Raw genomic sequence first — 144179 nt, forward strand, 5'->3', positions numbered from 1 at the left:
GAACTGTTGAGATACCATACATCCATAATGTCCAGCGAACCACTGAATCTAGAAGACCTACCAGAATACATGAGGGCGCTACCGCCCCGCAACCCCTCTTTGCTAGAACATCTGGAGGCTCCCATAGGAGACAAAGAAGTCATTGAATCCATCAAAGCCCTCAAATCCTCCGCCCCGGCACAGATGGCCTGACCGCAAACTTCTACAAAAGATTTGCCAGGGTGCTGGCCCCTCAATTATCCGCCTTATTCAATTCCTTCCTATCCACGGGATCTGTCACAAACTCCATGGCTGAATCAATCACGATCCTGCTACACAAGCCCGGGAAAGACCCCGAACTGCCAGACTCCTATCGACCCATATCGCTTTTGAACAATGACGGAAAGATTTTCGCCAAAGTGCTGGCCAGAAAACTGGGACCGACCCATCCAGGCTTAGTTGACCGAGACCAGACTGGATTTATCGCTGGTAGAGGGACCCATGACAACATCCGACGAGCAATAAATCTAATTGAGTGCGCCCACAAATCAAAAACAAAGATGGCAGTAATCTCACTAGATGCCCACAAAGCCTTTGACTGGGTGGATTGGGGATATATCTGTGCAGTCCTTCAACGATTCGGCTTCGGTCCTAACTTCACGTCATGGGTCATGGCCAACTACCAAATCCCTACAACGCAACTCTGAATTAATGGCACCAGGTCCGACTACATTCACATCACAAGAGGCACCAGACAGGGCTGCCCACTATCTCCCCTGGTCTTCGCTTTGTCCATGGAACCCTTCGCTGCTAGAATCAGACAAAACAAGGGCATACAAGGAATTCAGGTGGGGGAACATGAGTATAAAATTGCACTTTATGCCGATGATGTGCTCTTAACTGCGACAAACCTTTCAACTTCCCTGGGGGCCCTGTGGAAGGAGATTGCAGCGTTTGGCGCCTTATCGGGATTCAAGGTTAACCTATCCAAATCCTCAGCATTGCCCATCAACCTCTCCCACCAGGACAAGGCCGCGCTCGCACCACTCTCACCAATTCCCTGGGCCAAGGAGGCCATAGAATATCTCGGAGTCCAGATCACCAAAAACCCAATGCGTCTATACTCAAATAACATCCCACAATTACTTAGAGCTCTGCAGAATGACCTCAAAATATGGAAGCAACAAGAAATCTCTTGGTTCGGCCGAATCTCCTCCGTTAAAATGAATCTGATACCCAGATGGCTATATCAATGTGCATCTCTACCACTACAGATCCCCTCCCCTGCCATACGGGCTCTACAGAAGAAAATAATGTAATTCGTCTGGGGGAAACGGCCCCGGATCAACAAACGAATCATGCTAAAAGGAAAATCACAAGGGGGCCTCGGCGTCCCCGACCTAGCCGGATACTCACTTGCGGCTCAGCTATCTCACGCATTCGCCTGGGTGGAGGAAGTAGACCCCCGAAATGGTGACAAATCGAAGAGGCCTGGTGTCCGGTCCCCCTACACGATCTACCACACCTGCCATTATTAAAACCACAAGCCAACACTGGGCCCTTATCTGCCACAACGGTCATGACCCAATGTTGGAAAACCGCAGCGTGGAAATGGGGAATCCGAGGCACCCTGGGTCCCATGTCCCCCATCTGGAACAACCCAGAATTCACACCAGGAAACCCACCATGGGACTTCCATGCTTGGTTAGCAGGAGGCCTAGCAAAATCTAGCGATTTTCTGGAAGAAGGCTCTCCCATCACCTTCGAGAGGTGCAAAATAAAATTCAGAGTAGGGGAACAGGAAAGATTCCGTTACTCTCAAATTAGGCACTGGATGTCACACAGGGGCACTCGGGACAAATGCTTGAGAGAACCAACAGCACTGGAATTCACTTTGACATCTCCAACCAGCAAAGGCAGAATATCCACTATATATCGGCTCCTAGACAGATCTGACCCGGCAAAGAAAGAAAGATATATGACAGAATGGGAAAAGGACATTGGCCCGGGAAATAGCAGTAGAAGACTGGGAGAAAATCTGGACCAGACTACACAAAAGCTCTCAATGCGTCACGAATAAGGAAGGAGGCTATAAACTGTGTTATAGATACTACATCACCCCCACCCAAATCCATAAGGCTGCCAAGCCCCCGGATCTCTTTTTCACTTAGTGTGGGCCTGCCCAAAGGCAGAGATATACTGGAAGGAAGTGCTGAAACACATCAAAGAAATCTCCGGCCTCTCAATCCCTTGGGACCGAGGTGTTGTCCTGCTGGGCGAAACCGGCGACGGAGCATTCCCGATCTCAGGCCACATCTCTCGCCTATGCAACCACCTACTACTAGCTGCGAAAAGTGCACTGGCTCGCCTATGGAAAGACAAAAACGGCCCCTCGATCGCTCTATGGTGGGCCAAATGCTGGGAGATAGCAGTATCAGAAAAAATCACAGCAATACGCTCAGACTCCCTAAATAGAACTCTGAATATATGGGACCCATTCTTAGATTATGCGGCCAAATATCCAACTCTCACCAGGAGGTCCCCGCTCACAAGGTGGCTCCAATGCAGCCCCCTCTACTGACCCCTGATCGGCCCCCAATCATTTCGGAGTTTAATTGGACAAGCACCCGAGATCAAGCCACTCAACTGCCGCAGCCAGGAATCAATCCACCATCTCTCTTGCCCTCAACCCACAAAAGCCTATAAAGACACTATTTGTTGTTGATGCTGATATGCACTGCTTTGTTGTATGCAATATAAAATGTTGTAAAATCAATAAAATGTTGTTATGTAAAAAAAATGGCCCCGAAGTTGATCAGAAATCGGAGCATTTAGAATGCGGTTTTCTGTGTTACGCGAATGGGCTTAGGCCAATATTCATAACAAGGCAGTATTATACAAATACAGTTTAACAAACCCTCCTTTTAGCCTAAGCCAAGAGCATTACTCAAACATTCACTTTATTAAAAAAAAACACGCCTCAATGTCCATACATCCTGAATCACATTCTTCAGAAATATCAATTGCCATGAGTACCTTGATAGTAATATCCTTCATTATAAAAATATTAGTAGTTTCCTTGGGTGCATGTACCTTTGCTCCTAGTGTACCTATCGTTTGTGCACAACATCCTCCTAACATCGAACATATGGCAGGGAGACACTGTACACAACAACAAAACAATAGAACACCAAGAACTATCATTAGGACTGCAAAGAGCTTCCAACCCCATGATCGTAACAAGTCCCAGAACCAAACACTAAGATTCCAGTTTCCCTTAGGACATGTACTTCAGTACTCAAGGTATGCAGATTTTGTATTGCCTTGAATATGGTAGGGGAGGAGTCAGGTGCAAAAGCACAGCACACGGACCCCACCAATTTACATATCCCACCACGCTCAGCTAGGATGACATCTAATACCATCCTATTTTGGAGGGCCACTAGTCCAACTGCCTTTTGCTCCAGCGTCATGTTGTACAGAATATCGGTGGTCCTGTGGATGGCTCTTTCCAGTACCCTTGCTAGTCTTCTGATATCCTCAGAATTCATTGTCTGGCCCCAAAATGGCACAAAGGATTTTGCTACATCACCCATGACTTGTGAAGGAGTATCACCATTCTCATCAAGCCTTGGACGAGGTCTAGCAACTTCAGTAGTGGTAGCCACATATACCCGTGCTAACAAGATACCCAAATAACAAGCACCCTGCCAATCTCTAGGTAACCAAGGATAAGCTTCAATGCCACAAACAAAGTAAACTGGGTCTCTTACATACATAGGTCTGTCCTCACTGGCTAGATCCACAATCTTAGTACAACCCTCGAATATACCCATTGGATGAGAACCTTCCCTTTGTATACAGAAGGAAACAGAGTCAGGGCTATGATTAATAGTACAGGAAGGAGGCATGACATCCCAGTTGCCTACGGAAGCCATCTGAAAGAAATCAGTGACTGAAAAGGTCCAGATAGTCTATCACAAGGCCTAATAGAATCAACATTGAGTGTGCTTCTATTTGCGAAGAGAGAACATCTAAAAAGTGTTAAGACTCGCTTTTCGAATTCATTCAGATTAGTCCCATCGAAGTTCCCAGAAACACTATCATTCCAACGACCAAAGAATAGTGCTCTGAGTGAGGCATAGCATGCAGTAGTTAAAGGAAGAGGATGAATATACCAGCCCAGTCCCTTTTCCCTGTGTTGTGGCAAATGTGAACACACCCAGCAATTTGTTATGTTCAGAATCGCATGGGTCGCATTCATGATCATTAAGAGAGTGTTATTATGATAACCCTGTCTATGTTGGGAGTCTCGAGTGTCAGTCTAGAAAAATTGATACCTCTCACATCTGACAGCATAAATATTTTGGTGGCCGTGGGCCAACCGTCTCATGCACGATATGACAGACATATAGGTTTCCGAGTTTGCCAATGAACGACCATTTTGATGTAACAAGGATTGCCATTTTGTTTTCTTTACCATTGCTCATTGCTTTCTGTTCTTATTGCTTCGCAGTACATTTTCTGCTTACACTGCTTGACCGTAAAACATTGTTGTCTGCACGTGAAAGGACAAGGCCGCAGGGCCGCGAGGATAACAAGAGTTTGTTGAAACACAACGTAGGCAGCGCCAGCAAAGAATGCCCGGCTCCCTCCCGAATGTAGCCTTGAAGCAGAGCTGCAGGGCATTTAATCATTTCGCAGCTGCCAGCCAGTCTCATTATATGGTAGAATATGTTTAGAATAAAGCAGCTAAAGGCTTGAATTATGCTCTTTTTACAACCTCCCTTTACTGAGCCCTGTTAGAGCGTGTCGGCTCCCAGGACACGAATAGCACCTCATAGATAGCAAGGTCTGGAATGCGACTCTTCCCCGTATGTAGCTTGCTTCCAAGAACAGAAGCACTGTGTTCTGTTCAACAACTGAAAGATGCCTCCGCACTTGCAAATTGCATATTGTTACTAGAATAGATATTTGAAGGTGTCATAATTCTTTGAAGTGTCCATCATCACGCCGAGTTCAAAGAAACCCAATAAAGGGGGGTGTTAAACCTGTCATAGCTGATTGTATAATATGCATTTTGTATATATGTAACTGATGTACGTAATTCACTCTCTTGCGTCCCTCGAGGTCTAGAGAAACACGTTGCGGGGCGTGAGACCAAGTTGGCCAACTGAGACTATTTGCTTTGCAATAAACCCTAGCTTTGGGAATACAACCTCGTGTCTGGCGTATCTATCGTGTGTGGTGACACGCCTTGTTTCCATAGACGTAAGGGTCCCCTAGGGGCCCCTTTCAAGATGGCGCCCGAATAGGGACCCTCCCCCACTTGTTCCATCGCATACGTTGTAATTGAGTCAAGGCAGAGAACGGCGAGGAGGGGACGATCGAGCCGGGATCAAGAGTTGTTCGGGGCGGCCTGTAGGAGTGATGAGAGACTCCTTTGCAGATCTGCACACATCTGATCCCTGATCGACGTGCCTGGCTAGAGAACAATGAGGCGAGGGTCCCGAAACGAGGCGGAAGCCAAGAAACGCAGACACGACGTCATTGGTTGCGTCAGTATACAGACGACTTGTGTCTGAAAGGACAAATTGATTTATCAGGTGAGTCATTCCCCAATTCAAAGTAATCCTGATATTGGTTGAGAGTTGACTTTGCAAAATCAAACGTCCTAGGTAAGGTTGATTAACCAGGGGGAAGGTTGAAACATGTCTGGGGTATTGTCCACCCTAGCAGGGTTTTTCCACTGTGGTAGACAATCTTTGGAAGATGGCCAAATTGCACCACCTGGGGGAACGCCAGCATATGAGATGTATGTGAAGTATGGAGTGGGTGCGATAATATTCTGTGAGACTTGGCATAGGCAAACCAGAAAGCAACAAGACCATCAGTGGCCGATTGATGGTAGTTTTGAGATAGCGAGAATAGATAACTTGAAAAGGGTGTTGATCAGAAAGAAAGCGCGTCCTGCAGCATTTGATATCGTTAAGGACTGGAGAAGGGAAGCAATGCTCTGATTTAGAAGTAGAGCAATGCATCCGTGCAGGCATAAATCGAAAGGTGAAGTAGCAGAAGAAAAGGAAGAGGAGGAGTGGACTGAGAGTCTAAGGAGGTCAGGTAGACGTGACCAGTTGAATATAGAAAAAATATACCCACGACGAGAATTACACATAGCAGATGAATTGATAGAAAACATATTGACCCATACAAAACAAGGCCCAAGATCAGAGGTGAGGCCAAACACGTCAGTAACTAGTGCCCAAACCCCACCCGCAGCCCAAACTCTCCCTCCTGTAGCTCAAGCCCTCCCACAGCCACATACCGCGCACGTAATACTTCCTATTAGCCAACCAGGCCCACAACAGGCACTCCCTGTTTCCATTGTCCCATCCGCACCTCCCGCCTTAAACACAGACTCGGTACCGTCCGTTCCTCCCAGGGTTGAAGTTGAAACCACGGGGCGAGAGGTGGGACTGAACAACGGGGATGCACGAGGGTAACTCGCAGTGCGATCAGCAAAGAAAGGAAGGCGGAATTGCAGCAACAGGCAGAGATGTATATAGACGGGAATGATGGGACGGCAGCATTGGCTTCGATGTATGACTTCCGAAGAAGCAACGAAAGACAGGTAGTGTTGGAATGCATGGGTAAATATTTGGTGGAGAAATGGAAACAGTTAATTGGGAAATTGCCACTGCAGCGATTGTTAGATTTGAATGCATTAGCACGCTGTAGGGAGAGGGATGAAGAAGTGAGAGAACATGTATATGGACTTTTTGAACTTAAAGATGAATTAGATAATGATTATGCCGAAATGTTTACTACACCTGGGTACAGGGGTAAGGATATCGGGAGACATAGGAAGGGAATGCAGGGTCACATAATGACCGGCAGCAGTTACCATCGCCGGGGCAGAAGGCGATGGTGGACGGATTATCGTTGTTAAAACAGGTGGGGGAAGACTTGAAAGTATGCCTACAAAAAACACAGGTGCTACTGCAGCAAGTAGCAGGGCACAATAGAGGGAGAGGGAACGCACAAGGGAGGAGTAATTTGAATATGCATGGGGGAGCAGTGGGACCAAATCAGTGTGCGTATTGTAAGGAGGAAGGACACTGGCGATCACAATGTCCGCATCTGCAGAATAGAAATGGGTCTGGTCAGAGGAGACAGCATAGAGGGCACCAAGGAGCGAATGGACCAAATAGGAATAGTATGCAGCAGCACCACAATAATGGAGGTAATCAAAACCAAGCCCAAAACCAAAGTGCCCCTAACCAGAGTCAGGGACAACAAAACCAACAGTATGGAAACCAGAGTGGGGGAAATAGAGGGAAGAGTGGGAACGTTTTCGATTAGCAGCCAAACACGTATTATAGTAACAGTAATGATTACACATCGGACGATGTGTTATTTCCCCAATAGGACAGCCCAGGACAGGGGTCGGAAACCAGTGTCTATTGCCGTGAATCAGAGAGGACCCTACGTAGAAATGAGAGTCGGGAATGAGGAGCACCGCTTTCTTGTAGATATAGGAGCGCAAAAGTGTTCAATAGACCATCACTTGGTTCCAGATATACCACTGTCAGGGCAAAAGAATGTTTCACCAGTCATAAACCCAGTGTCCCAACCAGTCCCAGTTACTATAGGACCATTCACTGAACATTGTCCTTTCCTTTTAACAGAAAATTGTGGGGAGAACCTGTTGGGATTAAATTTGTTGAAAAAATGTGGTTCCGTTATACATTGCAGGGCAGAAGAGGTGTTCCTAACGATTTGGCCACAAGATGCCCCTGTGTCAGAATTCATGTCTGAAACTTTACCAGGAGAACTAAGTAAAGTGCCAACCTGTATATGGGCAATGCATGACAACGATGTAGGATGCTTGAAAATAGAGCCAGTAAAGATCATTTTGAAAGAGGGTGTTACCCTACCGCGAATTCCCCAATACAGAATTTCGGCTGAAGGTGAGAAAGGATTGAAGAGTATTTTTACAGATTTGGTGAAATTAGGGGTAATTGAAGAAATTACAGGCAGTACATGCAACAGCCCGATTCTTCCAGTTTATAAAAAAGTAGGCAATGAAGTACCATACCGTTTTAGAATTGATTTGCGCGCGCTAAACAAAGTAGTAGATCCACAATTTCCCTTAGTGCCAGATGTCACTACAATATTGACAATGATACCTGTTTCAGCAGAATACTTTAGTGTAGTTGATCTAAAAAATGCGTTCTTTAGCATTCCGGTGGACAAGAACAGCCGATATTTGTTCGCGTTCACATTAGGAGGACGATCATTTACATTCACGCAGATTCCACAAGGTTACACGGAAAGTCCGAGTATTTACAGATTGAAAGAGCAGCTAGACATGCTAGACTTACCAGTGGGTTGCGTACTCTTGCAATACATAGACGATCTATTATTAGCTGCTGACACAGAGGAGATTTGTAAAGAAAGCACTGTATTACTACTGTCACACCTAGCGGCACATGGCCATAAAGCTAGTTTGAAGAAATTTCAATATAATCGAAAGGAGGTGGCTTATTTGGGCTACCTACTTTCAAAATAAGGGAAAAGGCTAACGCCAGAACGCATAGAAAGTATTTCTTGTATGCCTATTCCAAAGACACAGAAAGGAGTCAGAGCCATAATAGGCATGGCTTCATATTGCCGACAATGGATCGGTAATTTTGCGTTAATTGTGAAACCGATGGTGAATTTGACTGCATTATGTTCTTCTCCAGTTTTGGGCATGCCGAATTATGAGAAGGTTTTTAGACTGTGTGTGAAAGTGAAGGATGTTCATTGGCGGTTTTGACACAGGAACAAGGTGGAAGAAATAGGCCATGCGGCTATTTTTCTTCTGCGCTGGACCCTGTAGCGCGCACTACCACAATGTTTGCGATCTGTCGCAGCAGCTGCTGCGTCAGTGAAACAAACGGAAGGGATGGTATTGGGGCATACTTTAATTCTGATGGTGCCACATGCCATAGACGTTCTATTAAATAGAACACAGATGCAACACCTCACCTCTGCTAGATTGACAAAATATGAGATTATCTTGTTTGCGCCCCATATCCAAATTATGAAGTGTAGCGCTTTGAATCCTGCAGAATTAATGCCACTACCCATAAAAGAAATTGGGGAGAATAACTCACCCCCCCATGATTGCTTAATGGTCACTGAGGAAGAAACCAAGGGAGAGTTGATTTAAGTGATACCCCACAGAAAGAGGCAGATGGAGAGTTATTTTGTGACAGCTCTTGTTTTAAATTACCTGACGGCACGACAACTGCCGCGTACGCTATCACTACCCTAGAGAGCATTGTAGAAAGCAAAAGAATCCCCTACAACTCGGCACAAGCCGCAGAGATAATAGCATTGACCAGAGCCTGCGAGATTTCTGAAAATTTGAATGTGAATATATACTGATAGTCAGTATGCTTTTGGGGTGGTTCGTAACTTTGGTCGACTCTGGGCTGAGAGAGGGTTTTTGACATCACATGGTGCCAGAATTCAACATGGCCCTTTGATTGTACGATTGCTGTCTGCACTCATGCTTCCAAAGCGCCTAGCAATAGTGAAATGCGAGGCACACAATAAGGTAACATGCAAAGTAGGAGAGGGAAACGCGTTTGCAGACAGAATTGCGAAACAAACTGCCACTGATTTAAATACCAAAATGATGACGGTTCAGACTGAGGAAGTACCCTGTATGATAGAAAATGGAGTTGCCACTGTCAAAGAAATGCAGGCCGAAGCTACGGCCGATGAAATACAAGGGTGGGCAGAGGGCTCTGCTGAGTTAGATATGGAGGGTTGTTGGGTGGACAAGGGAACTAGAAACTGGATGTTGCCAAATTCGTATGTGACTGCAATGGTCACAATGGGCCACAGCCCTACTCACATCTGTGCAAAAAAGATAATACAGCACCTATCTACAGTATGTCAAAATGTAAGCATAAAAAAGAATGCAGAGAGGTTGGTGCAGAACTGTATCACGTGTTTACAACACAATGTAGGAAAGGGAACAGTGACTCCAATAGGCAGTTTTGGCCTGCCCTCTATGCCTTTTGAGGTGATCCATTTTGATTTCATAGAGATGGAGAGATGCCAACATTTGAAATATGTCTTAGTGGTGATCTATGCATTCAGCAAGTGGGTGGAGGCATATCCCTTAAAAGACTGCACAGCAATGAGCACAGCAAAAGTAATGCTTAAAGAATATTTTTCCCGTTTTGGCTTGCCCCGTGTCCTATGGTCAGATAATGGCCCACATTTTGTGGGTGCAGTGGTGTTACAGATATGTGCGGGTCTTCAGATTGATAAGAGATTCCATAGTTCAAGACATCCGAGTTCGGCCGGTCTTGTGGAGAGGCACAACGGGATTCTCAAGTCAAAAATCAGCAAAATATGTGCAGGAAGCAAGTTGAGTTGGGTGGATGCATTACCAATAGTGCTATTATGCATGCGTACGTCTGTATAGGCTAAAACTGTGCTCTCCCCGTTCGAAATCGTAATAGGGAGGCCGACAAATGTTTGGTGCACACCTCAGCCAAAATGACTTAGAGAGGTAGAACATCCTGTGCTTAGTACTTATTGTGGCCTTTTAATGCAGAAATTGTGTTTGATTCATCAGCAGGTGCAGGAGGCTCTACCAGTGAGATACACCGGTCCGGGGCACGCGCTGGAGCCAGGCGACTGGGTGCTGCTTAAAATTTTTGAAAGAAAGTCATTGTTAGCACCCAGGTGGCGCGGCCCCTATCAAGTACTCTTGGCAACGCAGACGGCGATACGGGTGGATGGACGGAAGTCATGGATCCATGCCACCCATGCCAAAAAGATTCCAACTTCAATGAAAGACTTGCCTGACCCAGACGACCGGAAAGAGACAGCGGTCCCAGAAACGGAAGAAACTGTTACCAGTAAGCCGCCACCAAATCTGCCCAAGCGAGAAGTGAAACTCGAAACAAAGCCTGAGACGATTGCCAAAAAGGGGGAAGGGCAAAGGGTGCCCCAACGTTGCCCAGCAGAATCTACATCACTGTTGGCCGACACAAAATCTGCCTTGCAAATACCAGCAGAAACTAAACGTGTACCCCTTTGGCGCCCACCAGCACTTGCCAGCACGCCAAAGACCGGATCTGCATCACTGGCGCGGCGCACACCAGCACCTGTAGTAGCGCCACAGGCTGACTTTGAGCCTGAATCTGGAAGTGCACCGGCACTGTTCACGGATCACACAATACCAGGAGTGAGGCGATACAATTTGCGGCCTCAAAAGACAAAGTGATCCACAGTTCTTTGGTGTTTATGTCAACCTCTGGTTCTGTTCATGGACGGAGAACGAACTAGAGGTGTAGAGGAGAGAAGCGTGAGAATTGTGCAAGTCGGACAATTAAAGACTCGCGGCTCCTCGGTGCGATCATAAAAAGTACATGTGTCCTGAACCAGAGCGGACAAGCTGGGTGCACATGTTACTAAGGCAATAAGATAACTGATCAAAAGTCCTCTGAGCAGTATGAGAAAGGACAAGTGATCTTGCCTAAAAATAAATAAGCAAATCCAGGCTATAAAGGACTGGCAGAACTGAACTGTGACAATTCCGTTGAACTTATTGACATCAGAGCAATTGCAACGAAGAGAGATATCCACGACGAACTGTAATAAGGAAGAAGAAGGACGATGAGAAACATGTCGGGACGGGTTCCAGCCTCCTCCTCCACCACTGCTGAGAATGAGTCAATTGTAAACACTGTAAGCTTAAGAAAAACGCATGGTAAAAAGAATTGTATGCTGGCACTGACAATAATTATGTGCTTTATGAGCGTGGTAGCACCAATAACGACAGCCCTAGTATTATGGTATGTGGAATCGATACACCCATTGGAAATGTTTTTACCAATAGTTAATATATCCACTACTGAAAGCCTGGTTCAGGTGATTACTTATACCTTGTCCCTAATGGAAGAAAGACACAGGGAAGGGTTTGGGAATAACACGTTGTTATTAATTATGAATATGACACATGCAATTCTGAAGAAAACAAATTACTGGGTATGTGCCCATTTACCGCAGCATTCTGGGAAAGGAATAGGTTGGTATGTACAGCCATAACCATTAAGTTCTGCATGTAGTGCATCTTTAAGTGCAATGTTCTATGGGAAATGGAATAAGAGTAGTACGGGTCAATTAGACAGAACAAACATGAATGAGTTTGAGGAAATAATAATGAGGCCTGTGGGTTGTTCCATATTCCATAAAGCACAAGTAATGACCCCAGAGCCTACGAGGAAAAGTATGCGAAAGATAACACGACAAAATAGACAAGATAGATTGTCCCCACCAGTTAAAACATCCGTGATGACGTTTTGTGTAAGAACAGATGGAACAAAGATGCAATTCCCCCTTCCTACACTGTGACTTATAAGCCCAGAACTTTCCCTTTTTGTCTAAAAAAGAAAGGCTCCTTTTCAGTCGGAACATTTACTGGATGCATGAATACCGTGGTATTGAAATGGGAAATAGAACCAGTATATGTGGGAGATCCAGTTTATTTTATATGTGGAGAGAAAGCATATCCTTGGTTGCCCAGAAACTGGGGAGGTACATGTTACCTAGGTCTACTGTTCCCAGGAGTGTTCCTCTTAGAAACAGCAGACATGGCCAGACTATCCAGATCTAGAGTCAAAAGGAGTAGCGAAGGTGTTTTGATAGCGACGGACGTAGCAAAATCATTCATTCCATTCATGTCCCAGATAGTGAACTCCTATAATATAAGGCAGCTGTCCAGAATACTAAATAATACCATAAACACAAGGAAAGATATGCTATTTAACATGACGTTGGAAGAAAAAGCAATCAGGTTAATGACGCTGCAAAATCGAATGGCTCTCGATGTGATCCTGGTTGATCGTGGGGGAATTTGCAAAATAGTGGGATCAGCGTTTTGTGTATTTGTAGATGACTATTCCCCTATAATCTTTGAAGCAATAAAGAAAATGCATGTCCTAAATTCCGAACTCCCTACTGGAGAAGGAGGCTGGGGAATAGAGTCCTGGTTTTGGGGAATACTGCGCTCTTGGGGATGGAAGTTGATTTCGATATTAGTAGTGGTGTTTGGAATATTCATAACGTGTTGTTGTTGCATACACTGCCTACCAATAGTTTGCACTGAGGTAACTGAGGGATGTACTAAGGGATGTATGCATATGATGACAAAAAGAAAACAAACTCATGGTCGGGCTGACCAAGACACAAATGAGATGAAAACAGTAAAATAATTGATGGCTATAGATATTAATGAAGATGATGATGCTTACAATAGTATGCAAAATTCAGACATAAGTACTTCAGACTTATCGTCATTAGAGGAGGATACAATGAATGGATGAGACGTTTGGCATACGGCCAAAGGAGGGTTTGTCAGTCTAGAAAAATAGATACCTCTTACATGTGACGGCAAACGTATTTTGGTGGCCGTGGGCCAACCGTCTCATGCACGATATGACAGACATATAGGTTTCCAAGTTTGCCAATGAACGACCATTTTGATGTAACAAAGATCGCCATTTTGTTTTCTTTACCATTGCTCATTGCTTTCTGTTCTTATTGCTTCGCAGTACATTTTCTGCTTACACTGCTCGACTGTAAGACATTGTTGTCTGCACGTGAAAGGACAAGGCCGCAGGGCCGCGAGGATAACAAGAGTTCGTTGAAACACAACGTAGGCAGTGCCAGGAAAGAATGCCCGGCTCCCTCCCGAATGTAGCCTTGAAGCAGAGCTGCAGGGCATTTAATCATTTTGCAGCTGCCAGCCAGTCTCTTATATGGTAGAATATGTTTAGATTAAAGCAGCTAAAGGCTTGAATTATGCTCTTTTTACGGCCCCCCCTTACTGAGCCCTGTTAGAGCATGTCGGCTCCCAGGACACGAATAGCACCTCATAGATAGCAAGGTCTGGAATGCGACCCTTCCCCCGTACGTAGCTCGCTTCCAAGAACAGAAGCACTGTGTTCTGTTCAACAACTGAAAGATGCCTCTGCACTTGCAAATTGCATATTGCTACTAGAATAGATATTTGAAGGTGTCATAATTGTCGGAAGTGTCCATCATCACACCGAGTTCAAAGAAACCCAATAAAGGGGGTTTTAAATATGTCATAGCTGATTGTATGATATGCATTTTCTATATATGTATCTGTTGTACGTAATTCACTCTCTTGCGTCCCTCGAGGTCTAGAGATACACGTCGCGGGGCGTGAGACCGAGTTGGCCAACTGAGACTTTTTGCTTTGCAATAAACCCTAGCTTTGGGAATACAACCTCGTGTCTGGCACATCTGTCGTGTGTGGTGACTCACCTTGTTTCCATAGATGTAAGGGACCCCTAGGGGCCCCTTTCACGAGAAGGAAGAGTGTGCAGATGCACGGAAGATGAAGACACAGTGGGGATAAATTCAGTGGGTAACAAAGTCTCAAGCGGATGCAATCTTTCCATATACCAGAACCCAAGCGCAAATATAATTACTAAACAGACCAGTACTATGATTGCAAAACAGTAGGTCCTCAAGGACCATGATCTCTGATGAACAGATTCTTTGTCAGCCACGAGACCAATAGCTTGCTCCGTACGAGTGGATTTAGGAAGGGACATTGCTTCTCAGAGTCCGTTTAGAAGCCTCTCCGTTAGGCTCTTTTAGTTCATCCATCGGTGGCTCCTGACCACAGGGCCTATCTTGCTTGAAGGTAACTTTGCTGGTGCCTGCCTTTTATTCATTTTTCAGCAAAAAGTGGCAAGGGACTGGCTGAACAATGGTTCCTTGTGGGCACAGCCGATGCTGTGCTGTATGTCCTGTGTCTCGGACGCAGATCGTAACTCAGGACTCCAGGTACGGTGTGATCTGCGAACAAAGCGTCGTTGCTTCCTGAAGGAAGTGCTGAAGTGGAAGCAAGATTGCTCAACGGTGAAGAAAGAGACACAGAGGAACTTGAAGGCAAAGCAGCAGTCTCCCCAGGCCCCACAGGCTCAGGAAGTATTTCCGTAGCCAAAACAGACTTGTGATGAGTATTAAAGTGAGCAATTTCCTTCTCTTCCCCTTTGTCGTGGGGCAGAGGAAAAGGTATCTTCTTGATGTGCATTGCGTGGATCGAGTGTTGTTTCCCTTCCACTCGTACAGTGGTCTGCGCGGCCAAGAGGACTTGATACGGTCCTCTCCAGTAAGGTCCAAGACAGGAGGCTCTTTCAAACGATATAACAAGCACCCAGTTGCCAGGTTGGAGACGATGTCCTGGACCCTTGTATTTTACTGGGAGGGCTTCTCGCACCTGTTGATAAATCAAATACACGTTTTGAGTTAACTGGTCACAGTTCTCAGAAAGGAGCAAATGCTCTACATATTTTAGCTTGGGTTTGGGTACATTCCAAATATTGGCTGGTCTCCCCATGATTATTTCATAGGGAGAGAGCCCTGTCCTAGACTGTGCAGTTGTCCGCATGGGCAATAGAGCTATTAGTACGGCATCTGGCCATTTCAAATTGCTATTCACACAGATCTTCGCCATTCTTATTCTTTAATATACCGTTGTGGCGTTCTACACATCCGGCACTCTGAACGTGTCTGGCCGAATGGAACCGTTTATCGATCTGCAATCCTGCGCATACTTGCAGGATAACAGCAGCGATAAAATGTGGACCATTGTCCGACCAAATGACTCTCGGCAAACCATTGTAGAATAAAGCGTAGGGATCCATCCAGGATAGTTGCTGAGGTGGGAGGATGGATAGTAGGTCTGATGTGCTGACAAGGGTGTTGTGGGTGTGCCCTGCAGTGTGAGCTGGGATGGAGATCTGCTGAGTAAAGCTGAAAGCTTCCAAGTAGTCAGTTAGCAAATGGGTGATTGGGTTGGTTGGGACGTTAAACCAGATGTTGAAATCTCCTTATACAGTGAGGGATGGATGTAGGATTAGAGTGGTTGATAGGGAGCCACTGAGGCAGTCTGCGAAGTTCATGTTATAACCTGGTGGTCTATAAATGAGCCCTTGCCCTCCCTACCCAGTTAGCAATCATGAAGTCAGCACACCATAAAGTCGCAGATGATGTGGGGAGAGGAAATGCTTTTGCTGACTGAGTAGCCAAACAGACTGCCACCGATTGGCATTCCAAAATGTATATAATGAAAGAGATCACTAACACTTGTGTAATAGATGTATGAATTAGTTACATAAAAGACATTCAGGCTGATGTCCCTCCAGACGAACTTAAACAGTGGGCTGAGGGTTCAGCAAGTTTAGACGATGAAGGTTGTTGGGTAGATAATGCAAAACCCTGGGGTTTCTCCCTGATTGTACAAAATAGGCCCAGCAGAGCAGGAGGACTAGCCATCCTCCACAAACAACACCTCTCAGTCATATCAACTGGGAATGTACCCTGTAACACTGATTGCAAATCATTACTAGTAAAGATCTGCCTCCTCCCCACCCTCACCCAAAGTTTCCTACTCATTTGTAGACCACCAGGATATAACATGAACTTCGCAGACTCCCTCAGTGGCTCCCTATCAGCCACTCTAATCCTACATCCACCCCTCACTATATAAGGAGATTTCAACATCTGGTTTGACGTCCCAACCAACCCAATCACCCGTTTGCTAACTGACTACTTGGAAGCTTTCAGCTTGACTCACCTGATCTCCATCCCAACTCACACTGCAGGGCACACACACAAACCCTTGTCAGCACATCAGACCTACTACCAATCCTCCCACCTCGGCCACTATCCTGGATGGATCCCTACGCTATATTCTTCTGACTCATGCACTCTTCTCTTGCCCCCCCCCCAGCCCTGCCACGCAACCCCTCCCCTCGGTCTCCCATTCCACAGAATACCTCTGGAATAAAGTTGTCAGAAACCCTGATCTGGCCAATTTGCTTTTAAATACCCTTCCTGTCCTCCCGTCACAGGGTGGATACCCGCCCATCAATCTTTTTCATTCTTGGCTCACCAACGCCCTGATCCCGCTCACGCCGATTGGACAAACCTCTCAGAGATCAGGCCCATCCCGAAGTGGTACACACCCTCCCTCAAATCCCTTAAAGCCATCAAGCATCGCCTAGAGCGAACTTGGAGGGCTAACCCCACTCCTCAAAATAACATTTCTTGTGTACAACTAAATAGGGCCTGATTGACCAAAATAAGAAAAGGCCAAAAAACTTCTATGGAAACCGGATTTCTAACTCCAAGATCCTGAGCAGGAAAATACACAAAATCATCAATGAATTCCAGAGTCCTAGCTGCTCGAACCCTGACTCACCTCACTCTCAAGCTTTCTGCAACACACTATCCGTCCACTTTCACAACATCACTATCGAAAGACACTGCCTCATCCTCTTCAAACTAGCGGTGGCCACCACCCCACCACCCCCTTCCTGGCCTATCCTTCTTTGACCCACTAGGCATGTCCTCCCCTCGTTCTCATCTATTTCCCACTTGGAGTTCTTCATACTGCCAGCACTAAGCTGGCCCTTGAGCTCCCCTGGAGATCCCTGTCTCACTACACTTCTCAAAAAAATCCTAACTACAACACGTGCTGGAAAAGCTTCTCGGGCAATTATTAACAACTCTCTCTCATCTGGTATCATCCTGGAAGCCTTCAAAACCTCATATGTCAAAACCCTCCTCAAAAAACCTCTCTCAATGCCCTCCTTCCTTCAAACAGCAGACCTATCTCCAAAACCCGTTTCATTGTTAAATTCTTTGACCGCGCAGCTTGCAAGCAACTCTGCCTTTTCTCTGAAGCCAACATGCTCCTCAACCCAGCCAAATCTGGCTTTAGACCCCTTTAACAAACCGTATCTGCTCTTGTGTCCATCTGGGATGATCAAAAAAGAACAGCTGACTCCGAAGGATGTGCCACACTCATCCTGCTCGATCTATCTGCCGCGTTTGACACCATTGATCACACAATTCACCTGGACAGGCTTCACACACTAGGCATTAGAGACTGCACAGAAATAGATCTCATAACTTCTAATCGATTGCAACTCATGCTCCTTCCATCCCTTGCCCTATCACGATATGGGTCCCTCAGGGTGCCTTCCTATCACCCCTTCTCTTCAATCTTTACCTCAGCCCTCTGCCGGAACTCATCCACTCTCACAACCTTTCATGCTATAACTATACAGATGACACCCAGATAATTTTCAAGATCCCTGAAACACCTACTTCCTACTGAGCTGACCTCTCCTCCTGCCTCTCTGCAATCAATCACTGGATGACAGCCAACCACCTTCTCCTCAACCCCAGCAAAACTGAAATACTATGTGGCAATACCTCCCTCATCCCCCAATCATTATTCTGGCCACACACTCCCTAGGAGCCCCACCGGCAGTTTCCACTTCTGTATAAAATCTGGGATGCACAATGGCCTCTGCGCTATCTCTCTCCCAACACATCAACTCTGTGTCCAGAACATGCAACATCTTCTTATGCATCTTAAGGTGAATCTTCCCTTGCCTAGCTTCCACTCATAGACTCTCTGCAACATTTGCCATTATTCTCTCTCGCTTAGATTATGCCAACTCCCTCTATTCAGGCATCCCAGCACATCAGCTCAGGAAACTCCAATGAATCCTAAACCCAGTGGCCAGACTCTTGCTCTACCTCTCACCTAGAGAACATATTACGTTCACCCTCAAAACACTACATTGGCTCCCTATGAGCTGACAGGCCACCTTTAAAGCCATGTGCATCACTCACCATGCCCTCCACCACACTGGACCAGAGTTCCTCCAGGACAAGATCACGTGTTACCGTCCAACCAGATCCCTCCGATCAGGCTCAGCACTTCTTCTCATAATCCCCCCCACAACTGCACCAGACTGGGAGGATCCGCTTTCTGTATCCAAGCCCCCTCCATCTGGATTTCTCTTCCAATACACACCCAACACAACAAAAACTACCTCTCCTTCAGAAAGGATGATCGAAAAACATTGCTATTTCCAGTGGTGTCCTGAAGCATAAAGTGGAAGGGAGTGCCTCGCCCATCTCCACCATTACTCCATCACTCTTCCATCCACTATCGTCCCTATCCAAACTAGTCCGCTCAGCAAGGTGTAGCATAACACAGACCAGCCATCCCCCAACAACAACTGTGCAAGCTCCTCAGGGACATGAAACCTCAGACAGCACCGACCGTTGTCGCAGCAGTCCGTCTCGCAAACTGGCAACCTCAGTTGGCACCGGCCGTTATCGCGGCGGTTCGCCTATCAAATTGGCAACCACTATCCACACTACTCGATCTTCTGCCAACTACGGACCCGCAAGACTGTGGCCACTGCTGCTAATACTTAACTGCTTTAGGTATGAAATGCATCAGTTGGATTGCTAGGGGTAGGAAATGTATTGCAGTTAGAGGGATAGGAAACATGTTAGACTTAAATGGACTTTTGAGGCTAGGAATTGTGTTACGGCTAGATGCTTTTGGTAGGGATAGGAAAGGCGTTAAACTTAAATGGTTTGCTCGGGTTAGGAAACGTACTACACTTGAACAGTTTTGTGAGGGACAGGAAATGTGTCGCACCTGGATGGATCGTTGGGGGATGGGAATTTTATTGCACATGGATGGATCTTGCGGTTGGAAATGTCATCTCACTTCGATGGTTTTGGAGGGTAGAGAATGACATTGCAAGTGTAAATTACAACATGCGCTGCTCTTGAATATCTAAGACTAGCACTTGCTTGAAACTTAGGGGAGACTGGTATAACAGCATTTAATGCTAGCCCACCTTTACACTGGTAGCCTTCATCGCAACAATATATCCTAAATCAACATTGGTATCCTGATCCTGCAGTTAATAGATGGTTGCTAGTAGCGTTTACAAGAACTGGAAAGATAGTTTCAGTAAGACTTTAAAGGTAGCCTGTCTGACACTTTCAGAATCCTATATCCTTGATCCCATGATAGCCTGCTTGCACTTAGAAGACTTGAGGGCAGCCTACCAATAGTGCCTAGAAGAGTCTACAATTGGTAGCTGGCTTTTTGTCCCCCAGATGATCTAATGGCAAAGTGACATCAAAGATGAGTGCCATCGGAGCTCCAGGTACGTATAAACGCACCACTTCGGTGGACCTCTGCCGCAGGCATGGTTATCCATTCACACACATTAGAATGCAGCTACGACCTATTACAAAATGCACTCTAGCTGGACACTTAATTTTTCTAAGCCCACTCACTGCAGACTTGCCTCAAACCTCTGCCATTGGAATACAGCGGCAGCCTACGACATCATTCCAGTTTAGCTGGACACATAACATGTCTCTTGCACTCGCACACAATCGTGGCCTCCCTCACCATCCACCCACATGCCTGATCTCTTGGGTTGCTTAACGGAGCCTGGCCAGCCCAACCAATCCCTGACCTTGGCCATATGCGCACAAGCATTCTAAACCTCTATGCAAATTTCCCATACTCTGGACTGCGGTCCCCAGGGGCGTTCCCACCACAAGAACATTGAGACTATAGCCATGGTAAAAGGGCGCTATATAAATGACAATTACAATAGAAACACCATTAATAAAAGTGAGCATGGGCTTAGAGTTATTTACTATCTGTCAGAAGGACTTAGAGTCCTGTAGGCTGGAGGAGTAAGCCAGCGCTTGCCAGCGTCCTCTATTGTTTTTCCAATGATGTGCCCTAAGCTACTTTTGGTATTTTGGCTCTCTGTTTCTTACTGCAATAATTAGATCACTAGTGTCCATGTTGCTATGATGGAGAGAGCATAGATCGTGTCTCTGTGATTTCTTTGCAGTGTGTATCTCTTTTTCGAACCGGGAAAGGCGAGATAGCTTCTTATTAGTTACACCTGTGCATATCATGCTTTTTACCACATGCAATCTCATCCACAAAATTCTCAACAGCCGTTTGTTTCATAGCACGTTATGTGTGCCTAGGGTTGACTAAAGCTGTATTAAGCACTACCCCAATTAACCTCTTTAATGATATCATCTAAGGCCATGTTAGATATTAAGAGATTTCTTTTTTCCAAGCTTGATGTATTTCATCTTATTCTATTGAATCCTGCATTGATGTCAATATTGCTAAGCAGGTCTTGATTTTCTCTTGGTGTAGAAAAATCCAGAAAAGTGAGAGGAGGTTAATGAGCACTCGCTTCCCTGGTAAGCACTTTCATGTCAACAATTTCTTTAATCAAAGAGTGATGCACAAACATGTAATCTATTATGGAGGCACTATTCCTAGATATCCTAGTGTATTGCCCTGTAGTGTCACTCGGACATTGGCCATTGAGCATGGTGAGACCATATTGGTACAGTAGCGGAGCCCATCTAAGCCCTTCTTGTTAATGAGGGTAGGATCAGGGGACTGTTTCTAATGGATGTTTCCATCCTTAAAGGCAGCGTCGGGGGGAATGTTAGCATTAGAATCACCTAGAACAATGAGCGGGATGTTAAAGGCATGCTGTTGAAGTATTTTTCCTGTAACAGTTAGTATAGCGGAGTGATTTTGTCTATCAGGGGGTTCGTACATGTTAATGACCAACAAAGATATAGGGTTACCATCCAATGGACACCATCTCAGTGTACCAGCCAATACATATGCAGACCCAGTATCCAACTGGGTAATTTTTATTAAGTTAGAAAGGCTCAGTAATAACCCACCTTTGGGTCTGCCCTCAGGGCCCTTGGAAGCAAAGGCTTGTATAGACTGCCTACCATCCAGAACTTATTGATCAGTAATCCATGTTTTTTATTGTGCCACAAGATTACAGTGGGCAAGATTGTCAATTAATCAATCCACGGCTGTTTAATGTGTGTAATGCTGCATATTCCATGATAGCAAACAATTTATTTGGGTTGACTCGGATTCTTCGATGGCAAGATCAAGGGAAACCATTGCCAGCCTAAGTTGTCATATCTCCCACCTCGACTGAGTCACGCACTACATCTTTCTTATCAAGGCCACAGACATGCCTTATTTCTTTTTTGTTTCCTTCCACCCAATAAGCCCCCTTAAGTGTCATGACCTTGCAGGTGTTCTTCTATGGTCAGTTGGACAGGGCAGACAGGAAGCGGCCTAGTAAAAGAAGGAGTTTTCCTACTATTTGCAGATATCCTACAGTTTGTAAAGGTCCTGAAAATGTGCAATCATACCACCAATTTTCCCAGTTCATCGTCAAAAGACATCCCAAAATCCATAACGGAAGAAGATGTAAAGTGTACAATCGCGGTCGCATATGTGGTATCCTCTAATTGATCTACTAACACAATGTCCTCAGAGTCAATCCCCTGAAGAGGTAATACGCAATGCAATAGTTGTAAAACGGCTGACCTGTTAAGATGATCATTTTTACTGAAGCAGAGAAGACTCTGGATTTTGATGGTGGCGTCAGCTAAGTTCAGTGCCAAGTTCCAATATCTTCTTCCCTCATTCAGTTTCCAATGTAAATCGTACCTTTATCGTTTGTCAGATTGATGATAATTTATTCTCTGATATGTCATGTGTGTTGTTACAATGCTGTGGTAGGTAGTACCTCGGTGCTGTCCAAATGAAAAGTTGTTCTAGGTCCTCCGAGTATATAGAATCATCATGGGGAGAAGTTTTCCAAAGCACTTTCGGCTACAGAAATTAACTAATCTGTTATAGAAAGGGAAATGTTGACCTGTGCACGTGTGGTAGAACATTTCTGAATGTAACTTTGGAGCAACAAGTTCAATCTCTACACAGACCACCAGCCCGTAGTGTACATGTTCAGTCCTGAGGGAACAAATTCATCCATTCAAAGATTGGCAAGACTAGTGGCAAAGCTCTTTTGTAGATGAGAATAAGGAGATGGACAAGGTCTACAAAGGAACTATAAAACGTTGCTTGTCAGGAAGGTTGTTACAAAACATGAAAGCTCTCTGTCAGGAAACCTCTACTAACCCGAGTTATATCCCTACCACTATAAACGAAACATAGAAATCAAACACAGGTACACGCAGTCCCTGGGCCTTAACAACTGAATGGTGGCTGGTTTCTGACCCCACCCTGGTATGTCTCTCTAAATAGGGCTCCTTGCCCCTGATACACAGTCTCAGTCAGTAGGGGGAATGCAGGTTTTCAATCACTCGCTCTCCTCTGCACAGTTCAATCAATGTTCAGATGTCTAACTCTGCACCCCCATACCTCATACAAAAATTCACAAAAAGCCAGTCCATGAGGCCGACCAGATCTGCCTATGTACGCCACCTCATCATGCCCAAATTTAAACAGGCTAAAGCAGGTGGGTCGAGCTTCCCCGTCACTGCTGGCAAACTCTGAAACACTACCACCCACCTTGAGAGCCGAACAATCGTACTGGCTTTCCGTAAACTCCTTAAAACCTGGCTCTTCACATAGGGTACCCTGGATTTCCCCCCTCTACACCCTACTAACCAAAAAAAGCTTGTTCATGCAACTTTTATTGTAACAGCACCTCAAGTAATCTTGTAATTGTAATAGCGCCTTGATGCCCACGGGGTTAGTGCGCTCTATAAATGTAAAAATAAAATAAATCAAGTCACTTGGTGTGTCCTTTCTCACTAGGGAACGTCTAGCTTGTGGCTGCCCCTCCTTGCGACAGTCTTCTGGGTAATCTTTACCAGGGACGCTTTTGGTGTTCTCGCCCTCGAGACAGTTCTTGAGGTTTCTCTTGCCCCTGCTTGGGGTCATGATTCTCCCTAACTTGGGGTTTGGTATATCTCACCCCTCCTTGGGATCTTGTTTTGTTCACCCCACCTACAGTTTTGACCTCTCTCGTCCCGCTTTGGGTTCTTATCATGCCCCACTTTAAGGCCTGCTTTCTCTCACCCCGCGCCTTGGCATCTAACTTCTCTCACACTGGTTTTGGGTTTGTTCTCTCTCAGCCCCGCCCCCCTTTGGTGCCTGGTCTATCTCACCCTGCCTTGAGGTCTCACTTCTCTCATCGCACCTTGGGGGTTTGGCTGTCTTCACTCAGCATAAGGGGTCTGTTTTCTCTCACCCCGCCTTGGGTTCTCAATTCCATGACCCTGCCTTGGGGTCTTGTTCTGCCTCGCCTCCCCTCCCCTCTTCCGGTTACCCAGAGCAAGCATGTACCTCTGGTCTTGGGAAAGGGCTCCTTAGGAGAGCTTTGGGGAGTTCTGCAAATGCCTCTCCACTTCTGCAGCTCTTTCTTAGTGCTCGACTCCGGGTAGAGCTGCTTCCCCGCGAGTTTCCTGCAGGCTCCGGTGCCAGTCTTCTCGGCATGCTGGCTGTCTTGAGCTATCCTGTGCTATGTGTGGCTCTTCTCCCAGCAGGGCTGTGAGCATTCAATGGGTTTGGCCACAGTTGGATCTGCCCTGCCTGGCGTACGCTCTCCATCTCCTGCCCCACCTCCCAGAAGGAGGGTTCTGCGCGTCACCAGCTCTGCAGCTGTTGCCTTTCTCCTGCTCCATTCCTCACTGGCTCTTTATCCTCCCCTCTGTTAGGGGGTGGGACTGCACACTGTTTTCTCACTCCCCAAGAGTACTGTGCTTAGAGAGGGTCATACACCACACCAGCCATTAAGACATACAATTTAACTCCAATGTGATCAACAAACACATTGGGACCTTGTGAATAGGGAAGACACTTTAAATCGCTGTCAAGGGATCTCCTGTTCTTTAAGGTGGGGTGTGTCATGCCCAGTGGGATCCCACTTGCCTTCTCACTAGGGCAGAGGTATTCAAACTGTGGGGCACTCCCCCCAGGTGGGCGTGGCTGCATCCCTGGGGGGGCCTGAGAGCCCAGCATGAAATGTAAAAAAAAAAAAAACAGAAAAATCTTTTTCTTTTCTGTTTTTTAGATTGGACGAAATGGGCAGGGGTGGCCACATGGTCCGACTGGAGCATAAAACTGTCTCAGGCACCAATGAAAAGTGGCTTGTGGTTGCAAATGGATATTCATTCCTTTAATCACAGACTGTTTGAATAGTACCCAAGGGGGTGGGGGCAGTTTAAATGTAAGCAAATTGTGATATTTAAAGAATATTTATTCAGCAACAATGGTAAAAAATACTAGCTGCATAGTGCAGTAACTCTTCAAACTGGCACACATTGGCCAAAAGAAGTCCCATTTTGACTGGCCCACACTAGAATTTTGCATTTTCGGTATGGGCATTGCCCTATTGCCCTATAGGCCAGTCCGAGCCTGGCGGCTCATCCATAATGGGTGAGGGGGTGTCCACCCAGTGGCCCCCTCACGCATTATGGAGGAGCTGAGGAGCCAGCCCAGTGAAACACTGAGCACTTCATCAGCTGTTTTCTTCCAACTGAGGGAGTGCTCCTGGGCTGGCTGAACTGTCAAAGTGAAACACCATTTCCCTTTGACAGTTGAGTTCAGTTCCCCAGCTGCACATGCTCACTGAGCCATGCAAGACTGGGGGTGTTTTACTTCTCCAACCTTTCATAGTTCATTGGAAATGCTGGCTGGGGCACTGCATGTCGGTATGTGCGAGGGGAAGCTCCTGCGCCTCCTTGCACATATGGACAGAGCAGCCTGGAGCAGGGCATTTCAGCACTCACACGCAGGCCCTTTGAAAAGGTACATTTATGGTCATTTCTTTTTTTATTTAAATATCTGTATGGATGCATGTATGCTTGTGTTATGAGTCAGAATATGGTGATGGGTGCTCATGTGAATGATAGAGGGATTGCTGTGTGAATGTGTGTGTGTGTGTGTGTGTGTGTGTGTTTGTTTTGGCCCATTGAGCTGATTTTGGCCTTTGTTGCACAGTCCCCCTACCCACCTGCCAAAATCAGCTCTCCGTCTGAGGTGCTATGGAGCCAAGGGGACAGGGATGGTATTTTTTAGTGGATAACATAGATGTCCAGTCAAAAATACCATACTTTCCCTCTTGGCCCCCAGCGCCTTGCATACACACATAATCACATTGATTGTGTTAGGCACTGTGGGGCCAAGGGGACAGGAATGGTATATTTTTTACTGACCATCTATCAACGTTAGGATTTCTTCTACATGGAAAGTGAGGTTCCATGATCGAGCATTCCTCGTATTTTGCACAGCTGTTCTTTCCGCCTTGTTGTTGTCTAAATGCATGAAATATGATACCCATTTATGTTCTTCTATTTCTTCTCAATTATCGGAGGCGTGGGCGGACCCACGGAGGCGCTTCCCCATCCTAAAGGATGATGTGCCATATATGTTCTGGAATAGGGTTTGATAAAAGCATACTCGTAGATAGGCTTTTACTACCCAGCAATAACCACACATCTCTATTATTCTTCCCTCCCATCGGTTTCATCATGTTTTCTGCCTCGTTCTGAAGCAATACAACATTGTGAGCACCTACCCAGTTTTGGTACTTCTGTCTCCTTTTTCTGGTAAGATCTCTTCTTACCACCAAAGGGGCGTGTCTGAGTACTCTCACCTCCTTGCACATAATGCGCCATTGTTCAATCAATAGTTAATCATAACTGTGTTTCGGTAAAGGACTGAGTTTTGTTCTTCTTAGGTGTTCGGGAGCAGCTAGGGCTTGGGTGTAATCAGTACTAGCTTTCTCAGTTTGTAAACATTGTAAACAAATACTCAGTTTCTCCAGAAGTTTGTTTGGATCACAAAAGTTGAGATGTACTCACTTAGCGGTGTGATCGACTTCAATCGGATAAGGCCAGATTGTAGCTGCTTTGTTGTCACGCATCGAGCATGAGAATATGATGGGCTCATGATCACTGGCAGTAGTTGGAACCGCCTTCATGGATGTTATGAGTCCCAGTAGATTAGAAGAAACAAAGCAATAGTCTAAAGGGGCTTCAAGGAGGCCATTCTTCCAGGTTCTTGCGCCCGGAATGTCTCCTTGCATGTTGCCATTTAGCATATGAAGATGTCTCAAGTCCATTGCTTTTGTCCAGCATTTAGAACTGACATATTTCTTGGCTGATCTCGATGAAACTGTGTGTTTTGTTTCTTCCCTATATGCCAAGCAATCTATGTTTAGGTCTCAACAAAAGATGAATATCAGTTCTTTATATATTGCATAAATACCGTCAATCTGATTCGTGACAATCTCTACAAAATCAATACTGGTAGCATTACCAGGATTCCAATATAAATTAAATAAGGCAAGATGTTTGCAAAGGTCTTTTTTTTCCGCATGATCCAAGTCTTATCATTAAGATTTGTATTAAAGGGTTCGGATGAATTGCTTTCACTACCTCTACATTTTGTTATGTTATGTCATTTGGCATTCATATAGCGCTCTATATATCATTGGTATGACCTCAAAGCACTGGTAGGTTGAACGCCCTCGGGGACCGTAGTCCAGGTCAGTTGAAAGAGTAGGGTGTTGAAGGGTGCCTGGGTGCACCAGTTAAGTGTGCAGCTGGTGTAATTGCCTGATGGTAGCTGCATCCTAGCATTAGGTGTGGGGGTATTGGTATCGGTACAATGTGTACAGTCTGGCCGGTGGATACCAAGACTGGGTTCTGGCTGCGTTAGGCCTGAGGGACACTTATGTGTGCAGCTACGCCGGTTTTTCTGAGCATTCTACAAAGGTACTGAGCCCGGCCAATGGTCTTCCTGCAGTGCCTTTCAAGGCTTTATTATGGTATGTGGTATAGCCATCCAGATATGGCGTCTCCACCAGCCATGATTCTTGCAGTCATAAGATGTTAACAGGAGTCAGTGAGGATGGAAGGCCCTGTTAAGATGTTGAGAGCCTCGCGTGTTCCAGCAAGCGATCGTTAGATTCCATTGGCCCTCATGCTTCTGGCTTTACCGCTGCTTATGAGTCTCCAGAGCTTGTGGCAGCCAGTTCCAATCATGGTTATCAGGGCTTCCGATCAAATCTGCTTTCTCATCTTTGCTATCCAGCAAGATTTGTGCTTTGTTTCTATTGATCGTAATTTTAAATGTATTAGCATTTTTTTAAGCTTAAATGAATTTCCATTTATCCATTTATGAAAGTAGGATTTTGATTCTGGCAGCTGGGTGCTTGGATCTGATGGATGTTGTTTAAATGCTGACTGATTTAGCCACTCTGAGCGTCTCTCTCGTCGATTTTGTTCTTGATGTGTTACATCGAATCCAAGTGAACGAAGGTCATCGTGAGTTTTCATCAATAGAGCAGCCAAGCCGGCTGAAAGCCATATGAAGCAACACTGTACCATTTTCCTCTTCATTGAAGAAAGCAACAGTCTTAATGTCGCTGGATTGGATGACTCTCAACTTCGGGATGTGGTGTAAAAGACACGTAAAATTGTGTCTGTTAAGGATGAGATCGTCATCCGCTCGCGAAACACGTTCTAGGATCACTACATTTGCTGTTAAGGACAATATTAGAGAAGCTCTTGAGGATGACTTGCTCTGGTTTACTCTTGCGTTGTTTTTAGCGTGAAGGTGCTCAAAGTGAACTCTCTTTTGTCCGGTAGGTGCAGAGTGTTTAATCATTTTGGCTAGCAAGTTGTTGACCAGTGAGAATTCACTTCCATTAGGGGTAGAATGTTTAATCGTCTCAGGCAGTCAGTTTTTAACTGACGAGGATTTAGTGGTCCTATCAGCAAGTTGGATCCGTTTTTGTTCCAACGTTAGAGATGGTGAAGGTGCTGAGGATAGAACAGCCTCTTCTTCTGCAATCAAGGGTGATTCCACTTCATAGAGGTCGCTGTCATTAGCCATTTCAGCTTGATCCTCCTCGTATGTGGACAATTCCATCAAGAGATCATCGAGCGGCTCATGGTCACTAGTAGCCACTTCAGTGGTGCCTGTCTTCTCAACTCGCGGGGCTTCATCGATATGATGTGTCTTGCAGGTTTTCTTTTTCCCCAGACATTCCTGGGGCTTCTTGCAGCTACTACCATGAGATTTTATATCAGATGGTAGCTTTAAGTTCTTCACGAAGCTTCTTGTGCTTGTCGTCTTAACATTATTCCTAGAAATCGGTAGATTTTTTAATTTTTTTCTGTTAAGGTGTTGATTTATGAGGTTTCTTTCTATTTAGCACCATATCTTGTTGTTTAGCTACAAAGATAGGATGAATCAACACATTGGGCCTCATTATAAGTTTGCCGGTCTGGTAAAAACGGTACCGGTAAGCTACTGGTACTGTTGTTACCGGACCGGCAAACTACAAGTTCTGATCGCCGGTGTCTTCCCGCCCGCCAGGTCTGACCTGGCAGGCATACCGGCACCCGCGAGCAGAGCACGTCGGATGCACCGGCACCATTCACGAATGGTGCCGGTGCATCCGACCTCCCCATTCCCATTGAGCACTATGTGGCTCACTGGGAATGGGGAGCATTTATTTCCGGCGCACGCGAATGGGCAATTATCGGGTTCGGCAAGGCCATAATGACCCGGTTATTGCCCATTCGTGGACGCCAGAAAAAAAATGATACTGGCAAACCGGCACTGCTACCGGCAGTATCGTAATGAAGCCATGTGTCTGTCTGATTGTGGTCCATCAGGTGAGACTGGTTCTTCTTGATGCTCGCTTGGGGCCACACTTGCATTCGGTTCTAGACTTGGAGGCAATTCAGAGTGCGCAGTGTTGGGTAAATGTGGACGAAACCTTGAATTCTAGAGTACTTACTCTGCCCAGGGGGTGGCCGGTCTGTAGCTCGAAGGGAAGTCCCGCCCGCAGTTCCTCAGGGCCCAACCAGCCAGGCAACATGAGTGCAACCTTCCCTCTCGTAGCTAACATACAATGTGCTCGCCTATTTCTCTGCCTTCCACGGATGGACGTGGAACTTGGGCACACGATTAAACATATCGTTTTGAGTATTATTTCCTTTCTCAGACTGCAGGATGGTAATTGTTTATTCTGCAAATTACCCAGCCATATTGAGATCGCTGTCACACACTGATATAAAGGAAACCACAGGAAGCCTGTGTGGAAGGACAATGCCTCGGAAAACAATAAGGAAGTTCCGCGATAACTGTGAATAGTGTTTGCTCTTTCTTAAGAATATGCTGCAACTGAGCTCTCAAATCATGTCATATAAGTTCTCGCATTTTTAGTGCGTGCCAGTTCCATTATTGTGCAACATATACACGAAGGACTGCATGTACCAGCATGCAACGTGATGTGAACATGAAAGCTAGGGCTAGTTTATTGCTTCATGGCCCAACTTGAGATCTCTGCAAGCTGCCAGATGGTTGAACTATTTCAGACGCACACATCCCAGATGAGGCTGCGTGATAGTTGCGTGCCTTATTTCTTCTCGATTCTCCCCTGCCGCGCCCCAGCAAATGGGGCTGCTCTACTAGAGCAATACGGGAGCCCAATCACTATGAAAAAACGAAACACAAGATCAGGCTTCCTTCCGTTTTTTGGAACAAGACCGGCCGCTCTTCAAACGCGACTTCTGCGCGTGTCAGAGTTAGGACAAGACGGGTGCGGCCACTCGGACCGTAACCTAGTCTGTGGGGTTTGGAAGAAGTCCAGCTCCTGGCCAGAGAGGCAGGGTTCCGACTGTCAGGCGGGGACCAAGGCAACTCGCCGGTCTGTAAAGGCATCTTTCCTGGCCTCTGTGTCTCCAGCCCAGCATTGCCCACCCTGCGGCCGATGGCCCCGCGGGTCACACCGGGCTAGGCAGATTGGCATCTCCAGCTTCTACTTGGGACTGCCTCTGGAAGTGCCTTGTTGGGAGTGGTAACATGGAACAGATTCAGCAAACAGCTGGGGATTACTTATCCTGCTATGGTCAGCGGACGATGAGAGCAGGAGCTACTCCAGGGTAAGACATTGCTCTACTGTTCAGAAAAATAAGCTATTGCTCCCTTAGCTTTTTTCCCTCTTGAGGAACATTCCCGGGTGGTGGGCGAAGGACACTTTTGTTGTGTGCGTTTAAAGAGCCTAGCAAGAAGCCCTCCCGGTCGTGAGACTCGCAGCTCTCAGCCATGTGCCCATCATCTATGCACAGCACGTCACATAGTGAGGAGGCCCTACTGAAGTGAGCATGGATCCCGGAGCCAACGCACATGCAGTGCACCCTTCCTCTGAGACGGGAATGACTGTCACGCAGGCAGCACCCCAGGAAGCGGGGCCTAGAAGGGAACAGCAGCTGCTTGCAGGTTATACTTGCACAACCTCTTCATCAATTCAGCGGGTGGCTTAGTAGCACCCCTTTCACTGCCAGCTGAGGGGCAAAGCAGGTTTTCTCCGGCCTTTGCTTCTCTTTCTCCATCCACAAAAGGTCCATGGTGCATGGTTACTGCTGTGTGAGGTTGGTTGGAGGTCTGAGCCTCGGTACACAAGCCCTTAGTTCTATAAAGGCCTAGAACGCGAGCTCCAGGTTTGCAGACCCCATTCACCTAGTTATCCCTGTTTAATACTGGTTTAGGCCATACCCGCTTTCGTCATGGTCCAGCATGTTCTGCTCTTGCTCATTCAGTCCAACATTTCCGTTTCTAGGCACATCAGGTCTACTGGTCACCTGCATGGATGCTCCTCCTTTCATCTTTTTGTGTCTCTGGGGAATAGCTGCAGGATTTAAATCTGCTCCATCTGTCCCACGTCCAACACACAGCTCCCGTTATAAGCTCTCCTTTGCCCAGTCACTGCGCCCTTCTCCTGCCCCACACACGCATGCCACCTATCTCAAGCAAAACCCAAGAAGGATGGCTGCGCGTGTTGAATTCATCTTAACCACTGGCATGGCTGTAGGCAAGCCCCCAAACCATTCTTATTCAGCCTGCCATTCCGCTAGATAAGCGGAAACACTACAAGCAAATCGACCTTGGTCTCACCTTAAAAAGATAAGTTCATCCCGATCTGCAAGATAACACTCCTTCTGCCTGATATGGCAAGCAATCCCAGGTGTATTTCAGCATCATTGAGTGCAATCAGTGAGGTGTAACCTGGGACCCTAAGCACAGCAAGCTCAGAACCCATGTCAAGACACAGCCATCCTTCTTTGGGTAACTAGTGCAAAACTGTATGATAGCTGGTTGGTTCCGAATAAATCTTTACCACTGGCGTTGCATTAGGCAACCCTTCAAACCATCGACTTGCAGTCTGCCATTACGTTACAATGGGGGACATACCCTATTCAAATTAGGCTTGGTGCCACCCTAAAAAGAAGTCCAGCATGAACTGCTAGGCCACATCCCTTGTGCACGAGACCGCAACATCAACAGCAAGGTGTAGCTTGGGTCCCTCAGGACAGCAAGCTCAGGACCCACCATCCGGGAACACCCCTCCCATTTAGGGAGTGTGACAGAGTCACAATTAGAAGGGGGCAAATTCAAGACGGCTCCGGGGGCCAAAAGAACCCACCCACCTGGTTATGAAACCATTGGAGTTGGTATGCTACGGAGGATCGCAGAGAGTCCATCCAACCTCCACAAAGCCCTACAAAACAACCCCCAAACCCTCCCTCATGGGAAACGCGTGCTCTTTAGAACACCTTAAGATGGCGATATTTGTCTGGCATAACAGGTGCCCACATATAAAGGGCATCTAGAGCTAGAGGGAAGAAGTACTCCGGACAACAGCATGTGAGGATATTTAATCCAGAGGTAGCAAATACAACAGCTTCGTTAAATAGTGACAGTAAAAGGATGATGTCTCTGGCATTCTGCATACTTGGGAACCATCACAGACAGCTCAGCTGAGGAGCATGGGCTCGTCAATAGAAGGAAGCAAGAAAGCTATGCACACGTAGAGAGCAGGACAGGGCAAGGGACAACAAATGCAGCAGCAGAGATGCCTGGCCTCCATACTGATTATGCCTGGTTCAAACATGGAGACCAGCCATCTTAAACTATCAGCTCAAAGAAACCAGCACAATCCAACTATAAGGGAGAACATGCACTTCAGAGATACACAACACATGCAGATAATTAAGCCAGTGCAGACAGTATGAAAGGAGGCGCATGGAGTCCAGTAGCAAGGAAGGAGTTAGGGCGGAGATCCAGTAAGTAGCTTTTATTGCAGAGCAGGGCTTGGAGTAAGAGGAAGGGGAGGAGAAGTTGGTTCAGAAATGTAGTTCAGTTTGTGACCTTGTAAAGGCGATGCCTTGAGCAGAGCCTGGACGGGGCTACAGCTAAGACCTTTCCCGATGGGTCAAGCCCACCAGAACTGAGAAGGAGTTTGCTAGTCAGCTGGGTGCCAGACATCCAGACCCAGCAGAAAGCCCTGAATCTGAAAGAAAGAATATCTAAGAACCTGGGGTGAAGAGAGTAGGGACAGCTGACTTCCCCTTTCACACACTCTCATAGCGTGGGGGAGAACTGCATGGGGTGGGCAGCACACCACATGCAATGCAGTAAATGCTGACACAGCAAAGAACTGTGTGGTCAAGACATGGAACTGGTGGGCTTGTATTGCCAACGGAGAACCAAGATCTTGTGGTGGGTCCGCAGCTACAAGGGGAACCGAAAGCCTGCAGTGAGCTTCTTCCCAGGAGAGTGACCCGTGGCTGCTGGTTAGTGATAACTACAGTCTAAAATGCACCAAGTAAGGGGTAGGGGGGATACCTGATAGAACCATGTGCAGATGTCCCCTAGGGCAAGAGGGAGGATCACATGATCTTTCCATGGTAGGGGTCTGTTGAGACTATGGCTACAGGCCTAGGAGGTCTCTCGTCCTCAGATGCAAATGTCAAGACGAAGAAAGAAATTTGCCAGGGCGCCATAAACATGCTAAGACTGTGAGTGAACTGAAAGACAGGGGGCGACTACACCGAGATCTTGTTAGAATAAGGAGTGGACATTGGACCTTAGGCCCTGTTTGACTATTGCACTAAATGAATGTATTCCTCTGTCCTGTCACTGTTGAACCAACCTTTCCTTCTTATGTATTAGCAGGCTTACCTCGAGACTCTGTAGGAGTATCTCTCAACTCAACCCAAACCCTTGGATCGGGGATGAACCTAACCCAAGGGAGGAGCACATATAAAAATACTGCAACAGCGAATGACTGAGAAAAAGGAGAGGGCTGCCCATATCATTTTTGGTTATATCCCTTGGAAATCTCTCTTGTTTTATCCCGCCGTGTAGGCCAACCTTGGTTGTTCGGCACCACCCTTTATCCCCGTAGTCAACCGGTTGTTTAACCAAGAATGAACCTGATATAAAAGGCAATTGGTACATGTGTCGAGTACTATCTTCCTCCACTATGACAGGTGATCAATTAAAAACTGAAGAGTGATGACTTGTATTTTTGTAACACACGTTACCCACTGACATTGCTCTGGCCAACCCTTCAAACCATTGTGGGCTGTAGTAAGGAAGACACATGGTGATTAGGGAAGACGTTTATTGCAGCAACCCTGAGCCCAGCAGGACTCTAAAGCCATCATCAACCAACTGCTGTTAGGTGGAATGTGGAACCAGCTCCACAAGTAAACAGAGATACATCAGCACAGGTGGAACACTAATGTAAGAGAATTCCAAGTAAGCCCTAAGCTTACATTGTAACACTTATCCCCCCATAATATTTTACATAGCAGCTGTACAACATGATAGCAAATTCTTCCCAATAGCAAGTTCTTCCCTTCTTTAGCATAACCGACAATGAACACCTACCCCTTGGGAACAATGAACACATAACCCTTGGAAAACCCATTTATACACTACGTACCCCCATTCAGCCACCATGTAGTCACAACACAACAGAAAGAACATATTCATTAAATTTAACAGGCATCCTCCTCTTCCGCACATGGTGAAAGGTCCGTCGCACGCCATCAACTTCACCGATGGGAACGGTTGACTCAAAACCCTCAACACCGAACATTCACCTGTATCAACACTTGGAAACAAACCCACGGCATCAGTGCCTTCAGGTTGGCCTATTATGCTTGCACCAACCACATCCAAGCCAGGAACCATCAAACCAACCTCACCCGTGGGTTTGGCTGAACAGGCGTCAGTGTTACCCTTATTACCTTTTTTTCCAACATGCTCTTTATCCACAACTACGACACACCTATTGCTCCATCTAGACCCATCATCCAATTTGACATAACCTCAACCCGTTTTCACCACCACCCGAGGTTGCATGTATACACCACAACCCTTAACCACACGTCTAGGATTTCTAACTTGAACACAGTCACCTACCCCCACAGTCAAGGGCTTCCTACATGCCTGCCACTCCTTGAACACTGCCTGCTTCCTACGTACCCGTTCCAACACTTCCAGCATGTTCACCCCCGAATGGGTGCCACACGCCAACGCAGGCACCCTCAGTTTAGTGCCTGGTGTCCTTCCGCGCATAAATTCAAATGGAGAGCAACCAGTAAGTGCAGATGGGGTGTACCTATACGCTTTGAGCGCTTCACTACACTCCTCCATGACAAACCATTACCCACTGCTAGCTGAATCACACCTTTACCAAATCTGTTCATCCTTTCCACGAGGACCATTAGCTGCGGGATTGTACAAGGATACCCTATGATGCTGTATACCCATGTTCTTCAAAAACTCTTGCATGTGTCTTGAAATAAATTGCACTACATTATCGGTAACAATGCCCGCCGGCACCACTTCTCTGTCAAAGTCTTTGCTCAGGAAATCCACCACTTTGTCTGTGGTAACTGTCTCCAGGGCAGTTGCCTCGACCCACCTGGAGGTATAGTCCACCAGAACAACGATAAACCTGATATCACCACCTAGAACATCCATAGGACCCATAATATCAATGGCTACTTTTGTCCAAACCTCCTTCGGGACTTCCACCGGGTATACAGGTTGGGGACTGGGAGCCTTGCTCTTATCGCTCACGGCACACGCCACACACTCTTTTACTTCCTCCTCCAAATCACTATCCATCCTCGGCCACCAATACGATTCCCTTAATCTCCTCTTAGTCATTGATCTACCTAGATGACCTTCATGAGCCAATGTAACCAGCTTGCCACTGAGAGACACCAGAGGTATCAGCCTCTGACCCCTGGCGACTCTCCACGGGCCTTCCGAAAGCTCCTGCCAGACATGATCATAGTATTTGCCCAATTCCTCATTTAGAATTCCATTTCTAAGCGCGGTCCTCATACTGGTGAGATTCAGATCATCGGCACACTCTTTGTTCCACACTTGTTCATCGATAGCTGGAACTATATTAGCCACCATGGTGCATTCACTCATGTCAACTTTGTTCTCCTCAACCACACCACCAACACGTGGAAGATGAGACAAACAATCAGCCACTGCATTCTTTGTACCAGGGATGTACTCTACTTTAAAATTGAACTCATGCATGTCTGCCATCCACCTCGAAATCCTCGATGATGCTTCGGACAAACCCTTGGTGGTCAGGACGTGCACCAAGGGCGTGTGATCGGTCTGCAAGGTATATTGCACTCCCCACAAGAAGGTCCTAAAATGTTTTGAGGCCCAAACAGCTGCTAGAGCCTCCCTTTCGATGACCGCGTACCTCTGTTCCGTGTCCCTCAGAGCCCTTGAGGCGAACGCTATGGGGTGATACCCCCCTTTCACTCCATTGTTCAAGTACCGCCCCAATGCTAACCTCACTGGCATCGACTGTTAAGACCGTCTTATTCCTGGGAGAAAATAAACCTAAAGAAGGGGCCCGGTCAACCTCCCACTTCAACTCATCAAATTCAACTTGACACTCCTTGGACCAGTCAAAACGATTTCCCTTTTTCAACAATGCCCTCATGTTGAGTGTCTTATCAGCATACAATGCAACAAACTGACTGTAATATTCCGTTAGACCCAAGAATTACCTAAATTGCTCCTTATTCACGGGGGCCGGGGAATCTTTCAAAACCTTCACAAGAAGCCCCCTTGTGACTGTCTTTTTTAATATAATGGTTTTGTAGCTTGGGATGAATTCCACTCGCCTCCAAGGTGTGCCCTAGATACGTCACGCTAGACACTCCCACATGGCATTTACTCAATTTCACAGTGAGGCCACTCTCCTTCAACACCTCCATTACCCTGAGCACTCTCCCATCATGTTCGGTACGACTCCTCCCCCAAACCAGAATGTCATCCTGAAAACACTCAACTCCTGAAATATCGCCAAATAACTTCTGCATAATCCTTTGGAACACTGCGGCTGCAGACGCTAACCCGAATGGCATCCGACAAAACCGAAATGCTCCGAAAGGGGTCACAAATGACGTCAAAGGACGGTATTCTACATGGAGATCAATCTGGTGCTATGCAGACGACAGGTCGAAAGTGGAAAAACACAAAGCTGTACCCACCAATGCGAGCAACTCGTTTATGTTGGGCAGGGGATGTCTATCCACCCAAATACTAACGTTTAAATCCCTTAGGTCAACACACACCCTCATGCTTCCATCTGCCTTGCGCGCCAATGCCTCTCAGAACTCTCCACCTCTTTGATCACACCAGCTTCCTGGAGCTTGACCAATTCACCCTTAAACCCCTCGCGGGCTAACCTGGGCACCCTCCTAACCTGGTGTATACTCGGGACGGCTCCCCTCTTAAGTACTATCTTGTGGGAAAACCCCTTTAATTTTCCTAAGGTAGAAGTAAAAACAGTGGGACACTCCTCCTTGAGATACTCTGCAGTCAACGCCACCTTTTCCCCCTTGTCGCTTCTGTCTTCACTCACACTCAAAAAGGGAATGGCCTTGCCAGGCCGTATTTCAATTTCCAAAGCCGCCTGTTCATCCCACCCTACTACAGCATAACCTTTGTGAGCTACATACAACTTCCCCCGGGCATTGCGCCATTCAAACTCAATGGTGGCCCATTCATAACCTAGTACCTTTATTGGCACCCGACCATACGCACACGGGCTGATGTCTGAGGGAAGCAACTCGGCCACTTGCTTGTGGAAACTCACTACATATAACTCGGGAGATATCATTGTATAAGGTGAGCCAGTGTCAACCATCATTTTCATTGGCACCCCATTCACAGTCAGCGTGGCCCATGCACCCTTTCTTCTGTGACTATTTCCCACACTCAATAACAATCCTTCGCCACAACCTCATTCACAGGGTCCGGGTTAGAGTCACCCACATAACCCACAACAGTTACATTGTCTTCATCTTGATCAGGATCAACCATCCTGTTTGCTTGTTCTGCACCGTGCTCCTGCACATCCGGGCATAATGCCCTCTCCCCTTGCATTTCCTGCAGTCAACGGTGGTGGGGGGACAATCCTTCAAGCTGGTTGCATGTCCCCGCCATCCACATCTCCTACATGCTTCTCTAGGCACTGACGTTCCTTTAGTGTCTCTGAACTTCCCTTTGTGGTCATCACTCCCTCTCCTAGACATTATGGCATGTACATTTTCATTTTTATCTGTCACTTCCATGACGCTCTTCTTGAATTCCTCTATGGCTCTCGCTATCTCTATCACCTTTTCCAATGGCGGATCTCTCTCTATCCAGAGTCTCTCCCTCACTCTTGTGTCACTTGTGCGCATCATGATCTGATCACGTATGTACTCGTCTGCCAAACCTGTGAATTTGCAAGTTGCGATCAGAGTACGTAGTGCTGTTATGTACGCATCCGTGCTCTCTCCGGTTCCCTGAGCCCTAGAGAAAAAGTGGTATCTCTCCAATACCACATTAGTCCTCTTGCCAAAACGTGCCTCCAATTTCCCCAGGGCAGTTTCGTAGGCTAATACAACATCCTCAGCACCATCGCCGCCATCACTACCTTCAGTGCGAGGGGCACGCACCTCTTGACATGGGAGATGCCTAAAAACTCTAAGTCCTTCAGTCCCTAGACAGTTCAAAAAGGAAGCTTCCTTGTCGTTGTCACTTAATCTGGATCCCCCTGCAGCCCTTAAGTAGACCTTAAATGTGTCTGCCCACAGATCCCAAGCTATGGGAGGCTCCCCCGGATTAGGGAGGAAGGCAGGAGGTGGGCGGGCGTTGCTGTGCTGCATTGTGACCCTGGGTCTAATTAAATGCTCTACTTGGTAAGTGATGTAAGATAAGACTGGCAGAACAGAGATGTTGTTGCAGGACAAGGGGAATGCACAGGCTTGAATAGGGTTGGCTGTATGCAACCTGCAGAAGGAAGTTACACAGGTCTCTCCTTAGGTCCCTCTTTATCTCCCCTTCCTCTTTTTTTTTGATGCCTAAGGTTTATGTGGCTCAAATGGGTGAAGTCTGTTGGTTGCACAATGTAAGTGCTTAGACAAACTCCCAGGTGGCTTGCTCAGTGTTTCAGACCGCTCCTCGATGTGCTCGTTACTTAGAAATGGTTCGCTCAATGTTTCAGACCATTACTCATCGCCCCGCCCCTTAGGCAATGAGTGCAATAGGAAATAGGCCCTGGGGCGTCATGTGAGGGGTGTGTACTTCCGAACATGCCTCCTCCTCTGTAGGACTGGCCGCGCTCGCTCAACCTTGAACGAGGCAAGGGAGCCCTGGCCAGCAGGAGGAGTTCACTGCCACACATAGCTTCTCCTACGATGCTGGGAAGTTGGGCAACTCCGCCCTAGAGTGCGCAGCCTTGGTACCTTTTCTAGCGATGCCGCGCCGCGCTCAACGCCTTCGGTCCACGGGGAGCGCTGGCAGTGCAGCGGGACGTCACACCGCTCTGCATTTGAGTACACGGCCTTCAGGAGTAGCGGTCGCAGCACCACGTGAAGCCCCGTCAGGCTAGCTGGTATACGGCTCTTCCCACGCCGTAGTTGCAGGCACCGCTCTCGACCCCCTCCTGGATGGGGAGCACAGGCCCAACTCGGGCTGCACCTGGAATGCTGGGATGTTCGCTCACCGCCCACACCAAGGGCACTCTCCTGGGGAGATCAGGACGGCGGCGCCGGCAAGTGTGCATGGGAGTAGCAGTCCTACTGGGCCTTCTTGTAACTGGCCATCTCACGCGTGGTTTGAACAGGGTTGGCTGCCCTCGTCGCCAGTGTAGTAAGGAAGACACATGGTGATTAGATGAGACGTTTATTGTAGCAACCCTGAGCCCAGCAGGACCCTAAAGCCCTCATCATCCAACTGCTGTTAGGTGGAATGTGGAACCAGCTCCACAAGTAAACGGAGATACATCAGCACAGGTGGAACACTAAGGTAAGAGAATTCCAAGTAAGTAAACCAGATTTGACCATGGTATTTTACCTTCCATAATGCCGTGGCTGGCTGAAAACAGTAGTCTGAAGGGGTCATCCAGAGCAAGGGCAGCAGATATTCTTCATTCCAAAAAATTGCAGCCAGAACAGTTTTTGCAAATATACTCATAAGTTATGTTAATTTGTACCTGTACAGTGCTACGACCCACGCGGACAGATCCATGGACAAAAAAGCGCTTATTAGCAATAAACAGCCAATGGTAAAATAATCCTGAGGTGATAACTGATTTAGCCTATAGTGGTTGATAATGAGCAGGAAGTGCCGATATGGTGCTGCAGCAACCGTTCATTATCCCAGGGATGTGTTGTGTGGCACACATTATCCAGGCACCCAGTGTGCATGCCAGACATGCATTGACATGGTGACGTGATCGCGTCACCACGCATGTTTAATCACAGCCAGAACCCCGACCAGCATACTTCCATGAGCCCTCATTGTCTCCAACATCCGATTGGTTACATGCGGTCCTTTAAGGGATATGCCCTTGATAACAGAATGAACACGAGGCTGAAATATAATGATAATAGAATGCATTTATTTTGGGCTGCAACCATAATTTTCACTTAAGCGACTTTTGGAAGGCCCGCCGCTGCGCAGGGCACAGACTGGTCATATGAAGCCTTTTAAGGGGTCTACCCTTGTTATTAGATTGAATATGATGCTTACAACATAGAAGAAGCCAAACTAAGAGTAATGGAAGTATTACAGATGGTGTAAAAGTATCGTATTGGTATTTATTCGGGCTACAACCATAGCTTACCTTCCACTAAGGGAACCTTTGGAAGGGACTGTGACTTTGCCTTGAGAAAGTCCCTAGCATGGTACAAGTGATGGCCACACAGTTGGCAACTTTAATTTGAGCATACCTCATGCTCTCAATGTTTGTGCAACTTGCAATTTAGCTTATTTGATGCCTTTAATATGTGAGTTTTATTTCATGCTTTGGTTTATGTGTCAGGATTTATTTATTTATTTATTTATAGAGCGCTTTACACCCAGGCGCTGTACATTGGAACAACAAAATACAAGATAACAAGAACCAGTAACAGTGGGAGCAAAAATGTACATCATGAGTCATTCAATAAAACAGTGGAAAGGGCAATTAACGGAAGGGGTGGGGAAAAGGGAGTGGGACTAGATGTGGTGGGGGGTGACGGATTGGAGGGAAAATGGAAGGGAGAGAGAGCAGGAGAAGGGGGAAGAGGAATCAGGGAAGGGGAAGAGGACAGAGCAGAGGGGGGGTTTCAAGGAGGAGAATGGAGGAGGAGGGATTTAAGGGAAGTGTGAAATGAGATGGTTGTGGTAGAGCGGATTGTGAGAGGGAGAGAGTTCCAGTGCAGGGGAGCAAGGAGTTGGAAGGAGCGGAAACGGGAGGAAGCGCAGGGGGATGGAGGTACAGTGAGAAGGAAATGGTCAGCAGAACGAAGGGAGCGGGAGGGAGAGTAGAAGGAGAGAAGGGAGGAAAGATAAGGAGGAGCAAGACCATGGAGGGATTTGAAGACAAGGCAGAGAAAGTAGAATTTTAGCTGTGAGTGGAAAGGTAGCCAGCCAAGGTAAGAGAGCGAAGAGGAGATGGAGTCATGGGTGGTAAGGAGACAAAGGGTACGAACAGCCGAGTGGTAAACGGGCTTAAGAGGGGCCAGCTGAGATGCGGGAAGACCAAAGAGTAAAGAAGAGCAGTAGAAGAGGCGGGAAAAGACGAGAGATGAGATTAAGAGTTTGGAGGCGTGGAAAGTAAGGGAGGGACGGATTTTACGAATATGATAGAGGTGGTATTGGCAGGTGCGAGAGGTGAGTGAAATGTGTTGCGAGAAGTTGAGAGAGGAGTCAAAGAGAACGCCTAAGTTACGAGCTTGAGGAGAGAAAGGGAGATTGGAGGGAGGAAAGTGAATGAAAGGAGGAGGAGAGGGCGGGAGAAGAGAATTAGAGGGGAAGAAAAGGACTTCAGTTTTATCGGTGTTGAGAGAGAGAAAGCGGGAGGACATCCAGTTCTTGATAGCAGTGAGGCAGGAGGAGAGCTTAAGGTGAAGGTCAGTCGTGAAGGAGGAGAAGGAGAGAAAGAGTTGGGTATCGTCCGCATAGAAATGGTGGGAGATGTCAAACGGGGAGATGACAGGCGCAATGAGGGATGTGTAGAGAGAGAAGAGGAAAGGACCAAGTACAGAGCCTTGGGGAACACCGTAAATAAGAGGGAATGAAGGAGAGGTCTGACCTCCCCATGAAACTGTGAAGGAACGGGAAGAGAGGTAAGAGGATAGCCAGTTTAGGACATGGTCTTTAAACCCGAAGGAGGAGAGAGTGTGGAGGAGGAGTGGATGATCGACAGTGTCAAAAGCTGCGGAAAGATCTTGGAGAATAAGGATAGAGGATTGCTTGGTATGTGAAGCAGAGAGGAGGGAGTTAAGGATAGAGGTGAGAGCAGTTTCAGTGGAATGTTTGGGACGAAAGCCAGATTAGAAGGGAGGAAGGAGAGAGGAAGTATTGACAAAGGATGAGAGTTGAGAGTAGGCAAGGCGCTCAAGAAGCTTAGAAAGGAAAGGTAGAAGAGAGATAGGTCTGTAGTTAGCAGTGATGAGTGGATCGGCAGAGGGCTTCTTTAGAATAGGAATAATCGTTGCATGCTTGAAGGCAGAGGGAAAGATTGATGAGGATAGGTAGGAGTTGAAGAAAGTGGTGAGGTAAGGGATAAGAAGAGGGTAGATCTTGGGGATAAGAGCAGAGGGGAGAGGGTCAGAGGGGGCGGATGTGGTGTGGGCTTTGGATAGTAGGGAGGAGACTTCAGAAGGGGAAACAGGTGAGAAGATGGACATAACGGAAGCAGGAGGAGAGGCGGGAGGAGGAGAAGGAGAGTCAGAGGGGGAGTTAATTTTTTGCCAGAGGGTGAGGATTTTGGAGGAGAAGAAGTTGGCAAAGTCCAGAGGAGAAAGTGTGGAATTGGAAGAGGGATCAAGAGTAGGAGGAGAGAGAAGGCGAGAGAGAATTTGAAAGATCCGACGAGGGAGGGAGGCTTGAGACTGGAGAAGGTTGGAGTAGTAGGAGGATTTGGTCGCTGTAAGACAAGAGTTGTAAAGTGCGTGGTTGGAGAAGTAAAAGGTTTGATTAGAAAGCGAGGGAGTTTTGAGCCAGAGTCTCTCTAATCTTCTGAGAAGGTGCCGCATAGATCGTAGATGGGAAGTAAGCCAAGGTTGAGAAGGTTTCCGGGTAGGACGGAAGAGGGAAAGAGGGTGGAGTTGGTCAAGGGCAGTGGAGATAGAAGAGGAAAGGGAAGATAGGGCATCATCTGCAGAGAGTAAAGCAAAGTCTTGGAGTGATGGAAGAGAAGAAGAGCAGGTGTCGGAGAAGAGGGTAGCATCAAAGTCACGAAGGACACGACGTGAATAGGTTGGAGGGGAGAGATTAGTAGTAGTGGAGTGGAAGAGAGGAGAAAGGGAGAATGAGAGTAGGGCATGGTCAGAGAGATCAACAGGAAGAGAGGAGACGGGGGAAGAGGGATAGGAGGAGTTAAAGATGAGGTCCAGGGTGGAGCCAGAGGAGTGAGTAGGGGATGAAGGAAGGGGGGAGAGGAGGTAGGAATCAAGGATGGAGTAGAGGGGAGAGGATTGAGGGGGAGAAGGAAGATGAATATTAAAGTCGCCAAGTACAGATAGAGGAGAGGGGGAGGGAGAGATAAGCGAGAGGAGGTGATCAAGGTCTTCATAGAAGAAAGAGAGAGGGCCGGGGGGACGATAGATGACCAGGAATGAAATAGGGTGGGGAGAGGAGAAGGACTTGTAGAGGAATTCAAAGGAAGGGAAAGAAGGAAGAGTTGGAGAGAAAGAGGAGGAAATGTATTTGGGGTGGTAAAGGAGACCAACGCCTCCACCACGGCCCGAGGGGCGGTGGTGTGGATGAAGGAGGAAGAGGAGATAGTTAAGGAGGTAGGGACAGAGGTGTTGTGAGGGGGAATCCAGGTTTCAGTTAGGCAGAGGAAATTAAGGTTAAGGCGAAAGAATAAGTCAAGAGTAGCTGCAGTTTTATTACAGATGGATCTGGCGTTCCAGAGAGCAGTGTTCATAAGGGCAGAGTGGTTGGCAGTAGGGGGGTAAAGAAGGTTAGGGCGGTGGGAGAAGGAAGGAGGGTAACTGGAGGAGTGGGAGTGAGGATGGTGAAGAGGACTAGGCATTAGGAGGAAAGAGGAGAGTAGGAGGGAAAGGTGAAGGAGGAAGGGAGAAGAGAGGGGGGTATGTCACCTTACATAAGGATGTAAGAGTAAGGATGTCACCTTACTGACAAAACACACAAAAACCTTCAAACAAACTCATATTCTGAGGAAAATGAACAAAAAAATGTGTCTTACCTCTCTTTTTTAGAGAAGTAACTTTCTCTAGCACAGAAGGTACACACTTCACGTAGGGTGAATAAATCAAGGTATTGTGCCGCTTATAAAATTCTCCCACGTGAACTGTTCGGTTGTGCAGATAGTTATGGGAAAGGATCACAGCTATTTTTAGTGGTTTTCTAATACTCACTGTAGTGGTAGGGACAGTTTCCCTTTATTCTATTCTGCTAGAAAGGTGGTGCACCACACCTTGTCTTGGGATAGCACACCTCACAGCGATAGGTTGTGCTTCTGGTTACGGACTACGTTTAGTGGACACATTAACTGGGTTAACTGAAAAAATTGTGATCTGTACCTGTCTTTGTTTGTGTCTGATACCGATGTGATCACGTCACCACGCATGTTTAATCAAAGTATTCGCCTGGCGCATGAGCCAGAATCCAGACCAGCATCCGTCTACTCACTGTGGGTTCCCACGCCCTCTGTCACACAACAACTAGGGACAAGTGTGGTGTTCAAAATGGAGCTGCCTTTCCCTTCCACTTGGTCCTAACACTCTCTCGTGGTGGCAGTCAGAAAGCAGCGTAACCTCAGGGATGTGATGCTGCTCTGGCCTTGTCTCCTGGGTCCTGGTGGGGAACATTCGGAGCTCAACAAGGGTGCACTGCTGTGTGAACGGTTCATTCCCATTGGAAGGTAATAGACATGGTGATGTTATTCTGTTCCTGTCTATGCCAGAGGTCTCATGTGGGGTGTCTCTCCTGATGTGGGGCTTGTGGGTGCACACCAGTACCTTACCACTGATTGATGACTGCTCCAGCCTTGCCTTCACCCCCTTGGTCTGTTCTTCGGAGCTTGGCCCTTTAGGCTTTTTTGTTGGAAAACCTCAACATGAATGTTGGGCCCATGAGGGAGCGAGATGACTTTGTGAACTGCTCTTTGTAGCTATGCCATACGGGTAGGAAGTCTATGGCATCTTCAAGACTGTTCCTGAGATATGAGTGCTATGCTGCTGCTTCTGCTGCCATGACAACATATTTCAGTCCCATTGTACACACGCACTATGGATTGTTTCCGCTATGACAAACTTGGCAGGGCCCCAATGAAGTGCCGGATGCTTACTACGCACTCCTATAGCATCTGGCTTGGACTGCATGCTGACTGATTAGGAGGAGAGGTGCCCACTAAATTGATTCAAGGGGTGGGGGGGGGGGGTTGTGGCCTGAGCTCATGTAGTAAAGATGTGTCCTGCCTGAGTTGCCACCAAGATACTACAATACAATATATCCTGTATGCAGTACCTCCAGACTCTTGATCCAGCTAAGTTTGAGTGTCTAGGGGGCTGTTGATTATAGCTAGTGAAGCAGACTTGGTGTTACGGGGCGCTGCCTCCGGCCTCCGGGGCAGCCCTCCAAGGCAGCCGGGATCTCCCGGCGGCAGTAGACACGCCGGTGAGCAGCCGGCGTGTCCCAGACAGGGATGCAACCTGTCGTGATCGGTATCACCGAGCACTGTACACAACGAGCGGGGGTGTCACCCCCGGGTTCCACAGCGGTCACGGCTCTGAGGTCACTCGGGCCGTACCGCACACACAAGGCCACGACCACGTGGCAGGCCCCAAACACACAAGAATCACAGACACGAGTTGCCACTTCCTGGGGCTCTGCTGCTCTGCCTTTGCAGCGCAAGCAGAGCCCCTTTTATTAACTGGGCACGCGAGCGTCATGACACAGTCATGACGCTCACGTCGCCCACAACAACTAGACCCCCACACAACATTCCTCCTTTATTATAAACAAACAAACAACAACCCACCGCAAACATTTGGTGCATTCCAGTCCGCGCACCAGCTAACAGCTATTCCAGCCCACACACATTTCTTTTAACACTGCAAAACAAACACAGGTGTGCTCCAGTCCCCACACCATGGGGCTCCATGACGGGGTCCTCCGACTCAGACGATTCCGGGATCAAACTGGCCCTCGGCGCCACTGCAGGACAAGAAGAATACATTTTCCTCGTATTCATCCACCACCTCATATGGTCCTGCTCTGGGACTCTCCACCACCTGGACCGCAGCCACCTTGGGAGTCTTTCTCCCCTTCACCTCACTCCCCCCTGACGCCCCCATCATGCCGGCCGGGGCTGGAGCGAGGCACACTCGTGCGAAGTGGTCTCCCTTCCCGCACCTTCCACAGATTTGTCCCATCGCCGGGCAGTCCTGTGGGTGAGGCAGATCCCACCCACACTGTTGACATATTGCGGCATTGGGTTCTCTCTTCGGCCAGTCTCCCCTCCTCATCATTCTTCCTCCTGGCCACCTACTGACGGCAGCCACCTCCTCCATCTTCACTCGCTGCGTGGAGAACTCCATCTTTAGCTGGTTTCTGGAGGAGTCCATGACCGAGGCCCGTGCCTCCGCTAGTTCCTGGGCCCGGCCGAGCTCCAGTACTCGATCTAGGGTCAGCGCTGGGTCTCTCAGAACCTGCTTGCGCAATTTGGTGGAACTGCAGCCATAAATGATTTGCGCCCGGATCTCATCCTCCTCAAAGTTCCCCAGGTCACAGCCCAGTGCAATGCCACGCAGCTTCCCGTGGAATGCATCAAGGCTTTCCCCTTCCTCCTGCTTCGCACACCTCATCCTGAACCTCTCATAGTCCTTGTTGACCATGGGTCTGAAGTATTCGTTCAGGGCTGTGACGGCTGCACCGTAAGATTTATCTCGGGGCCTTAGTGTCTTGAACAGTCTTTGGACAGCCTGCCCGGCAGAGTATAGTAGTGTCGGGCGCTTGGCGGCCTCTTTATTTCCATAGCTTCGAAGTACAGCTCCAGGTTCTCCACCCAGGCCACCCACCCGGCCCCCTAGCTGGCCGGCGCATCGAGGACATCGAACTGGGGTATCGGGGCCAGCTGACCCCTACATACCCCTTCATCGTCCGACATGCTGTGGGAAGGTGAGGACGTCATCCGCCACTCACCCGTGTTGGTGGGCACTTGCAGATGCCAGGCTCAGGTAGCCGTCAATGGGCGCGGGCGCACGAGCACTCCCAATGGAGCCGCAACCCTCGGGCGTGGCACTACTGCGGCCTGCAGAGATGTTGTTGTCCCCTTTTGTCTGAGCGGACCGTTCACCGCTGGGGCCCGGGCATGGCGATCCTTCCTCCCGGTCCCTTCGCTCCTCCCCGTCGGTGTATGGGGAAATGCAGGCAGTTGACGAGGTATTCCCCACGATCCGTGGGCGAGTACTCCAGGCCCCGTCCCCTGTTTCTTCCCTGCGAGCACACACAGAAAAGCTCACCTCATATCATTCCCTTTTTTTTTTTTTTTGAAGGCAACTTTCACCCGTGGCAGCCCGGGTATTCGGTGGGCGTCGCCGCGGGTCGGAGTGCCAGGCCCCGCCTCCTCATTAATGGGGGGCCCCTCCGAAAAGCAACGTGAGTCTAGAAAAGCTCACCTCATCTCATCTCCTTTTTTTTTTCTTTTTTTTTTTGAAAGAAATTTTCACCCGTGGCAGCCCGGGTGTTCGGCGGGCGTCGCCGCGGGTCGGAGCTCCAGGCCCCGCCTCCTAACCGAAAATGGCCGCTTCGCGCGACTTTGCACGGCCGCCGACTGCAGCCGTGCGCGTGGGCCCACGACACCGCCCGCCGCACGCACCAGCTGGCGGGCGCGACTTCCTCGTCGCCAGTGTTACGGGGCGCTGCCTCCGGCCTCCGGGGCAGCCCTCCAAGGCAGCCGGGATCTCCCGGCGGCAGTAGACACGCCGGTGAGCAGCCGGCGTGTCCCAGACAGGGATGCAACCTGTCGTGCTCGGTATCACCGAGCACTGTACACAACGAGCGGGGGTGTCACCCCCGGGTTCCACAGCGGTCACGGCTCTGAGGTCACTCGGGCCGTACCGCACACACAAGGCCACGACCACGTGGCAGGCCCCAAACACACAAGAATCACAGACACGAGTTGCCACTTCCTGGGGCTCTGCTGCTCTGCCTTTGCAGCGCAAGCAGAGCCCCTTTTATTAACTGGGCACGCGAGCGTCATGACACAGTCATGACGCTCACGTCGCCCTCAACAACTAGACCCCCACACAACACTTGGACTGACGAACCTGCTCGCCAGGGATACGGACATGGCGGCCCAAGATGGCAGCCACACTGGCTCTGTAGATCTTCATGGGCTATCAGAGCTCTGCCACAGTTTCCGTCTAGACCCTGTGGCGGACCACATGCTTAGGGGTGCGGAGGACTGCTCTGCAACTGAGCAGGGGGACCTGCTCAAGTCATCTGGTCGGAGAGGAGGCCCTGCCCCGCACCGCCTCGGCACACAGCAACGCCGGGGGTTGCCACAAGGAAGGAGGGTAACTGGAGGAGTGGGAGTGAGGATGGTGAAGAGGACTAGGCATTAGGAGGAAAGAGGAGAGTAGGAGGGAAAGGTGAAGGAGGAAGGGAGAAGAGAGGGGGGTATGTCACCTTACATAAGGATGTAAGAGTAAGGATGTCACCTTACTAGGCCTGGAATTCATCGGCTACAGCTTTGGAGCACTAACACTTGATCAGCTGGTAGAGGCCCTCCGAATCATGCCTGACGGCGGACTCTGCCCTACTGCCACTATTACGTGAGTGCTTGGAGAAGGGAACGGGGCAACTAGCGGAGGGGCTTTATCCGCAGTATTTGAGAACATTCTTGGCACTCAGGGCCGTTCGGGTGCTCTGATACACACTCCCCCAGCCTGACCCGCTACTGTCACTCTCTGGCACCTCTGCGATGCTGAACGATTATTCCGACTCCAGGGCCTTCGTTAGTAGACCCTTTTGATCCACCTCACGCTGGAGCGATATGGCTTGTGAGGGGAGTGACCGGCCCAGGCCGACTCTCCTGCATATTTATCATGCACTTTAACAGTTGCTTGCCCGCATAGCCTGGAGGCCACATTGATAATCACATGTTCCATGGGGAGAACGGTGGATGAGACTCCTAGACATGGATTCCTGTAATTGCTATGCCATCTGAGGAACTGGGGGGCTCGGAGGGACTGCTGACTCTTAGGCAAGGAAGGCACTTGAATTTTACATAATTGGGCTCTTGGTTACTGCTGGTGTAATCTGTGTTCCCTCCTCGTGGCTGCTGAGGGCTGTGCCTACACGCTGGGGTCCCCCAGAAGACGGTGCCCGAGAACGAATGAGAGTCCACCCACAAAGCACTTGGCTCTGAGCACCCTGAAGAATCGTCATAGCCCGAGACCAAACAAACTGTCATTTGGTCCTGTCTAGGGGAGTGGCCTCTCAAAGTACTATACTGTTGCTCAATCTGGACCCTGCAGCTGCTCCCTCAGTACATTGGCTGCGGGAAAAATGTGCAATTCTCTTATAATCAATATCTACTACAAGTGACCCATGGAACTCATTGGGAAGCAGAACATTTGGAGTTAGAGCCGATAATCCATATCTATCTATCTATCTATCTATCTATCTATCTATCTATCTATCTATCTATCTATCTATCTATGTTGGTTTTTATACAGTGCTGTTCGTCCAAAGGCCTCAGAGCACTCACAAGACAAAAACAGACATGGGCCTCATTACGGGTCTGGCGGTAGCTGTGCCTGTAACAAAAGCATGGCTGCCGCCGGACCAGTGATTTTACCGGCACCGCGAATGAGCAATTACCGGGTCATGCCGAGGTCGGCAGACCCGGTAATTGTCCATTCGCGGGTGCCAGCAATAAGGGACTCCCCATTCGGCCCCAAAGGGCTGAATGGGTATGGGAAGCTCGGATGCAACGGCACCGTTCATAACAGTGCCGGTGCATTCAAGAGTTGTGCTCGCGGGTGCTGCACTGCCCGCCAGGTCGGACCTGGCAGGCAGAGCGAGACCCACGAGCACAACTCGTAGTATGGCGGTACAGTAGCAACGGTGCTGGTAGTGATACCGGCGCCGTTATTGCCTTACCTCCATACTTGTAATGAGGCCCATTGATGCAAAGAGAGGACGTAGAGATAACAAAGGGCTAATCTACGTGACGCTATCTGGGAATGATAGGAGAGCTTACTCAGTTCCTTTGTCAAACAGCCAAGTCTTAAGTTGCTTTTTAAAGGTGTTGATAGATTCACACTTTTTTAAGGCTGCTGGAAGAGAATTCCACATCTTGGGAGCCCAGAAGTTGAAATTGGTACTGCCAATTCTTCTTAGAACTTGGCGAGGTTGAAATAAATCAAAGTTGTCATTAGATCGCGGGTCTCTCTTAATAGGAGCTTTTTTTATGTTATCAGAGAGATAATTAGGCACGGTATCAGCTAGACATTTATAGACCATAACAGCGCCTTTATATTTTATTCTCTGTCCCGCGTGAAGCCAGTGCAGATTTCTCCTAGCGGTTGTAGTCCTAGAGCGTCGGCTGAGCCCATTGATGGCCCTCACTGCTCCATTCTGAAATGTTTGCATTTTAATGATATTGGATTGTGTAGTACCCATTAGTAGGCTATTACAGTAATCCAATTTAGAATTTATTATAGCCCCTGCAATCAATGCGAGGTTGGGTTTGGATAGATAGGGGTGAATTTGCCAAAGCAGGTTGGTGTAAAACGCACACAATAGGCCTCATTATAAGTCAGGCGGTAAGGGGTTAACGGCGCCGGTAAAGGTGCCGGCGCCGTGAAACCCGTACCGCCTGATTACGAGGTCCCCTCGCGGGACCCGCTCTGTACGTCTGGTTTTACCAGACGTACAGAGCGGGTCCCGTGAGGGGAAGAGGGAGCAAACAACGGGCTGCTCGTAATCGGCCCGTTGTTTGTTCCCTCTCCCATTCCCATTCAGCCATAATGACAGCCAATGATTTCAGATATGAAGCATGCCTCTTAAACGAAAGATGAGAATCCGGAAAAATACCTAATGTTTTCACATGTTTAGAGACCAAGATGTTAGTATTGTTGATTTTGAAATTTTGATATTGTATCTATAGTTTTTTTTAGTCTTTGTGGGGTACCCACAATCAGTAATTCTGTCTTGGTCTCATTGAGTGCCAGCGAGTTAGATGTAATCCATTCCTGTATTGCACGAAATACCCTGCTTATTCTTAGGGCGAGCTTTTCATAAACTCATGACAGCGTGAAAACCAACTGGGTGCCATCAGCGTAGTTTGTGAAACTGACACCCATTTTTCATAGCATGTCACACAGTAGTTTGGAGAAGACGTTAAAAAACAAGGGCGACAGACATTATCCCTGCGGGACACCACAAAGCAACAGAGTTTTTAGTGAGGTGTAATTCCGCTTTACCACTACTGCCATTCGGGTCCCAAGAATGATCTGAAACATTTTGCTGCCGCAGGAGAGCATCTGCAAACTTAAGTTAGTCTTTCAACGAGAGGATCATGGTCAATCAAGTCAAACGCTGACGAGAGGTCCAGCAAAAGAAGGAGCGCTGGATGACCCTTTTCCATATAGAGGCAATATTAGACTGGAGTTCCAGAAGAGCTGTCTCGGTGTCATGTTTGGCACAAAAGCCTGATTGTTCATTTGCAAGGATATTGTTTTCTTCGACAAATGTATGGTACTGTGGGTATGCAATTTTATCAATTATCTTTTAATTAAGAACGGAACATTAGTTATCGGTCTAAAGTTGCCAGGAGTAAAGCGGTTGAGGTTATCTTTTATTATGAGCGCCGTGATCCAGGCCTCTTTGATGTTAATTGGAACATAAGATTCACCAAAGGACTGGTTCACAAAATGAACAACCCACGGCGCAAACGTCTCAGCGAAGTACCTGAAGAGCTTGGCTGGAAAGGCATCCCCCTTGCAGGAGGAGGGTTTTAGGTTGTTAATAATGTCAAGGACTTCCAACTCCGATACCTTTGTAAAAGCGAAGGTATCAGGATGGCTCTTGACGGGATGGACTACAGACTCTGTAGTCGGGATGTCTTTATGGAAATTATTATATTGTTCTTTGATGGCCTGTTGGTGTTTTTCGGTCTTGTTAGTAAAGCCATCATGGATTGCTTGGTACTAGGCATTATTTTCTTGTTCCAGGCTAATTACTGGGGCACTTTTCAGCTCCTGTAGGATGGTAAATATTTCTTTAGACTGGGATTTGGCTTGAAGAATCCTTTCATTAAGTTTTTTTGCTTTGGCACTAAAGATCACACTTTTTTAGTGTTCGACCTATTGCTTATAACTAAGCATTGTTTCTGCAGACAGGGCTTTCCTCCACAGCCGTTCAGCTTTACGCTTAATATGTCTAGTTTCCAAAATGTCTTCAGAAAACCAACTATTTTGGTTCGAGGATTTATTAATATTTGAAGGCTTAAGGGGAGCAAATGAAGTGTTTGTAGCCTTCCTAAATAAATCTGTGAAGTTATCAAGGGAGTTCTGCTCCAGTAAGCAGGTAAAAAAGCTATTTAAATGCCTTGTGTGTCACATTTCTTTGGTTACGCCAAGTGTTAAGTAGTTTATCCTTGTTCAGAGATGATATCTGGGGGGATTGTGTCAAGCACATCAAATTTACCAGGTAGTGATCAGACCAGACACATTCTGAGATAGACAGGATTTTTATATCTTGATTTTTGTCATGATCCAGTCCAGTGTGTTTCCGCAATTGTGAGTTGCCGCTTGGACCTGTTGTTGGAATCCAATGGATTCCAAAGACATTCTTAGGTCATTGGCTTCTTCATCTAAAGGGTCATTGTACCGAAGATTAACTTCACCAACGACAATAACAGCAGACGAGTCTTGGAAAAATTACCTATTGTAGCCAGCAAGTGTTCCTCAAACAGGGGAGTGCTTCTCGGAGTACGATATAGTAGCAATATACTGATTGAAGATACAGGGTTTATATACATTTTTACCATTAAAGCCTCACAGTTTTCTAAGTCTGGACTATTAATTGCACAGAGCTTCAGGTTTTGCTTGAATATGATAGCCACCCCTCCTCCTCTCCCTTCCTCCCTACTAACCTGGAGGGCAGAGTATCCATCGGGGGTAGCCATAGGCATGGCATGGTAAGAGGTTTCTCTCATCCAGGTCTCTGTTAGAAATATACATTCCTCACTATGCCATCTAGCAACCAAAAGAGTAAAGGCACGATAATGGAATCCTCTGCGAGTCAGGGAAAGCAGCAAGATTCTTCCTTGCTTGCAAAATCAGGTCAGTAGGAACTGCAGCCAGACCCTCACGAAGACAAGATCCTGGCTGCTATCACTGCTTTAAGGTTCTCCCTGGAAGTCAGAATCGGGGAGCTTAAAATAGATGTGCAACTTTTACGGCCTGATGCGCGCTCGCTGGCGGAAAGGGTCACAAACACTCAGTTACTTTGAAAGACACACCACCGCCACAGAGGACCTACAATTGCAGGTGAAGGCGCTGGAGGGAAGAAATGCTCTCCTGGAGACGCGAGCGGAGGACGCAGAAGGAAGGGCCTGCAGGAACAATGTCAGGCTGTTGGGACTGCTGGAGGGAATGGAAGGAGTGGACCCGACTCTTTACATAGAGAACTTATTTCTATATGAGGTGGGCCCTGGGAAATTATCGCAGGGCTATGCTGTTGAAATAGCCCATCGTTCTCTCCAGAGGTGGTGACCACCGGGATCACACCCAAGTCCTGTCATCACCAGGATTTTGAATTTCAGAGATAGGGAAGTGATCCTGCAGTTTTTGAGGAAAGGAGGGATGATATCAAGAGGCAACTCAATGATCGCTATGTACCCTGATTACACGCCCATGGTGCAAAGGAGGAGAAATGCTTACGTGCCCGCTAAGGCGAGGCTCCGACGACTGGGTCTCAAATATATGCTTATGTATCCGGCCAGACTCAAAGTGTTGCACAAGGGAAAGACACAATTCTTTGAGTGCCCAGAAGCAGCAAACATGTGGATGGACCACACTCAGGGAGCCTGGGGCAGCCCCCAAACTTGCATGAATGGTGCTGCAGCTGATGACTTGGCTAATGAGGAGCAACTAAGGCTCACTGGCTGTTGATGACCCCGGAAGGTGTCTCGTCGAGATTGACTTGATCACCGCACATTATGAGAGACACAAAGGTGGGAGCGGGGAGTGGTAGCCTGCTGCATGGAACTCAGACACCCCTGGAATTTTTTGTTACTGGGTCCAGCCTGTTGCTGGTTCCTAAATCTGATACCCAATAGCTATGGCAGGCCTTAGAGGTTTGGTTGAGCTTGTACAGCGAATTGCTGTTGGCACTTTTATTGGGCTCTCTGTTAATGGGCTACATGTTTGGTTTGTGTGTTGTTTATCCACAGAAGCCTGGTATGGAATTCTATCAGAAAGCTGAGGGCGGACAAGTGTCTAAAACTGGGTGCTTTGTACACTCAGACTGTAAGTGCGGTTCAAGGAACAGCGACAATGGTCTTCGTGATGGTGGGGGTGGGTAGGGTTGCACCAACACACAAAGCCCTACACAGAGCCGATTGGTCACCAATGATGAGGAGGCAGCTGACATCTACTCATGGGGCCGGTTAAGATACTTAACTGGAAAGTGAGGGGGTTGGGTTCATACATGCACAAGAATTGAACAAGATCCTTCCTGCACAGGAAAAGGATATCCATCGCCCTGCTCCAGGAAACTCATGGAAGAAGATCAGGACCTAGTTATATCACACTGCGGGGGATACAGGTAATGCTCCACATACTCTGAATTCTCTAGGGGATTGTTCATATGGATTGACCCAACTGTCCCCTTCCAGCTCCTGGGGGTGGATAGAGACAGGGATGGGAGATACATGATGGTATCTAGAACACATGGATATATGCATTATGAACTCCTGCTTTCCTAACTATTCGATACCGGCCTATGTGCGTTTGCACAGCGGCCAAGTCACTTTGCACAGCGATGCTGTTTATGTCATGACCCCTAGCATGTGCGCACATAACTTCCCTAGTACGCATTCACATTACTGCAGATGTAGGCATAGCGATTATGGGTGGTAAAGGACAATGGGGGTGGCTGGCTGGAGTTGGCACTGGTTTGCATGTGATTTGAGCCCCCGCCAAGCTTGCCGCAAAATCAGGACTGAATATGGGAGCCAAGATGGCCCCCAAGTTACTCATGTTCCTAATATCCATGGTAGTCTAGTGGAAGGGTGCAGCCCAGGACTATAGAAACCTGCCCTGGGCCACACCCAGTGCTTAGCATTTTTCCCTTCTGAATGCAAGTGGTGTAACGCTTGCCGAGAAGCCAGTTCCATGTGCAGGAGGATTCTGCCGCTGGTCTACGTACCTGATTCCGGATCTTCAGCGAGTTGCTAGCTGCTCCAGAGTATCGATTGCTTCCATACTCAACAGGCTTCTCCTGTTCTATTGATAGAATCCGTTTGGCGGCTTTCCAGTTTTGTTCCACTCTTCATGGGATTCCGCACCTGAAAAGAAACACCAAAAGACAGTATGCATTGAAACGCTTGGCATTCCACACCCAAAGCGATCCTTGAAATAGCAGTTACCTGCATTTTGGCATTCCACAAACCTGTTGTCAGCAGGGCTCTGCACGCAGCATCTGCAAAGGAAAACTACACAACAGGGGAGAAGTTATTCATCCGCACTACACGCTGCGTGCGCTACCCGCATTCCTGGTTGCGCAGCTGCAGAAGCACAAGATACACTTTAAAGACTTACCTATAAGATATGCATATATGTTGCACCATTGCAGAAGCACAAGAGACACTTTAAGACTTACCTATAGAGTTGTAAGAGACATTGGACAGCTGCAGAAGAGCAAGAGACATTTTAAGGACTTACCTGCAATAGAAAGCATCATGTGCGCCGCAGAAGCACTGGGCCACCCTCCAGTGACGAAACTGGATACGATGCAGAACTGATCCTTGAAGTGCACAACTCCAATATAAAGGTGAGCTAGGGCCTCATTCCCCAGCCAGTCAACCTCAGGGAAATAGGAGGGGAGCTGAGGGGGGAAAGTAGTAGAATAGGCATTAATACACTCATTTATTTGCCCGCAGGCTCACTAGACATCCGTCATCCCTCCTAACAACACTGCAGATTTTAACCAACCAATCCACTCCCAACCACATTGTACACTGGGCAATTGCCTGTCAGTGGAAACAGTGGGGAAGGAGGGGATTGGGCTCAGAAGCAGCCAGAGGTTATCTAGAGAGGCCGTTCCCGACGACCCGGACCAGACACTCCTGCAGGACACCACAGGTAAGTTTTACAGTTTATGTGGGGTGGTGATTCTAACTGTGTGAGGGACCCACTGCTAGACAGGTCTTCCCCCCCACAAGGCGGGCGATCCCCAGCATCGGGTGCCATCAGCTCGGCATTGGCTGCACTGGACCTAGCGGGCACTTGGAGAGAACTACACCCGAACACCATTGGTGCTCCCTTTAGTCATCCCCCCACAATTTATACACTTGAATAGACTATGTTTTTGCTGGCAGGGAACAACTGGCAGAATTTATTGGAGTGGAATACATGGGACACACAATGTCAGACCACTCCCCATTGATGATCACCTGGGAAAGCAAAGGGCTCAGACCCCCTATTCCCACATGGCGTATGCCTACAGACACCCGGAAGCATGACCTCTTTCGGAAGATGTCGGGAGTGTTGATAGCTAGGGCACTGTTTGGGAAACCCTGATGGTGGTGGTCAGAGGAGAATTAATAGCTAGGGCAGGGAGAATTCGGAGGAGGCTGTGGGGGGACCTGGAGACTGTAGAGAGTGAGATCCGTACCTTAGAGACTACACAGTCCAGATGGCAGGCGGCGGATACAAACCTCACTGAGTTGCGCTTACAATGCGCACAAGCATGGGAGAGGCTATACAAATACGATTATAGAGCACAAGTGGCGCAATCACACGATGAGGGCAATAAGTCAGAGAGGTTATTGGCGTGGTTGTGCAAGAAGGAACATCCAAGAACTACATCCACGTCATTACATAACGAGTGTGGCGCCACGTGGCAGCCCCAGATAGAAATTAATGACATCTTTACTGAATACTGTATACACACGACGTACAGGTTCCTTCAGACCAGTTACTCCCAAATTACGCTACCAACACTAACTGCAGCACATGTGGACACTCTTGGTCATCCCCTCACGGGAGAGGAGCTGAAGGCAGCAATCACATCCTTATCCACTGGCAAATCACCGGGAGGTGATGGGCTGCCGGACGAATTTTACAAAAATAAACAACTCTACGCTGGCCCATGCCCTTTTGAAGGTTTTCAAGGAAGCCTATGACTGACAGAGACCTGCTCCTAGCCAGCATGAGGGAAACGCTGGTGGTTCCTATCCTGAAACCCAGGAAGCCTACTGTGATGTGTGAGTCATATAGACCCTAGCCATGCTAAATTATGATGTGAAAATTTTGACCACAATGCGTGCCAATCGCTTACATAAAGTGATCACCTCCCTGATACACTCAGACCAGACTGGGTTTGTACCGTGCCGCAACACCACACTGAATCTTCGCCAGTTGCAACCTATAATCAACCAAACCAATCCACTGCATGCACACTTTCTTGTGGCATCCCATAACGCTGTTAAGGCCTTCGATTCAGTCTACTGGGAGTGAATGTATGCAGCGTTAAGAGGCTTTGGTGTAGGGGAAGGCTTCATTCGATGGGTAACAATATTATACACATGCCCGGTTGCTAGGGGGAAATCAGGTAGGCAGATATCGAGAGCTTGGGACATTCAAAGAGGTACGTGCCAAGGGTGTCCGCTTTCACCAATGCTCTATAAATTAGCTTGGGAACCTCTTGCAGTGTATATGAAACAGGAGTACTTGGAAGCTGGCATAGAAGTGGGGGCCCTAGACTCCTTATGTCCCTATATGCAGATGATGTCTTACTATACTTATGTGAACCAATAAATAACCTCCCCATTGTCCTCAATGAAACTATCATGGATTTCGTTTAGCAGACAGAAATCGTGTGTATTTCCCTTGGCGGGGCTTCGAGGAAGGGAAGTTGAGGCTTTACCTGAACTGGGACTGAAGTGGGAAACACAATCCTTCAAATACCTTGACGTGCGGATAGCACAATAGCACATGCACCCAGGGACATGCACATTGGTAACACGATCAGGGTGGTGGATGGAATTAAAGCTTCTATGAAGTTTTGGGCCAGATTGCAGCTATCCCTTATGGGCTGTATCATTATAGCCAGGATGATTGTCCTCTCAAGGATACTGTATGTTTTTACAAAATGTGCAGCATTTGATCACGCACTTGACACCGTGCTCAGAGATTTTTTATGGGGCCAGAGGAGGCACAGAATAGCTCTAAATGTCTTCTGTCTACCTTACCGGGCGGGGGCGCACAGCTCCCACAGCTGAAAGTTTACTATCTAACGGCCCAACTTAGCTTCACAGCAAAATGGTTGTCGGATGACAACACATCAGAATCTAGACTACTCCAAACTTTGGCACGTCCCGCCTGGCTCAAGGAAGCACTGTGGGTCCCAGACGGCTGCCTGGGTATTGGGCCATTACTTGTTAGGCTGGGCAGACAGTTCTCAGAACGCTGAATTTGCTATGCTTGCAACACCCTTACTCGCCGGATGTTCCCATTACGGCTGATGTTTGCGTTGGCACAAGGTCCTGGCTGTCGCCAGAAGATGGGCGAGTTCGGGTATATCCACTTGGGGAGACATGTTTGAGAAGGGACTATTCAGCAGATTGGAGAGCTTGATGCAGATGGAGGGCAATGTTCTGGTGATTCAGATGATAAACCACTGTGAAAACGGATGCATACTTAAATCTCCTTTCCCCCTCTTCCTCCCTCTTCCTCCTTGTCTCTTCCTCATCTTCCAGCTCCTGTCCTTTCTTTATAGTCTCTGCTGTGATATGCAGATGCAGCAGTGGACGTTTGGGACCCCCACCCAGCCCATACACATTGGAAACCTGAAATACTTGCACAGACAGATCCCGCTAAACCCGATACGCAATTTCCTGCCCTTAATGACATGAAGGTTGTCAGAGCTTCTTGCCCCTGTTGGGCTGGTATTTGTTTGTTAGGATACAAATTGTGCACATTATACGCTACCATACACTTTTTTTATTTGATTGACTAACTGATGCATCTACGTTTTACTTCTGTACACTGAAGTCTGATATATGTATGCTGGGAGTCAATGCACTTAATAAAAAGATTTAAAAATAAAAAGTTGATTCAAGGGTACCGTGCCACCGGACCCGCTGCCAAATTTTGCTTGTGTGGCTCAAGGTTCAGTACTTTGTGGCATCATGCATGCAAGTGAGCTTGATGCTGCTGTGAGAATGTTGGATGGAATGTGGAATGTGTGTTGCTGGAGATTCCGGGAGTGACTGTTGGTCAGGACTTCAAAATAGGACTGTGAGCTGAGAAGATGCATACTCCCTATGTGCTGATCTAAGACTTAATCTGTAACTTAAAAATAAAGTACATTTCCTGTTTGTACTTACCGTCTCCTGGATGGTTCCTGTGTCCTAGTCTCATGCTGGATACTTAATTTTGGTGAGGAAGATGTGATGAGAACCCACATGTGCAAAGCACAATCTATTAGCAACTTTTCTATCCTCTTTCTTTTAATTGTTTTGCAGGGAGATGTGGTTGAGCTTTTGGCTGTGCTGCATTTAGTCTTGTGGTTGGTTTGTGGTGTAGCGATGTTGTTATTTTAGATGGTTGTGTTCTCAGGGCGTTTAGTTGCTGGTTGAAACATATGTTATGTAAGAAAGGCATGGCATCAATAGTAAGATAGACACAAGCGACCACAGTTCAAGGGTGTTTATTGAACTTTAACAAGGGTGCGATAAACGCCTATCTAATCCTAAATCTACAGATTGGAGCAAGCTATGAACATCAAATAATAATAATGCAGTCCTAGTGGAGTATCGTCAAAATAAAAGGGCCTATACTAAAAATAAAACTATTGACAATCCTTACCGCTAAATACAAATAGTGTGGGGTAGTGTTCATGAGAAAGAAAGAAGTGTTTACAAAATGATATGTCAGGATGTTCAGGCCATTGGCCTCCCTTCCCCCCGTTTTCAGCACAGAACAAGCCGGTTCACTTGAGCAAAGCTCAAACTCTGGCTTTTTCGGCACAAGGATACCGTTCAATTACCAGCATCACGGCCTTCTGTGCCCAAGTCTCTTTATCCATCAATTTAAGTAGCTTTGGATCTCCCCCTAATTTACTAGGGGAATCCAGACGTGGACCCCTTGCTCACTATTCTTAGAGAGGCACAGCTCCACCCTACTGGTGAGGTCCAACCAGACCGAAACACGTGCCTGGGGTTGCTGTTGGTACTCTTGTTCAGAGGAGAATTGCCTAGCATTTCGGTGCTAGACTCTCCCAGATATTTCTCCTCTGTGAAAGATAGTGAGCTAAAGAATCTGGGTAGGACTCTTGTAACCAGGAATAATGTCTAGCAGAGATACTCCCAGGACCCCCTTGTTATCTTGATTCTGAGGGCCTGATGTATCAAAACAAAACACAACGTTCTTTTCCTTTCTCGAGTATTCAATTTGGATGATTCACTCTTCACCCTCGATCACCCTCAGTCGGGCTCAGATCCCTTTTTACAATTGTAGAGGAGGTCCCAAATAAAGCCTGCACTCCCATCGCCCATTTTGAAGTACCAGGAGCATTTGCACCAAAATATGTGACGTATGATGAGCAAATAAACCAGCAGAGAGCGCAGTAGGGCTCTGCCCAGTGCCTATCAGGAGAACAACACCTGTCGAAATACCGATACCTAGAAAACCATGGACAGTAAGGTATCCATTGAGAAAACCCTAACAGCAAGTAAGACGAAATGAAGATAGCCTAAATAACATCCCAGAAGAAACCACAAAGGCCTTAATTGAAGACGAATGGTGACATCAGGAAGGCCCGGACAGACTCGGCGAAAGAAGATAAGACGGCCCAAAGATGACACAAGAGATGAAATTTCATGAATAAGGATATCGTGAACCTAGAAGAAGAAACTATAAATCAGGATGAAGTCCTTCAACCAGCTAACGCCTGTACATATGCTTGAAACCGCAAGAAAGCTAATAAACCAGTGTGCTTGCTATGCTTAGTAGAAGATAGACCGCAGTAAGTGCCACCTATAGACATCTACCTCAACAAAGCACATTATACAAGTGCAAGTCCACTTTACACAAAAGCAGAATCAGCTCAGGTTACTAGATGCCAAACAGGACAATAATCATATTCCAGCTAAAATAAGAAGGGACGGCTGAATCGAAACTCAGCAGAGGCAACGTGCACCAGGAAAGAGCCAAGGTCAGACCAATAGAAGGAACAAACAGTAGCCTTGAAGAATCGAAATTTAAGAACAGAGTATCCTATCTTTGGAAGGTTGAGATAAGGAGGCGTAGGCCGGTGGCAAGCCGAATAAGAATTAAATGCACAAATTGAAAGAAACTAGGCAGATTTACGGTGTGAGCAGGACGTGACCATCCAAGCAAGAAGGAGCACGGGTTCACACCAACGCTTGGCAGCCGCCCAGACAGAGATAGCATAACTTTTCCTCACAAGAAGACACAGTTTCTAGGCCGACCACAGCCAACTAATTGACACATAGCCACCAAAGTAATGATGGATTGAGGGAAGGCCGGGTGAATCGTGGGGCACTCTGCATCTGGCTGACCATTCTGCGTGCTGCTAAGTAAAGTGGAAATGTATGCATGGAGTTGAAGCCAACCTAATCACAATGGACCAAATAATCTAGGGTCCTATAGATAGCAGAACCAATGGGATGTCGTACTCTTAATGACGTCCACAATAGTGATGTTAGAAGGAAGGACTTAGACGCCCACCTGATAGTGTTTATCCAATCCTCTCACTCCGTTACCATATACAGATATAGTACCTATAGTAAAGTTACCTTTTCCTAACCAATAGAACTGTTAACATTTGAGTGTTACACGTCGATGATGATGATTTTTGAGTATAAATGTTACTGTTGTATGAAGTTTGCAGGAGTTGAAGCCAGACGGACTATCGCATCACTGTTGATTTACAGGTTTCCCCGTTTTTTTATACTTGTCATTAAACTGACTCCCCTTTGCCAAACCATTGAGTTGTCCTTACTGATTGGTGTTGGAGTAATATACCGGCAACCCCATCCATCTCAAAGGTGCAGCTATCTCGTCTTAAAGTACTGCAGAGCAAACCCCGACTCTATGGGCCGGCCGGGGGTCTCCCCAGTACACTTGGTAGCAGAGATTGGATGGTTATCGACTATCGATTATTTGACTAAAGTAAGACACCTATTGACCGTTGACATAAAGTAACTTTAGGTCTTCGGCAATATCGCAAGCCCTTTGCCATTCGTCTGAGTAGACCGTGAAGCTACCCGTAGACATGGTAGCTTAAGCTAGAGTCTGCAGAAAGGGCCTGAAGGAACCCATTTTCCCACATATCCCTTCCCATTCCTACGGGCAGCTGAGCGAACGAAAAACCGAAGGAGGCAGTAACAAAGGCGGTGATCCCGAGGGTCCAGAGAGGAACCATGCGAACGGTGAGTGAAGCAAAAAATTGAATGCTTTGGCAAATAGTACATGCCTTAGAACAAGTAAAGGGAAAAGGTAACGGAGGGAGGAGGGAAAACAAAATATAGTTAGGAGTAGAGAAGACAGTATATATATATAAGGGGATAATGACTTGAGAGTAATAAAAGGTAAATGAGAGGTTACCGGGGTAGACACCCGAGAAGAGAGAGGTTATCGGGGTCAACACCTGAGAAGAGAGAGGATTCGCCTTATTCCTGCACTTTAATATAGCGGCTAGAAGAAACGTGTACCCAGAGTCCCACATAATGGGGAACGACTAAACTAAGCTACCACAACATTTAAAGACGTTGTGAAAGGGGTACGTTTACACTCCATGAAGGGGTAATGATTAGAGGCATAGATATTTGTGTCCAGCTGGTGTCCGTCTAGTCTTTTAAGTGTCTGTTTTACATGTTTCTCTGTTGTGACGTCACGCATATGTATTGAACATTTTTGAGAAAACTGATTTAAAAATGTCATGCGATTTGATAGCTGAGACAGAATCGCACATGAATTGATGTTTTTTGAACAAATCGGTAGTATAACATTTTGTGGAAAATTTGGGTTGGAGCTTGCGATATTTGGTGCTCGCTCATATTGTTAGAAGCTGTTTAACCCACACGAAAGCATTGACAAGCGTTGTATAAGACGAAAGGGAACAGATTTAAGCATGGAAGACATAACTCCATTGGCACACTTATGCAAGCAATTGCCAAAACACGCACCCAAGCTAAAGAAATATAGTACCGAGTGGGTTAAGGGTACCGCCCATAAAATGTTTATGCCGTAGCCACAAAATGGGTCTTTATCCAAAGCCGTCTTACAACACATGACGACATATTTGCATGCCACATATACAGGCAAGAAGTTAGAAAGACGCCTTGCTGTTCTCGAGTTGTGGAAAATGTACGAACAGGTAAAGGAGGAAGAGCCACCAGCAGATTAGATACTTAATGTATGCACAGAGGGGGGTGAGGCGCCTACCGCGCCACCTGCCCCACCCAAAACAAAAATTGAAGGAAGTAAGGATGAGGGATTATACCCGTTGAGGGAACTTAAAGCAGCCACGGGGTACAGCAACAATGCATATGAGTCACCTACACATAGTAGTGGCGAGAATCAAGGGAAAGATAAGGAGACAAATATTACCTCTGCAGTCCCAAGGGACAAGGGGAGGCGCGATGACGAAAGGAAAGATCAGGCACAGACAAGTGCATCTCTCGACAAGGAGAGGGAAGGGAAGCGATGGAAGGGAAGCAAAGACAGAACTGATGAGATAGATTTGTGAAAGACGAATGGATGGGAGGACAAATTTTATTGAAATTCGATGGCAAAGGCATTGATGACACGAGGCAAAAGGAGAGTTTAGATGAGACACAGAGGAAGGGGAAAGAAAAGGAGTTAAGGGACGAAAGGATAAGAAGGAAAGACAGACAAAGGCGAGAACAGCTATATCGCGAAGAGCAAGAAAAACAGCTTGATCGCAACCCAAGAGCATCCAACGATCAAGACAGACAGAAACAGCAAAGGTTAGAAGAAGAACAAAGGATACGTGAGACAAGAATAAGGAGACGAAGAGATGAGGACATTCGAAGGGCAGATGAACGAAGAAATGAAAAGAGAAAGGAAGAAGATAGGGTCAGATAAGAGGCGAGGAAACGCAAAGAATTTGATGACGACGTAGAACGTAAGCAAAGACAGAGAGCACGCGATCTTGAATATCTGGGGAGAGAGATTAAAAAACCCGCTCCAGTAGTAGATTGGGAAGACATCGAAGAATTTTTTCCTGCATACGATTCAGTACCAGGCACGTCTAGCGCAAACATTGATGATGACTGCGACACCAGAAGCATCGCAGAAACGATCGATAGAATACATGATGAAATGGGGCTAGAACAAATACGCCAAGGGAAGGGGGAAGACGAGCGCCTGGAAAGCACTCAGCTGTATGACACTGAGGAGCTCACTCGAAGTAGTGGGAATAGAGAGCTATCCCTGGATAGATTAGAAATAAGCAGGAACAAGGAGGATATGAGAAGTTGCGTGATTTGGGGACAGACAATGTCTGACTCCGAAAGAGAAGAGCGTGAAGAAAACTAAGAAGGGAGGCAAAGTGAAAGGCGACTCCCAGGGGAAAGGGAAATAAGATGGTCACACACTAGTGAGTCTGCACCAAGAGCGTCAGAGTCTGCCATGCAGCCTGACTGATATGAAGAAGTATCTCACGGTCAGAGGGGGGTGTCTTCGCCACCCTATGTAGATAGACTAAGGGCATTGCCAGGTAGACAGCGATGTGGGAATATTATCCCGGCAATAGATAGGAGAACAATGAGAGAAGAGAGAGAGGGTTACGCATTCCAATTTCCGTTGCTCAAAAAGGGGGGAATAAGACCGCAATATATTCCATGGCCACACATGGATCGAGAACATTTGAAAAACAAGATTCCAATGCTGACATCGGGAGCCGGAAAATGGATACATGAGTTAGAAAAAATGATAGGAAGCAACACTCTAGCTATAGCAGACATCAAAGGTCTCCTGATCACCATACTTGGTGAGAGAGCAGACGATGTGTGGGCATGAGCAGGCTACCCTGGTGTAACAACAATTAATACCTTGCATGACGGAGCTCCATTTAACAATTGTAGAGCCACAGTATGGAAAGCGCTACGAGTACTTTACCCAGATACTTCTGATATGGGAGCTATAATGACTCGCAAAATTAAGGAGTTGGAAGATCTGTTGATTTGTATACAGAATTTCCAAGACACGTGGGTGCTCGAAATGCATGAATCCTGGATGAAATCTATACCTGTGTTTTACCATATACTGTGCCAAGGCTGCCTAGCCGGTGCAAAAACAACTCAAGAAATTGGTGGGAATCAAAGCCAAACCTTGGGCGGAAATACAGTTGACCATCACGTAGACTGTTGCAAGAAAAGAATCGCAAAAAGGAAGTGACTCCTAAGGGTGAAGAAGCAAAATTGGTGCACAAGAAATTGTCAAAATATGCTCTTGAGGGGGCCATGATAACTAACACAGCTGAATCAGGCATGCAGCAGGTGGCTAATCCACAGCAAAATAATCAGGGCAATACGGGATTCTATCCCAGGGGAAGAGGATTTAGAGGAAGAGGATGGCAGAGCAATCAGGGAGGTTTCCAAAATAATCAAGGATGCTTTCAAAATATGCAAAATGGTAACCAAGATATGTCAAATGGGCAAATGATCCGACCACCGCCAGTTTGTTGGCTGTGTGGAATGACAGGGCATTTGGCATGCACATGCAGAAACCAAGGCATGATGCAGAACGGCCAAGGAACAGGAGCAGGCATGATAAATCCACCTGCAGTTTTACAGCAGGGTGGTGCACAGAATCATGCGGTGCAACACCAGGCACAAGGAGCGCACTAAGGAGTGCAACCACAAAGCATGGGGAATTTTCCACAAGGACAATCCCAACAGGCACCTCTGCAACTATCATAGACCATGACAGATGGGAGGTAAGAATGGGAATGGGGGAAATCCACCAGCACACGGTGGGCCGAATTTATATATGAGCTAGGACAGCTTGCTGGGAACCCTAATGTGTTCTATCCTATCAGTGACACCAGACCCTCACAGGGAACCCAGGGTGGATGTCGTTATAGGGGATAAAGAATATTCCTTCCTAGTTGACACGGGTGCAACACGCTCGTGCATATGTGAAGGCAAATTTTCCTTGTCCGGCGAGGCCATAGATACTCAGAGTTTTACAGGAGCGACCAGTTGAGTTCCCTTTACAAATGCACTACCAATCACCATAGGGGAGTGCAAAATGAATGTACCTTTACTATATTCTCGGCAGATTCCAGTAAATATTTTGGGCCGAGACTTAATGCACACAGTTGAACATGACAATTTCGTTCACGGAGGAGGGCATAGTATGTTCCACTCCAGGAATGCACTACTCAAACGTATGCAAAATGGTTAGCGGATACTCAGGACACATAGCCATGAGGGCCATACAATTAGAGCCAGAAATCTCTGCATATGGCATGCGTATGCTTATGGCAGGGTTGCCAGTTCTTGCAGACAAAACCATGAGAAACCCTGATGAGTTCCTATTCAGACCAAGAATACCGATGCACAAGGAGAAGGGACAAGTATTTCCCTTGATGATACACACGGCTGCAATACGAGGTAAAGTGGTCTAAGTTGACAGTTACGATGACGAGGGCAGGCAATGGTGCGCCATAATTGCCATTGAAGAAGGATATCGAGTGACGGACGTCACCGATGACGATCTGTTTGAAGAACAAGCAGAAATGGGAGAGACAATGGTGGAAGTGAGTCTCACCTTTTGGGTAAAAATGATTAAAAGAGAAGTACCACAGAGAATGATGTTGGCACTTAAACGCCCTGAATATTTTGATGACGACATAGCCAAGGTGCCTGTCTGAGTGTGGACTGCAGGACCCTATGACATGGGTCTCTTGAAGAGGGTTGGAGAAGTAAGGATTAAGCTGAAGCCAGGAGTGATTCTACCAAAAGCCCGACAATATCCCATGTCCAGAGAGGCAGATGAAGGGATTTTTAAGACAATCTCTGCCATGATCGACCAGGGCCTCTTAGTGATGTCAGAGTCATCATGTAATACGTCAGTGTACCCTGTGAAAAAAGTAAAGGTGGGGTCTTGGAGGCTAGTACAGGACCTAAGGCCAATAAACAATATTGTTGAGTCCGAGTTCCCTCTAGTCCCTAACCCGTCTACAATCCTATGCAATATACCCATTGAGGCAAAATAGTTCACGATGATTGAATAAAAAAATGCATTTTTCTCATTCCCGCTGCACCGTGACTCACAAGATCTGACGTCATTCACATTCAGACAAATGCATCTGAAAATCACGAGGCTTCCACAGGGATACTGTGAGTCCCCTTCTATTTTCAACAGAGTCCTGCAGATGGACTTAAGTAATATTGTATTAAAAAGTGTCGTCCTGCAGTATGTGGATGACATCTTAATCTGCAGCACAACAGAAGAGCAATGCAGGCACGATTCTATTCAACTACTGACTATACTGGCTGAGAAAGGATATAAGGTTGACAATGAAAAGTGACAATATTGTCAACAGGAAGTGCTGTACATAGGCCAGCTGATCTCACATGAAGGAAAGAAAGAGACCCCAGAATGGGCTGAAGCCATATTGAACACGGCTAAGCCACACAAGATAAAGCAGATTCAGAGCTTTTTAGGCCTATGCAACTATGTCAGGGCATGGGTCTTCGACTACAGCTCTTACACTAAACCTTTACTTCAGGCCCTAAAGAAGGCCCAAGTGATGAAAGAAAAGATTGAATGGCCTGAGGCCATGGAGAAAGGGTTTGCCTAACTCAAAAGAGATATTTGCACAGCTCCAGTTCTAGGGATCCTCAATTATGCAGAGGAATTTTACTTGTTTCCACACACAAATGGCAGCATCATGATGGCCGTGCTCGCTCAAAGAACCTTGTTGGGGTACAAGCCCCTGGCTTATTACAGTGGAAATCTGGACCCAGTAATGGGAGGCCACTTCCCATGCGAACAAAGTTTAGCTGCTGCGTTCGCTATAGAGAAGGTGACAACCATTGTAATGGGATGCTCAATGACATTGTACGTTGAGCACTCATTATTTGCTATTCTAGAGAAACCAATAGGTACATTGACATCTCAGAGAGCTTCTGCTTATGAAGTGATCATATCGAATTCCTCGATAAAAATAGTCTGATGTAAAATAGTGAACCCAGCCATGTTTATAGCAGAGCCAGTCACTGAGGGAGAGCCGATACATGACTGTGCAAATTACGAAGAATTCTATGATGAAATCCCCAGGGTGAAAGAAAAGGCCTTGGCAGGAGGAGAGATCATCTTTATTGACGGGTCTTCAAGGATCGATCAAAATGATGGACAAAGATATACAGTTGTTGCTGTGATGTAACACATAGCAAATGGAGAATTTTGAGTACTTGTCAGTGTGCGAATACCATCCCATTACTCAGCACAGGCTGCAGAATTATTGGCATTGATACTCGCCATTGAGAACCACGCAGACCAGGAAGTAACGGTGTACAGTGACTCCGCCTATGTGACGTCAACAGTGCACGCAGGCTTAGCGCGCTGGAAGAGGAGGGGCTACCTCCTAGCAGACGGCACACCAGTGCAGCACTCAGCCTTATTGGACAGGCTGATTAAGGCATTGCAGCTCCCATTGGGCATAGCAGTCGTGAAATGCGCCGCCCACACAAGAGAGACAGATTTTGTCTCACGCGGAAACCAAGCAGCAGACACAGAAGCCAAGTGTATGGCATCCAAAAGTGAGACGATTATGGAAGTGGAAGTCGCCCGTACAAATGAGAGAATGTTGGTTGCACGAACAACACCTGGAGCCCATAACAGTCTTGGGCAAATGCAGCTAATGGAACTCCAGGGGGAGGCACCACAGGACGAGAAGAACTTGTGGAAAAGTCAGGGGTGTTCTGTAAACCCCTCTGACAGCTTGTGGCGATAAAACAGCACTGGTAAACCAGTAATTCTTGTAGCCCTATTAAAAATAGCGCTGGAGCAGTTACATTACCCGGCGCATATGACAAAGGAGAATCTAGCAGCAACGCTCGTGGAAGACTGGTTCATACCAAATTTAGCTGAGCATGTTGCATTCTTTATGGTGAACTGCATAATCTGCCAGCAATTCACCACTGGGCACACATTAAAAGTTATGAGAGGAGTCATCCCCAGGCCAAATGGGCCTTTTCAGCACTTGCCTGTCAATTACGTCGACATTATTCAAGTATGCAACTGTCATGAACTACAGAACACGTCCCTTTTGGACTTCCTGGTCCTTGTCACAACGGGGCGTGCACTCCATAATACTCCCAACATGGTCGTCCAGCATGAAACCCCTTTCTCGCTCCACGCGCTGGACGTAATGTATTCTATTAATAGACCACACCTTCCGCGGCTCTGTGCGTCTCAATGCTATTGCAAAGTAGCGATCCGGCGTGTGTCTCATAGCTTGCGGTATTGTTTCCTTGTACCTGTCTATCTACCCATTCCTTGCCCCTTCCTTTCCTCCTATTTCCTGGACTCGTGTGCTAGTTGCACCTTTCCTAGTTACCCGGATTCCTGGATCCGCATTCCGGAAACTGAACGCACTCTGGAGTCGGAAGAGACTCAGGCAGCCTTGTTCAAAACCAGGTCCGTCCACAAGAAGGCAGCGACCCAGCTCTCCAGCAAAGAACGGACCCAGGTGAGAAGGGGGGGAACTCCTTGACCGCAACGGGTACAGATACTTAATTGTTGTGGTGTGTCCATTCTCTAGATGGATAGAGGCATTTCCATGTACACACCCAAACGCTACCTCTGCGGCAACGTTTTTAGTGAGGGAAGTGTTCCCAAGGTGGGGGGCATGCAAAGTCATGAGATCAGATAATGGCCCTCACTTTGTCAATGCAGTATTTGAACAGATTAACGTGCTGCTTGTTATAAAGCACAAGTTCTTGTCGGCTTATCATCCACAAGGTAATGGAATCTGTGAGAAGCTCAACAGTTTGTAGAAGGAGAGAATAGCCAAGTTTAAGCTTACTCTAAGGAGGAGATGGTTGCACTGCATTCCACTGGCACTGTATGCACTTCAGAACCAACCAGGCTCCGACCATCATCTACGCCACACGAGATAGCCACAGGAAGAAGAATGAGAACTCCCCTTACACCTCGAGATAGAGCTCGATGTGATGCCCAGTCAACAGGAGAGGTTTTAGGGTCTGAAATGCAAAACTACCTGAACTGCATGACATCTTGCTTTAATGTAATTTCAGACCAGCTGCAGCGACGACGAAAAGGGTGCAGCGCAGCACAAAACACAGAAGGAGACACTGCAACAGACCCAGTTCAAGGTCTACGTGTTCCACTCCTCTTCCCTGGAGACGCCATCCTCATGAAAAATTATACAAGGAAAAGGTGGGGCGAGCCAAGATTCAATGGCCCTTTTATCGTAGAGGACTGCACTCCGTCTGCAGTGAAGCTGCAAGGCAGGAGAGCATGGATTTTTCTCTGTGATATCAAAGCCTACATCGGAGAAGGCCCCCTGCCTGCACCCCAATGAGAGGAATCGACAAGCGACGGGGAAGAACCACAGCACATGCAGATGAGATCCATGACGATGAACAAGGACGCATGACCAGCAAAGTAAAGACAAAGAACTTTTTGGCAAAGTTGTGGTTTAATTTGGACACTTCCTCTAAGCAAAAGAGGGGATAAGGACATAAAAACGGACACTCTGTGCATTCTAGTTGTAGGATGAAGAAGAAAATTGCACGTATAAGCTACAACATAATCTGTTGATTTGAACTTTGGACTGAGGCACACTTAAGCCTTAATGAGAAAAAGACTGTGCCAAATTTTGACTGAGGACACTTACATCGGAAGCAAACACAGTATCCCGACTCGTTCCACACCAGAACCCTATTCGTAATCACTTATGGTGTCCCACAGTAGAGACATCACAAAGGACCTAGTCACCTATTTCGACTTAGTACTGAGGTCATACCCGTCACTGCTAGGGAGGCTCACCAGTGTCACAGACTTTTTACAAGATCCTGAAAATGAAAAGACAATAAGACAACTCCACACTATCATCGCCAAACAACTTATCCTTCTCCCCGAGTACAGTGAGAAGAAGTTGAATGTCCCCAACTCAGGCGGAAATAAATGTGCTTGTCAGCACACTGTTCTTTTGCATAATCGAAGACTGCCCAACTCTTATTGGAAGAACGACAGACACACTCACGTTACTTCGAGACCCAGCAAACACTGAACATTTAAGCCATCTTTTAAATAAGATCGTCATTCTAGTCACACTCCACGCGACCTGACAGTGCAGACATTGTTGACATCAAGGAAAAAACATATAATCCTGAAACCAGCAAGACAGGACAGATGTCCCTGTCACCAGAAGACAGCAGATTGGCCTACAATGTCCTCTTTCGCCTAGTCACTGACTTTCCAGAGCAAGTGGGGAGACCTATCAATGTTGACGTTCTCACGTTCATCAGAGATCCAGCTAATGTCGCACAAATGGGAATGCTCCTGCATGGAATCATTCTCCAAGTGGAACTTTCCAACCATCAGAGAGACTATCTGAGGAGATTCTAAGAAAGCCTTTCGCCGAGGGACAGATCAAGGGAGCAGAGTCAAGAACTTCATTTGTTATATTTGTTGTCATTCTTTCCCTATTTCTTCGTACTGATCAGTGTCCAAAATGTCCTCAAGACTGAAGCAGGTTCGAGGATTGGACGGGGAGTTTGCTTTGAATATGCACAGTAAAGGAACTCACTAAAGCGTTATTTTTATTTGATTTTTCTTCCCATAGTCTAGCAAAGGAACTGCATCCTGAAATAAGAGACAATTTGTCATTCACAAGAAGGGGGACGATAGAATCTAAAAGACGATATTGGGTGAGGGAACAATAACATTGACATTTGGCAAATGATCGAAATGGGGGTCCAGAGCAGCAACCTGGTCCTCCCACAAGCAGAGAGGCACCCCCACTTCTCTGTAAGAAAATGCTGCTGCCTGACCTATAAGGGCATAATGTACTTATGTATTATATTCATCATTATTTTACTATCATTATCGATCAGAACTGCATTCTTTATCGCTGCACGAAGCATTCCAATTTCAGTGCACCCACCTGATGATACACGCATGAAACCCACAAAAGCACCCAGACCTTATATAGTCATTCCAGTCCCTAGAAAATCTGATCTGATAGTAGAGTAAATGAACTTGAAATTAACGTGATTAATAGTGATATACACACACTTATGGTAACGAATGAGCAGGAAAGCCGTAGACAGGGTCGGCATTAAATGAATGAAGAAAAAGCACTGACAACTACACGCACACACACACTGAATGTACACGAAACAGGCTTAGTATCAATGACCACAGGACCACAAACGAAAGCAGAAGAGAAGATGAGACTGCCTGCCATAAACACCTTCACAGAAGATAGTGTGAGAAAATAAGAAGAATTAAAAGAAAGACCAACAGAAGCAGTCATATCAGAAACCCTTAAGAAAACAGGAGCCGCCTCAGAGAAACTCTCTGCACGAACACAACTGATAGTAGACTCATTATTCCCATACATAGCCAGAGCGAGGAAACTACAAGAGGAAATGAAGAACAAAATAGCAGAGACTGTATTGCCAAGCACACATGTTCTAACAAAAGGGACAAGTACCAAGTCTACAATACAGCCATATACCGGACCAGTGTCAGGCTGGTTGGCATGGGCATTTGCACGCAGCAAAGAAAAGATGCATGAGGACCAGGAAAGAACTGCCAGACTCCCGTCCACTCAAATGGCGCAGATGAAGAGACCTGCACCATGGACCAGGATACCCGAGGATCCTCCAGCAAGAAAAAGCCATACAGAGGCATTCAGAGATGTTGTTATAGATAACTACAGGAACACCTTAAGAATCAAGAGAAGCATGCATGAAGATGACAATGAACTAAACGACTACCTGGACAGCACAGCACATCTGGGAAACAACATTTGGTACCAGCACATGAAAGAAGTTGGAATACGAAGTACAGAAGGAGAATGCTTTGTTTGTGCACGCCTACCGTACAGCTAGGGGAAGTCCAAGATCTTCGTAGCTGTGGAAATTGATGTCCCAACAGCACACTGTCTCTCACACATAGCAATGTGCAAGACCAGAGGCCAGATCATGGGAAGGGATGTCTCATTGATATGGGCAACTGAAACAGCCTATCCCAATGAAAATGATTATGTATGCTGGACTCTAGGACTTTTTAATTTTGAACCTGGAGAGAGTGAGAACTTTTTCCCACTCTCTGATGTATTTTTCTGTGATTCAAACTCTGTGTTTCTGGAGTCTGACAAACTCCATAGGCATTTGTTTGCATTGTCACACAGCACCTTCAGTGCAGTGACACAGGGGAGTCTTTTAGATTTCCCAAGGTTTAAATACCTTACTCTTGGATTAACTACTGTTTCCAAGAGCACTAAAGTGAAATTGACTTTACTGTACATTGTAACTTTCTAGACCCAGCACATACTATCTTACAATAGGGTGCTGGAGGGGTTACTTAGTAGCCCCTTTGTCTAGCTTCTCATGTAACATTTTTTATGTTACCCTTTACACAGTTAATGGCTGGTGGCAGTGGTTATTTTTTACTACCGGGTTGTATTTTTACCGCGGGCTGCGTTTGCAGCCACAGTAAAAGACCCATGGGTGCCATTTTTGTTAAAATGTCCCCGGTCTTCTTTTTTCACCTTTTTTTGTTATTTTGGTCTTTTTTGAGATTTACTCTGCGTGCCAAACCAGGTTTGGTCCCTTTGTTCATTTTGTCTTTGGTGGGCTTCACGAGTGAAACCCGCCTCTGGCTCCAGGGTGTCTGGTGGGGGCAGGAAGTGAGGGAGGTGCCGACTCCCTGTGCTTAGTCTCCTAGGAGACAGGAATGCACTCCTAGTTGATTGGCCGGCTGGCTGTCTGGCAATCACAGCCACCCTGCAAGGTGACTGACAGCTAGGCTGGAATGAATGGGAGGGAGCTTCATAAAAGGCAAGGCTTTTGGCTTGGAAGGCAGTCAACCATTGGACAAAGGAATCCAAAGAAGTACTTGAAGAGGATGCCTGCTGCAACTCCTGGACTGTTGGTTTGCCCAGTGTAGCCCTGCTGCTGTGCTGAAACTCCAAATTCGTATTGACTGCGAAGATTACCTCTCCCCTTGAGTTGGTGGGACCAATCAACTCCAAAGTAAGCCACCTGTACATCCTTCTCAGAGCTGGTTGAATTTCCATTGCAGTCGCTGCTGGAACCGAATAACCAGAGAGAGGAACACCAGTTTGTTTGTGTTGCTTTTAGTTGGCCAAGAGCTCTAGGAAGATCCTCCGGACTCCCAGGAAGCAGGACTGACTGAGCCTGAGCCACCTCAACAGAGTGCTGGACGCCAGAAGCAAGGAAAGCCCATCTCGACAGCCAGGAACCACAGTGTTGCGGTTTGCGCTAGTCATGAGAAGCTGAAACACTGAAGTGCCACTTGTTTGAAAGTTTGCTGGTTGCAGTCAGTGACCGTCCCGTTGTGGTGCAGGAGTCCCCAGAAGTCCTCCCTCTTGGCCCCACGACTGACGCCCAGGAATAACGGGATCTGCAGAGCTGCACAGGAACAGAGGTCATCTGCTGCATCTTTTCTTTAACCTAAAGGTACTGTAAAGTCTGAGAGAACTTAGCTCTCACTGTAGATTTGCTTGCTCTTCTACTTCACAAGTCTCCCGGCTTGTAGCCCTACATTTGATTCTTCTTTTTCACCAAAGACATCTAAAAACATTGTGCAAAGTCTTTTACTCCCCTGCAAGAAGTGCTCCAGTCTGCATAGACTTTTGCCCATTGACATTGGCTCAGCCTGGTTCCCTGAATGGCTCTTCTCTCCTCCGTTATTGTGTTGCACCTATCCTTCCTGGAAGGGGTTACCTTACTCTGCATTGGGGGGGGTCCAAAAGTATTTGCCTGCTTAAAGAATATTTGTGATCTCTTGTTTGTTCTAATAACCCTTTTCATTGACACTCTCAAAACCTACTCTGCATGTACAGTGATATATTAATGTCCGCAGTGTCCTAGCTATTTAAGTCACATTAAGGTGTATGAACTGTCTGTGTGCCATCCCAAATGGGTCTTTAATGATTCTGAGAAACCGAAGAGTGTGTATTTCTAAAGTGTATTTGAGTGTTGCTTTTATATTGCTCCTTCTGAAGAAGACTTGTTTAAATGACTGGTACATTAATAATTGTTTTTATCAAGAAACCTTGAGTATCCATGTTTGTTTGAATACTTGTCACTGTGAATCTCTGTGTAACTCCACTACTTCTCACATTGACCCCTCTTGAGATAAGCCTGGCTGCTCGCCCACCATACCAACCTGTATAGTTCAGACTTATACCAATGTTTGGGTCCCTATTGCCAGGAGGCTAAGGTTGTTGTAGTGCACCCAAAGGGTACTATCCCAAATCTTCACCTAACAAGTCTTAAAAAATTATCTCCATAAAAAGAGTAAAAGATTTGCTTTGAAGCACTTCATTTCTGTATAAGCGCTATACAAATAAACAATTACAATTCTGAGAGTGTGGCTAAAGGTTCCCACACAGTGGTCTAAGGACAAATAAAACGTTCTGTGATTGACACAAGTCAGGAATATTTATCATTGCTATGAAAATCTTACTGAACAGTGAGTGATTCAACTTTAAAGCCAAGATACAATACCGTAGACGGAGTGGTCTGGCACCACATGGGTGCTCATTCGAAAGTCTCTGTTAGGTATCCGAGTGAGAGGTGGCAAATGTTACAAGGAAAGGAATTGTGGTCCTGCAGCGGGTCGAACAAAAACCCGGGCACATTCGAAAGCCTTCCATAGTAAGAATATATAGAAAGTAAATGAAGGTGATCTCAGCCCTGCGGAGCAAGATCAGCTAAGACATTTTTGTTAAAGCAAGTTTGTGTGACACCCCAACACGGAAACCTCGAAACATGCAAAGAATTTCCCAAAACACGCGGGAAAAAGATGGGAGCACTCAACTAGAGAGTGGGAGGGCTCCCACCTCGTTACCCCTTACATCACAAGAACAGAGGGGCAACATTGATTTCCACTACATCCCGCACAAAACGGCGAACCACCAACAACAGGCAATGCTACCTCCCACCCAACAATCGAACTCAATGAAGAAACCACCGCTGATCTTCATCCGAGCAGCATCACAGCAGAAACACCAAGACTGATCAGCCCTGTCATCAACTTATTGGACCGCTTCAATGAAGACGCAGCCGTCGCCGTTCTTCATCCTATCGACATCAATGCGGAAACACCACGAACAGACAAGTACAAACTTGAAGAACAAATAACCTCAAAACAAAATCTCACCCAGAGAATCCACTGTAAACGCAAGGTCAATGTCCAAATACTCAACAGAAATATACGACCTCCTGTCAGAAGGAGGCATAGACATCCTATTTGTAACCGAAACATGGCTAGATAACAACTACAAGATCACCCTCAACAACTGCCTGACTGAAGACTTCAAATGCATCCAAGCAAACAGGAAATCCAAAAGAGGGGGGGGACTAGCGATCATCCACAAGGAACAACTGGCCATCAAAATGGAAGATCCACTAAACATCGATAAATGTGAATCCTTAATACTACGACTTTCAGTAAACTCCAAAACGAACCTGAAATTCATACTGATATACAGACCACCAACCTATGATGCGACTTTCATAGATGCTTTCACGGAAGCAATCACCATCCTAGCCATCAAGTACAATCATCTGATCATCCTCAGAGATTTCAACATCTGGTTCGACGAAGAAACCACAACCACACAAAAATCCCTAACCGCCCAACTAGCAGCCATGAACCTACAACAACTAGTAAAAGGAGCAACCCACTCAGCAGGGCACACACTTGACGCAATCTTTGCCAACAAGGATCTCATCACCACGGCACCCCCAATTCAAATACTCTGGAGCGACCACCTCATCATTCCATTCATAATCACAACGGCCACTCCAACAAAAAAGCAACAAGAAAAATTACTCATCATGATGAAAAGAAATTGGAGAACCATAAAAAAATCTCCAACCTAACCGAGCTCCTAGAACTCAGCAAACAACAAGCATCAACCATGGAAGAAGCAGACCTAGACAAAAAAAGTTGCCCAACTTCATACCTGGATCGCAACAACCCTAGACGACATCGCCAAAGAAAAGCCCTTCACCCCATCACGTAAGAAAACTACAGCAAAATGGTTCACCCCACTACTCAATGCCATGAAAAGAAAAAACTGAAAACTAGAATCTGAATGGAGGACCAACAACACCACCGCAAACAAATTGAAATTCCTACAACAGATCCGCTCATATAAAAAGGAAATACAAAAAGCGAAGAGGAAACATTACGACAACCGAATCTTCAGAGCACCAAACGCTCAAAAAGAACTATTCAAAATCATAAATGAAATAAAAAACCCACCGGGCTGCAACAACACGCCAATTCCATCGATGAAACTTTGCGAAGACCTCAGAGACCACTTCAAAAACAAAATAACCTCCATCCAACACACCATACAAAACAGACCAAGCGATCACAGCTAAAACCCCACAGACACTGACGAGAAACACGCAAACAAGCTACGAAAACTCAGAAATATCAGTTGAGGCTTTCATCAAACTGGTAAACCAAAGCAACAAATCAGGCTCACCTGAAGACCCTTGCCCCCGGACATATACAAAACAATTCTAAAACAAGGAAGCCCCATGGAATACAACAGGAACCTCCTCAACCTCTCAATCTTAACAGGTAAAGTACCACAGGCCTTCAAATCAGTTTACATCAAGCCGCTACTCAAAGACACAACAGGAAACATAGAGGACTTATCCAACTACAGACCCATCTCCAACATACCCTACATAGCCAAACTGCTAGAAACGTACGTCTACCAAATAACCCAAGAATTCATAGAAAAGCATTGCCTACTAGACCAGGCACAAGTTGGTTTCAGAACTATGAGAGGAACAGAATCAGCTCTCCTCTCAATATGGGACGACCTAAAAACAAATGCAGACTCGGACAACAGTACCACCCTGATTCTCCTTGATCTGTCTGCAGCTTTCGACACTGTCAACCACGCCATCCTCATAAAGAGACTTGAAGGACTAGGGATAACAGACACTGCCCTACTATGGATCAAATCCTTCCTAACAAACAGAAAAGAAACAGTATGGATGAAACATTTTAAATCCAAACCTAGAGACTCCACGTGCACAGTACCACAAGGATCATCCTTCTCCCCGCTTCTATTCAACATCTACATGTACCTATTAATCAAACTCATCAAAAAACACGGCCTACAACTACACCGATGATACTCAAATAATCTTCAACATACAAGACACCCGAGAAGAAAACACCACACTAGAGAATTGCCTTTGTGACATATTCAACTGGATGAACCGCAACCATCTCAAAATCAACCCAGGCAAAACAGAGATAATGATTGTCTCAAAAAAGGGAGGAGACATCAACTATATCCCCTGGCCAAGAGAGCTCGGCACCACACCAGAACCATCATCAACTGTAAAAAACCTAGGGGTCCTGATGGATAACAACCTCACTCTAGAGCCACAAGTAAACTCGGTAATCAAGAAATGTTTCTTCCTCCTGCGAGCAGCAAAAAGGATCCTACCGTTCCTATCGTTTGCCAAAAAAACACTTACCATCATCGCTCTGATCATGTCCAGAGTAGACTATGCCAATAGCCTATACCTGGGCATGCTCGAACGACTTCTAAAAAAACTGCAACGCATACAAAATGCATCAGCCAGACTCCTCCTCAAGCTACCCAGAAGAGAACACATCACACCCGCGCTAAAAATACTACACTGGCTACCACTAAAACAGCGAATAAAGTTCAAGTCCATGTGCATCACGCACAGAGCAATACACAAACAAGACGCAGAATTCCTAAGCGACAAACTTCGCCTACATCAACCGACTAGAACACTAAGATCAAGCACTGACATACGCCTGGAACCAAAACCCTACAACAGAAAAAAACTCGGAGGATCCTCTTTCTCTCACCAGGCACCCAAAACCTGGAATGACCTACCTAAGAATATACGGAACACAACAAACCACCTAGTATTCAGGAAACTCCTCAAATCATGGCTCTTCACAGCGTAACCACAACAGAGAGGCACTAGAATGCCCAGACATTAAAACAACGATGAAAATAACTCCAACCTTGGCCACCCTGAAATTGGACAAACACTCAACCCAAAGAACCAACCACTCGACAGAGCATAAGATATCATGGAAAATAGCCACTAAAGGAAGGCTCCAGAGACTGATCACATACTTAGACCCACACAAAAGCCCTCAAGTGACTCATCCACTCGTACGGAACGGACAAACCATATCCAGACCGGCAGATGCACTTAGATAGAATTGTGAATATTAGCATGGCCACACTTAGATGGAATTGTGAATATTAGCCTGTGTCGCATCTAGATAGGACTTTGAATGTTAGCATGCCCGCACTTATATAGAAGTGTGAATGTTAGCATGTCCACACTTGGATAGAATTGTGGATATTAGCCAGTGTCGCATCTAGATAGGACTGTGAATGTTAGCATGCCCGCACTTGGGTGAAACCTGAATGTCAGCATGCCCACACTTAGATACAGTTGTGAATATTGGCCTGTGTCGCGTCTGGATGGGACTTTGAGTGTTAGCATGCCCGCACCTATGCAAAACCTGAAGACTAGCATATGCCACACTTAGAATTGTGAACATTAGCCTGCGTTGCATCTAGACAGGATCGATTGAAGGATAGCATGCCCGTGCCTAGATGAAACTTGAATCTCAGCATGTGCCATACTTAGAATTGTGAACACCAGCCTGCGTAGCACCCAGATAAAATTGTGAATGTTAGCATGCCCACATCTAGACAGAATTCTAAACACTAGCCTGCGCCGCGTCTAGATGGGATTGTGAATGTTGGCATGCCCACACCTGGATGGAATTCTAAACATTGCCCTGCGGTGCATCTAGACTGTGAAGTGCCACACTTAGACAAAATTGTGAATGTTAGCATATTAACGGTCAGGTAACTTACTAACCAATATAAGCTCAAACTCTGCATACTTATCAAACAAACTCACACAACCATCTCTCGCACAACAAGCTGCACGCACTTCACAACACTGCAACAACACATAAACCGGAGCAACAGCACACGCGGACTGACACCGATCCAATACCCGCACCAAAGCTCAGCACCCGGTGTATACTGAGTTGAAGCTGCCAACAGAACACCACTCCTCTCACTATCCTACTCCCTCTTCACCTTACTAACCCATCCCACCTTATCGTTTACGGATCCGCCAGAGCGCCTGGGGACCAATTCCTTTGGTGACGGTGCGCGATACAAATACCTTTCACAGTTAACATTTAACATTAACATTAAAACAAGAAACAGGGCTCACTCTAGGAATCATGTGATTAGATGCGAGAAGCCTGGAGTTAAAGGAGCAGGAATCAGATGGGAAGTGAACCCGAGATTAAATGTCCAAGGAAAAACTCCAGAAGAAGCTCAAATTTGGAAAAACAGAGGCCAAATGCAGATTTAGGGAACGGTGCTTTCACCAAACGGATGGGAAGAAGGAGTAGTGATCTGCCGAGCATGGATGGTCCTCGGAGCCTGCAAGGAAGCCATCGAAAACTCACAAAGACTGTGCAAGCCAATATGGTTAAAACTTGCAAAACTACTGACATGGGTCGAGGACAGAGGAGGACCCTTGCAGATAGTGCCACTAGAAAGCCCAGGATTGTGCTTCAGGAACAATGGCACAAGAAAGATGGGAGAGAATCAGAATTGTGGACGAAATTTTTGATGCTCCAGGAATGGATCACGGAACCGCAGTAATTATGGATCATTATTGGGCATGCAGACCCAAAGCATACATCAGACTGCCGAAAAACTGACGAGGCATATGCACAATAGTGAATGTCCACGTTCCAGCATTAGTAAACCCGAAAAGCAACCTGAAAATTGACATTTTCCCGAAAGCAGATGCTCACCTGAGGAAGAGGAGATCTGTGGAACTGATAACTCGAATGAAGAGAGAAAACGACTTCTCTGCTAAATCAGAAGAAGTATTTCATGCAATCCCATATGAACACAGGCTGTTCAGCCTCACCTCATCAGTGTTCACAACGATCTTCATGCCAAGAATCCAAGTTGGAGTGAATACTAAATGGTTGCAGATAACTAGATGGGAATTGCTACAGACAATCAACACGACCATAAAAGGATTCAATGCAATTAAGGAAGAGTTAAGAGCAATCCGACTGATGACTCTCCAAAACAGATACGTCCTTGACATGATCACAGCTATGGATCGAGGAGTTTGTGCAAAAATCGGAGAATCGTGTTGCACAGTTATACCTTCTCACGACAAAGAAAATGGAACTCTAACAGAAGCTATAGGAATGCTGACGAAGCTACAGAATCAGATGATCGATGAAACTGACGAAGTTGATGATGACAGCTGGTTTGGATCACTGTTTTCATGGGTTCCACAATGGATGGCAACCAAATTCAAGTTCCTAGGTGCTCTGCTAGTGATGATATTACTAGGATTTTGTGTCATCAAGATAATAATCTCACAATGCCAAAATACTGCGAAGAAAGCCATAGGAATGAAGATCATGATTGATGTCAAGCCTGGATGGAGGCCTAGAGATCTAACTGATAATGAAATAAGAGACTTTGTGAAGGCCAGCGAGCATGCGCCAGAAGGTACAAAGTTTCTTCATCCCAGAAAATGCAGAAATTATGAAGGAAAGTGGATTTACTACAGCCCAAATGGACAATGCCAATTAATGACATGGAATAAAGACGAACATGTAAGAACAGCAGGAAGCCTGAAAGGAGTGATAAAAATATGGACTCCAAAGAGACACTTCTTCAAACCATCATGTAGACACCCAGAAGATGAAAAATGAATGAACCCAGAAGATGAAGTGAAGATGAATACAGAAGAACCAAGTAAGATGAATCCAAAAGAGGAAGCGGAAGTGGTCTATGAATCGACCATACGGGGGAGTGTAGAGGAGGTCCCAAATAAAGCTTGCACTCCCATCGCCCATTTTGAAGTACCAGGAACATTTGCACCAAAAGATGTGACGTATGATGAGTGAGCAAATAAACCAGCAGAGAGCCGCAGTAGGGCTCTGCCCATTGCCTATCAGGAGAACAACACCTGTCGAAATACCGATACCTAGAAAACCATGGACAGTAAGGTATCCATTGAGAAATCCCTAACAGCAAGTAAGAGGAAATGAAGATATCCTAAATACTGTCCTGGAAGAAACCACAAAGGCCTTAATTGAAGACGAATGGTGATGTCAGAAAGGCCCGGACAGACTTGCAGATAGAAGATAAGACGACCCAAAGATGACACAAGAGACGAAATGTCATGAATAAGGATATCGTGAACCTAGAAGAAGAGACGATGTTGAAATATAAAGAAGCTTAGACTATAAAGCAGGATGAAGTCATTCAACCAGCTAATGCCTGTACATATGCTTGAAACCGCAGGAAAGCTAAGAAAACAGTGCGGCTTGCTATGCTTAGTAGAAGATAGACCGCGGCAAGCGCCACCTATATCTACCTCACCGAAGCACATTATACAAGTGCGAGTCCACTTTACACAAAAGCAGAATCAGCTCAGGTTACTAGATGCCAAACAGGACAATATTCATATTCCAGCTAAAATAAGAAGGGACGGCTGAATCGAAACTCAGCAGAGGCAACGTGCACCAGGAAAGAGCCAAGGTCAGACCAATAGAAGGAACAAACAGTAGCCTTGAAGAATCGAAACTTAAGAACAGAGTATCCTATCTTTGGAAGGTCGAGATAAGGAGGCGTAGGCAGGTGGCAAGCCGAATAAGAATTAAATGCACAAATTAAAGAAAACTTGGCAGATTCACAGTGTGCGCAGCACGTGACTATCCGAGCAAGAAGGAACACGGGTTCATACCTACACTTTGCAGCCGCCCAGGCTGAGATATCATAACTTTTCCTGACAAGAAGACACAGTTTTGAGGCCGACCACAGCCAACTAATTAACACATAGCCACCAAAGTAATGATAGATTGAGGGAAGGCCGGGTGAATCGTGGAGCACCCTGCACCTGGCTGACCATTCTGCATGCTGCTAAGTAAAGTGGGAATTTATGCATGGGGTTGAAGCCAACCCAATCACAATGGACCAAATAATCTAGGGTTCTATGGATAGCAGAACCAATGAGACGTTGTACTCTTAATGACGTCCACAATAGTAATGTTAGAAGGAAGGTCTTAGAGGCCCACCTGATAGTGTTTATCCAATCCGCTTACTCCGTTACCATATACAGATATAGCACCTATAGTAAAGTTACCTTTTCCTAACCAATAGAACTGCATGTTAACTTTTGAGTGTTACACATCGATGATGACGATTTTTGAGTATAAATGTTACTGTTTGTATGAAGTTCGCGGGAGTTGAAGTGAGACGGACCATCGCATCACTGTTGATTTCCATGTTTCCCCGTTTTTTGTACTTGTCATTAAACGGACTCACCTTTGCCAAACCATTGAGTTTTCCTTATTGATTGGTGTTGGAGTAATATACCTGCACCCCCATCCATCTCAAAGGTGCAGCTATCTCATCTTAAAGTACTGCGGAGCAAACCCCGACTCTATGGGCTGGCCGGGGGTCTCCCCATTACACAATGCTTGTTACTTTGGATCCCCCTCTTCTGAGCTCAGATCCCCCTTTACAATGTTCCAAGAATATTCCTTTTTTGGGAGACTCACGGTTCACCACGGATCCCCCTCTTCCAGGCTCAGATCCCCTTTTACAACGTTTAGAGAATAATCTTTTCTCGGGTGACTCACGGTTCACCCTGGATCCCTCTAGCAGAGCTCAGGTCCTTACTCTTACACAACCAGTCTCCCTCAGCCAGGATCGGACCAATTGCAGTTAGTATTAGCTCTCAAAGCATTTCAAAAGTGCACAGGACTTAGCTTGACACGTTGCAGGACCACTTCGATTTCACATATGCCATCTCTCAGTTGGATACCTAACAGAGACCTTCGAATGAGCACCCACATGGCGCTTTACCACTCTGTAAATTGTATCTATCTTGGCTTCAAAGGTTCAGTCACTCCTTGGATGATCAATTATATTCACGACGCTCATCACATACACGTCACACGCTGTTTCCTCAGATAGCTTCATTCAAAGTTGCTGCTTGCAACCCTGGTTCTAACACAGACCGGTCTGCTATCAGTCACCCTGACTCACCAGCTGTGCTGACTTTACCGGTGCTGCTTTGTTGTAGGAGCCGAGGACAGTACTATGGCGGCAATCGGCCCTCCCTGGCTTGGCTATCAACGCGGAAGAGGCCCGGGTACCTCCAACACACACTGCACCTTTCTTCAGCTTTAATTCCGAGTCTTATGTTTATTATTCTCGAGGGCTTGTGAAAGTAGCAGTTTTCCTCCAAAAAGGTCAAGGGCACTTCCCCCTTGCAACCCTCTGCGGTCTTGCTGTCTTTCTCCTCGTATTAAACTGCCATCTCAGAACTACTGCTTCCTCGTGTGTTTTGCCTTGCTAAGAGTGTGCTTTCATGCTCCACCTTATATCTGTGTGGGTAGGTGTGATGGAAATCAGGTGTGTGTAATTATCAGTAATTGCCTAACTCTGCCTGACCCTTGACTAGGGACATGTCAGGTATACGGCTCTGGTGCTAGTCCGTTTTCTCTCACAGTGAGCTGTCTGTGAGAAAGTGTTTGCGTCTGAAAAGGAGGTGCAGGGTTAAGTTCCTAAGTATCCTACCTGGTAGGATGGGGAAAATCTGTTACTGGGTAGGGATACTGCGTCTCACCATCCGGTGTTCCACTCCCCGAAGACCCCCCCATCCAGGTGTTTGTCCTGCACTGGTCCACCCCCAGGAACTTGATCCAAAAGCGGTGGCTGTGTCCTGGCCACCTGGATGACAGTCCCCCGGGGACTAGCGGTTGAGACACCTTCTGGTTTTTCACGTACCTTCCCCTGTGTGGGGTGAATATGACTGCCATTCGGAAACGATGACGGACCGACCAGGATTACGCTCTGGTTTGGGGGAATTGTTAAAATAACTAGGTAAGGAACTATTTGAGTTTCAGACTTGAGGATTATATGTTATAACTTTATCATAGTTTCAACGCAAGTATGAACACTAATTGACTGAATATCTACTATATTCAGATGCTGATAATTATCGTACTTAATTGGGAGAATACCTGAGAAGAAGGATCCAAAATATTGATGAGCGATCAATACAACCTAAACTAGGGGTGAGGCAAGTTTTAATTTTATCACATGAAAGAACAATGCAACAAATTATCATGTCTTGAGTGATATCATGGATATCATGGTAACTGATTAGTTGCATATTGATTATATTCAGGTTCTGATAATAATCACCCGCAATATTTAGTTGACTAAGAAGAAAATACAAAACAATAGAAAAGCTGGTTTTGGAATTTGATCAAGGGTAAGAGTAATTTAATCTCATACATACCAAACTGCTTTAAGATCTAATACTAATCTTAAAATGAAATTAACTGATTGATTGAACCTATTTAGGAATGTGAAACTTTTTTTTCACAAGACATTAGAAAATTAATGCATTTGTGGTGAGTCTAAATTGAAAATTATTTTATAATGTTAACACACCAGGGCTTGGTTATCACCAATGTGGTGTGGGTCTAAATGGTACAGCCAGGTTCTACTTGAATGTTCACACGAAGAGCATAAGCATGCTTTTAGGCGAGATGCATGAGTTTTATTTAGATGGATTTACCAATAGTTATAAAAACCTGACAAGGTTGTGGATGAGTACCTTATCTTTAATTAACCATTTAACCAATTATTCTTGAGGTTTGAGTTACATAATATAGTGAACTTGACAAACACACAAACTAATATGGTATTATAGCTAACAATAGAGTTACAATAACTATTGACTAAATCAAGTTATCTATATATATTTTTTAACTTTATTATTTTATCTTATTATTTTAATGAGCTGCTGCGCATCAGCCTCTTCTGAATCCTTTTGATTTTACCATATTGGAATGGTAATGCAAATTTATGATTATATTGATATTGTATGAATGTATATTGAAATATTACACATTATCAAATGAATTGAACGATGTTACCAGACTGTGAAGAGTAATGCCTTGAAAACGATGGTTGATCGAAACACATGTCGGCAAGATTTAACAGTCAAGCAAATAATAAATCTTTAATTATGATTGAATTTCTTTGTTAATGAACAAAATTTAAGGACAAGCGCAAACACCTGGAAAGTGTACCCAATTTGTTGTATTCCGAGAGATTTAGTGTTTATAATCTCTGCTCTACACTGATGTGCAGCTGTCTGATTTATCTAATTTTATATTTTATTAGAATCACAAACCAAAGCACTTCTACTGTCAGTTACTTGAGTTTTCCACTATATTATTTATCATACTGTTGTAAGAGTGGATCAGTGAACATTTTTTTTTTCTCTTTTTCTATTTTTTATGTATGCTTTTGAAGGCATGCCCCTGCATGCTCACACTAGAAAAAATACAGCCCGCTAGGGAAAAAGGCCCAAGACACTCTTGCAAGGATAATAAGTATTTATTTCAACAAAAATAGGAATGCATCAGCAATGAACTATGCTGCTACAGAACGTTCTGAGGTCCGTTGACATAGGTAGAACATTATAAGCACAAAAAGAATCACTAATGGCATCATCAAATGCAGCATAATTCTACAATACAGATGCCTATAGATGTAGGGCCTGCTCCATATGGGATCCGAAGCCTTTGGTTCATCTTCATCTGTTCATCTCTGTTCACGTGGGTGCTGCTGGACTTGTCATCATCGGTGAGCTGACCTAACAACTAATTAGCTACTCTAACACACAATGTTATTCTTATGATTGAAACAATGCACCTGGCAGATACCGGGATGGGCTCGGGGAGAGAACCGAGGTCACACTAACTCATACTTCACCCGTTCCAAGACAGATCAGCAACTCCCAAGCTCCTCCACCTTAGTTTTCAACTATAATTCTGCTGCCACCCTGCACCTCGCTGCACAAATCACGTGACCCATTCCTGAAGGCGCAATAGCCTTGCCTTCTGCTCTTAGTGATCGATCAAGGGGTGTAAAGGTTTCATGGTCGGTGGTGGTCTGGGCTTGGATGATATTGTGGCATGTAGGGGTCATGGGATGAAAGCATGGCAAAGCCGTATTTCTCATGTGGGGATCGTGGGGGGAAGGAGGGCTTTGCTATCTGTTCTGTGGGATGGTACTTCCAAGAGGCGCTCCGCTCCCTTCTCATGACCTTGCAGGGCGCATTCTTCCCAGGCGCAAGGGTCTGTAACTTTGTGAACAATGGAAGAGATTGTGGATCTCGCAGATCTGGCCCAGGTGGGGGCCCTGTTTGCGCTCATGCAAGGGGCCTAATCCTATGCAGAATGCTGTTTCCTGTGCTTTGGCCTAACTACTAAGATGGCTGCTGCTTGCCAAGGTGGCGTGTACACTCGCATCTACCATATAACTTATACTACATGTACTACTACATGTACTAAGATAATCGTGCACCCCCTGTAGGTGTCCCCCATACCACCTGCTCCCTGGGTGTGCTCTATTAGCTCTATTAGTATCTAGTTGCTAGAAGACCCTCTCTCCTTCCCAACACTTTGAATGAATAACTAGGGAATGGAGAATGTGTAGTGTTAGGCCTGCCATACAAATTCTGTCTGTAAAGAACACATTGTAATACCCTTTACTACTAACAGGTTTGGTTTGTGGCGCCCCAATAGAGTTTTCTATCAAGGGCATATTCGTAGTTGCAATCTTTTTTCTGTACGCAGTTACTGTGGTTGTGAATTACTTAGTATCTTTTAGGTTTTCTTATTGCTTGGGGAAAACCCAGCTATAAGTAAATCTAAGTGAGGGTGACGTTGTTTTATCTATTCTTTAGATGCCTAACTTAAAAAGTAAGGGCTGGGCAATGTTTATGCATAAAGGCATAATTTTGGCCCCACTTTATTGCCTACGTGTGGCTATGGCCTTACCATTACCTCTATCTCCCCCGAACACTTTTGTTCCGGTTACAGCCAATCAAATTGGGGGCCAACGTGTGGGCCCATATGGAAAAAAGTCTTAAAAAAGAAGATGGAAGACCATTTTTAAGTACTCGCAAAAGGAGATAATAATTGATTGGCACTACAGGATAGTGCTTTTAACACTCTTCCATCGAAAAGCTAATTCTGGGCTGCAGTTCAATAGCCTCACAGAGGATACTTTCTGGAGCTCATACAATTGATTTACCCTTTAATAGTTCCTCCTTATTGAATACCCCTCCACTCTTCACAGAAGAGGACTTGACAAATGATACTACCAGCGATAGTGTAAAGTCTGATGGGAATGGTCCTGTTGTTGAGAATGGAAGTTCTGAAGTTTTTACTTGGGATAATTTCGACCAAGTATTGGTGTCCTTGCTACAAGTCCGTAAGAATATGGAGAATGAGTTAAAGCGACATTCATATCATTTGGAGGAAATCTCTGCTTCCTTAGTGAGATTGGGGAAGGGAGTACTAAGGGAGCAGACTGGAAACATGGAACAAAAATGGGTTGACCCTAAGTTGAGTGAAGCAACTCAAGAAAAGAGATGATTGTTGTGGAAGGTGAAGTAGTACCATGAAGCCTCAAGTACAGACAAATGCAAATAGTAAAAAGCTCAGAATGGTAATATGAAAGATGGAAATAAAGGTGCTAGGTTTTTTTTAAGTTTGGACGGAAATCGTCCAGAAAATATCTCTGCAACATACATCAAGATGCTAATATGGGGGATTTATCACGCAAGAGGAAGAAAGTGAAGTATAATAAGCCAGTAGATTCGAGCATTAAATTAACCCGTTAACAGTGAATCATGAAAGAGATGATTTAGAAGAAGGAGAAGGACATGATTGCTGCCCTTTTAACTCGAGGGTCTCAATTGTTACGGTTGAGAATGCTACTTTTCAGAAAGGAACAGATGTAATGTTTTTGTAGTCCTCAACTCCAAAACAACTGAATATCTCTGCAGTAGTAAAACAGGGACCGGTACAAGTCCAGCCAGTCTGTAGAATTAAAGATATACTTCCAGATGTTAAATCTAACAGATAATATAAGAGAGGGTAGGCAGACATTTAAGTCTAATGCAGAATACCAAACAAAAGTATCTCATGTAACTGGACTTAGTGACAATAAAGATGCAATGAAGTGTGGTAAAAAGAATGTGTATTTTAATACCTCAATGGAAAAAGCAGGAGAATATGAGAACAATTTGAAGGTTATCAGGTTGCTCCTTGAGGAGATGAAAGCAAAAAGGGGGCTGCCTATGGGGGAGAATCCAATTATTAGCGAGAAAAAGACCTCTCCATGGAGAGAAGTATTACCCGGTCTTCTTACACAAAGCCAAGGGCAGAGTCTGGAAAGCCAACGGGAGGGAAGGCTCAAATTGGAATACCTGTTTAATCATGGGGGACCTGGCAACCTGAACAGAAGAAACATTTTGGGCCTCATTCCAAGGTCGACGGTAACCCGTTGTTGCCACTGACGGGTTGCCACCGACCCAGAAACACTGAATCTGCTGCCTGACTTCCCGGTACCAACGGGCCATTACATATCCCGGCGGCGCAAGAAGTCAGGCGGCAGATTCGGTAACTCCCCATTCCCATGAGGCCCATAAAACTCCATGGGAGTGGGGAGAGAGAAGCACTGGCACCGTTGACAACGGTGCCGGTGCTTCAGTGAAAAGTCTGCCTGCAGGGGCATTGTGACCGTAGTACGCGCGCCCCGTGGGCAGCCCCTCCAAACACGGGGATGGAGGCCAGCGCCGGTAGCGCCCTGTGAAGTAAGTGTGCTTGAAGGCAACAGTCACACCCCACCCGGAGAGCCCCCCAGAGTGCTTGCGTGGCACAATAAAAAATAAAGGAACCAAGCCCTATCCGGATAGGGACAGAAAGTGGAGGGAGGAGAAAGAAAGAGGGCAGAAAAGCAAATATGAACGACGTGAAGTCGATTTGGAGCACCAGGTGACACATGCCTTATAACTGAGAGGCCCCCAACAGCCATAATCACGCCAGAGCCACATCCACAGGATACTGCGCACTGGGGCCACTAGTGGCAAGGTCTTTTTGGTTCCTCTGAGAAAGAAATCACTCCTGCTCTTAACCAGCATACAGGGGCACCGGCCGTAGTTTATACATTCGGGACTACTGACCCCTCCCCCCATGATCAAGCTTTGGGAAAGTCCAGAACCACCTTAAGGAGCTTCCACAACCTCCACGAGAGGCCCCTCACAGAGCACCTCTATCCCGCTGGAGCAAGAACACCCTGTGCTGAATTCAACAACTCAACAAAAGACCGCCGGGACTGAGGGTAGGGCCCCCGTCACAGGGGCGTGTGCCTCCTTACGCGACCCAGTGTGCAACAGGACTGACATATAGGGGGCATCCCGCAACCTCTCCCCCTCTACACCTAGGACCCCGCAGGCTACACAGATCACTCAAGACTGGGAGAGGGCAACGTGTCCGTCTCCTGAGAACGATAAGAGCAACCTGAGCATAGTAACAAAGAAGGGGAAAAAATCTGTGCGCACACAGCATAACCTGAGAGTGGAGCCCTCACACCCTACCTACCCCAAACTTGAATCTGAATCAGTGGGAGAGGTCCCCGGATATATGCAAGCAAAAGAAAAGCTAGCCACATACACTTACGCTCCCTCCACCCACAAAATCGACACCCCCATGATGGCAACTGGAGCAGCGGCACACAGTGAGACAGCGGCCACGAAAGATGATGTAGCAGCCCTGCTAGCGGAAATAAAGAATATGGTGGCAAAATCGACAAAATCACCCAACGTATGGACAGGATTGAGGACAGGCTAGATGGAGTGGAAAACAACCAAGCCTCGATAGACACTTTGGAAACGCCGCTGGAACACAGAATTACAGAACTCGAGCAGCAAGAAGAAGAATACAGGTTAAAAATAGAAGATTTGGAAAATCGAGAAAGACGGAATAACCTGTGTTTCTTTAGAATTCCGGAACAAGAAGGGGAGACAGAGAGGGCTTAAAAACAACGATTCATGATATCATTAAGACCCTCGCAGCTGATGACGCGATTGACGAACCAAGGACTGAGCGGATCCACAGGGCAGGAGGCCCACCGGGAGGACCGAGATTGGTCCTCGCTCGCTTCCACAGATAGCAGGACAAGGCCAAGATTCTTGAGAAAGCAAGACGGGGGGTGTGATCACCTTTAATGGAGCTCAAATAACCATATATCAAGACCTATCTTCCATGACACTAGCTCTGAGGAGGATGTGTGGTCTCCTGGCGAAATGGTTGAAGGAACGAGAAACACGATACAGGTGGGGCTACCCCTTCTCCCTCTCTTTCGAGCACAACGGCATGATGATCAGACTGCAATCAGAAAGAGAAATAAAGGCATGCACATCCGAACTCGTGGAGGCAAGTGAACGAGGGAACAACGGAGATGCATCACGGGGTGAAAGGAGAGAATGGAAACTTCAAGGCCCTAAGAGACAGAGAGTTAAAGGATCGAGAAAATATCGATGTTACGCTCACATGGCTTCCACAGAGGCGTCGGTCTGAACTGGACAGCTGCGTTCTCCACCTATGTGACGCGTAGGGCCGAGATGACGGACTGGACTGGCCCACCTAGCTTCGTTTGCTTGGCCCGTAGGAATATTCTTCTGTAAATGGAGAAATAGAAATTAACCACCTGTGGGGTTGATGTAAATCCCCCCATCCCCTGCTGTTCTCCCCACAGACCACCTTTGATGTCCCCTCTTATAGTCTCACCTGATGGTTTGAAAAGATGAGCTCTCCATCCTGCATTGAGCGCAGGGGCGCGTTGATAACCAGTTGCTTCACTGGCTCGAAGGAATTGGTGAGTTCCAGAACAATATTGACTCCGAAAAGTATATATAGTTCGTAAGAGTTCACATGTCTGACTTTCCTTGCAGTTTGCAGCTTGACCCCAGCGAAGAGTTCCTCGTGGTAGCTGACGTAGTTCAGGTAAGGATTTGGCTTATCCTACACAGTTCAATAAAATAAGGCCAGAATGTAACCTGTGGCTTGCTCCCTTATTCAGGTGTGGAGAGAAAATATTAAGTTCGGGGAATAATGCCTCCGGCGGTAAAATTAGGTAAGTCTATTGTGGTGAGAAGAGTTCCCCTTGTTTGTCCCTTCGTCTCACCTTGTTGTCCTTTTGTTCCCCTTAGGGGTCGGGGTACGGCGAGGATGCAATGGAGACTGCGCCGACCAGTGAAGAGGAATAGTACCCCCGGCAGTAATCAGGTAAGTCTATGGGGGTAGTTACTATTGCCTCTGTTTATTCCCTTGGCTCACCTTTGCTGTTCTTGTGTTCCCCTTAGGTGCCAGAGTGCGGCGGGAACGTGCAGAAGGATGCGGTGGATCGTGAGGATGCTGCGAAGGCCGGTGAGTTCAGCACGGCGCTGCAGCAGGCGAGGTGGGGCGCGTAAAATGCTTCTTTCTTCCAGCTCGAAGGCGCGGTGGATCTGGAATTCAGGTAATGATCGAAGGTTTTGCTCTTATTCTAACCTCTTCTCCCTCTGTTCCTCCTTTTTTCTAGGAGCTGCAGACTTGAGGTGGGCTTGCAGACACGGTGAGCGTTACGCTGCTGGATGCAGAATAACGCGAAGCGTGTGCTGCTCTTTGGACGTGGTTTAAATAGCCTCCAAAGTAGTCCCAGGTAAGTATTCCTCCCCAGCCCCACCCGAGAAAAAAATAGTCCCTAGGTAAAATAGTCCCTTCCCAGCATCATTTGGCTTGGAGCTCTGCAGCATGGTCTGCATCAGGTAAGCTTGACTCTATGAGCCTGGCGCCATAGGCGCCAGGACCGCACCCAAACAGCCCCTAGCAGGGGTTTTTGTGCTTGCTCAAAATAACTTGATGCCTGCTTCTGGGGTTGCTGGACCTGGTCTGGTTCCCCGGGGGTAGGCATCATGACAATCGAAGAGGCAATACCTCCCCGGAGGGGGGGCAAGTGACCCGGATTGGCAATAATTGACTTTATACTATACTACTGTTTAAAATCGAGGCTTTCTCCGGTCAGGTACTAAAAACCCCTGTTCAATGGTTCCAAGTTGAGGTTAAAGTGGGGGGGATGAAATGGGGGCTCAGACTCATGTGGTAGTTATTCTTAGCAAAGGGACTGTGAGGTAACGGTCCCTGCTGGTGGTTCGTTGCTGGTGCAGTGTATTTAACTGGACCCGCTCGGACGCCGCCATACGAGGGGAGGGAGGGGAGAGGGGGATAGGGGGGAGGGGTCACAAGACATGGGAGAGGGAAAGACTGAAACAGATTTCAAAATTACTGCTGAGGAGGGGAAAATATCAATGCTGGTTGGGGGCACAAGCCACAGGGAATGGCAGTTTACTATTATGAATAGCGCAATGTCATATATAGATGGCTACCCTTGAAGTTAGCACACGGGGCCCTTTGAAAGGGGGGACGCTTAATGTTAAGGGACTTAACTCTCTGACCAAGAGGTCACTAGTATTAAGGGAATTTCGGAGAGCCAGGATGGACATCCTATACCTGCAGGAAACCAAATACATGAAGGGAGAAGAGAGGCCTATACTGGGGAAACATTTCGGCATAGAGTTTTGGGGCTCTGGACCATTGCGCAAAAGGGAGTGGGAGGGGAGCGGGACTCCTCATTAGAAAGGGAATCGAATTTCACGTCACAAAAACCTGGTCATATGCGGAAGGGCGAGCCTTATTGGTGGCGGGAACCATTGGGAAAGTGGAAGTAACGATAGCTACGATCTATTCCACCAATGTGGGATAGCTCAGATTCCTCTCTAGAACTATCCCCAAAATAATGCTGGAGGCTACTGGACATATTGTGCTGGGCGGGGACTTTAACCTATGGGCAGACCACAGCCCAGATCGTAAGGCGGGTAACCCAACCGTTGATAATGAAATAAGAAGGGACCGTAACGACTATGTAAGCATGATGCAAGTATATGCGCTGGTTGATGCATGGAGGGAAATGCACCCTGACAAAAGAGGATACACATTTTACTCTCCCCCACACAATAATTTCACTCGAATAGACTATATCTACCTCTCATGGGAGCCGTATGACATCACATCATTCTGAGATCACCCCAATAACATGGTCCGATCATGACATGGTCACAGTTGATATACAGTGGGAACACTTACCGATCAGAGGTGGGAAATGGAGGTGCAATGAGGCCCTGTGGAGAGACCTTGTCTTTAGAGAGGAACTCGAAACAGAGATTAGAGAATACTTCAAAACCAACAACACTGGGGAGGTCTCCAAACAGGGAGTGTGGGAAGCGGCCAAAGCAACCTGGAGGCGGATCCTTATACGGGAGGGAGCACGGAAGAAAAGAGAAAGAACCCTCATTGAAAACAAGCTTTGGAACGAAATATGTCAACTGGATGAGGAAGCTAGGAAAGGGGACACCACAGACCCCGATAAGATCCAAGAAGCTAGAAAGAAACGGGAAGAACTTTGTCACCTAGAACATGGCCAGATAGCACGTAGGCTGCATTTATTAAAACAAAAGTTCTACGGAAATGGAGACAAAGCTGACGCACTGCTAGCAGCTAGACTCAGGATGCAACGGGCAGAGCGAGGGGTAAAAGAAATAACAAATAATACCCCTGACCAAGAGCAAGATAAACCATCCATCCCTGAACTGTTTGCAAACTTTTACGAATCTCTATACTCTTCAGAAATAGACCCAAACTCACAAGAGATAGATAATTATCTTGCTGACATTGATCTCCCCAAAATGGCTGATACAGACTCGGCTCACCTCGAGTCCCCCATAACGGAGGAGGAAATACACCAAGCGATCAAAAGGCTAACATTGGGTAAATCCCCAGGTGAAGACGGATACACAGCCGGCTTCTACAAGACCTTCAGCACCCTCCTAGCCCCATTTCTGACTGAATTATTCAATGAGGTCCTAGACACAGGAACCGCTCCCGAGTCCTTCGTCCGAGCACTCATACTGGTCATCCCTAAGGAGGGTAGGGATCCCCAATGCTGTGGGTCGTATCGCCCTACATCCTTGCTCAATCTCGACGCCAAAATCTACACAACGGTACTGGCGGCCAGATTAGAGACTCATATGCCCCATCTTGTCCACCCTGACCAGGTCGGATTTATAATCGGGCGACAAGGGGTGGACACCATGCGGAAAACTCTCCATTTGGTCGCAGCCTCTCAAACTATGAACGACAAGCCCGCTTTACTCTCCATTGACGCTGAAAAAGCATTTGATAGAGTGGAATGGGAATTCTTTGCTGCAGTCCTTTTTGCTGTAGGTATAGGGCCAACATGTAGAAGAGGGATAAAAGCAGTGTACACAGCACCTAAAGCCTCAGTATCAGTCAATGGGGAGTATTCGAGATGGTTCGAGTTAAAACGCGGCACCCGGCAGGGATGTCCCCTATCAGCCATTCTCTTCACCCTTTCTGTAGAACCCCTGGCCCAAAAAATCAGAAACGACACCCAAGTAGAGGGAATGCGATTAGGGCAGATGGAATACAAGGTAGCGCTGTACGCCGATGATTTGCTTCTCTATTTGATAAACCCCAACCCATCCATCCCCAGGGCACTGGACCTAATAGACGCATACAGCCACAGATCAGGGTTTAAAATCAACAAATCCAAGTCAATACTCTTCCCCCTACTAGGATCGATGGAAGTGAACATTGATAGCTATTCTTTGCTGGGCCTTACGATAGAACACGAGAAATTTAAATATTTAGGGATACATGTCACAAGATCACTACGAGATCTATATGAGGCCAATTTCCCGGCGCTTCTCCAAAAATTTCAAGCGGACCTCACCCGGTGGGACAAACTAACCATATCCTGGCTGGGACGCCTGAACACAATAAAAATGATCTGTCTCCCGAGATTCTTTTACCCCTTTCAAATGCTCCCCATCCAGATGCCGCGCCAGTTCTTCACAGAAGTCAAGAAGGCGATCATAAAGTTCCTATGGCAGGGGAAAAAACCAAGAATTGCATATTCCAACTTGACGCTGCCAAAAGACAAAGGTGGGGTGGGCCTCCCGGATATTCAGAAATATTACGAAGCGGCTCAATTACGAGTCCTCATTCCCCATCTCCGTGACCAGAAAACACCCCAGTGGATTGCCATGGACAATCACTACTTGTCCCTGGCGACAATCTCTGAGTGGCTATGGTCCCCTAGAAGGAGAATATAAAAAGAAATCTAAAGCACACCCGATGTTCGAAACCATATGGGATATATGGCGAGAAGGCAGGGATATGAAAAACATCACTACATGGCCATCGCCACTCAGTCACCTATGGTCCCCTGGCATTAATGACCAGATTCCTAACATAGAGAGATTTCAATCCTGGTATGAAGCGGGCCTGGAAAGGGTGGGGCAACTCCTAAAAAAGGACTCATTCATCACACTCCCCAAGCTGGAGGAAGCACTCAGAATCGGCACACTATCTGCATTCCACTTCCTGCAGATTAAGGGTGTCCTTACGAAACCCGAATGGAAGGACAAGTTCGAAAGGGACCTCACCCCATTCGAGACCATACTAGACTCCAAGACTGAAACGAAGGGACTGATCTCGGCCCTAGGTAGAACGCTAATAGAGCCAGGAGAAGCCTCAACGGAACCCCTTAGACTAAAATGGGAGAGGGACATTGGAGAAAATATTGACCCGGAGACGTGGGATAAGATATGTCAGGCCGCACCCAAAGCCTCGATCTCATACCAATATAAACTGCACGCAATTAAACTACTAAACAGATGGCAATACGACCCGCACAGGCTCTCTAAAATCTAGCCCACTATGTTGGCGGGGTTGTGGATCCACGGCGGACTACTGGCATATGTGGTGGAGATGCCCTAGAATCAAAGTATATTGGAATGAAGTCCTGGGATGGATTAGGGACCTAGATGGGATTCAGAGGATAGCATACCCCTATCTAGTACTATTTGGTTTTGAAAAAATTGAAGATGAATGGAAGAGGGTCAGAGATATAGCTGCGCCGCTGTTACTAGCCGCGAGGGCTCTCTTAGCTACGAAATGGAAATGTCCCACAGTCCCGACAGAGAGAGAATGGGTCAACGTAACCTCCAATATGTGCACCATGGAAAAGATCACATCATCCATACATGGGTAATCCACACATTTTGAGTTTCTTGAGTTTCTTAACAAATACATGCCGGAAATGACACATTGACATCTAGATGCCGACCTGTCCCATAGCTCCACATCACGAGAGAACACCTGTCAATGGCACACACAACCCGAGACAATGAAACACCATGCTAATTTCCCTAACAAGGTGGTCCCCGAAACCTATCAAATCTATCACGCAACTCGCCACACATTAGAAAACATAATCCTCAGCGGAAGTCGATAATGTCTTGTAGGGTGGGGGGAGGGAGGGGAGGAAGGGGAAGATAGAGAATACTGTCAACGTTTATTGATGTTCTAATGGAAGTTAAATACGAACGGAAAGTTCACAAGAGTATTGTTGAGATGTGGAATTGGATTATAATTGTTTTTGTTTAACGACAATACAATTTTTTGATACTTGTTAATTTCCAATGGAAATTCTCCTTGGGGATGTTAACCTAGGTCTCATGGACAGGAAGGACCCAGCAGCCAAATCCCTTGACTCAGCCCTCAAGGCTCTGGGGTACAATAACACCATCTTTAGCCCAACCCACACCCAGGGCAGAACCCTTGACTGGATTGCGCAACATAACTGCCCACTCATCATCACTGGAAACTCTCCCACCCCATGGTCAGACCACCACATCATCACCTTCAGCATCCTCACCACCTGCTCCACCACCCCCACACCCCAACCACTGCCACCCTGCCTTGCCAGAAGCTCCCGCCAACTCACTAAGGAAAAGCTACTGCCTTTCCTCCAAGGCCCAGCCTTCAGACCCCCTTTCTCCACAGACCCAGAAACACTTGCAACAGCCTACGAAGTTGCCATCAAAGCAGCCATTAATTCCATTGCCCCCCTTAAACCCTGTAAGTCCAAACCCACCACCCACTCCAACTCCTGGTTCACCCCGGACCTCCTCGCACTCCGCATTGAAAAAAAGGCCGATCTCACTCAGTGGCAAATGTCTCACTCCGACAAAGACAAGATGACTTTTAAATCATGCTCCACTAGATATAAAAAAGCAATCACCCTAGCTAAGGCCAAATCCTTTGAATCCAGAATCTCTGAAGCACAATCCAGCACTATAGAAATCTTTGCCATTTTTAAGGAGCTTGAAACACCTACGCCCGCTCCCCAGAACTTCACCAAAGACAAGGCCTGGTGTGATGATATACAAACAGCCATGAAAAATAAATTGAGCCTGCTCCAAAACAAAATACTAGCCACGAAGCAAGCCCTACCCAACACACACACCCCTGTCCCACCACCAGCCCCGGACCCCCCCAACCTTTCTCATTCAAACCCATTCTAGAAAAAGACATCACCAACATAATGAGGAACATCAAACACTCCAATTTCAAAGGTGATGCATGCCCAGCCACCATTATCAAAGACTGCGCTGAAGCGCTAGCTCCTTTCCTTACAGCCTTTGTAAATGCCTCCTTTGCTACTGGGAAAGTCCCTGCCTCCCTCAAGGAAGCCTGGGTCCGCCCTCTCTTAAAAAACCCAACTCTCGACCCCACATCCCCCAACAACTATAGACCTATCACCACTGTCCCTTTCCTCTTCAAAATACTGGACAAAGCAGCCTACCTGCAGGTTCAACACTTCATTGAAGAGAACAAACTCCTAGGACTCCTCCAATCAGGCTTCCGCCCTAGACACGGGACTGAAACCGCCCTACTTGACCTGAAAAACCAAATGGATGATGCCAGAGACATGGGCAAACCAGCACTTCTCTTACTTCTTGACCTATCCGCGGCTTTCGACCTCGTGGATCATGACGTCCTATGCCACCACCTCTCCTCTACTGCCAAATTCTCCCCTGAAGCCACAGCATGGATCACTTCCTTCCTACAAGACAGAACCATGCAAGTATTCTCGGACTCAGCATCCGCATCACCAACTATCATTCTCTGCGGTGTGCCCCAAGGCTCCTGCCTTTCACCCACCCTCTACAACATCTTCACACGACCACTTTTTTTCATCCTCGACGCCATGGGCATTTCATACACTAACTACGCCGACGACACACAGATCCTCCTCACCCTCACTGGCAACAATGACACTGACTCCATGACCCTCAACAACCTCTACAACACCATCCAAGCCTGGATGGCAGACAATGGACTATGCCTCAACTCAGACAAGACTGAACTCCTTTTGGTAGGCTCACCCGACACGCTGAAAAATCTAGACTCCCAATTCAGTCATTTCACCATAGACTCCATCAAAATACCTGTCTCAGAATCAGTCAAAACCCTTGGAGTCTACTTGGATTCCACCCTATCCATGGATAAACAAGTCAACGCTATAGCCTCTGCAGCTGCATACCATGCCAAACTTATCAATGCAGTCAGGCCCTTTCTCTTCAAAGAGAACTGCACTAACATAGCCAGAGCCATCACTGGATCTAGGCTTGACTATTGTAATGTACTCTTTCTAGGCATCTCTAACAAAAACCTAGAGAGGTTACAAATCATTCAGAATAGTGCTCTCCGGGCAGCCCAAGGCATTGCCAAAAGAGAACACATCTCGCAGGCTAGAAAACTAGCACACTGGCTCCCAATAAAAGAAAGGATCATCTTCAAGACTCTGACACTGACCCACAAGTGCATTCACCTTACTGCCCCTGACTACCTCTCCCAAAGGATCCATCCCGTCTCTTCTACGAGGCCAACCAGATCACCATATACTAACATGCTCTCTGTGCCATTAGTAAAAAAAGTCAGAGCGGGTGGATCCAGCTTCCCATATCTCGCACCCACTCACTGGAACGCCCTACCCCCCACAATCCGAGGTGAGGCCTCCCTCAGCACCTTCCGCAAAACCATGAAAACCATCTTATTCACATAAGATGCCTCGCACCAGTCGAATACATCTCATATGTTCCTAATGCATAAATTGTATTGTAATGACCAACTGTACCAACCAAAATATCAGCTCTATGCTTTGTCGAATTCATAATGTACCACTGAATGACTCTATGCCTGTAACTAAGCTCTTGCAAGTAACAGCGCCTCAATGCCCATGGGTTACTTGCGCTATATAAATATAAATAAATAAATAAATAAATAAATAAATAAATAAATGCTGTAACCTGTTTGACATAAAATCAAATAAAAACGATTACAAAAAAAAAAAAATTGTTGATACGGGGGAAATTACTCCGCTGCAGTATATGTATAGTGTGTTACCATTGTACAAAGAAAAGATAGAGAAATATCATGGTCAGTGGATGACAGAGAGTCAAGGGGAGATTCCCCGAGCTTGGAGGGAGCAAGGGACTAATAATAGAGAGATACTGGAACATATGAGCATGTTCCTAGCGGCCAAATACAAGGGCAAACAATTGCAGAAACAAAAAGATATTTTAGATCTGTGGAAGATGGTAGAGGATGTACAAGATGCCACCAGGTGTGTGCTTCAACGTGACGATAGTGCCCCCTTAAATATAGTGGCCACCACAGTGCCAGGGGAAGGGCCGCAGCCCGCGCCATGAAAGAGCTTTACCCACTCACCACCATCCCAGCCACAGGATATACTAACCAGACATATGTGCCTGCACCTGCCAACACCCCACCCCCATATCAACCAACATCCAGCAGCATTGTGCCACAAGAAAGTAAGTCGCAAAAAAATAAGTTAGAAGAGGCTTTAGAGGTGACACAAGCAGAGCTGGCCCATCTGAGGGCAGTGAAGGAAGGAGATGGCAACAAGGTGTGTTGGTTGGACAAGTGGAGGAAGGAAGACATTTTGTTTAGACTGGATAGCACCACAATAAGGGATGTGCATTTGGAGAGAGGGGAGGGTGACCACTGTAGAGCAGAAAGTGTAGGATACGGAAAATGAGGTTCGATAGGGATGCAAACAGGGAACTGCAAGACAATGTGGGGGGCACCGAGGAGGCCCCCATGTTAGCACCCAGAGTAGAGAGTTTGTGGGGACTGCGATTTAGGAACTGATTTGGGCGGGTAGCGTTGGCAAGGAAAAAGGAAAGCGATGGGTGGACAGAGAGTAGGGGAGTGGGCACGCAGCTGCCGCCATTGCATAACGGGCCTGGGAGGGAGCATTATGTGCCATGGACTCAGGTGGACAAAACAAGTTGATCAAAATGCTCCCTTCCTGCATGAGCCAGAAAATTGATATATGCCTTTAAAAAGCAGACAGCGGGGATTCCCCCAACAGTAGGAGACATGAAAGGTTTACTTGTTGCAATCATGGGAGACCAGGCAGCGGACCTGTGGGTTAAGTCCGGTTATTGTGAGAAACCTGAGGGTATTCTCCTAACTAGACCTCAGGAATCCCTTATTCAGGTGGCCAGGGAGGGCTGGCGCGCTCAGATCCCAACCCTGGGGATGGACGATCGAGGGAAGATCCAAGGTCCATGAACCCTCCGCAGAAGGAATCGTAAGACCGCGAACAATAGCACACATGTGCTGCAGAAGGTATCAACGGTACACAAGACCCTCATCTGCTGATAACCAAGCCGGGGAGAGACGCTGGTCTCTGTGGTACCAACCTTGACTCCAAAGAGAAAGACAGCCAAGTGGTTCATCACAGCCGGTGAGTCAAGGGGAGAGTCGATAAGAAACCGAACTGTGTTTTATGAAAAGTAGCAAACGTCTAATTGAACTGTGAAAAGTTAAAAGAACTATTGATACAAAAAGGGGGAAAACCTGCAACAGAGGAGTCCGGCACCATGTGGGTGCTCATTCAGGAAACTCTGGGCGATTACCAGATTGTTGAAACTACCATAACCAGAAGGCCTTGGGAAAGTCGACAAGGGGGTCAAAGTGGTCATACCGGGGTCTTGTAAAATCCTCTGTACCGTTGAAAGTCTTTGACTGACATATGGGTGAGAAGCTAAGTGAAGTGAATCATGCATCGAAGAAGTTGAATGAGAAAAGCATGATTGACAAGATTGGCAAGAGTGAACCCGAAAGAGGGATACCAATAAAAGGGGGCTAAAGTCTAAAGTCCCGAAATACAGTGCGTTGACAAGAGTGAACCCGGCCGAGGGATGTCCACAGTGAACTGTTTAAAAAGACATTAAGATTCGTGAAGACACAGCAAAGTTCCATTGAAAGCCATAGTGAACCCGATCGAGGAAGGCGAATAGTCGGGTCGGATCAGCGCCCGGAAGAGGGGGATCCGAGTGTGAGAAGCCAACACCCAGAGAAAGCCTTATGAATGTAAGCCTGAGTGAACCCAACAGGAGGGAGGCTGATATTCAAGAGGGATCTGCGTCCGGATGAGGGGGACGCAGGGGTGAAGAATCATCATCTCAAGTGCAGTCCAAAGGGAACCTTTCGTTCATTATATTTGAACCTATCAGGCCCTCAGAAGCAAGAAAGTCAACCACTGAAGGTTCTGATAGAGATACAAACTGTTTGTGGATCTAAGCCAAGAAGAGGGGGATCCAAGGGTGAGAAGCCATCACCCAAGGTTCCTTTAGAAAGGAAGATCTGAGACGTGCAGAGAGAAAGACCAGTGGATTACCCCCCTTGGCACTCAACAGACCAGAAGATCAAGAAAGACCAGGGAAGGAGGATTGTCGCACCGGGACTTGTGAAAATGCTATTCCGTATCACCTTTCACATGCTATAAAAGAATGGGGAAGGGAGTCGCTCACCATTGACTGCCATTCTGACATTTGTTTTGTAAAAAAGAGACTAATCACCGAAGGCCCTGATTGCTGAGAGCGGAACTGTTAGCTCGTGCTGGGAAAGCTCGAGCGTGTGCTGTGCTCCAAAGTCCCACCTTGTCCCGTGCTGAAAACATGGGCAAGGGAGTCCCCAACTACCGCATCCTGACTTATTATTTGTGAACACTCTTTCTAAAGAACATTATCCGACACTTCTTTTTTGTATTTAGCATAAGGATTGGCAATAGGTTTTTGTTAGTATAGGCCCTTTTATTTGACGCAATGCCACTAGGACGGCCTTATTATTTGATGGTCAAAGCTTGCTCGCATCTTAGATTTAGGTTCAGATTAAGCGTTTTTCCAAGCTTTGCAGTTTAATAAACAGCCTTGAACTGTGATTACTTGTGTCTGTCTTTACTGTTGCCACCGCAAGTTCCTTACAGTATACGGGAGTGAAGTTAGATGATGATGGACACAATGGGGCCCCGTTTAACAACATCAGAGCGCAGGTGTGAGATGGACTGCGGCGGGCGTACCCAGACATACCGGACCTATAGTCCATAATGCAGTACACTATGGGGGACGATAAAGACCCAGCGCAATACATTTTACAAGTGCAAGAGATGTGGCGAGCGGAGGCAAGTCACCAGTGGGAGAGATCAGTTCCTCTTTTTTATTTTGTTAAGAGAGGCTTACCAAAGGAAGTTCTGAAAGCACTTGATAAAATAGTGGGCGTGGAAGCGAAGGGATGGGCTGAAATTCAGACTATTATTTTACATCATTGTGGTGCATTAAAAGCTAGCAAAGATAGCACTTGAGGGGATGATTGCAGCAAGTGCAGAGACAGACTTGGCTGAGCAGGCCGCAGTACACGCAGACGTGAGAATAGCAGCGTTTTGGCCAGATGGAGCACAGGGGCAGTGGAGTGGCACTAGAACTCTGTATGGTATGAAGGAGGTCAGCAGCAGGGCAGAGGAGGGTCTCAAGTTGGTAGAGGGTGCAGAGGAGGGTTCGGGGTAATTGGGTCCAGGGGGGACCTTTTCAGTGTTGTAGCTGTGGGAACATTTTGTGAGAGAATGGAGAAGCGGGCAGGTGTACCTTAAGGGCAAGTGTCATTATTCAGGCCTGGGGAGGGGAGGTGGTGGTCCACGGCATTCCAGTAGACCATGATATGTTTGTCTATGGAATAATGGTATCACTTGATGAAGTGCCCCAGATTAGTAAGGCTTGTTGGCGGGTGCCCTCGGATTTCATCTTTTGCCTTGTGGTGCCCCCATAGATTGTGGCGGGTACGATACTGTCCCTAGATCGTGTCGTCCAAGAGGATTGTTGTGTTTAAGACAGATACACATGGGTATGAGTGGCGGACGGTGCTGTGCATTGACCCTACAGTGCCTCTTAAGGAGGTGATAGATGCACAATTGTTCGAAGACAGGGATCACGATGGAGAAATTGTACTAGCTCTTTATCCCCTGTGAAAGTATGGTGCAATAAAGCAAGGTGCAATGTTCCCTGATGGCCATTGTGGCCACGCCCCTTTCACTGAAACAGACCTAGAGCAGGTTCCAGTGATATTATGGACTACTAATGCTCATTATGTAGGGCTCTTGAAGGCGGTGGCACTGGTTCAAATAACACTCAAGCCAAGCATGGTTCTACCTCGAGCCAAACAGTACCCGTTGTCCAAAGAGGCAGAAGAGGGCATAAGGGTCACCATTGTGGCAATCCTGAATCAGGGAATAATGTTGCCCTTCGCCTCCCCATGCAACATAGCTACCTGATAAAAAAGGCAAAAGGGGGGAGTTGGAGGATGATCCAGGACCTTCAGCCCATAAACAATATTGTTCAGGCTGAGTTTGCTGCAGTTCCGAACCCCACAACAATACTGTGCAGCATCCCAAAAGAGGCAACCCACTTCACTGTGGTAGACCTGAAGAATGCCTTTTTCTTCATACCCCTGCACCCCGATTTGCAGTACCTCACCGCGTTCACACATGGGGGAATGCGTTTCGAGCACACAAGATTGCCCCAGGAGTATTTCAAGACCCCCATCATCTTCAACAGGATCTTCCATGCTGACTTATGGAATATTCAGGTGCCCAGTACCATTATTCAGTATGTTGATGATTTGCTTGTGTGTAGCAACAGTGAGCAGCAGTGCAGGAAGGATTCCACAACACTCCTACAGCTGCTGGCGTCCAAAGGCCACAAGGTCGATAAGCCGAAGTTGCAATATTGCCTTCATGAAGTGCTCTATTTGGGCCAAATCATACCAGATTGCGCCGCCTCAGTGCGCCGCACTCCTCAGCCCACAACACTTAAGGAAATGCAGACATTTCTAGGATTGTGTATGTGAGGAATTCGCAATCCCCATGGTGAGTGTGTGCTCACCTGGGCTTTTTGAAATGTTATATGAAAATGAATGATGGTAGATCAACCACTGAAAAATGTGTGGGGCTAATCTGCACACATTTTCCTATGCTGACCGCACAACATACACATAGATCTGTATACTCTGGGTGGACAGAGCCTACAGGCGCATTCCTCCCTGTCACATTTAGTTGGAATGTAACACCTAGGAGTACATCAAGGCATCTCAAAAGGGGAAGAGCAAAACCATCCCTGTGACTAATTGAATAACAAAGGCTCCATGGATCCACCCTATCCTTTGTTGGCCCTGCTGGTGGCAGTGACGCATACTGATGATTGTTAATTTAAGCAGGCCCAAAGAAGCTCTGGTTGCAGGGCTAACAAAAGATAGGAAACCCGAACACCTATGATATGCATCTGTGCCAACCCGAAGCCAGCTCCCGCCTCTTAGTATCAATGACAGTGAGCTGTCATGTCTTGTACATGTGTTTACAGTAGGGAGCCCCCCAAATGGAACCTCATTCAGTGGGTAGGAGTTTGTGATTTGATGAAGACTGTTCTCGCCACAACTTCAAGGGAGACCTGCCTTTAATCAGGAACCACAGAGAGCTCAATTAACCAGAGACACCCTGTGATCCATAACAGACAGGAAGATGGGTGGGATTTAGGAGTGCATGTTTTCACCCCTTTACCTTTCCTGTTGCAAAGCACTCTGGTTCTGAACTCATGCATTACAGGAGATTGTAGGGGGGGACCCAGGAATGGTATATTAAGGTAGGTTTAGCCTACATCAATCACTGGGGTCCATTTGGCTTTAAAAGAGGGATGTGCCCCTCTTTTGGCAGATCATCTGAAGGCTTTGCAAAGAGTAACAAGAAAAACTAATTTGGACCCTGACTGAAGGTACAGTCTGCCTTATAGCTTCCACCAGTAAAGGAAGGCAAGGATTTCCAAGAGGAAAGCAAGATCCCTTCCCTAAACATCTCCCAGGGAACAGAGGGAGATACTGAATCCAGAGGACCCTCTAACCAGCTCCAGAACCGGTACCCAGCCAGCACACAGCATGCCCTGCTAGGCTCTGCAGCAAGCTTCTTAGGTGCGAAGTGCCAGAGAGTCTCTGCACCAAACCAAGGACAAGGCTGGTGCCTGCAACACTCTCCTCAGCTTTGGGCCATCCACCTTAAAGGACACAAGCCCAGTGAAGAAGCTAGAAGGAGTATATTGATAAGCATCAACCAGCGTGCCTTAAAGGGCATTTTCCAGACAGTTGTCACACAGCAGTTGCTAGCGTCGTCCGAAACACCTCAACCCGTGCTTCAGACCTCCCAACCAGCACTGAGACAACTATTCCTGACCCCAAGCCGCCATTTGACCAGCCTGCAGCCGTCCGTGCAACCTTGCTTGCCGACCTGCCTGCCGCCTGATACCTGCATCTGTCTCCCAGCTTGAACTCTGTCACAGAAGCTGCAAAGCACCCTGAAACCGACTCGAGCCTGTCGAGCACCAAGAACTTCTACACGCACAAGGTACATTGTGGTTCTGTCCTCCTGGTCCTTCTCCGAAGGCCCCTAGTGACATTTTATGACCCATTACTCCCTTTGTGCTGAAACCAAGTATCCCTGAACTATTGCGATTAATTGCTTTAACGACTACCTTCTTGTCAGTATCCAGAGTGCATCCCTTTCCTTCATGAAACTGTCTGTCCTCTGTGTTCCTTTACAGGATGGGTTGTATTTTGTAGTGTGCTAGATCTGTCTGTTGCAATAATTATAAAGTAGATATTGTTATATAACCTTTACTGGACAGTACCTTTCATCATTGGGTAATAATTGTATTCTTGCTGTGTTGTAACTAACCAACAATACACGACCTTGTAGAGATAAGCCCGCCATTCCATCCACATTACCAAAATTGGACAAGGAGGTTTATAATGTGCTTGTGTTTCCAATCTGGTTGGATCCCTTCTAGTGTACTGCAGGTGTGGGGCTGATTGATGGTTTAGAGACCACTACGGAAGTTGATTTGTCACACTGCAGAGCATGGATTTTGGACTACGCTGCATACAAAAGGCCCCTCTTGCAGGGTCTCAAGGAGGCTTAGAAAAAAGATCAGAAGCTTTCCTGGACATAGGACATGCTCACCAGTTTCAATAATCTAAAAGAGATCATTTCTACTACCCCAGTTTTAACCACACCTGACTATACACAAGAGTTCTATTTGTTGTTTCCATTCTAATGGCCAATTGATGACTGCAATAGTAACACAAAAAAGCTCTATGGGCCACAAGACACTGGCCTACAACAGGGGGCTGCTAGATTCTGTAATTCAGGGTCAGTTTGAATGCAAACAAGTACTTGCTGCAACTGCATTTGCAATTGAGAAGAGCTCTACAATTGTCATGGGGTGCTCTGTAACATTGTACGTGGAACATGCAGTGCAGAAAAAGGTCTGGGAGCCCCTCTACCGAGGATGGACATAGCCAAATAGCCTGTTCTATGCGAAGGTGCCACTCAGAAGGGTGGGTCTACAACCACATTTTAGCTCACTGTACCTTTCACAGACGAGAAATATCCATTTGCATATCAGTCATTGTCCCACCCACACGGCCAGTACAGCACCAAAACGCTAGCTAATTCTCCTCTGAATAAGAATACCAACAACAACCCCAGACACGTGTTTCGGCTTAGTCGGGCCTCATCAGTGAGGTGAAGCTGTGCCTGTCTAAGCACAGTGAGCAAGGGACCCATGTCTGGACTACCCTGGGAATCTTAGGGTGAAACCCAAAGTTCCTAAAAATGCACAAAAAGGTCTGGAAGCTCCTCTACCGAGAATGAACATGGCCAAATAACCTGTTCTATGCAAATGTGCCCACTTGGGAGGGTCTACAACCACATTTGACCTCACTGTACCTTCCACAGATGAGAAATATCCATTTGCATATCTGTCATTGTCCCACCCACAAGGGCAGACCAGCACCGAAATGCTAGGCAATTCTCCTCTGAACAAGAGTACCAGCAGCAACCCCACACACGTGTTTTGGCCTAGTCGTGCCTAATCAGTGAGGTGAAGCTGTGCCTCTTTAAGCACAGTGAGCAAGGGGTCTACGTTTGGATTACCCTGGGTAACTTAGGGTAAAACCCTAAGTTCCTAACCATGCACAAAAAGGTCTGGGAGCCCCTCTACCGAGAACAAACATGGCCAAATAACCTGTTCTATGGGAAGGTGCCACTCAGAAGGGAACATACAGTGTTTGCTATTCTAGAGTGTTCCAAATCTACTGTAACCAGACAGTGGGTGTCTGCATATTAAATCATTCTGTCCAGCCCACACATCCACATTGTAAGACTTAAAACTGTAATTCTCACCACACTCCTGACAGAACAGTGTACTGATGAAGACATTGTAGCACATGATAACATTTGAAGAGGAGGAGGAAGACATCCTGAAAGCAAAGGATAGCCCTCTTGAAGGAGTGGGGGTACTTTTTATTGATGGGTCAGCAACTATCGATCAGAGCACAGATTTTAGACCTACTGAGGCAGCAGTGGTCACCTAGTGGATGGGGTCTATGAGGTATTGATGCATAAAAGACTACCCATGCCCAAGCAGCAGAACTAATAGCACTCATCAAGACACTTCTGGCATCTCAAGGGTACTGTGTCACCATTTATTCCGATTCCGCTTACATAACAACTACGATGCACACGGTGGAAGAGGAGGGGATTCAGAAGGGCTAAATGGTCCCCCGTACAACATGGGGTACTTTTAGACAAATTAATTGACACACTCTCACAACCCTCCTTGACAGAGGTGGTAAAATGCGCCGCCCATACTAATGACAAAGATGAGGTCTCACTCGGTAATGCTGCTGCAGAGATGGCAGTTAAATAAGCAGCATTCGTGCACAGATAATTGAACTGCAGGGATGAGCTCTGCAAGAAGAGAATGATTTGTGGTTGAAAAGGGGGTGTAAGTAGTCCCTTACAGATGTATTGTGGTGACAAGAAACATCAGGCAAGGTGGTTATGGCGCAAGAATTATTGCAGGTCGTTTTCTGCCAGCTGCATCATTCATCCCGCGTGTCCAAACAGCATATTGCTGTAGAAATACAGGAGGACTGCTTTGTCCCGAATCGGCAGGAGGCGTTAACTAAAATGGTTGTTAACTGTATCACCTGTCAGACTTACAGTACTGGCCTCACCTTAAGAACAATTCGAGGCACACTGCCTCGCCCTACTGGGCCATTCCATAAGTTACATATAGACTATGCAGGCATGGGCAAAAGGTGTGCAGGGTTATAATACCTAATAGTAGTTGTGTGTCCTTTCTCACGGTGGGTGGAGGCTGGTCCTTGTGCACACCCTGAGGCAAAGTGTGTAGCCAGGTTCCTGGTCAGAGACGTTTGTCCTTGATGGGGTATGTGCAAAGTTTTAAGATCCGACAATGGCACAAACCTTTTCAATTAGCTCTTTTAGGAAATAACTGCATTACTGGGCATTAAGCATTGGATGTGTACAATTTACCACTTCAGGCCAATGGGATTGTGGAAAGGATAAACAGACTTCTCAAAAGCAAATTGTCTAAGCTGTGCACCACACTGAAGAAATATTGGGTGCACCACTTATCCCTTGCTCTGTTTAGCATGTGGACGCAACCCTGTAAGGATCACCATTTATCGCCCAATGAGGTGGTAACGGGGCAGAGAATGCACACGCCCATACCTCCAATCAGGAGAGTATCTGATTCTAACAGGGGTGCCTCTATTTTGGGGAATGAGTTTGGGAGATACATGCCAAGAACACCAGCGCTGCACCTGATTCACAGCCATCATTACCCCCTACCCAGCTTTTCCTGGGAAACTTTATTTTTGTGAAGAATTTTGTCCATCGATGGAACAAACTGAGATAGAACGGTCCCTTTGAGGTTGTCTATGCTGCCCCCTTGCTGTAAAAGTTAGTGAATTGCGGTATTGGGTGCACCTAGCTGTTATGCTTGTGCTAAAACATGGCTGTGGTGCGCAGTGTATTCTGGGAGCACTCAGAGCCATAATTGATATTTACTTCATGCCGCAGTGAAAAGCTGTACTCATTCTGCTGAGAGCTGGATTTACTATGCTGAAGAAAACGTGCTTTCCAAACCTGGTATGCAGTCAAGGACATTCTGCTGGGAAACCTGGCTTTGTTATGTCTTGTTATGAGTTATGGGACTGTTTTCCGTGGCGCTTGTTTTTAGAGGAGGGAAGCACTTTGCTCCTTGAGGTTACTGTCGGTTGACCCAGCTGGCAACCAACGGCTGCCCATCAATGCGCAAGTGCGTTGCCAAAAGGTTCGAGAAATTACCACCCCTTTTTGAGGAGTGCATATATGCGGAAACCCTTAACGGTCAGACGGGACCTCAGTCGGAGGGGGGACGCTTCCGTCCGGCATACCTGTGGGCTGTTGTGCTCTCGGCCTGGCTGTTATCGGGGTCTTCCAGCCACTTCTGGCGAGATGAGGGATTCAGTTACGCCCGCGGTGATGTATTTTCTTTTGAATTCTCTGTTTCTTCTGTGATTTATTTCTGTGTTATCACTTGTTGTTTCCAAACTTTGAATAAATAGCCGTATAAGTGCTCATTATTTTCTAAGAGTGTGTGTGGTTGTAAGTCATTGCGTCTACCTCCGTTTAAAGTATTGGCTCCGTAATTGCACTGGTGATTAATGACTGTCCGTGCACTCTCGGCAAGCAATACACTAGCTTATGTTCACAAAGCACCCAGTCCACAGACTGTGCCCAAGCCCAGTGAAATGTACAATTGCGCAGCCCAGACATGTCCCCAAAGAAAAGATAAGAAACTCCCCTTTTGTGTTTTTTGGAAAAAGACTCCCCTTTTGTGTTTTTTGGAAAAAGACTCCCCTTTTGTGTTTTTCTTTTAACAAGAGAGTACCCTTTTTGTGATTTTGGGTGGTTTTTTGATGTATTCCTTTTTTAATGACAAAACAAATAAAATTAAAATAAATACATAATATAAAATTGAAACTGAAACGTAACTACCTCATGGACAAATAAAATTTGGTATGTACTGTTTGTACAAACAAAATCATGAAGATTCTGGTCCCCGTGGTCACGTTCGTATTGGTGATATTCTGCACATGCCAGATAGGACTTCGGTGCTATACCAAAGCAGTGCCTAGCAGCGCAATGATGATGGTCTGAATTGGGGTAAAAGAGGCACCACATGGTACAAAAGACAGTGCAGTACAAACTGATGACCCAAACAAACCCTGTATGGTTGTCATAGAACAATGCCTTGGTCCCCCAGGCACCACTACAGTCCCTCCACTCAATCCAAAACACTACACAAAACATTGGGTAGGTTTAGCAGGGGATGGGGAATGTATTTACATGACATGTACTCCCGAGCAATATGCACAAGCAGGGGAGAGTTTCCGACACGTGTGCAGGGCACAAACACAAAAGGATGTGTCACCCCCATATTTAGCATCTGAAAGATTAGATCAGGAGAGAAGGGGTGAGGAGAACAACAGACTCGCATTTGATTTTGTTAATGTAGTATTAATGAAAGGGAGGAATGTTGAGAAGGAGGGACGCTCGTCCCAGGCTCCCCAGCACTTTCAAATAAGGCAGAGGCCTGGGTCTGTGCAGTAGGGACTTGGGGAGGGTACATGGGGGAGAGGGGTGTCACTAGGGACCGTTATGCAGGGAGGGTAGTGTACTTTTCTTCTTTGGTGTACATGGGGAACCAAACACCATTTTGGATAACCACAGCCATATTAAAATTGAGACCTAGTGTTGCGCCGCAGTTAGGGCCGCAGGTCCCAAGGCACACATGGGGAAGCAGGTGATTGCATGCAAAAATAGGACATAGCATAGGCACTGGTGAGAAAGGCCAGAGCTGCTGAGATTCATAGACCCTCCATTGTCTCATGTTGGCAGTGCTCTTATCCCTGAAAGAATGCGCATTCAAACGCCCCCCATCCCAAGACCCCTGGCATTCAAAGGTAGCAGCCAGTCCTAGGCCACCGACCATAAAACTGTTAGACCCACAATCGATCAGGAAAGATCAAAAAGCAGGGACCGGTTGCCTTCACCATAGGTCACGTGACTTGTGCTGTGAGGTGCCGGGAGGGATACAACAATAGCCAAAACAAGGGTGGGAAGCTTTGGGAGGGCGCCATCGTGTCTGGAATTGAGCTGCAGTTAGTTAGAAGCAATGGCCGCAAGGGATTCTCTTAGCCCGTGTCTGCAGTACTCGGTGCACGTTAGGTCAGAGATAGAGAATGTATTGTTTTTCTTTTCCTAATGAGCAATTAATTGTAACTTCGTACCTGGTGACGTGTCAGGAGGAGCCCACACGGAGGAAGATGGACAGACAGGGCTAGGACCAATGGCATGGCCTCCCACATGGAGCAGGTAGCCTAGGTATAGGGTTGCACCTACCAGCCATTCGAAATTTGTACCTTATGTAAATTACATCACTGATGACGCTGTGTGTCTTTATAAACTACTGCTCATACCAATTTTGGCAGAACGTTCAGCGGCAGCAGAGCTCTTTGCCGGCGCATTTCTATCTTTGTGGAATTAAAACTTTGTTATCCATGCAAGAGGTGTGCTGGGCTTTTTTCCCTATTGGGTTGTATTTTTTCTGGTGTGAGCGTTGAGGGGCTTCTGTACACCCTAAAGGATTCCATCACTCAATTGAATGACCTTGAAAGAGCTCCTAGCATTAATATTGCTATAAAGTGCATTTCTTGGAATACTCTGGGGTATAATGAATTATTCAATTTTTGAGAGGCCATGAAATAGTCTTTCTGCAAGAAATATGGCTGACTGTGTGCCCCCTAATTGATAGATTAGAGTTGTTTTTCGACCGGTGCTAGGGGGTGAGAAGGGACGACCCTTGGGCGGGGCAAGGATCTGTTAACTGCGATTCGCACAGATAAAGAGTTGGACACTATTAAACAATACTCAACATATAGGGGGCTGCTTGTAATAGCTGTTAGGGGAAATTTTGGTGAGTCACCTTTTTGATGCACTGTTAGTAAATATATATTGGACTACCAAATTAGGTAATCTATCTGAGTTCTTGGAGGACTTGGCTGATTTTTTAGCGGAATGGAATTATGACTATCCTGGAGGCTTCATAATAGGTGCGGGTGCTCTGAATTCTTATTGCCATGAACCACAATGTAGGCATTAACATGGACGGGGAAGAGACTTCTCTGACAAATATTAAAGAGGGAAAAGGTGGTGTGACTTCTGGGAGGAATGGAATCTACACTTATTAAATGAACATCTGGCGGGAGGAATTACCTCACACCGTACCTGGATGAATGGACATATTTCATCAGTCCTGTATTATGTCTTTATTTCTGGCAATTTAGTCCCGTACTTCCTAAAAACGGAAGTTATTGGAAATAAACGTAGTGATCACAGTATGCTGGTCGCTAGCTTTCAAATTAATGGAAGCATATCTGAGAGGGATATTGTGAGCACAATTATGGTGAACTCTAGAAGAACCCAGCTTAGATGGAATGATCACAATATTAATAACTTCAATGATAAAATTAAGCACCTATTCCTCACTTCTACGTTAGAGAAAAAAGCAAGACTCTATTCAATTAATGATTTAAATGGTATGATCTGGCATACTATCAACACTATTATGGTGGGTAGGTCGTCTGTGGCAACTACTAGTATTAAAAATCATGGGTTTATCAACCTGGTTCAGATAGGGAAACAAGGAAGTAGAAAGAAAATAAGATCTATAAAGGAAACTGTGGAAAATCGAACAGAGAAACATACCCTAATTAAAAATTAGAAACTCTGGCATAATTGGCTTAAATTATATATGTTTGATCTGAGGCAAAAAGATGGGGAATCTATGTCTGTATTACTATAGGAAAGTCTGACCAACATTTTTAGAAGCTAATTAATGGTACGGAAATTAAACAATCAGAAATGTAGATGAACCCCATTGAGGAGAGTGTTTGGGTGAACCATTTCAAAGATCTGTATGGACAAAGACGAGATGATAGACTTTTTTTCCTTAGGTGACTCTGGTGCTAGCTGGCGGTTAGACATCACTTGAAGAAGTGGAATGTCTAATGCAGAAGGCCAGCTGTTCCAGAGCCGTTGGACCTAAGCAAATCTCTAACAAGTCTTTAAGTTAAAGCCAGCTATGTGGGCAGGGATTTTATATCTGCTGTTCAAAAATGTTATCCGAAAACAATGAACCCCCTCAACTTATAAAAAAGTCTTATGTTATTCCCGTGTCAGAGATTAGAGAAATGATAGAGAAGGCAGTCTTTGTGAGTCATAGGTTTGGGAAGTCTTGTCATAGGCTGCGTATGCAGATGATTTTATCATTTTTGACAGAACCCCATTAGGACTTCTGCCTCTCTTCACTGCCGGTGCCATCGCTTCTGCCCCACAGACTAACACCAATGATTTAGAACTAATAACACAGGAAAAGAAAAAACTAGTAAGAACTGAACTACATAGGAAAATTATGCTGGACTACTTAAAAGCCGGAGTCATCCCAGAGGGATAACAAGTACGAAATGTCCAGCAGATATTTATCGCCAACCCCAAGTTCAAATTAAATTTCAGCGGTGTGGGCAATAAATGTAGCCGGGACTGGATCATCCTGTTCATCGAAACCGCAGAAGAGGAGATGAAACAACAAGATGGCAAGTTGGAAGCACCCCAAATGAAAAAATGTGTCACTTTCTCAGACACTTCTAATACCACTAGTGGAAGCAAGTTGGACAACAAAGATGTAACCCCATCTACCTCGACATCAACAACATCAAGCCTGGATACACAAATGTTTTTGATGATATAGAGGCAGAACCAGCAGACGATAACAAGGGAGTACGGAATGAGAACACCCCAATGGAACGGCAGGGCAAACCAGGAGTGGTAGCACCTATATTCAATCTGACAGAACCTAAACTGTCACTAGAATAAGTGAATGTACTCAATAAGGGACTGAGTTTTGTCACTACCACGACAGCAGATCATTTCACAACAGAAACAGAACTAGGAAGCTTCTTTAAAGTCCTAAAACTCAAATATTTCTTTAGAAATTCAAGTCTCACTGAACTTAAAACAACATTCTCTGTAACTCCTCCCTTCCCCCGGCCAAGGCAATATGCCCTAACATATTTACTTTTGAGAAGAGAATACTGCACAAGACCAAGAAACTTCTGATGAACAACAACCGATCGAGAGATAACCTCAATAAAAGTGAACGAGAGGCAATACACTCACTAAACAACAAGCCTGATTTTTTTTATCAAACCTGTTGACAAGGGAGGCAGAATAATCCTATGGAAACGGTGTGACTATAGAAAAGAGGCACTTGCTGAATTGAATAACAAAGATCTTCACAAAAAACTACATTTGAACCCCACTGAAAAGACTAGAAGAAGAGATTTCGAGTTTAATGCAACATGCCTTCTTCTGAGAATGAAAAATGTTTTTTGAACAAACTCCATCCCGTAAACCTGGCATTTTATACACTGCCGAAGGTGCATAAAAACACAGTAAACCAGCCTGGCAAACTAATTGTCTCAGCTATCGGTTCCATTCTGGAACCCCTTTCCCAATACTCAGATTTCTTTGTAAAACCTTTTGTGATGAAAGTGAAATAATGCACTCGAGATCTGACACAAATTATAAATACACTATTGTTCAAGGAAATTGAACAGGACGATTTTCTAGTCACCTTTGAAGTGGAAGCGCTTACATCCGTATCCCACAAGGGGCAAGTATAGAGGTGATGTGAAGATATCTAGACCAACAAACAGAAACCAAGGAAAAAGGTACCAACAGACTTCATCTTATAATGTATTAGACTGGCCCTTACGGAAAGTCTTTTTCTTTTTGAGGACATCCTATTCAAACAAATGCATGGGACTAGCATGGGTGCTACGTTTGCACCAGATATAGCATATCTGTAAATGGACAGCTTTGAGAATGAATTCCTGTGCCAAGATCTCAACACATGGTCACCACACATAAAGACCTGGAGATGCTATATTGATGACGTCATGAAGATCTGGAAGGGATCACTAACAGAACTTAAAGCCTTCCATGCTTGGCTTAACGGGTGTGATTAATTTCTAAAATTCACTATGGTGTATGATCTTCGGACAGTTCCCTTTCTAGACCTGTGTATTATGAAAACCATAGCTCTCAACTCACACACTTTTGGCTTGTGTCACCCGCCTTGTAAAGAGCTCACTCATCCGCCAAGCCTCCTGCACGCCCATTTATTTCAATGGACTGTCACCCGCCAGAAACAAAATCGGGTGTTTTCACCTGCCATTGTGACACAAATGGTTGAGAGCTATGTGAAAACAGAACAAGGAACGATTGAGAGAACCCTCTTCCGAAAACCAACAGAGAAGAACACATTATTACATTATACAAGTTACCATCCACTCAGCCTCAAGAACAACCTACCGTACGGACAATTTCTGAGATTCAGAGGAAACTGTTCACAGATGGGGGAACATGTGAAACATGCAGGGATTTTGGAAACAAGACTTACAGAAAGAGGTTATCCTCGTACCACAATAAGAACAGCAAAAAGAAGGGCAAAACATACAACAAGAGAAGTGTGTTTGACAAGACGAGAGCAGGAATGAAAGGAACGTATTACCTGCATCTCAACGTATAGCCCAATCAGTAATACACTCAAGAAAGTGATTCTTAAGAACTGGAACATTTTGCACCCAGTGGAGTAACTTTGCTGAAAATGTTGGGGGGACAGGGGTGGGGTGGTGGGAGGGTGGATGGTGGCTCTTAGGGATTGTTTCGGCCAAATTGTTTGAAAAAATGTGGTTGAATGGTAGATTTAACTGAATTCGGTCAACACCATTAGTTCGAAGATACCAAACATGAAGAGCTGGGGTTGCAGGGGTGTCCCCCGTGCCCCATGTTTGGTATTTTTGGCTTCGGCGGTTGCAGGGGTGTCCCCTGCTTCATCAGCATTGGTGGCAGGGGACCCAACAAAAAAAAAGATGAAAAAGGGACCTTGCAGCATCAGATCCAACCCGCGTTAGATGGATGGATCTGACGCTGCAGGGTCCATGAGAGACGGCGGATGGAGAAAAGGTAAGGTGGGGAGGTTTATAGGTGTACTGGCAGTTTGGGGGGACATGGGTTTGGTTTTTTGTATCGAGGTAAAACGTATTTGCAGTGAAAATGACTACAGTCAATTCCGCTGTGATTTTGTACCTCAGTCAAACAACCTAAATCACTGAGGGATAACACTATACTACTACACCACAAGGGTCCATTGCCAATGCTCTGTTATAACTTCATAATAAAACTGGTGGTGTGTCTTTAAAATTCAATTGGGCCCCCACACATCTTCAGCCAGCCTGCCATGCACCCAGTGACACAACATAACATTCACAAACTTAATTCCAATAGAACATACAAACAATGCATTATTTATCATCCATTCAGACACAAAAGCCAACACACATATGCTTGCACACACTCTCACTCACACACAAATGCACCCAGCACCTCTATTGACATACACTGTGTGCACACAGCATTTATATGTACATATACAATAACACATGGAAACAGTGGCGCAACGTCCATTGAGTAGACCAGACTTTATCACCCCCTGACCCCTGAAATTTTGGGCTAAGTTGACTTGACTAAGCTGAACTATAAAGCCATGGTCGAAAGGAACAGATTCACTGGAATGTCAGCAATTCCCTTGATTTTTCCTTTCATTCAAAGGCAGAAGCCATCCGTTAATGTAGTGCAGTGGGTGACCAAGTATACTTGGTATCAATTTCTAAATGCCATATATCTCCAAACTTGGGTTCTGCACAGCACCTTATATGCGTAAGTGCTGATAGATTTTTTCTACAAGATTCTGACAGATTGAAATTAAGGTATGTTTTCCTGTGTTCAAATTGCTCCAAGCAGTGGACTAGCTGCCCCATGGCTCTTTTAAGAGCCAGATGGGAACATTTGTCATTGGGACACCTCTCCCGGAAGGCACCTCAAAGAGGGTGCCCAACAGTAAAGGTGTCCCGCTGGCAGGACAATGTGTGCTGAGCAATTCCTGCCCAGCACGCTCATTGTCCTGGCAGCAAGACACCTTACCTGTTCCGAATGGTAGAGGTGTCCCGCTGCCAGGACAATGTCCCAAGGAGCTCCGAGCAGCAGAGGGTCCTCACGTTGCTCTGTATCAACAGAGCATTACAATGTGAGCCATTAGGCACTGATGTGAGGGAGGGGGGTACTATTAGCAGGGACTTTTGTCCCTTTAGAAATGTGAATGGGAGGGAGTGATCAGAAGTGAGAAGGGTGCATAATGTTGCCTGATTTATGAAATAATGACTATGGCTTTAAAACCTAAGGAGGATTTGTTTTGCTCACTTTAATCTACATGATGCTATTTTGACTTTGCATGCAGAATGGGGAGAATAAAACTAAAGCCATACTCCCATTGCTCCACATAGTTCTATGACAATGTATATAATGTATGGTTAGGTTACTATGAAAGGCTAGTTTATTATGTAATGTGGTTTGCTTCCAAAGGCATTGCTATAAATAGTTAAAGCACATGAAATGTAAAGCAAAACCTTAATAAATATCTATATCAACTAAACCTGGAAAGATGTGCGTGGTCGCTTAAATTGTCCACATCCCAGTTTCACCATTTAACCAAGTGTGTGATCCTGAGCAAATCATTAAATTACATTGTGCCTTATCTGCAGCTCTGCAAGTGACTCTGATTCACTTCAAAGCTTATGTTAATGTATCATGGTATAATGATGGAAAAGCCTAATGACTATAGAGATGCTCCACATATAACAACAGTGTAAATTAGGTATTTTGCACCACAAAGTTATTTGTCACTTTGCTCATTTATGGCAACTTATTCTAAAGTCACTTCCATGGTGCCTCCAAGTATCATGGACTGATGATGCGTCTTGCAATGTCCTTTTCTGGGAAGTCATTTCTGTTGGTGCAATCCATATAATTATAGGAGATTTGCATGTATTTTGCCTCAGAGGACTTGGACAGAGGTCTAATAGATGAGTTTCCTGCATCTGGAATGATTCTGCAGTTTTATTTTTGTTGTTGTGTGTTAAAATGCCATCTTCCACTAATCTTACAAAAAAGTAGATTGGGGCAGTGATGGGCGCCAATGAGACCATGTGGAATTCCACACATTGCATTTTGTTGCTCACTCCCCCTCCCTCTGCCCCCCACACTCCTGCAACACCCAGTTCGGCACCCTGGCTGCTTGAGTCAGGCCAGCTAGGGTGAGGGACTGAGCCACGCAGGGCATCCCGGCCCTGGATGTGTTGCAGCGCAGCTGCCAGGCATCTCAGCATTATGTAATGAGACAGCGCAGGTCTTGCTGGGAACCCCAGCTAGGCTCGCGCTGTCCAATTACATAATTTATGATTGTGGCTCCCCTGCCCTCCCTCCAAAAGATGGGGGGGACAAAAAGGCATGCCACAGAAGTTGGGGGGGACAAAACCCTCTGTCCCCCCTATAATTACGAAATTGCACCCCCTCGATTTTGCACAGCAAAAACCATGCTTTGCTTTAAAAAAAAAACACAGGATCTTAGCCAGATGTTGGTGCATACCTACGAACAACTCCCAAAATCTACAACGATTCTAAACTCCTGGGGCTTGTCTCCAGTGGTGGGCCACAATAAATGCAGAAACTGCTCAGTGTGCTCCCTTACAAGGAATATGAAACAAATTGACCTCTACGGAGTCAGATGGGAGTAGAAGGAATTTACAAATTGTAAAACTACTTGAGCAGTATATGGGATATAATGTCCTAGTAATCTCCTGTATATTGGAAAAACAAAAAGGGAGATCCGCCAAAGGATCTGTGAGCACAGATCATGTTTGAAGAATCAAGTTCCAGACAAACCTATGGTTGACAATTTAAGGCAAAAAATCATAGGCGATGACTTTATATGGTTCGGGATCCAGACAGTACCCTCCCTCTCAGGAGGTGGAGACCGAGACACACACTTGAGGAAGCTTGAACAAAGATGGATCCAACGCCTAGACACGGTTGCTAAAGGCCTAAACACTAGCATCGAGTGGAACTTGTTAATCTAGCAGAAAATACTGACATTATGTGTTTGTTGTGTGGCTACCCCAAGATGAATAGCAAATACGAAGTATTTGGACAGTGACTATCTATTAAATACATTATGTATCACCATGAACGATAATCACTATATGTGACAACATGCATTTAAATATACACATAATGTATCACTGGGAAAGATAATCGCTATATGTGACAATATGTATTTGCTCAGAGCCCCAAAAGGTTTTTCCTCATATTACAGACCGACCTGAGTTTAGCGTGCCATGCAATGTGTAGTATACTTATCCAGAGATGGGGGTTTGTTTGAACCTTCATTTTCGTGAAAATAATGTATAATTAGCTTATAATACGAATGTCCCGCAACATTGGACTGGAAATTGAAAAGTTAAAAAAATGTTTGTATTGTTTTGCATTATTTTGCCATATTCTCATTTTGTCAAACAATTTGTGAAGAATGTCATACCCATATAATGTAAAATGGGAAAAATGTCAAAAATGAAAACCGCCAACGTTTGCTTACACCTACATAATGGGCATTATTCTTCTCCATCTGCAATAGTATGGAAATATACTACTATGCACGCATTAGTTAACATGTAGTAAGATGGCCACCAGGTTTTCACCCTGCATTGTGGGCTAATGGAAAGAGAAAAGGGTGTTTCCTTGGTTAAGCAAATGAACACTGCGATTCCGTGCACAGGGCTGTTTGAAGAAAAGCTGTATATGCTTATGCCGTCTTTCGCTCGCACGGAAAAAACAGAAGTGACTTCCGCAGAGCGCCATTTACTCTCAGACACTACAGTGTCATTTTGGTATTTCAACGCAAAAGCACGGTTTACATAACTGCATGTACACGGCCCGCAAAGACAAATATAAGTGTCTTGGGGGCGGAGCAATACCCGCTACAAATTGTATTACTAGTTAATACATATCTCTAATGAAATATGTCTAAACGGCAAATGATGAAACTATATAATTGAAAGTGGCATTTTAGCCAACTAAAAAATTATGCATACTTTGCATCCATGCCAACATTCTGAGGCACCTCGGAGGGAGATTTCACCCGAGAATTCAGGGGAAATTAATTTCACCATAGGCACGCATTGGGCTGGAATTAATTTAGGCGGGAGAACGTGAAAAATAGCACTATTTTGCAATATTTTTCAGTTCAAAATCTGGAGTCTCCCGCCTAAATTGGGAGGGTTGGCATGTCTGCTTTAGTCATAGCTCTCAACCATTTGTGTTGCAAAGGCGGGTGAAATCACCCGATTTTGTTTTTGGCGGGTGAGACGCCTATTAGAATGAATGGGCGTGCAGGAGGCTTGGCGGGTGAGTCAGCCCTTTACAGGGCGGGTGACACCCGCCAAAAGCGGGTGAGTTGAGAGCTATGTTTAGAAAGAATATTGAGGGACCTGCGGAGAGGGTCGCAGCTGCGTGGAACCGCGAGCCACCCCAGAAAAATATGGCAAATGGTACAGCTATATTCTTCATCCCCAAGTTTTAATTTTCCCCTATGTAGCAAGTGAAAACCAGGGGGAGGGGGGGAGGGTAATTCCACATCAATAAATGCATGTATATGCGTTCCTCTGCAGTTATTAAACCGTAGCTTCGGTTGCTACAATCAGATACGCACTCAAATGCATCTCTGTGTGTCAGTCACCAAGGAGACCTAGCGACTGTTAAAACACTGAGTAAAGTAACACGAAGTATAGAACCAAAGTGAACGCTTTTAGACAATAAAACACAACGTGCATTTTGTGTTTGGCAACACATGGTGGGTGTTCTAATGAAGTTAAATGTGCCTCGGTTTTGTAGGGTTATCTCGTTTAATGAGGACGACCTCGCTCCAGGAAGATTAACGTGGTTCCATGGAATTAACATCCATTCAATTAAATCGTTTCCCCAGGATCTGAGCTAACTCCAGGTCAGTGACCGCCTCTACGCCAGCTGTCTCCGACAGACATCATATAATAGTAACAAATATCTATCTTTTATTTGTCTATTTTTCAATACAGATCACACAAAAAGGGTTAGGTTTTCGACTAAGATCCCGTAACCAACTCACTGTTCGCCCTGTTAAAGGCCCACTAGACCATCTAATCAGATGGTCGCTTGGATGTGCGAACCATTACCAGAATGGCCAAAACATCTAGTGTCGACGCAACGTTAAAAGCAACATCCCCTTTTTAAATAGAAAAGCGGCTAATAAATGGTATTTTTGTGTTGCCACTGAGTGATATATATTTGTTGAACAACCACTGTCAAAAACAAACAATGTTATCTAGATTTGTGAGAATGCTGTCGCATCAATTCCAACTAGTCTCTAAAATTGTGGTTGCCTGCATACACCCAACAAAAAACTATGTACAATTCAATTAGGGTTTTTGCCTGCATTTGAAGCACTCTGAATACCTACCCACACATTATATGATCACATCAGAATCAGTTTGGTCTGTTGTACCTTAAGATTTATTGTAAAATGCTTTTACTTTTCTGTGAAATGAACATGTGATCAATGATTGACACTATGTATGTCATGAATTATGTACAATGATATGAAATGAATAAACTTCTATGTATTAGAAAAAGACAAGAAAGGCGTTGTGCATAACTAATGCTATTGTTGCACTAAAAGTAGAGGGTACACTAGATCTGGAGATCTGAGGGAGGGGTTGTTATTCACTCTTCTTTTGTTTAATATGCCATTAGCAAGTACATGGGAAATAACTACCTGAAAAAAATCATTACATTTTGCATAAAAAGGAAAAAAGTAGCTATGCCTGATATGTTGACGGGGAAAGATTGGAAACAGTATCCTCTATTTTGTACCTAGGTGATCCCATACTGGCTCACCCTAATAAAATGTTTTTAAGAGAATGGTTAAAAAATGTCCTACTATTGGCAAGACAAATGTGTGCAATAGACAGGAAATTTGGCAAATGTTCACTATTATCGTTGCTAACATTTTACTGTGGGTGGTAATTCCTTAATTGCTATATGGTTTGGATGTTCTCCCTTTTTGGTTATCAGATAAGTTGCATTACTATGAATCTTTTATCTGGAGGAAAGTATTATTATTTATTTCTTACCCCAGAACATTCCTATGGAAGTTATACGTCTGGAGCTGGGTATGATATCCCTGTGGAGCATCATTCAGTGGTGACGTTTTTCACTATAACTAAAAATGTTATGCTCCTCTGATGGAACCCAATATAATGAACTAGGAAAAGGAGTGGGAGAAATAGGTGCTGCCACTGTAAAACGTCTGGCAGAGTATTGTGTGGGCACAATGACAACATTAGGAATAACTGAAGAACTGCTTATTCATGATCCGACTCGAGTTAAAAAGAAAATTGCTCAGAATTACTGGATAGTTACTTAGAGACTAATAGGAGAACGCCCACTGAATGCTAGAATGTGTATTGCACGTAAGAAATGTGGGGTGGCAGCAAATTATGTTTGAAAATTTCCTCTTCTGGCTTGGTGTATCATGTACATGAGATTTAGAATAAAATCCGCAAGGAGCTGCCCTATCCTGCTGCAGTTTCTACGTCTCCTGTCCCCACTCAGGCCCTCTGCACGGCCCTGCCTTCTCATTTCCTCTCTAAAACTCAGGACATCCTGTCCTCTCGCTCTTCCTCTCCCCCTCCTCCCTCTACTCCTTGCTCTTCTTCTGGCCCTTCTGCAGCCACTTCTCCTCCGTCCTTCTCTGCCTTTCCCCTGTTCCCCCCAGACGAGGTTCCTAGACAAGTCCGATCTATGAAAGTCTCGTCAAAACAGGTTCACCCCTGTTCCTCCAAAACCATCAAGGACCACATCGACACCCTGGCTCCTGCTCTGGCTGATTTCTGCAACCACTCCTTCGCCACTGGAGTCTTCCCTTCCCCTTGAAGCACTCCCTTGTGCACCCTCTTCATAGGAAACCCTCTGCCGACCCTTCCTGCCCGGCTAACAATCATCCAATATCTATCACTCGTTTCCTGGACAAACTCCTGGAAAAGCTGGCCATCTCCCATCTTAACCTTCACACTGAATCTGTTGGTTGTCTCCATTACCATCAGTCTGGCTTCAGAGCTGCCAGAAGCACGGAACCTGCTCTCCTGAACATCTGTGAAGACCTGCTCTCCAACCTCGATTCCAACACCCTCTGTGTCCACATCTTACTTGATCTCTCTTCTGCCTTTGACATGGTCAACCATGCCATCCTGCTCAACCATCTCCGTGATAACCTGGGTATCACTGATCAGGCCCTGACCTCCTTCCTCTCCGATCGACCCTCCCAGATCCAACATGGGTCCTTCCTCTCCTCTATCTCTAGCTCTACCTGTGTTGTTCCCCAGTGGTCTAACCTCTCTCCCCGGCTGTTCAACCAATACCTGGCACTTCCTGCCCACCGCATTGCCGCTCTCTGCCCCAACTTTCAGTGCTATGTGGATGATACTCAACTAATTTTCAGGCTCCCTTCTGCCACCTCTTCTCTTTCTCTCATCTCTGTCCGCCATCCAGGAGTGGTGTGCCACCAATGATCTCTGCCTTAATGCTAGTAAGACTGAGATTCTCCTAATCGGCACACCTGCTACCTCCTTTCCTATCACTCTCTGGCCGGCCTCTCTTGGCCCTCTTCTTGCTCCCACCTGTGAGGCTAAAAACCTCAGGGTCTTCTTCGATTCCACACTCTCCTTCTCTCCTCACATCTCTGATGTCTCTAAGAAGTCACACTACCAGCTGCACCTCCTCAGAGGTATTCTTACTTTCGTCTCCTTCCCCCAGAAGCTCATTGTCTCCAAAGCTCTGGTTCCCTCCAGGCTGGATTACTGCAACAGCCTCTTTCTAAATCTGCCTGCCTCTACTCTCTGCCCTCTGCAACTCATCCAAAACAGGACTGCAAGATTTGTCCTTGGCCTCAAGCCCAAGGATCGTATCTCTCCAGGACTGAAATCTCTGCACTGGCTCCCAGTGGCAGCAAGGATTAAGTTCAAAACCCTCTGCATTATCCACAAGGCATTCTGGGGCCTGGGACATCAATACCTTCAACTCTCTCTTCCTAAATATCTACCTTCTTGAGCTCTTTTCTCATCCGCCTCCAACTTCCTTAGTGTTAGTCGCTTCTCCAAGCAGCAAGTTGGTGGTAGATCTCTTTCCTCTGCTGGGGCCTCCCTCTGGAACAGCCTCCCTGAAACTTGAAGAGAACCATCTCTGGTTCTGGAAGCACCTCAAGACCTTCCTCTTTGCTACTGTTTTCTCTCCTCCTCTCCCGTGCTGATCTTCTGGCTGAATCTGAAACTGCACTGGCTACCTGGCTACCCTCTGATCTCGGACCCGGGTTCCCACCCCGCCAGTTGCACACCTGCACTGCCCCCCTGGCAAACCTTGCACTCAGGGACTGGTTCTGTATCCCTACAGCCCCGACTAGCACTTGACCACCGTTGTCTGCACTTACCCTTGCACTTGCCACTAGTTGGCCGCACTCTTATTTATTGTCTTTTTTATTTTACTGTTATCCTATGTACTGCACTGCAATCTGATTGTCACCTGGCCTAGTAGGATTGCTGTCTCTGTCTTCCCTCTGTTTCCCCTCCCTTGACTCGTCACGCCTTGAAACACTTGTGTATAGGTGCGTTATAAATGCCATATCATATCACATCATATCATATCATTTCAATGTCATTACCACAAATTAAATGATGTGTATTAGACAAGGTTTGCCAAAACAAGTGGCTTTTTGTAGGTTCTGTAAAAATCCATCTATTACAGAGGACTTTAAATATGTACTGTTCTATTGTACTGAACAAATGATATATCGCACAAGACTGTTTGACAAATTTGTACATAACTTGGCAAGGGTGGATGGAGACACACTCTGGTCATACATGTTGGGGGGTAACGTCGGTTTCCATGGCTATTGTCATTGTGCAATTTTTTAAACTGTGCAGACTATCGTGAATTTTCTTTTTTATGTGCTTACCTGTATTCTCTTATGCTATGCTTCATAGATGAATTAGATACTATTTATGATATGACTAGCTAAACTACCCGGCTTCGCCCGGGATTTCAATTCTCAGATTTTTAAATCTCTGATCGTTCAGTCTCACTTCAGTTTCTTCAGCAGTTTCATTGCTTTTTAGCAGCACAAATTCACAGATCAGTAAGTCTCGCTTCAGTTCCTTCAGCAATTTCATTCATTTGTTGTTTAGCAGCACTAATTCTCACAACAGCAAGTCGTGTTTCAGTTTCTCAGCAGTTTCATTGCTTTAGCAGCACAAATTCTATGATTAGTAAGTCTTGCTTCAGGTTTTTGAGCACTTTCTTTGTTCTGTCTGAAAGCATGTTGAATTCTATCAGCTTCATGGTCTGGAGATCTTCCTTCTTCAGAATATTGATCATGTTTCAGCTTTCGATGTTTTGTTTATGATTCAGGTGGGATTAAATACTACTCTCTTTTTTCGTGACATTCCTGTAAAAATGTATTTGTGGGATTATCTCATTAATGAAAGGAGAGACTACAGAAGAAAGAAGGCTTTATGTTAAACATGGAACCTGACTCAAATCAACTGATTCAACTATGTCATCCTCAAAATGTAGCAAAAATCCATTTGATGTCATGAGGATGAAGTACCTGTCCTTTACAAACTTTTGCGATAGAAATTAATCAGGTGTTGATCATGTTTCAGCTTTGATGGGCGCTGATGAGCACTTTCTACAAATGACCTGTAGAAGGTGATGTAACACCACAAACGTAATGCCGAAAAACAAAGCCGAAAAACCAAAAAGATTAATTATCTCGGGAACAGGATTACCTATCGAGCCAGAAATAATTGTATTAATTCAGCAATGAAAGAATATTCCATGCAAAATTCATGACATCAGACCTCACTGTTCATGTGAAGCTATGTCCCCAAGAACGCCACATACAAACCCAACTTTGTATTTTATATATATATATATAGATAAATATGATATGATATATGGCATTTGTAATGCGCCTGTACATATGTGTTTCTAGGTGTGACAGGCCAAGGAGGGGAAAACAAAGGGAGGACAAAACAACGATCTTACAGGGCTTTGTGTCATTCAGATCGTTCAAGCGCGGGAAGAGGGAGGGGAGAAGTGCCAGGGAGTGGTCGGGAGGGGAGAAGTGCAGGTAACTCAATAGGTGCAGCCAGCAGGAGGCTCATAAGTGCAGAGAGAAGAGACTGTAGGCTTGCAGGTACATACCCTTAAGTGCAGGGTTAACCCGGAGCTAGTGCAATGGCAACTACACATGCAGGAGCCTGGGACCCGAGTTCAGAGAGTAGCCAGGTGACCAGTGCGTGGAGCAGTCATGGACATCAGCAGGGGAGAGGAAGAGAGAAAGCAGAAGCAAAATGGAAGGCCTTGAGTTTCTTCCGGACCCAGAGCTGGTTCTGCTCAATTCTGAAATGTGTAACTTTTTAAATTATGTGGACTACCTTAAATTCTGTTTTTTTTATCTTTTGTATCTTCGTATTTATGAATATGCTTCATAGATTAGATATTTTTTTTAGATTCTCTTTTAATGTGTTATGCATCTGTTTTTTTGCTTTTGAGAATCTTTATCTGCTTTTTCCCTTTGTACAGATATGCATGTATCTATTGTGAAGGTTTAATGTAAACCAAACACAATCAAATAAATAATAATATTTTTTCCTGTAGCCTCCATGCGATCTTATTAGCATCAGATTTTTTTTTAATCCTAACCCGTTCTGCCTGTCTTTGATTTTCTTGAGGCTCGTCAGGGCTGGGGTAGACCAATTCTGATGATGTGGCTTATCTCTTATCATTTTAGATATTATAGAGGCCCCTCTATCTAAAAGAGTATTTAGGTGAAGTCCATAAACATCAACTAACCTACTAGGAGGGTCCTGATCAGTGGTTAGCTCCATAATCATTTAAAGACACTTTTTTAAGTCAACAATATTGATCTTGTTTAGATTTCAGATGGAGATTTTCTTGGGAATATTATTTGCATGTTGTTGCTTCTCTGCTAGTATTATAGAGCATACTATAAATGAATGATCGGACCAAATACAGGACTTTGTCTCTACATTCTCTAACACAATATTATGTGCAGCCACCCAATCCAACATGTTTCCCTTCGGATGTGTTGGTTCTGTGTTTTGAATTTTAAACTCTAGAGTGTTTAGATCATGTTCTAAACTTGACGCTTCCTTATCTGAGGGGTTTCTATACCAACAATTAAAATCTCCCAATATTATAGTAGCGCTATTGGGTTTATTCAAGGGGGTCAAAAGGGAGACACATTCCTCATTAAAAGCTGGCATTTCCTTTGGGGGACAATAAAGCACAACACAATTCACACAGTTATTTGCATTAGGTGTAAACTTTATTTGAATAATCTCATAGTTTTCACAAACTATGGTCACTTCAAACATTCAAAGTTCTTTTTTTGCAAGGAGTGCTATCCCCCCAACCATTACCAAAAAAGCCATAGCCTGCAGGTGTAAGCATATCAATTTGAGGACTGTGTGATTCCTTTAGCCATGTCTCTTTAATACACATACATCAATACCATTGTCCATGATGTAGTCATGTACATCGATGGCGTGTTTGGGGAGTGATCTAGTATTTAATAGGACCAGTTTTATAGTACCAAGTTCCAGAGTAGTCTCCTTTGTAGGAAAGCAGTCACACTCTACCAAATCATTGTTCTGTTTCCCAAAGCCATATGGTTCCTGACTAGGTTGCCAGTCCTAGATATGGGTTGTTTATCCATTACTTCCTTCCCTACGTCTTTACCAACAGATACCTCAGCGCTTGCTTTTTCGCAGCTGTTTAATTCCTCGTCACAAGTCGTATCCTGGACGGCAAGCAATGTGTAATGAAGTGGGTCACACACATAGAAGTCGGAAGTTCTGATGATTTAAGCACTTTTACTTATCAGTTGTGCTGAATACAGATGTAAGATTAAAATTCAGGAAGTAGCGTAGAGACATCCACCAGCCCCACCTTAAGCTGGCCATAATCAACGGTCACAAAAAGGAACCTCCCTCACTCAACATTCCACCCTCACATAAGGTTCAAGTAACAGCACTACACAATGGTATTTGAATCGTTACAATGTTATCAGGATCGATATTTAATATAGGATGTTCATTTTCTATCGATCCCCATGCAGTCATTTCTTGGGGTTTAACATTATTGTCAATATATAAGGGGGTGTTTCACCTCACCTCAAATGTTTTTTCTAAACACTTGTTATCAAAGTGAAGGTCCTCCATGAAGCTCTGGATCATAGCTTCCCTTCTTAACTTCTGAGCTGCTAAGAGCGTGACTATTTCTCAGCATATGGAGTTATCCCATGTTTAGCTGTGGTGTTTGCACGGTTGTGGCAGATGGAGAATGTGCATTGTAGTTTAGCCGGTTTATTGTATTTACTTATTTATATTAAGTATAGTGGTGTTGCCTGAACATGGGACTGGCCAAGCCGTGTTTGAGTGACATGTGAGGTTTCACGTGAACATGGGCTTGACTGTGCTACTCTCTTGCAATAGCGTTTGTGTTTTTTAATGTAATCTTTGTCTAGTTAGTGGCATTTCTATGCTCTTTCTTTTAATTGTTTCTCAGAGAGATGTGGTTGAGCTTTTGGGTGTGGTGCATTTAGTCTCGTGGTTGGTTTGTTGTCTGGTGGAGTTGTGGTTTTGGGTGGTTGCGTTCTCAGGGTTTTTAGTTGTTGGTTGCGACATTACAGGATTTTGGTTTGTTGTTTGGTTGCTCGGTGTAGTTGAGCAGGTTTGTGCTCAAGGGTGGCATACCTGAGGGGCTGGCATGTCAGACCAGGTTATAAGGTAGTTATGTTTGGTTTTGATGGTTTTGAGTGTAGTTGAGGTTGCTGCTGTGTAGTAGTGTATACCCTTATGTGGGTAGCACGCGCTTGGGTGTGACAGACCCAAGGCCCTGGTGTGGCAGGCCGGGGCATTAGGAGTATCTATTTATTTTTGTTGGTAAGTTATCCTGTTGGGCAACATGTCAGTCTAGTTCCGAGTGGTTGTTAGGTTAAGCGGTGGATGGGTCTTGTATTGTTAGGGAAGGAGGTGTGTGGTATCATGCATGCAAGTGAGCTTGATGCTGCTCTAAGTTGGATGGAATGTGAAATATGTGTTGCTGGAGATTCCAGGAGCGACTGTTGGTCAGAACTTCAGCATGGGACCGTGAGCTGAGAAGATGCATACTCCCTGTGTTTTTATCTAAGCTTTAATCTAGAACTGAATAAAGTACATTTCGTTTTTCGTATTTATCTTCTCCTGCCTGGTTCCTATGTCCTAGTCCCACGCTGGATGCTTCTAACTTACATCATACTGCCAGCATAACCATTGTTTACTAGGTAAGGTGTTGCCATCATATGTCAAGGTAATCTGATCATTGGCAGATATTGCCAACATATGGACAGGCAATCACGCCATTAGCTTTTCACCATCATATGCCTAATTACAGTCAACAGCTTAACTCGGTGTGTTTCTGTTGCAAAGCCCATGCGCACATACATATTATAATAGAAGGAATTCACAGTGACATACAAAATGGTATTATGTGAGACATCAATGGAGCTCGCAGAGTGAACCTGGTCATGACTTTTGTGAGGAACTCAGCGCAACACAAAGACCAAGTTCAAGTCCTGGAGCAAATTGGCTCAGATCATTTCTTGGTCCACAAACTGCCTTTGTGACTAAGGATAATGCACAGTCTCTTAAAGCGATGTTGACTTGTGGGGTACCACAGAGTTCCGGTTTAATATCTACATAAAACCGCTGTGCGATCTTCTATTCTCAGTGGGTGTACATTTCTCTAACTATGCAGACGACACTCAAATTGTGATAGAGCAAGGCCCTAGAGATGGTCAATACCATTTTCTACGCCATACAATGCTGGATGGCCAAGAACTCTTTGGCTCTCAATGACAAGAAAACCGAGCTGCTCATTTTGGGCACGCCAGCCAAACTTAATCAGCTGGATTGTTCCTATGGCAGCTTTTGTATCGCAGGTAATAGCATCAAGGTTTCTGATCATGTGAAAACACTAGGGGTCTATTTTGACTCCCACCTCACTTTCAAGAAACATGCCCTGCATCTCAAATCCTCCTGCTCTTTCTATATCCATTTATTGTGGCAAATGTTCCCCTATCTGTCAGAGACTAACGAGGCTTTGATTGCAGCGGCCATTATTAATACCAAAATGGAGAACTGCAACAGCCTGTTTATTGGTTTCCCCCAGGCAAATGTAAAAAGCCTCCAAGTAATCCAAAATGGAGCAGTGCGGGCTGTCTGCGGCCTTGGTCGTCGTACTCATATTACTGATGCTCACAGAAGATTACATTGGTTGCCCATTAATCAAAGAATCAGATTCAAAGGCACCATGTTAGTCCATAATTGTCTAACAGGCAAAGCCCAGAACTAACTGTCAGCCAGAATCTCTAGATTTCCCTTTCGGCAAACTCTTCTTTCAAATAAAGATATCCTTCTGCAGCAACCACAGGTCCTCTTTAAGAGTATTGGTGGCTCAGGCTTTCATGCCTGGTCCCCGGATCTACGGAATCAGCTCCTGTCTGTTCTCAAGAGCTGTGAGTTAACCACCCAGTTCAAGAAACAACTAAAAACTTACCTTTCTCTCCCCTCTTGGTGTCCAGTCATTAATTCGAAAACAAAAGGATCGAATGCAATACATTTGAGTCAAAAGGACCAAAGAAAAATGACTGAATGCCTTTTGTTTAATGTATTGTTTTTTTTTGGTTTTGGTATAGGTAAAAATAATGGTTTTTGGCCCAGAAATTGGGGTTTGGGATGCCCCCCCCCCAAAAAAAAAGTGCATTAGATTTGTTTTTCCCGGTCCTTTTGTTTCGAGAGTATTGTTATTCGAACCTTTGTATTCAAATCTTTGACCCTAAACCCTCTCTCTCACTCTGTCGACACAGGCTCTCTCTCCGGGTTCTGCATTTTCTGTTGTATCTGTTTGTGAGCGCCTTGAGGCCCACGCGTGTTTGGCCTAATATAGGAATATAATAGATAGATAGATAGATAGATAGATAGATAGATAGATAGATAGATAGATAGATAGATAGATAGATAGATAGATAGATAGATGTTTATTGAACAGTTTTAAATGGGTTGGAGGCTTCCTAACTTGCCCCAATGCTAGAATAGGAGTAATCTCGACCATTGAATAAAAGAAAAGAAACAGTCCTAGTTAGTCTAGTCCAAACTATAACAGTTAAACAAATAAACCTATTACCTGCCCTAAGCTTATACAGTAACCGTGAAGAGGAATGGTTAATTAAACAACATAAAGGGTGCATCAAAATGAAAGTCAGGATGGAAATATCGCTTATTTATCTAGATTCAACAGGGACCTCCTGTATTTCCCTCATCCAAGTCCGGGTCTCCTTTTCAGGATATGGTTCTCTTGGTCTTAGCTAGGGGTAGGCTCTCAGGCCATGCAGATCAACCCCTCTTAGCTCTTTGGTTCCCAACCAAGAATATATTACCACAACAGTTCACTGTAGGTGTCCCAGGTTTCCCTCGCCTGAGTTATAGTGTTCACAAAATTGCCAAAACAAAATAGTTATCCCTGGTAAGTCTTTAGACCGTTCAGGGTTCCCTTCCGCAAAGTCAGGTCTATGTCCAATAAATTCAAAAGAAATAGCTAAGCCACAATTTCAAATGACTTAGGGATTCCGTTCCCCAAGTCTTCATCTTATCTTAGATATCACCAGTTAATGTAGGCCTCCCTCTATCAGGCTCGGACCCCTTCCTTTCCACTATATCACAATTCACTATAGGCCTCCCTGTGTCAGGCTCAGAGCTCCTCCGTTCGAAAATCACAATTTTCTGTAGGTCTCCCTCTGTCGGGCTTGGAACTCCTTTTCAAATATCACCATTTACTGTAGGTCTCCCTCTGTCATACTCAGACATCCTTCTTTTCAAATATCACAATTTACTATAGGTCTCCCTCAGTCAGGCTCACACCTTTCCACCAAAAAGTACCAGATTCAATGTAGATCTCCCTCAGCCGGGCTCGGACCTCGTAATCACAGCACTTGCAGGGTTTGCCTTCCGCAACCTTCTTTCACATTCTTTAGGGGTTCCCTTCCCCTAACTTATTTCATGTTTCCGGTCTCCCTCAGTTGGCCTCGACCGTTCACTGATGTCGAAGACTTTCGAATGTGCAAGGCTTTTACCATAGGCCTCCACAGGACCACTTCGACCTCTTCAGTTCACACAGTCTTTCGAAAAGGCACTGCTACTCATTTTAAGGTTTTTAATCTTTTGCTGAAAAAAACTACCAGTCCCATAATGCACTTGGACTCAGTTCAGTAATTTCTGTTATGCTGCATCCACACACATGCCAGTGAGTTCCTCTCTCTCTCATACTCACCCATGTGACACGTTGCTGACAGGCAGGGTCTGGTGTTTTCTTGGGTTGAGGTCAGGGTCTCACCACCTGCTACCCCTTCCTCCCCAACTCCTTTGTGCACCCGTAAGGGAAACAAAATCTTCTTTGCTGGTCTTTCCTCCCCTACTCTGTCACTCACCTGGAAGGGAAGTGGATACTTCTGTGTTGATCTTCCCTCGCCAACTCGGTCGTTCACCCGGGAAGTAGTGCACTACGTTTCGCAGGATGCACTTCTTCCTCTGTTTGTCAATGCTCCAGAGCCATGGACACTGGCCTGGACATATCCCGTTCTGATCAGCTCTCTCTGGTCTCTATGCTTTGGCTTCCAGGTACCGTCCAGCGTCACCAACTCGCTCTCTGAGTGCTTGGTACTTAAGCAGGGATCCGCTGCTGGACTCAGCCTTGCAGCCTCCCTCCTGGCTTCCCAAGAGCAACTGCCTTGTCTCCCTCAGCAGCCTTCTTTCATACACTTGTGAATTGGTAATTGGCTGCAGGTGTTTGGTCAGGGTTGGGTCTGCCTGACTCTGCCTGTCTCTATTAGTGGGATAGCCTACTGTCAGAGTGTGATAATCTGTCCACTGTTTCTCAGTGTGTTTTCCTTTTGTAATATTCATACTCTTAGTCCCTCTGTGCCTCGTCACACTCTTTTGGTGTTCTAGTAGAGGAATGGAATTATGGTAGTTGTAGTGTCTTTAGAAAGGGAAAGAATAATAGGGTAGATTTTTTGGCAGAAAAGGGGGTTTGAATATAAGGTTGCTGAGGAATGAGTTTCACAAAAGGAAAGGTAAAATTCACATTGGGGTTTAGGGATAGTTTTGGTTTCCCCTAATGGTGCCGCCTTCTTTTCCATAAGGAAAAAAGTTGGGGTAGGATGGGATTCTGATGACAATATCCCAAAATGACAAAGGGGATGTCGGCGAGGGGAGAATTCGAAAAAAAGTGATACTGCATCTCGCACAAGGGCGCTTCTCACTCACTCCCAAGGACACCCTTCCCAGGTGATTCTCCCTCGCTTGTCCACCCCCATGTTTGGATCCAAGAGCGATGGCCCTCCCCTGGCCACCTGAGTCATGGATCCCTGGGAACAGCATGGGAGCAACACCTTAGGCTTCCACACTTTCCACATCTGCTGAATTTGAAGAGTTTTGTTGCGTAAAATCTGAACAACTTAACTTTGCCTTAACTAAGTTGTTTTTCAGTGAGTATATGGATATACATCTCTTTCTATCATTAAATGCCCAGCTACTTCCAACACTGCCAGGTATGGTCATAATTTGATAAAGGGACTCAAATCATATGCCAGGAATTGCAACCATTTCTCAGCTAATATGCCCAGGTACTCACACCATTGGTCAGAATTTGCAGGCATGTGCCTAGGAACACCAGGTGGGCCTATACATTTGTGTGTGAGCTTGTGAAATCTGATAACTTGGATAGCTGAGAAGCTACAAAATAAGCTTGGAAAGATCTATGTGACATGGATTTTAGAGGTGAGAAATTGGGAAACTGCCACTGTGAGCTGATGAGCATTATGGAAGCGGGCAATGTGTTCCTGCTAACAGACTTGATGCATTTACCTAATCAACACTATAAACAAAGAAGCTATTAATGCTCAAACGTTCACTGGGCTGGTAAATACTGAAAGGTCCTGCTACCCAATAGATTACCTAAACAATATTGGAGATAAAATTGAATAATAATGTGTATCATACAGATGTTCTGACAATGTATTTCGCCAACCAACCATAAATGAATTAAGTGTATATACATTATTTTTATTATGTTCATATTATTGTTTTTCATAGCACCTAAAATTGTACATGGAATACATTAAAGCGCGTTCAAAAATGGTGCAAATAAACACAGTGGATATTGAAAAAGAAACAAAGACAACGGGATGCAGATATACCAATGACAGTACAGAGGGAGTACATTCCTGATGTAATGTAAAGAGGTCTTATATAGATCACTACTGCCATTTTGTTGGCTTTGCTGTGCATGGCTCTGTATGAAAATTAGGGGGTGTTGTTAGTGGGATGGCGAAAGAGGTAGATGCTTAATCTGTTGTGTTGATTTATTTATTTATTTATGTATTTATTTATTTATTCATTTATTCGTATTTGTTAAATGCACAAAAAAACAGCCCTGGGGCATCGTGACGCTGGTTACAGCAAGCGAAAGAACTTAGTTACACATCGAAACACATACATGCATGATTAAATAAACATTAGCAGTGTGTAGTTGTATGGCAGTGGGTGGTGGTGGTTTAGTTAAAGAGAGAAGTTTTGAGATTTTTTCTAAAGGCTGTAAGCGAACGTTCTCCTCTTGTAGCAGAGGGGAGCTTATTCCAGAGTCTTGGTGCTATGTAAGGGAATTCTAGGCCTCCGGCAGTAACCTTGTTGATTCAAGGTACAGTAAATTGGTTGGTGTAGCATAGTCTACTCTAGTGGGTCTGGTGGCAGAGGGTCTGTGGAGAGTGTCAGAGAGATAAGGCGGTGCTGTGCGATGGAAGCCTTTGTGAGTTGTGGTAAGAATCTTGAAAGTGATACGTTCTTTGACAGGGAGCCAGTGAACGGATTGTCTTGCTTGTGAGATGTGCTCTCTTTTCGAGATGCTTACGGCTGCTCTCAGTGCGTTATTTTGGGTGACCTGAAGTCTGTTTAAGTTTTTTACAGAGGTGCCGGCTAGGAGAGCATCGCAATAGTCAAGTTTTGCACCTACGGTAGCTCTTGCTATTGATAGACAGTTTTCTTTGGTTAAGCATGGTTTGATGGCGTTAATGAATTTAGTGCTTAATGCAGAAGCAGGAAACAATGGCGCTGACCTGTTTATTCATGGACAGAGTAGCATCAATGTGGACCCCTAGCGTTTTCACCGAAGATAAGACTGGGATAGTGCAGTTGTCAATGTTAAAATTGACGTAAACACTATCTAGCTTGGCGAGTGTGGGTTTTTGGCCAAGAATAAGGATCTCTGTCTTATCCCCGTGAAGGCATAGGCTATTTGTGGCCATCCAGGCTTGAATGGTGGCGTATATTTGTTTTACAGCTAGGGTGTCTGTGTGATATGAGCCTGTTAGGGGAAGCAGCAGTTGGGAATCGTCAGCATAGTTGGTATATGCGATCCCAAGTGCATTTATCGAAAAGGGGTTTTGTGAAGAGGTTATACAGCGTGGGTGCTGTACATGGGCCCTGTGGGATGCCGCAGTGTATTATGGTGGGTGCTGCATTAGATGTGTTTGAGAAGACTTTCATGGCTCTGCCTTCTAGAAAGGATGTTATCCATGAAGTAGCTTGGTCTGAGAAATGAGCTGAGTGAGTGAGGTGTGCGGTGAGGGTTTTATGGTCCACTAGGTCGAACGCCGCTGAGAGGTCTAGGAGGAGGGCGGGTTTACTTGTGTCCAGGATCTTAGTTATTTGTTTTTTTAGGTCCAGCAGAGCAGTCTCTGTCCCTGACCTTTACGGAAACCTGACTGTCTGTTTCCTAAGATAGAATTTGTTTCCATGTAGAGTTGGATTTGGCTGTGTGCCACTTTGTCTAATATTTTGAGAAGGAAACGGACTGTTGTTATGGGTCTGTAATTGTTGGCTGCGTGGGGTCTAGAGTTGGCTTTTTTAGAAGAGGGCAAACCCACGCTTCTTTAAGGCTGTCAGGGACATAGCATGTCTAGCATGTCTTAAAGGAGGCATTAATGAATGCGGTAATAAGTGGAGCAAGTGGTTCAGCGCAGTCCTTAATTAACTTTGGAGGGCATGCATCGCCTTTGCAAATCGAAGGTTTCAGGTGTTTCATAATGTCTATGACTTTTGATTCTGTGACGTCGTTAAAGGCAAATTTGGGGAATTTAAAGGTTTTACTGGTTGGTGGAGATTGTGTGGGCTGATTCAATTTTGGTAAGGTATTGTAGTGGTCAAGGATTTTATTTTGAAGGAGGTCTATTTTTTTGAGCAGAGCAGCTTGGATACAGTTGCACCACGCTTCATCTTTGATGATCTCGTCAGTGGAGATGGGAGGAGCTGTAAGGTCCTTGAAGATGGTAAAGAGTTCTTTTGAGTGAGACTTGGAATCTGATATTCGACGGTTGTAGGCATCTGATTTGGCATTAAAAATGGCTTCTTTGTATTTTTTAGCGATGTGTCTGAAGAGGTCTTTAGTAGTGTAACAGGGGTTGGCCTGCCAGTTTTTTTGCGCCTGGGGTTTGTTATTGCGTAGTGCTTGGAGGTCATCGGTGAACCATGAGTTAGAGTGGAAAGACTTTTTTTCTTTTTTTTTCTTCTAAAGGCACAATAATGTTGACTGTGTTGGTGAGTGTGACCTTAAGAATATCTGCGAGAATGGCAGAGCTAGGCACGGTGTGTTAAGAAGGGGTTGTATGTTGTCTGCAGTCCATTTTTTGGACCTTCTAGTTAAGGTTGCGGATTTGTGTATTGTGGTTTTAGTAGTAGGTGCTGTGGGGATCGTGAATTGTATGCAGCTATGATCTGTCGATGAAAGGAAGGTGTTGGAGGTGATGGAGGCATTGCACTTATGGTCGACCAACCAGTCCAGGGTTCTGCCTTTGGAATGGGTGGGAGATCTAATTGTTTGTGCAAAGTCTAAGTCAGATAGGTCCTTAAGGAAAGTGATTGCTGTTTTGTCATTGGGATCGTTATAACCTAGATTGAGATCACCTAGGAGTATGGTTTTGGTGGATTTTTTAAAGTTTTCGCTGAGAAGGTGAGTGACTTGCCCTTGAAAATTGTCTGGGAGTCCTGGGGGCCAGTATATGACGTGAATATTGATTGTGTTATTATGAGAGAGAGGCAATATGGCCGATTGTATGTCAGCATTACCTTCCCATGTGTGGGGTATAGGCCTGACATTATAGGTCTCTTTGAATATTAGGGCAACTCCCTCCTAATTTATTAGGTCTATCTTGCCTGAGGAAGGAGTAGCCTTCGGGTACGGCTAAAGTTATGGATGGGCCTGACGCTTGATGCAACCAGGTCTCGGTGATTGCTAATATGTCTAGGTCAAGACTAGAGATAAGATCATTTATTTCCAGGGCATAAGCCGTGAGAGAGCGGGTGTTAAGTAGTGCGCATTTGAAGAGTGGTGCTACATAGTTTCTATTTGGACGTTGCTGTTTTGTTATTTTAGCCTTGGCGTTGGATGGTTTGGGTGAATTTGGAGTCGGTGTTGTAATAGTGCACGGGAGGAGGGTGTGTAGAGTGTTGGGCGGAGTGTTGTGTTTACCAGCAGTAAGGGATCCTAATCTGAGGTTTCTGCATGTGGTCGGAGTTGAGCGGTTAGGGAGGATCATAGGTAGAGTGCGCGTCCTGAGTCTACAAAGTCTGGAGCTGCCGTTAGGTACATAGGTGAGAGAAGGTGAGGTGTAGGGACTGGAGTAGGTGGGTGTAAAGTTGGTGTAGGTAGGAATCATATAGCTGGAGTTGAATAGGCAAGAAGGTAGAATCAACCTTCCATATAGCGCTGTGGCGAAAAGTGTGCATATAAAGAGTAGAGTGTTCATCGGGTGGAAGAGTGTTGGCAAAATACTGGTGTATCGAGTTGTTGGCATGCTGAAAAGGTGAGCTCGATCAGTGGTGGCCCTAATAGGATGTGGTGCTAACTGACCTAAACGATATCAATATGTAGATATATACTATGAACATACATTAATTACTGATAGGTAGCTACAATACATGAAAAAGACTAAGAGAGCTAAATTGCTTCGATATATAAATGAGCAGGATTGTGGGCTATCAAGGTGCGTACTAATGAGGAGACTTGGAGTTGACACGTAAAACAGTGGCATTGGTAATATCAGCATGTGCAGAATACAGAAGACAATGATAAAATGACCAAATTTGCAAGTTATAATGGCATTTCGCAGTAGGCAGGATCGTTTCTATGAGCACAGAGGATTAGTCTTATGATGCTATACTCTACTCACAGTAGTTTAGAGTCCAATCGGTGCGGCAGCATAGAGTACCGGCTCAGCGGCTCCAGAGGCAAACGGGGGCAAACAGGAAGGGCCTTGCATCGCAGGCCTTCCTCGAAGCAGCTTCTGACTACCGGCGGACCTGAGTGTTGAAAACAAGAGCTTTGCTAGGCAACACAGTCAGGCAGGCATTGTAATGGCCGACGGCCATTTTGTCAGGCATTCGCCTCGCGGCCTGATAGATACGATCTGTGTGGGGTGAAGCAAAGCTGCAGTCGGCAGCAGGAACATAGGCTCACCATGGGCTCTGGGAGTTCTCCTTCCTTGGAAGGGAGGGGGAACGGCTGCTCCTGCAGTAATGATCCCTGATGATCAGGAGGGAGATTTCGCCGTCGCTGAAGATCCCTAGGGGGCAGGGTTGCCGGGAGAAGGGCTCCTGCCCTCTCTGGTGCTGGTGATGAAGTTCAGGTTGGAAGTAGCCAAGATATCTGAAGGTCTGATAAGTTAAAGTGTCTTGAGTCTGGGTTACCGATTAATATAGGGGTGATAGGGAAAAAAGAGATAGCTTAGTTAAAGCTCAATTACTGTTGATGTCTTGCTTGATAAGGCTGTGGCAGCCATTTGGGGAGAAATGTGTGTGTGTAGTTTACTCTAAAATGTCCCATCGCCTTAGAGTTTATTAATTGGGGAGGAAATGGGACAGGCAAACAAGGTGTACATGAAGATGAGTTGGGGCATTGGGCGCCATTAGCGATTAAAGTGATTGGTGGCTCCCAGGGAGATGAGTAGGGCTGTTGTACAGAAGTTTGTGGAAGTTTCATTCCAGTCCCTTTCAGTTTTGGGGTGTCCAATCCAGATGAGTTTGTTTTATAAATAGTCATAGTTGGCGAGATGTGTGTGGGTTCTTGGTATGTTCATACAATTTAGGAAGTGCCATCAATTGATGTGATATTGCCACACAGGGTCAAGTGGTTGGTTTCGGTTTTTGTTAGTGTCATGCTGGTATCAATTGAGTAGATTCCAGTGCTTGTCTCGTGCTTGTGTTAGCTGAATAGCTAGGTGTTTATTGGTTTCCTGAAGGTCAGGTGATCCTCTGCGTTTGGGCATGCATTTACAGAGTTTGATTGAAAGAAGGACGATCCACCATACCGTTTACAGCTGAAGTTAGTCACCATTACTAGGGCATCATTGCCAGACCTAAGTGTTCTTGATGATAGGTAATTTGTGAATTTCCATGTGATGGATTCGGGACATTGCCATATGTGGCGGTCTGGTGTGGAGTGTTTGTGTCTTTTAAGCCTTAGGAGCATTATGGTTGCCATGTTTGGGACTTTTTGTAGTCTGTTAACTAGATATTCTAGGACTCTGTCGAACAGTCTGCTGATAGTAAAAGTTTGATAATTGTCGTGCTCCTATGTGTGATGGTCAGGTAGGGATAGATTTCTCAGATATTGGGGAGTTGTAAGAAGCATCTCCTTATGATGGATTTAGCCTGAGGTTTGTGATGAATTCTGTGGAGTTATCAGTGATCCCCAGCCTAAGATCTCCTCCCATGTGGCCAGGGGATGCCAGCTGCCCCCTGGCCCTAGGGGAAGTATTATGAGAGAGGATCACATGGGAGGAGATGGCTGTTGGGGAGATTTGGTGACCCCAGCAGGAAAGACACAGTATTCATCCATTCCATGGGATGAAGACCCATAATTCGTAAATTCCGTGTTGCCATTTCATAAATCTCTCTCATTGTAAGATCCAAAAAACCCTTTGTGCAAAACAATCTGAGAAGAACATTATTCAAACCTTATATACACATACTACTCACTTAACATCTCCTGTCTCTGATATCTTTGATTTAAAAAAGATCCAAAACAATAAAACTTAAAATGATCTAAAATTCCCATGGACTCCAACTCCCATAAAGCCTCAAGTACTGAGACGAGGAAGAAGGAGTTAATATGGATTCAAGGAAATACCAAACTAAACGTGCAGACTAGTTGTCAGAATGGAAATCAGCTGTGCGAGACATTTAAACCTAGTGAACACCTTCAGTGGAAGCAGTGGAAGTGGAAGCAGAAACAAACGCAAAAAGCAGATGCACACAGAGAAACCGTGCTGTGAGAGACAGATGCTTTCAAGCAACCGCCTGTGAGCATACTTTACCGGAGAGGCGTGAGACTGGGAGAATTGCAGCGGGTGCCCTGGAAGGACCTGTGAGGGACCCGCAGCAGCTGATAGGCTGTTGGGGACGCGGTCTTGTTAAGCAGCCACCGTTCAACCGGCAGATTAATGCAGAACCAGCAGGGAAACCGAATGAGCATCTGCAAAGACTGGGAAGCCTTACCAGAGTTAAAACTTCGCCAATCAACGTGCCATGGTTAAGAAACACCATCAAACACTGGCGAGTCTACTCATAAGTGTTGGGGACCCCGGGGCATGCAGACAGGCATATGAACAATTGAAACACTTATTTGAAAACCAACCAAATAAATTAGAAAGACAGAATTTACACAATCCTCATATAAAGTCAATATGGGGAAAGGTGGAGTAAATATTATCACCAGCAGATGAACATTAATGAAGAAGTTGAAAGGCAAAATGTGCACAACTCTCCGTATATGAGATGTCAATTTGGGGAAAATTGGAACATGCATTGCCACAAGCAAATCAATATCAGTGAAGAACTTGACAGACTGAACTTGAACAAGTCTCCATATATAGATGTCGATATGGAGTAAGTTGGAACAAGTATTATCTAAAGTCAATGAAGTATAAACAGTGAAGGAGTACAACTGTGTTATTCTGTAAAATAACACTGTAGGAAATCCTGGTGAAAGAAGCACATCAGGCAGTGAGCCTTTTGGGTGAAAGATACCTGGCAGGGGAGTAAACCAGGGGATATACAAAACCCAGAAGGGGATTCCTGGCAGGGGATTATACCAGGTAAGACATTTACAATAGGGGAAAGAGAACCTTTGGGAAAAAAGATACCTGGCAAGGGAGTATACCAGGGGTTCTGCAAAGCCCCGAAGGATTTCTGGCAGGAGAGTTTACCAGGAGACCATCCCCAAGAAAGTGTTGTGTAAAAGAGACATTTCTACTACTCTTGAGGAGTCATTGTTTGCAAAGACACTCACCCTTAAGAAACTGTTGTATGAAAGAGACATTTCTAATATTCTTTAGGAATCATTGTTCAGAAAAGAATTGTTTTGCTGTCCTCAAGAAAACGTTGTGTGAAAGAGAAGTCTCTACTACTCTTGAGGAATCATTGTTTCAAAAAGACACTTTTGCCATCTGTTGTATAAAAGAGACACTTTTGTTATTCGACAAAAAAATCCCTTTTGCCATCCTGAAGACAGTGTTATGTGGAAGAGACATTTGTATTTGTATTTTATTTATAACGCGCAAACCAACAGGCCCGGAGGCATCAGGGCGCAATTTGTACAAGGTTACAGATATGCAGGTATAACAGAGAATCATTAAACATTTACACATGGGATCAGATATGCAGGTATAACCAAGAAACATTATATACATTTACAAGAGGATCTTATATACATATGTACAGTAGTGTCAGTGCCGATAGGTGATAGTAGCGGTCGGCAAGTCAGGGTAGGTCAGGAAGAAGCGCGAAGCCGGCCTTAAAGCTGGTTGAAAAGCCAAGATCTAGTATTGGCTTTGAAGGTATTGAAAGAGTCTTCCGCTCTAATTGTAACAGGGAGGGAGTTCCATAACTTGGAAGCTAAGACGGGGAAACTTGAGCCCCCTGCTTTTTGCAATTTAAATCTGGGGATCGCTAGACAGTGGGATTGGGCTGTTCTTAGAGGTCGGGAGGTAGAATGGCGCGACAGTCGACTACCAAGGTAGATCGGGGCTTTGTTGGCTAGGCATTTGTGC

This window comes from Ambystoma mexicanum, chromosome 3q (genome assembly GCF_040938575.1).
Source record: "Ambystoma mexicanum isolate Mex_15411 chromosome 3q, UKY_AmexF1_1, whole genome shotgun sequence".
Classification (NCBI taxonomy): domain Eukaryota; kingdom Metazoa; phylum Chordata; class Amphibia; order Caudata; family Ambystomatidae; genus Ambystoma; species Ambystoma mexicanum.